Genomic DNA, 144179 nt, shown 5'->3' on the forward strand with positions numbered 1-144179 from the left:
ACAGTGCCCGCCAAATAGTACACACTTAATACTTACTGAATTAAAGCTTCTCCTATATCCTGAGAGTTCCTACCTCCTTAATATCTGATATCACCTATGACCAGATTTACTATTGCCTTTGCCAAATTTCAAAAGCAAGCTGGCTATGTAATTTGTCAATCCTAGTGAAAAATAAAATCATTCAAAAATTCTTAAGGATTTCTAGACAAAGAGGCAGAGCATTTTACGAAGTGCGGATACTTCTGAGCGTGCAGCCCTGTGTAAGCACATGGGTCTCACACCTATGAAGTCAGCCCTGTTCAAAATCCTTTATGTTTAGTCTTTAATAATATCAATAAGGGAATGAAGGTATTCTTTAACATTCCTAGATATACAATTGTTTATAGATACCCAGCTATAAAAGGAATCAAAGTTGGGATGCCTGTTTGTGTAATTAAGTATATAAACTGAATCAGCAGAAAAGGGAATATTACAGGGAAGCCAAGATAGAGTGATACTGCCAAAGCATACTTAAAAAAAATATGCACCCTCTAAGTTGACTATTAATTACGTGTTAATATTAGACCTCTGTATGATTAACATTACATCTCAAAACCACACACGTGTTGGGTGGTGACATAGACTGCTGTGATAGCTGATGGTGGTGGTTCTGTGTCAAGTGGTATTTGTTCTCAGCTTAACAGCCAGTGGATATCCAGGACTAGTTAAATTAGACACCATTCAAATTTGAGGGAACAAAGTAGAAAGTTGAAAGACTGCAAGAAAGACAATCGACATGCCAAGTAAGACTGCCTAAGCAAAAGAAGAGACAGAGTTAATCAGGACTCAAAATTAGTGTAGTCCAAGGCAAAATGAGACACAATGGATCAAATGAGCAATTTTGGTGCTAGTGTCATATATGCAATTCTGTCATATTCTGGTTATGAGCACTTTGGCATGTCATACAGAGGTGAACTTAGCAGGCTCAGAATACAAAATTTAATCATGTACTTTTCAAAGCCCAGGTTTTTCCTGGAGTTTAGAGTTTACATAATCACAATCCTATAAATACCAATCACAATAATTACATACGTATATTTAATTTATTGTAAAACTATGTTTAGCCCAATGAAAAGCCATATGTAAGCTAGTTGTATAATGTCAGACTTAGAGCAAAGATTTATTCTAATGCCCTTAAGTGCCACTCCAAAAGAAACACATTTTGTTCATGCCTTCACTCCAGGACCTTAGAATCCACTCTATGTGTAGTGTTTCTGAATATTCCCAATATCTGGAATTGGGAATCTGAATCTGAGTATCTCGCAATACCTGCATCTCATCTATTAGAATAAAAAGAATAAAATGCTACAGACATAAATTTAATATGCTTATACCAATTTAATAATTTTATGTTATACTAATGATATGTGTTGTTTCTTTTGCCTAGAAGCTTCTCTACCTTAACCTTGTAACAGTTAAATACTGCCCTCCCTGTGACATTTGGATAGTTTCTGGTGATTTACTTTACAATGATATCACAGATGAGTAACAGTTGTGAACAGCAGTTAGTAGCCAATGTTAAAAGTATTCCCAGAGGGGAAGGATTTATGTGTAAAAAAGGATAAAAGAAGTTCTCACAGCAAAATTACATTTGAAAATAGGGTATTTAGAGATGGGAAAAATGGTTTTCTCAAAGCAGTGATCCTACAAGAACAGCTGTGATGACTGGATCCCTGCCAAAACCCTTACAAAATCTCATCCCTGTTAGGATATAGCAACAAGGTGTCAAATTCAACCATTAGTTTATAGGAGACGGGTCTTAATTAAATATTGGGCCTCTGCCATCATCCTTCCGTTAGAGGCAAATAAGGCTGTATACTTACGCGAAAGTAATTGTAGGATAAGGTGAGAAATACCTCTTCGTAACAATATTCAATTCAGATGACTTAGAATTGTGCCCTTTCTGACCTATATGTAATTCTGACACATCTTGTCACTTGATTTAGAAATTGAAAATTTAATCTCTCAACTGAATAATTGAGGTTTAAAGAAAAGGTACTGAATCCTTTTAAAAGTGGCCCAGATTAGGCTGATGCTTGCATATTTTTTCCTTGAATATTTTTGTCACATGCATGGAAGCAAGAAATCAAGAAAAATGCTTTCTTAATATCATTCTTCACCTTTCTCTTTCTTCTTTTTCTCCCTGAATTAACAATAGTTTTATGGAGAAAAGTTTTTTTTTCTATCAGACAATAAAAAAGAGAGCTGCAGTCTTTTTACAATCAGCCCAAGTGTCTTGTCTCTCCTAAGCATCCTGCCCCTTCACTCAACCTGCATTATTGCTCCCTTATGTCAGGGTCAAAATGTGGGTTACTCTTAACTTTTGGAGAAACTTAAGAAGCAACCTGCAGTTGTAAAATCCATGGTGCTCTTACAAACAAGAACATTGGAAAATGTGGCAAATTATAATACCTAAAACTTTTAAATATATGTAATTTAAAACAAAAACTTCACTTTTTAATTTAATTCACTATTTTGAGTTTTGGCAATAAAAACACTCCACTAGTTATTGTGTGAGATATATACAAAACAGAGAACAGTCTTCTGTCTTCATTCATACTATAATCTTAATGAGGCGGAAAGATATAACACACAATATTGCTTAATACAAGCAAAATATCATTTGGAAACAGCTACTCAAATGACCGTCTTGTCTAGTAGAATGTAGATTCCACACAGGCAGGACTTTTGGACATTTTCATCATTCCTGAATCCCCAGATCCTAAAGCAGCAGTAAAACACACCCACACACAGTCATATCCACACACAGAGGGAATAATCTGTCACAGAGCCATAAGTTATTAGTTAAATTAGATAAATATCATCAAGAATTAGAATACTCAGGCAAACAACAAAAATTCGTGCTCATTCTAGCCCCTACACAATGAATTTTGAAATATGAGCAGCATTTGGGTAGGTAAAACCTGCGTGGGCATTTGATTAAGTACAAACTAGAAAAAAGGAGGTAGAGGAATGAAATGAACATTATGTCATTGTGGGGTAGTGACTGGTTGAGGTGGTAATCAATATCAGACTGGGGGGGGTGTTTGTAGAGACAAGGGATAGAAGAAATATGCTAAGGATAGACAGTGAGGGTTTGAAATTCAGTTTGAAAAATTAGTAAATAGAACAAATATATATTTCAGAATAATTTATTCCCAAATATTTTATTTCAGGATAATTTGATTTCCTGATTTTTTTATACTGAACTTTTATTTCAAGATAACTCAGAACTGGTAAAAGAAGACAAATAACATAGTGATGCCCTAAATCATGGGTTAGCAAATTACGACCCATGGGCCAACTTCACCAGCCACCTGTTTTTGTAAATAAAGTTTCATTAGAACACAGCCACTCCATTCATATTATATATGGCTGCTTTCACATTACAATGGCAGAGCTGAATAGTCGTGACAGAGAACATCTGGTCCATAAAACCAAAAATATTTAATATCTGGCTCTTTACAAAAAAGTTTGCAAGCCCTTGCTCTAGATAAAGAGGAAAAAACAGGGTGCTCACTGGAGGGGTTGTATTTCTACAAAAATATATGTACCATATGAAGACAGTTCACAGAGAGAAGAGCAAACAACTCCTTCTGAATCTGGAGAAACTGGGGGTGCATGGAGTGCATCTAACTCTTTGGTTAGGTCAATCTCTGTCTCTGTCTCTGTCTCGCTCTGTTTCTCCGTTATACACACACATACACAAACACACACACACAAGAAGCATTTTACTAAAATCTTCCAAAACACTGATAAATTTTCTAAATTTAGGGAAAATTTTTAGATAATCTGGAGCTCAATGACTTCAGCTCCTAATTTCTGTGTAATTTAGAAAATCTGTATTTTAATAGATGGTATTGGAATTTTCAGTTTGATTTTGAAGGCACTGGATGTTTGCATTGGCTCTTTTCCAACCTAGTAGGATTTGTTTCAGAGTAGAAGCATCAAAGAATAGATAGATAATAATAAAGTTTATGCCCTTGTCATCAACTGGTACTCAGTATACGTGTGTTGCATATTATGAGATTGGTGATAAAAAATATGACAATGTAAACACAAAATATTATACTCAATATGATGGAAAGACCACAGTTTTTAGAAGCTAAACAAATTTGGGATTAAATTTGAGTGCTTTCAGTTATTAGGCACATGATTTTTTGCAACTTGCTTAAACTTAGTGAGTCTCAGATTCCTCATCTGTAAAATGAGAATAATTCCTGCTGAGACAGTAAGAATTAAGACAAAATGACAGCAGTGTCTAACACAGTGACGACACAATAAATTAAATTGTTTTGATTGGTAGATGGTTATACCATTTGTTCAGTATAATGGTTTTGTTCTCTGAAAATGCCATTTCCTAGACCTTGTCCCTTAAAACACACAACTGCTTATCATTAGATACCTATATACAGAGGACAGTATTGACACCGACACCCCAACAGGCTGTACAGTCCAGGTAGGAGGTCTAGGGTGAGTAATCCTGTAACAGACTATGGATCGTTTTAAGGCTCAAGGTTTTATAACATATTAGGTTTAATTTAATTTCTCCAATACCATAGTTTGCATCATGCAGTCCAAGCCCTTAATCCAAATAATAGCAATAGTCTTTTAACTGGTCTCCTTGCCCCTAACTTTACTCTTCTCCAACTCCACTTCATGATATTACCAATTAGGATAAACCTGCACTACCCAAATCCTACTCAGAATAAATAGGGAGAGGGAAATGAGAGCTAGTGCTGGCTTCACATGGATTCATTCATAAGCCCAACTTCATTATTTAAAAGCCAAGTTCTTTGTATCTTTCTTTTCTGCTTCCCAAATTGTCAACTTTTTCATTAAGTAGTTTTTCTTCAAGGTTCTAGGATGGTTGAGAGTAACAACCAGGGCCTTGTTTACATTTGGCAAGACAGTACTTTCATATATTTAGGTAGAATTATATTGTATTTCATGACAGACCCAATATCTTGGGGTTGGTTTATTCTTAGACCAAAAAGTTGTAACCCTAGAGCTGAGAGTACAACCTCCCCTTAGACACTTGAATTTCAAGTTATCTATTAGGACGAGGAAGAGGGAATATGGATGCTAGGTAATATTCACAACAAACATATCATTTCCTACAATATTCCTTTCAGTACCTTCCTTAGACCTGGGAGGCCTAAGGCTCTTGCCCATCTGTTGGCCAAAGATATGGGCTACCGTTAGTTTACAGCACCTGTGGATAAAAAAACATCTTTTATCTTCTGCAGCTTCTATTGTTGGCACTCAGAGTATTCACCCTATATCTCTTGCAGATGGTTTTCAGTCCCCCAGGGGAGACTATCTGTATCTCCTTCAAGGGACTTTGAGATTATTGCTCTGCAGTACCAAACAGTCCTTCCAATTGATGTCCTTGATTGCCTCCAATCAAAGTCGTGATGTTGTGCTCTCCTGAATTAGTCTTGAGACATGCCCAAAGAGAAACTGACATTCCTTTTGCAATTTGGACTTCTCTTCAATAGAAAACGACCTTCAAAAATTATTTTTCTGAAGCCTTAGCCATCTAGTAGATTTAGTAGCAGCCCTAGTTACTCCCATGATAAAATAATACCAAAGATTGTGCATTGTCTGTAGTATACACCCAATATCTTCTAAGCTATACATTAATTCCAATTCTTCTACTACATGAACTAATTCAGAATATTATTATGTTGGTTTAAAGAGCTAGCCATTGGAAACTCTGAAAATACTTTACATCTCCCAGAGTTATTCCTAGGAAGAACCTAAAAATAAGTTTTGTTTATCCCACTAAACATTTGTAACAGTATATTCGTACATCTTTATTCCAACCCACAAACTGTAATTGATTGCATTTGCCTCTATATTCCAAATTTGATCTACAATTGATTATATTAGGTGTTTCACCAAGTTTTCTAAACAACATATTTATAAACAATCTCTTTGGAAAAGGTACCTCTGTAGATGGTTATGCCATTTGTTTCAGCCCAATTTTTTATAATAGCTTTGCTCTCTAAAAGTGTCACTTCTAGACCTTGTCCCTTAAATCACAAGACCACTTGCTGTTACCTATGTACAGAGTAAAACATTGACACTGACATCCCAGCAGGCTGTACACTCCATGTAGGAGCTCTCACACGAGTAATCCTGTAACAGATTATGGATCATTTTAAGATGTCAGCTGTGTGCTAAGGACTGACAACTAAACTGTATCTTACATGCAGCCAAATCTCTTCATAAAGGGTACAACAGTGAAAGCTGTCACTGAATTCTCATGCCTCAGAAGTAAGCTTTAAACTGATTCACTGAAAGTCAAGTCATCAAGAATTGAAAGATAACATGAAGGAAAACCAGATCAATAAAACCCCCATGTCTTTGGGAGACTCACTGCAGACTGTGGCTTCAATTCAGAATGAAGCTCGCAACCAAGAAAATGTGCTGTGAACACAGGTATATTCCACAGCTGTCCAGGAAGGAGGATAATGCTAGAGTTGGACAGACAAGGGAAATACATAATGCGGTGGGGTCTTAAGATTTTTAGGATTCTCCACATTAGGTAAATTTTCTACCTGGAGTACAGAAGAGAGCTGCATGAAATATTACCAAATATAACCAATGAAGAGCTTTCAAATCTAATATTTTGGAACCCAACCATTTAGGATGCATAGCTGAGGTTTTGTAAAATACCTGCATAAAATTAAGGTTTAGGGACTTCCCTTGTGGTGCAGTGGTTAAGAATCCGCCTGCCAATGCAGGGGACACAGATTCGATCCCTGGTCTGGGAAGATCCCACATGCTACAGAGCAACTAAGCCCATGCGCCACAACTACTGAGCCTGTGCTCTAGAGCCCGCAAGCCAGAACTACTGAGCCTGCGTGCCATAACTACTGAAGCCCACGCACCTAGAGCCTGTGCTCTGCAACAAGAGAAGCCACCGCAATGAGAAGCCCGCGCACTGCCAATGAGTAACCCTCGCTCGCCACACTAGACAAAGCTCGCGCGCAGCAACGAAGACCCACGGCAGCCATAAATAAATAAATGAATAAATATTTAAGGTTTAGATATAGGCCCTTAATTGTATTTAGCCTATCTTCTCTGCTTGTATTGAGTAATTCAACTAGAATATAATGTTTTCTTTCCAAAATTAGTAGTATATTTGAAAGACTAATCTGATGGCATTGGGAAGGGAATTTGGAGAAGTTCATGATAGACAAGTGGTTGGAATTTCAGTTGTAAAAATTTAGCCATCCTCTGATTTTATCTTCTTATCACACACAGAACAAAATGACTATTGTTTATTTTGAAATATCTTCCCTATGTATTTCTTCCTTCCCTATCTGGTAGCCACAACTATAATACAAATGCCATCATTGATGAACTATTACATATTTTATAGAAAAATACTTCTTCAAAGAAGAGATGTGATATAAAGGTAGACTATTTCATTTGTAATAAAGGCCATCACATTAACACATTCAAAGTTACCATGATAACTGAAATATGAAATATAAATCCATACATAATAAAGTACCTAGCATTTGGTTCTGTCATAAATTACCTAGCATTCGGTACTGAAAAGAAAAATATTAACAATAAATTTTTTTAGACCAATGGGGTAAAGTGATATTTTGAAAAGGAAAAATGTATTTATGACTTCATGCCTTTTTGAGGCACAAAGTTCTAACAGTCCTTTAGAGAACTATGAAATTCAAATTAGAGAGAGTTGGTTTCAGATACAAAGCAGACATTTTCATGTTTCTCTTTCAAAAACTATCTGATTAGGAATCTCAGATAGGGACTTATTCTTTTAACATCTTTACTGGAGTATAATTGCTTTACAATGGTGTGTTAGTTTCTGCTGTATAACAAAGTGAATCAGCTATACATATATCCCCATAACTCTTCCCTCTGTGTCTCCCTCCCACCTTCCCTATCACACCCCTCTAGGTGGACAAAAAGCACCGAGCTGATCTCCCTATGCTATGCAGCTGCTTCCCCCTAGCTATCTATTTTACATTTGGTCGTGTATATATGTCCATGCCACTCTCTCACTTCGTCCCAGCTTACCTTTCCCCCTCCCCGTGTCCTCAAGTCCATTCTTTATGTCTGTGTCTTTATTCCTGTCCTACTCCAAGATTACTCAGAACCTTTTTCTTTTTTTTTTGGATTCCATATATATGTGTTAACATATGGTATTTGTTTTTCTCTTTCTGACTTACTTCACTCTGTATGACAGACCCTACGTCCATCCACTGCACTACAAATAACTCAATTTCATTTCTTTTTATGGCTGAGTAATATTCCATTGCATATATGCACCACATCTTCTTTATCCATTCATCTATGGACACAGCATCTATGGACACTGGCTATTGTAAATAGAACTGCAATGAACACTGTGGTACATGACTCTTTTTGAATTACAGTTTTCTCAGGGTATATGCACAGTAGTGGCATTACTGGGTCATATGGTAATTCTATTTTTAGTTTTTTGAGGAAACTCCATATTGTTCTCCATAGTGGCTGTATCGATTTATATTCCCACCAACAGTGCAAGAGGGTTCCCTTTTCTCCACACCCTCTCCAACACTTACTCTTTGTAGATTTTTTGACGATGGCCATTCTGACCGGTGTGAGGTGATACCTCATTGCAGTTTCGATTTGCATTTATCTCATGATTAGTGATGTTCAGCATCCTTTCATGTGTTTGTTGGCAATCTGTATATCTTCTTTAGAGAAATGTCTATTTAGGTCTTCTGCCCATTTTGTGATTGGGTTATTTGTTGTTTTGATATTCAACTACATGAGCTGCTTATATATTTTGGAGATTAATCCTTTATCAGTTGCTTTGTTTGCAAATATTTTCTCCCATTCTGAGGGTTGCCTTTTTGTCTTGTTTATGGTTGCCTTGGCTGTGAAAAAGCTTATAAGTTTCATTAGGTCCCATTTGTTTATTTTTGTTTTTATTTCCATTTCTCTGGGAGGTGGGTCAAAAAGGATCTTGCTGTGATTTATGACATAGACTGTTCTGCTTATGTTTTCCTCTAAGAGTTTTAAAGTATCTGGCCTTACCTTTAGGTCTTTAATCCATTTTGAGCTTATTTTGGTGTAAGGTATTAGGGAGTGTTCTAATTTCTTTTTTTTTTGTAGCTTTTTGTCCACTTTTCCCAGCACCACTTACTGAAGAGGCTCTCTTTTCTCCATTGTATATTCTTGTCTCCTTTATCAAAGATAAGGTGACATACGTGCGTGGGTTTATCTCTCAGTTTTCTATACTGTTCCATTGATCTATATTTCTGTTTTTGTGCCAGTACCATACTGTCTTGATTACTATAGGTTTGTAGTATAGTCTGAAGTCAGGGAGCCTGAATCCTCCTGTTCCGTTTTTCATTCTGAAGATTGCTTTGGCTATTCAGGGTCTATTGTGTTTCCATACAAATTGTGAAAATTTTTTTCTGGTTCTGTGAAAAATGCCATTGGTAGTTTGATAGGGATTGCCCTGAATCTGTAGATTGCTTTGGGTAGTAGAGTCATTTTCACAATGTTGATTCTTCCAATCCAAGAACAGGGCATATCTCTCCATCTGTTCATATCATCTTTAATTTCTTTCATCAATATCTTACAGTTTTCTGGATACAGGTCTCTTGTCTCCTTAGGGAGGTTTATTCCTAGGTATTTTATCCTTTTTGTTGCAATGGTAAATGAGAGTGTTTCCTTAATTTCTCTTTCAAATTTTTCATCATTAGTATATAGGAATGCAAGAGATTTCTGGGCATTAATTTTGTATCCTGCTACTTTACCAAATTCATCCATTAGCTCTAGCAGTTTTCTGGTAGCATCTTTAGGATCCTCTATATATAGTATCATGTCATCCTCAAATAGTGACAGCTTTACTTCTTTTCTGATTTGGATTCCTTTTAGTTCTTTTTCTTCTCTGATTGCTGTGGCTAAAAATTCCAAAACGATGTTGAATAATAGTGGTGAGAGTGGGCAACCCTGTCTTGTTCCTGATCTTAGCGGAAATGGTTTCAATATTTCACCATTGAGAATGATGTTGGCTGTGGGTTTGTCATATATGGCCTTTATTATGTTGAGCTAAGTTCCCTCTATGCCTACTCTCTGAAGAGTTTTTATCATAAATGGGTGCTGAATTTTGTCAAAAGCTTTCTCTGCATCTATTGAGATGATCATACAGTTTTTCTCCTTCAGTTTGTTAATATGATTTATCACATTGATTGATTTGCGTATACTGAAGAATCCTTGCATTCCTGGGATAAACCCCACGTGATCATGGTGTATGATCCTTTTAATGTGCTGTTGGATTCGGTTTGCTAGTATTCTGTTGAGGATTTTTGCATCTATGTTCATCAGTGATATTGGCCTGTAGTTTTCTTTCTTTGTGATATCTTTTTCTGGTGGTGGTATCAGGGTGATGGTGGCCTCATAGAATGAGTTTGGGAGTGTTCCTCCCTCTGCTATATTTTGGAAGAGTTTGAGAAGGATAGGTGTTAGCTCTTCTCTAAATGTTTGATGGAATTTGCCTGTGAAGCCATCTGGTCCTGGGCTTTTATTTGTTGGAAGATTTTTAATCATAGTCTCAATTTGAGTGCTTGTGATTGATCTGTTTATATTTTCTATTTCTTCCTGGTTCAGTCTTGGAAGTTGTGCTTTTCTAAGAATTTGTCCATTTCTTCCAGGTTGTCCATTTTATTGGCATATAGTTGCTTGTAGTAACGGCTCATGATCCTTTGGATTTCTGCAGTGTCAGTTGGTACTTCTTTTTCATTACTAATTCTATTGATTTAAGTCTTCTGCCTTTGTTTGTTGATGAGTCTGGCTAATGGTTTATCAATTTTGTTTATCTTCTCAAAGAACCAGCTTTTAGTTTTATTGATCTTTGCATTGTTTCCTTCATTTCTTTTTCATTTATTTCTGATCTGACCTTTATGATTTCTTTCCTTCTGCTAATTTTGGGGTTCATTTGTTCTTCCTTCTCTAATTGCTTTAGGTGTAAGGTTAGGTTGTTATTTGAGATTTTTCTTGTTCCTTGAGGTAGGATTGTACTGCTATGAACTTCACTCTTAGAACTTCTTTTGCTGTATCCAATAGGTTTTGGGTTGTTGTGTTTTCATTCTCATTTGTTTCTAGGTATTTGTTGATTTCCTCTTTGATTTCTTCGTGGTATCTTGGTTATTTAGTAGTGTATTGTTTAGCCTCCATGTGTTTGTATTCTTTACAGATTTTTTCCTGTAATTAATATCTAGTCTCATAGTGCTGTGGTTGGAAAAGATACTTGATATGATTTCAGTTTTCTTAAATTTACCAAGGCTTGATTCGAGACCCAAGATATGATCTATCCTGGAGAATGTTCCATGAGCACTTGAGAAGAAAGTGTAACCTCTTGTTTTTAGATGGAATGTCCTATAAATATCAATTAAGTCCATCTTGTTTAATGTATCATTTAAAGCTTGTGTTTCCTTATTTATTTTCATTTTGGATGATTTGTCCATTGGTGAAACTGGGGTGTTAAAGTCCCCTCTCATGATTGTGTTACTGTCGATGTCCCTTTCTATGGCTTTTACCATTTGCCTTATGTATTGAGGTGCTCCTATGTTGGGTGCATTAATATTTACAGTTGTTATGTCTTCTCCTTGGATTGATCCCTTAATCATTATGTAGTGCCCTTCTTTGTCTCTTGTAATAGTCTTTATTTTAAAGCCTTTTTTGTCCTATATGAGAATTGCTACTCCAGCTTTCTTTTGATTTCCATTTGCATGGAATATTTTTTTCCATCCCTTCACTTTCAGTCTGTATGTGTCCATAGGTCTAAAGTGGGTCTCTTTTAGCCAGCATATACACGGGTCTTGTTTTTGTATCCATTCAGCCAATCTGTGTCTTTTGGTGGGAGCATATAATCCATTTACATTTAAGGTAGTTATCAATATGTATGTTCCTATTACCATTTTCTTAATTGTTTTGGGTTTGCTATTGTAAGTCTTTTCCTTCTCTTGTGTTTCCTGCCTAAAGAAGTTCCTTTAGCATTTGTTGAATAGCTGGCTTGGTGGTGCTGAATTCTCTTAGCTTTTGCTTGTCTGTAAAGGTTTTAATTTCTCCGTCAAATCTGAAATAGATCATTGCTGAGTAATCTTGGTTGTAGGTTCTTCCCTTTCATCACTTTAAGTATGTCCTGCCACTCCCTTCTGGCTTGCAGAGTTTCTGCTGAAAGATCAGCTGTTAACCTTACAGGGATTTCCTTGTATGTTAATTGTTGCTTTTCCCTTGCGGCTTTTAATATTTTTTCTTTTTATTTAATTTTTGATAATTTGATTAATATGTGTCTTGGCGCGTTTCTCCTTGGATTTATCCTGTATGGGACTCTCTGCCCTTCTTGGACTTGATTGACTATTTCCTTTCCCATATTAGGGAAGTTTTCAACTATAATCTCTTCAAATATTTCCTCAGTCCCTTTTATTTTTCTCTTCTTCTTCTGGGACCCCTATAATTCAAATGCTGGTGTGTTTAATGTTGTCCCAGAGGTCTCTGAGATTGTGCTTAATTCTTTTCATTCTTTTTTCTTTATTCTGCTCTGGGGTAGTTATTTCCACTGCTTTATCTTCCAGGTCACTTATCCGTTCTTCTGCCTCAGTTATTTTGCTACTGATTCCTTCTAGAGAATTTTTAATTTCACTTATTGGGTTGTTCTGTCATTGTTTGTTTACACTTTAGTTCATCTAGGGTCTTGTTAAACATTTCTTGTATTTTCTCCATTCTATTTCCAAAATTTTGGATCATCTTCACTATTCTTACTCTGAATTCAGGTAGACTGCCTCTTTCCTCTTCATTTGTTTGGTCTGGTGGGTTTTTACCTTGCTCCTTCATCTGCTGTGTGTTTCTCTGTCTTCTCATTTTGCTTAACTTACTGTGTTTGGGGTCTCCGTTTCAAAGGCTGCAGGTTCATAGTTCCCATTGTTTTTGGTGTCTGCCCCCAGTGGCTAAGGTTGGTTCAGTGTGTTGTGTAGGCTTCCTGGTAGAGGGGACTGGTGCTTGTGTTCTGGTGGATAAGGCTGGATCTTGTCTTTCTGGTGGGCAGTGGTGTGTTTGGGCATGTCTGTTACCTTATTATGATTTTAGGCAGCCTCTCTGATAACGGGTGGGGTTGTGTTCCTGTCTTGTTAGCTGTTTGGCATAGGGTGTCCAGCACTGGAGATTGCTGGTCGTCGAGTGGAGCTGGGTCTTAGCATTGAGTTGGAGACCTCTGGGACAGCTTTTGCCATTTGATATTACATGGGGCTGGGAGGGCTCTGGTGGACCAATGTCCTGAATTCAGCTCTCCCACCTCAGAGGCTCAAGCCTGACACCCGGCCAGAGGACCAGGACCCTGTCAGCCACATGGCTCAGAAGAAAAGGGAGAAAAAGAAAGAAAGAAAGAAAGAAAAAATAAATAAATAAAATAAAATATAGTTATTAAAAAATATAGTTATTAAAAAAGAAAAAAAATATTAAAAATAAAAAGTAATAAAAAGAAAGAAAGAAGAGTGCAATCAAACTTAAAAACAAATCCACTAATGATACCAAGGTCTAAAGAGTATACAAAAACAAAAAAAAAAAGGACAGTCAGAACCATAGGACAACTGACAAAAGCAAAGCTATACAGACAAAATCACAGAAAGAAGCATACACATACACATCAACAAGAAAAGGAAAAAGAAAAAAAATATATATGTATAAAAAAGGAAGAGAGCAACGAAATCAATAAACAAATCTACCAATGATAATAAGCTCTAAATACTAAACTAAGATAAACATAAAACCAGAAACAAATTAGATGCAGAAAGCAAACCCCAAGTCTATAGTTGCTCCCAAAGTCCACTGCCTCAGTTTTGGGATGATTTGTTGTCTATTCAGGTATTCCACAGACGCAGGGTACATCAAGTTGATTGCGGAGATTTAATCTGCTGCTCCTGAGGCTGCTGGGCGAAATATCCCTTTCTCTTCTTTGTTCACACAGCTCCTTGGGTTCAGCTTTGGATTGGGCCCTGCATCTGCATGTAGGTCTCCTGAGGGCATCTGTTCCCTGCCTTTTGGGAAGTCTGAGGTCTTGTACCAGTGTTCAGTAGGTGTTCTGTAGGAGTTGTTCCACATGTAGATGTAGTTTTGATGTATTTGTGGGGAGGAAGGTGATTGGCACGTCTCACTCCTCCACCATCTTTAAGGCCTCTGGGCTGAAATAGGGACTTTTAACATTTGGGAGTTAAGACTAATGAGACTATGGATAATTTTTCACAAAATTTAAGAATTAAACTTCATAGATACAGAGTTAGTGCAAGTTCATTTGCACAAATCAATTTCTCTTCACAGGGGAGTTCTGTTTTAATAGCAACTCCTAGATACTCAGAATTTTAATACTGGCCTATGAATTTAAATAAAAAAATAATAATCATTAAATTATTAAAATTTAATATAGAATTTTAATACTGACATAGTAGTATCTTCTATGTTTTAATTTCTCATTTATTTCATACATGTTTATTGCAGATGTGACATATTCAAATGCCTAAAGGATCCAGGCAGTTGACTCACAACATTGAAATTGTTGTAAGAAAAACCATGTGAAAAACTAGACAAAACGACAGAAGATCTGTTGAGGGTGAGGAAGAAGTTGGTCTTTGCAGATAGTATTTGGGAACATGGCTAGGACTAATGTCTTTCAGATTTTTTTTTCTGAGAAGCCAGATTATTGTGTAGAATTTCCCAAATATTAAATATTTATTCAAAATAAAATTTAAATACTGTGCTGACCCAACATAAAAATTCTACAGGTCAGATCTTGCCCAAGGACGAGAAGTTTGCTATTTCAGGTTGGAAAAAGTCTATTAAAGAATAAAAAAAAAAAAATGCTAGGCTTTGGGATATGAAGATAATTAGGATTTTTTTTTGTTTTGGTCTTTCAAGACATTCATAGACTTAGTAAGGGAGATTAAGCCCACCCCTAATGACTACACTTGCAGGACCAAGTCAAGAGTACAAATGTAGGCACCCAGTGTGTCCTCTTCTCTTCCCCCCAGTCCTTGCACCTTCCCTCACTAAAAGAAGGATCTTAGCTCTCACATCCAAGCTCTATCCACAACCCCTTAGGCAATTACAGAAGTCTAGGTCCACCATTAGGGCCTAGCGATGAGCACAGTAGCAGTAAATCAGCTCTGTGTAGTGTTGGGGAAAAGGACTATGGAGGAACTAGAGATAATTCCAGGGTCTAAGTTCCATGGTGAAGGAGGGGGGAAACAACAGGTTCCAGGTAAGCATGTCTCCTTGGCCCCTACAGTTTACTCACTTTGGAAAGGGTGATGGCCAGTGGAAGGTAAAATGGGGGTCTCTAAAGCATGCTATAGAGAGCAGGTTCACAATGGCTGACTGTAAGGATTGTACTTAGGGAGAACAACATGAAAACACATATTTTAGGCATTGGGTGATACGTATCCTTTGTTCTCAGCTATATGGCTAAAGAGGTTTATTCCCTGTGTAACGTACTTTGTGGCCACTTAGTCTCTTAACAAAATAGTCTGTGTGTACTTGAACTTAGGAAAGCCTGTATAATCAGCTTTTCATATCTAAGTTAAATGAGTAACCTGCTGCATTGTAAAGAAGAATTATTTATTTTGCTCATAAAATATCCTGTTAAGAAAGAAGCTCATGAATGTCTTTTACAGAGGACACAATTACAAATACTTTCTCTATTGGGTTTCTTGCCTCTCTATGTTAAAGCAGTCAACTCAATAACATGCAGCACTTCAAAGTCATAAAATACCATATTCAGAGCCATAGTTTTTAAATGTTAAATTTTTATTACCTCCTATATGTAAGTCGCAGGTATTATGTTTTTGTACTCTTTAGAAAAGAGGTTTTCAGTAAGATATTAAGGAAAGAAAGAAAGAAAGAAAGAAAGAAGAAAGAAAGAAAGAAAGAAAGAAAAGAAGAAGAGAGAGGAGGAAAGGGAGGGAGTGAAGAAGGAAAGAAAAGAGAAAGAGAGACAAAGACAGAAAGGGAGGGAGGGAGGGAAGGAGGGAGAGAGGAAGAAAGGAAGGAAGGAAGAAAGGAAGGAAGAAAAAAACAAACTAATATTCTTTAAAAACAAGAGGATGCTTTTAGGGTTGTTTGAAAACCTAGTTTGGACATAATTTCATAAGAGGACCACAGCTCTCCATTCCCAATGTTAATGGCTTGTTAGTCCACAAGAAAGACAGTACAATAGCAAAGTGAGGTGCACTGGTTAAGCATCTCCAATACATTAGTAATAAAATCTGAGCAGCTGTTCTAAAACTTGGAAATTTTCAAGCACAGTCAGAAGTACAGGTCCACAAAAGAGAACTCTAATATCACACGGAATAATTTTAATAGTTTTTTTCATGCTCAATGCACTGAGCATCCTCATTTCAGGGGTAAATAGCAGCCATAAAGGCAGCAAAGTTGTGATAAAAATGGATAATGAAGTTTATTCGCCAGTATTTTTCTGTTCATTTTAGAGTTATATTGTTCATAAACACTGAAGCATTGGTATATTTGAAAGATTATTTTGATGAGTATATGAACACACAAAAAGCCTGAACTTAAAGTTTTAATTATTAATATATGTATGTTGTCCCACATGGGTGTGCTAAGCAGAATTATGATCACAAGTACTTGTAGAAGCTGAAATACACAGATAAATTTAGTGAATATAAATGATATTTAGAAACAATTTAAAGTTCAAATGTCAATGAAACAGTTCTTAAGGAATTTATGAGCATATGTTAGATACAAGAAATATACAGAAAACTTGGTTTTCCATGCTTGAAAAATTGAACTTCTTGTTTATTTAGATTATTTCAGGAAGTCCACAGGGGAAAATCCCCCTGTAATAAAACCTTGAAATCAAAAATTAGATTATGTAGGTTAGACTATCCAGAGAGGACCAAAAATGATTTCTATCCTATAAGATATTCTATTTTCTAGTTATTCCGATTTTTTAAAAGCTGTAATATTGAGAACTCTCAACTGGAGCTATGATAATAGAGCTTTTTGACCACAGAAGTAGCTGAGACTAAACATAGGAAGATATAAGTGACAAACAGAACAGTGTTCTTAACAAATATAAAACCAATTTTAAAATGGCATAGGTAAAATTCAAGTACAACCTTGCATAATGTTTTACGTTGACTGTTAATTTTTTTCTTCTAGGCCAATAATCATTTTCATTAATTAATGAGATACCTTAAATTTCTATATCAGTTACTAATAGTATATGAATAATTATGGGATAGTCCCTCTAAAAGTATTGCTTGCTTTCATCTATGTTTCTTCATTTGTTCTGTCATTGAGAATAATTACAAACTCGTTAAATACAATTTTATAGTTTAAGGTGCCTAGCAAATTTTACTGTCAAATATTTGGAAACGAATAGCTTATTTCTTTAAGTGCTTCCAGACACTGCTATACATTTTTCCTTGCAGAGTATGTTGATGTAGCACATTGTCATTTTGTTTACAAATAAACCATAAAAATAAAACCCTGAAAATGTGGAAATTGCATGTAGAGTAGAAGCTTCCATAATCACCTTCTAATTAAGCAGTTTGCTGGATTCCAACCTATTTCCTCTTTTCTGTCTGTAATATGTTTACTAATAAGTATGCCTTTGGAACACTGATGACTACTAGGTTACTTATGAAGAGTTCCTTGGCACTTGTAGTCACTATGAGTTGAGTGCCTACCAAGAGTCCACTGAGGTTATTCTCAACTCCCTCATGCCAGATAAAACTGTGAAAGGTACTAGGTCATTTAGTTAAGCGTTACACCATTTGCTAATATCTGTGTGCCAAAGAAATTCTGTGCGCGTGTATGTGTGTGTGTGTGTGTGTGTGTGTGTGTGTGTGTATGTGTGTGTGTGTGTGTTTACATAAAAACTATGTCTAATGCTTTGGAAAAACTCAGTACAAAGAAATTAGTTTTAAAATGCTGTTAAATTAGCTTGTGGTTATTACAACTCTAAAATATTGGAGGAAATGATAAAATTTTTTAAAATCTGTATTCATATTTAATTAGGACTTGATTTAAAAAATTTTTGGTTTTGTTTTATTTCTTCTATTTAATTTCTCAACTCTCTTAATTAAAAAAAAACAAAACCTTACAAACACTGAAATCACACTGAATTACAAATATGAAGAGAACACCAATCTACAGATACATTTTCAATAAAAAACCTTGGTTCTATTTAAAAATATTTGCCAGACTGAATATTAAAATGATTTAAGCTAAATATCATTGCAAGAATATGCATGCACACTTTTTTAAAAATTCAAACTTTTTGTGACTATTTCAATTCCAGTGGCTTCAGGATAAAATGACTTATTCTCTGTGCTCTTCTTTGGGGTCATTCTAATGCAGGCATATAAAATGCACTTTTGAAAGATGAATAATAAGAATTTAATTTAATTTAATTTAATTTGCTCATAGTAACTTTCTAAAAGACAGGATAACTCCCAAATTAATGTATTAACTCACATATGCACAAGTAATCGTTCAGAAAAGCTTAACTGTGAAAAGATACCTCTACTGGGTTTAATAGAATCATGCTCTTATGTTATCTTTCTGCAAACCAATGTTCATTTTGACTATATTTGTTCATCTATCTATTCAACTACTTTATTACTGTCAAGCAGATACCTTACCTAAAACAAATTAGCTCCTCAGTTCAGAGATTTCATTCATTTGCATTTACAAGGATTTGGGCAGGGACAAGATCCACTGTCCAGTTAGACACATAGAGTGAATAAGTTGGTGGATTCAACAAGGGATCAGGGGAACTTCTGAGTAAGATAAATATATGAACAGGTTCTCTAACTTCCTTTCCAAAACCAGAATTAAATGATCAAAGAAAAGAAAAGAAAAAAAAAGAAAAACCTCTATGTCTGTATAAATGTGAAAATCAAAAAAGGCCGCCACTTCTTACACCAAGCCCCTAGGAATTTTGCCCTATTAGATCAGGTTTAAAAAGACCATAAAGAGGAACCTCAAACTTTTTTTCAAAAGAAAGCAGGAAGTATGCAGAGAAAAGCCTAGCAGAGCCTGTACAAAATGTCTTTAATTGGAGAGAATTAAAGCCTCTGGGAAAATGGGGGATACTCTAAATAATTTTCCACTGAACATGAGACAGCATCTGTGGAAGCCATGAGAATATGCCACAGAGAATATAACTGATTGATGGCCCATTTGCTGCTTTTCCAGATTCATCACCACTATCATATTATGGTCATCCTTTCCAAATACTTCTCCCCATCAATGACTGTGCAGAGAGGTGGTCCTAATGCAGTTCTGTTCCTGTGAGACATGAGACTCCTCCAACTAGAGATTTTGGCTCAAGGACTCCCCTTCATCCTGGCTGAACCTGCTTTGGAGCTCTGTTGCAGACTACCTGGCCCCCTTCCCTCTCTCTCTTCTTCACTGATGTAAAACCTACACGGTATCCGAAGGCTCTCTTTGCCTCCTTTGATTTCCTGATAGTTGTCCTTGATTGTCATTTCCAAATACACACCTGTTGCATGTGTAATCTCATCTTTGTTTCTGTTTCTCAGAAGATCCAAGATTTGTCTACAAAACAGGCAACAGGATAGGGATTTGGGACCGGCTCACTCACCACCAGGCAGGCAAGGAGATGCCATTCTGACTAGTATGTGGTCATTGAGAGTCCCTAGTAAAAAGTGATGGGCAAATTACTAGAGCTAACGTGTCCCAGGGTGACCTGAGAAAACCTGTTAATGTAGGGAAATGCTCCTTCAGGTGCAATTTTTGAAGCATTTTGAAAGATACGGGGTGCCTGTGACTACAAGGACAGTGGAATTGACTGGTTACTCTTATGCTGAATTGATGCCTGTTGAGGAACTTTCACAAAAGGTTATTAGCTAAATATGAGGCCTCTTATCTCCTGCGATGAAAGCAGACACAGCAGACAGAAAGACCTGAGGAACTGATAGAGCCATGGAGTTCCAGAGACATTTATATATGAAATTTAAATGTTCAGCCAAACAGGTATGTCATGCTAATATCAAGGCCATGGTTGGGAATTTCTGGGATCCTGAAACATGAAATGCGGAAATCAGTAGGGATGTTCTCTTCTGAATAATCCCTCTGAGCCTTCAGATCTTTTAGAAGTAAAAAAGTAAGCTCTAGTAAAAGCTAGAGCACATCCAGTGTTGGTAGCTACTGCAGAGGCATCTCCCTATTAACAGGTATTCCAAAGAAGGCTCCCCACCTCCTCTGATTGCCAAGACAATAGCTAGTGTTAAATCCCACCACAACACTGCACAGGACATGCTGGGCCTCATACTGGAGGAAAGACATTATTCACCAAAAGAGCTACAAGAATTAGCTAGCATGCTCCCATAGGAACTTGGGAAGTACCAATGGGACTGGAGTTTGAGAATGCTGTATCAAGAGGGGGCAAATGTAAGATTGCATTAAGCAAGAATTCACTGATTTGAGGTCACCTTTTTGGGGACATCTGTCAAGTACATCAGTGGATGGATAAAACTCTTTATTAGAGTGGCCCTTAGAAATCTAGAGAAAAAGATGTCCCAAGTGAGTGCAAATTGAAAGAATAAAGAGGCTGAAGGAAGTGGGAATGCTGGAGGGAAAATGCTATGTAAGTCCAGATAAACCACTAGAGAACTATGTTCCACAGGAGGCCCAAATGCAAAATTCACCAGAACCACTACGAAGTTCAGTGGTGGAATTCCTGTGAAGACCAAGATGACGGGAAGACAGGAATTCAGAGATGGAATTGTTAATATTCATAAGAATGACAAGGTCATCAAAGTAATAGAAGCCTGGGTAGTAAAAGTTTTAACACTAGAAACCAGCAGGCCACAATCATGATAAAGACAAGCAAACTTGCCCACAGGGAGTTGTGGAAATGGTTGATAGAGCACAGATGAAGTCCCTAGGAGCAACAAGCATACAGCCAACAAGAATCTACTAAGCATGTATAACCAGAAAGAGGAAAGAATGTAGGAGCAGTAGACTAAGGGAAGCCATCTCAATAAAAAGCTATGGTTCCTCATTAAGTTCTCAAATTTTAGATCCAGAAACCATGAACTAAAGAGAAGTATGTGTCTCTGGGAGGCAGTCACCCATAGTAATGTGGCAAATATAAACTCTAACGACTAGTCCTTTCCTCAAAGTAATCTATGATCTTTTACTCAGGTGACTATACTCAAGAGAAAGCATAATACTGAGACATTTCAGATTATTGTGCATAGGTTCTGAGTTGACATTGATACCTCGAGCTCCAAAACATCATACCAGGCCCACTGGTAAAGTGGGAGCTTATGGGATAAAGTAACAAATGGAATCTTTGCTCATATTGGAACCATGGGTCCATGGATCCACCCAAGAGTTATTTCTCCAGTCACTGAATATATAGTTGAAATTGATATACTTGGCAATTTGCTTAAACCTCAGATTGGTTCCCTAATGTGTGGATTAAGAGCTATCTCTCTATGGAAAACCAAATAGAAACCACTGAAACAGCCCTCCCTAGTCAAAATAATAAATCATATAAAATATGGCATGAACAAGGATAACGACAGAGATTAGTATCACCATTTGTATTATTTGCTAGGGCTGCCATAACAAAACACCACAGACTGAGTGGCTTAAACAACAGAAATTTATTGTTCCACAGTTTGGGAAGCTAAAAGTCTAAGTTCAAGATGTCAGCTGGTTTGGTTTCTTTTGAGACCTCTCTCCTTGACCTGCAGATGGCTACCTTCTCACTATATTCTCACATGGTCTTTCCTTTGTGTACTTAATCTCTGTGTCTTAATCTCCTCTTCTTATAAAGATAACAGTCATATTAGGTTAGGGCCCACCTTATAATCTAATTTTACCTTGTTATCTCTTTAAATCCATATCCAAATACAGTCACATTCTGGAGTACTGGGTGACAGGGATTCAACATATGAATTTTGGGGTGACATTTATATGGTGCGTTATCTTAAAAGACATGGATACATGGGTTAGGAAACCAGGGGGTAGAAGCAGAGGAGACCCTGCTAGCCATCATTCCCAATTACCCATTGAGGAATTTTGTGCTTCCGTGTTCCCACAACTGTGGACCTCCAAAGATTGAAGGTCTTAGCCCCCAAAAAGAACACACGCTTACAACAGAATATTGCCAAGATCTCTTTGAGCTCTTTGTGTCCAAGGACCAAAAATTAAGAGAAATCACCATCATGACTGCCTTAGCACAATGATGGCAGGAGGAAACATGCAAGGAACCCAGGTGATCCACTCTAGGACTTCTTGTACCCATTATAACCGTAAATGGACAAAGATAACAACCTTGGTTTTAAAAGGGCATCATTAACATGAGCCCAAACACATCAGAAATGAATGTTTGGGTCCCAGCACCAGGAAATCTACCAAGATCTACCAAAGTGATGAGGATGAGAATTTTGGAAAGATAGTTTAGGAGAAATAGGATAAATACCAGTCGTGACCCAGAGATCAAATGCAGTGAAAGAGGCTATAGTTTGTTCCATTAGACTCGCTCTTCTATGTTTCTTTTCAAGAAGAGAGGTCATAGAAACTAGGGAGCTACTGCATAAATCTACATAGAGAAGTAGATCTGTGCAACAAAAGGCTTGGGTTGTAGTGCCTGTGAAAAGCCCCAGCAGCCACCTTTTGGGAGTTATAATCACTTTCTCACAGAGGCCTCACTTCCCCTGGCCTCATTCCAGTGAGTGGTGACTGAGCATGGCAATGGGAACAATGCAGGCCCATTCCTGCAAGATGTGGAATTCTTCCAATAGGTGACTGTGACTTTGGCTTGAGGACTCCCTTATTTTGGCCAAAATGTTCATAAAACTATGTTACAATCTGAGCTTCTTCTTCGCCAATTTTAATTACCTCACTCTCCTTCACAAATGTCAGAACTGCATCACAGACTAAAGGCTCTCTCCAGCCTCAATTGCTTGTTCCTCTTTAATCTTTAAAAGCACTTCTCTCCAATACTTCTCTTGTAAGTCTAAACCTATGTTTGTATCTGCTTTTATCTGAGCTCACACATCTTAGAAGCTGCCATTGGAACACCGAGCATTGTAAAATCAGCTGCTTCCTACTAAAATAAAATGCTCCTATTTTTATTTGAGATCACACTAAATCTATAGATCAATTTAGGAAGAATTTTGTTTGGATATTTAAATCAACAAAACACAAAAACACTTTTTTGAAACACTCAGGTCAAAGAAGAAGAGGATTATTTTGAAAATATTAATATGAACACCATGTTTCAAAATATATGGCATATAACATACTTTGTAAGCAGAGGAATATTAACAGCAAATTTTGTATTACTATATAAAAATGAAAAAACTGAGTATTAAAATCAATAACCTAGAAAACTAATTAATGAACTTAATGATAGTGGGACAAAAGAAAGTAATAAAAAATGAGAGCAGCATTAATAAAAATTAAGATATGAACTGTAGAATTCATTTTAAAAATCAAGATCTGTTTGCTTGAAATGGTCAGTAAAATACACAGATCTCTAGGTGGCATAATAAAGAAAACAACACCTTCCTGCTTGAGGCTCCACTCAAAGCTGGCTGCCTTCCTCATCACCTTTTATAAGGGTTGGAGTAGTATTACTAGGTGTGGATGTGTTGTGCCTGCAGACACTGTGTAGAACCATATATTTAACTATAAATAAATTGTACGTGTAATTCTACAGTAACAAATGATGAAAGGAGTAGATTGTTTTATATAAAATATATATCAACAATTTATATTGTCTCAAGGAAAACTCAAAAATAACTAAAACAATAAAAATAAAATTAAAGAAAGTTTTCAGAAATATTACTATAATTAAAAGTGACGATTACAGCCAATTTTAACAGCATAATACTTTAACATCTGAAGAAACATTTGACTGCTGTTACAGAAGCACAACTTAGAAAAGATGAAAAGCTTCCCATGTTATGTTCACAATTGCTAACAAACCTGTAAAAAATAACAATATGAAATCTATAGCCTAAGCAAATTTATCAATATTGAAGCATAACTCTTTTTTTAATTACTTTTTAAATTTTTATACAATTTTTATAAGTTACTTTCTATTTACAGTTATTACAAAATATTGGCTATATTCTCCGTGTTGTACAGTACATCCTTCAGCCTCTCTTACACCCAATAGTTTGTATCTTCCACTACCCTACCCCTATGTGAGGCAGAACTCTTAATAAAATAATAAATTAAATCCCATCATGTATTTTTAAAAATGGGATTGACTTTATTACAGGAAAACATGGATGAATAACAAAAAATGACTTCACATAATTAATGGAAATACTTGTAAATAAAGAAAAATAACATTTTGTATCAAAATAAGTGGAAAATAATATAGCATATTAAAATAAATGGAAATTTAAGATTCCATACTGGATTTTAAAATATAGATAACTTTGAAAAACAAAAAAAGCTGGAAAATTTTTACATAAATTTTACTGAGCTTGATGACATCTCTTCAATGGAGATTTATACAGTAATTTAAAAATATTAATTTGATATAAAAGTCAAGTAAACATATTTATAAATAGAAATTAACAAAGCAGGCCTTTAAACTATCAGAAAAAAATAAACAGAAAAATGAACTTTCAAAAAGTATGCAGATTATTCAAATTTTGAGCTCCACCCTACATCATACACCAGGGTACATTTCAAATATATTAAAGGAGCAAAAATTTAAAATGAGGTAAGAATATACAAGGGAGAAAAGACAGCCTCTTCAATAAGTGGTGCTGGGAAAACTGGATAGCTACATGTAAAAGAATGAAATTAGAACACACCCTAACACCATACACAAAAATAAACTCAAAATGGATTAAAGACCTGAATGTAAGGCCAGAAACTATAAAACTTTTAGAGGAAAACACAGGCAGAACACTCTTTGACATAAATCACAGCAGGATCTTTTTTGACCCACCTCCGAGAGTAATAAAAATGAACAAATGGAATCTAATTCAACTTAAAAGCTTTTGCACAGCAAAGGAAACCATAAACAAGATGAAAAGACATCCCTCAGAATGGGAGAAAATATTTGCAAATGAAGCAACTGACAAAGGATTAATCTCCAAAATACACAAACAACTCACGCAGTTCAATACCAAAAAAACAAACAACCCAATCAAAAACTGGGTGGAAGACCTAAATAGATATTTCTTCAAAGAAGACATACAGATGGATAACAAACACATGAAAAGATGCTCAACATCACTAATTATTAGAGAAATGCAAATCAAAACTACAATGAGATATCACCTCACACCAGTCAGAATAGCCGTCATTAAAAAAATCTACAAACAATAAATGCTGCAGAGGGTGTGGAGAAAAGGGAACCCTCTTGCACTGTTGGTGGGAATGTAAATTGGTACAGCCACTATAGAGAACAGTATGGAGGTTCCTTAAAAAACGAAAAATAGAATTACCATATGACCCAGAAATCCCACTACTGGGCATATACCCTGAGAAAACCATAATTCAAAAAGACACATGCACCCCAGTGTTCATTGCAGCACTCTTTACAATAGCTAGAACATGGAAGCAACCTAAATGTCCATCAACAGAGGAATGGATAAAGAAGATGTGGTACATATATACAATGGAATATTGCTCAGCCATTAAAAGGAACGAAATTGGGTCAACTGTAGAGACATAGATGGACCTAGAGACTGTCATACAGAGTGAAGCAAGTCCGAAAGAGAAAAACAAATATCACATATTAATGCATATATGTGGAATCTAGAAAAATGGTATTGATGATCTTATCTGAAATACAGAAATAGAGACACAGACGTAGAGAACAAAATGTATGGATACCAAGGGGTAAAGGTGGGGGAGTGGGATGAATTGAGAGATTGGGATTGACATATATATAGTATTGATACTATGTATACAGTAGTTAACTAATGAGAACCCAGTGTATAGCTCAGGGAACTCTACTCAGTGTTCTGTGGTGACCTAAATGGGAAGGAAATCCAAAAAAGAGGGGATATATGCATACATATACTTTATCCACTTTGTTGTACAGTAGAAACTAACACAACATTGTAAAGCAACTATACGCCAATAAAAAATAATTTTTTTAAAATAAAATAAATAAATTTTAAAAATTAAAATTTTAAAAATTAAAGAAACAAATGCTAAATTAAACAACAGGAAATATAAATTATAACATGCAGGTATCTGGTCTTCAGACAGAAAGGGGCTTTCAAAACTGGATATAAATGAAAATATACCATCAAATAATAATTGATAGAAATCAACATGCGAAGCTTTCAATGTGAATTAAAAATTAACATAAGCATTAAAAAGCAAAAGGAGGGCTTTCCTGGTGGCGCAGTGGTTGAGAGTCCGCCTGCCGATGCAGGGGACATGGGTTCGTGTTCTGGTCCGGGAAGACCCTGCATACCACGGAGCGGCTGGGCCCGTGAGCCATGCCCGCTGAGCCTGTGCGTCCAGAGCCTGTGCTCCGCAACAGGAAAGGCCACAGCAGTGAGAGGCCCGCGTACCACACACACACACAAAAGAGTTAAAAGAGCTAAAAAATGGGAACCCGGCCACAGATGGGCCCACCCCCAACATCATAAAATTTACTACAAGGAACTCAACCAGGTTCTCAGAGCAAATATTTAGAGAAAAATCCCCTTGGGCTTCTGGCAGGGGCAGGGGAAAAGGAACCATTTTTAAATACTCCAGAGCACTCTGTTTTCAAGAAGGCCTGCCCTCTGGGGAAACTAGTGAACTAAACCCTAAGAAAGAGAGAAAGGAACAGAAAAAAACAATAATGACTGAGAATTTCCCCAAATTAATGTCAGACACCAAACCACAGATCCAGGAATATCAGAGAAAACCAAGCAGGATAAATGGCAAAAAAGCCCTTAAGCTAGGCATATCTTTTTCAAACTACAGAAAACTAAAGGGAAAGAAAAAAATCCTGAAAGAAGCAAGAGGGGGGTAAAAAACCCATCTTACCCACAGAGGAACAAAGATAAAAACTGCCTTCAACTTCTCCTCAGAAACCATGCAAGCAAGAAGAAAGCAGAGTGAAATATCTAAAACGTTGAGAGATTTCTACACATATCATGTAAATTCTCGGATCTTTAGTCCCACTGATGGTAGCTGGGGTAAAACTATTTCTAACCCTCTTCGTCACCTTCTGTCCTCTTCTCCCTGCCCTTTCTCTCACTTCCACCCCAGGCACCAGGGGAAGGGGTTGGCGGACTCACACATATGATGGAAGAAGGAGAGGCTGGGGAGGAGGTGCTAAGGACTAGCCACAGGGAGGGGCAAACTTCTGCTTCTGAGATACACATTCCTTTGTCATCTCAAGTCAGGGAGAAGAAGAAAAAGAGCAAGGATGGGGTGGGAAAGGCAATATTTTGAATCTCTATACAAAACTATAAAATTCATTTCTGCTTTGGAAGGGTGGAAAAGACATTTTACTTCTATCTGATAGAGAGCACGAACCTCCAAGAGGGTAAATATGGCATTGGAAATATTAAAGCGGAAGTTAATTTTGCAATTCCTCTTATTTTTGTTAACAACAGCAACAACAAAAGCTGAGCACGAGGAATTTGAAGACTTAGAGAAGATTTATACCATTGTTGTACCATTGCTTTGATTTGTACCATTGGTTTGTACCAATGATTTGTACCACTGTTTCATTTCTGCCTGACTCTTAATACTCAGTGAATTAAAAGGCCAGTTTTAAATGCAAAACAAAAACAAAAATAAAACAAACAAACAAAAAATTGTTGAGAGAAAAAAAACCCCACCAACCTAGAAGTCTGTAACCTGTGAAATTATCCTTCAAAAGTGAAGGAGAGAAAAAAAAAAAAAGTGAAGGAGAAATAGACTTTCTCAAATAAATAAAACTTGAGGGAATTTGTTGCCAGGAGACATGTCTTGCAAATGATGTTTCTAAAAGTGTTTTGGCAGAGGAGATGAGGCTCAGAGGCTGCCCCAGCCCCTGCAGGAGAGTTCTGCCTGGGCTCGGGAACACCCTAGCCAGACTCACTTGAGCACAGAGCATCCTGGAGACAGTGAAGCCGTCAGTCACCAGGGAGGCCACCATTCTGAGGTGAAGAGTAGAAAGTGCTTAAAGTTGGGGTAGGGGAGCAGAGGACTTTACTTTCTGCAGCCTGGTGCTAGCCAAGCCCCCAAGATACTTCCTCACTAATCTCACCCCACCCCCATGCTAACTTCCTGCAGGTCCCTTAACACTGCCCTTCACTTTGGCTAAAGGGGCAGAAAGAATTCTTCCATTGAAAGGAAGAAGGCCCATCAAGGAGAGGTCATGTGCCTGGTTGTCTAGTCAGTGACTGGCAGATAGCTAGGCCTCTGGAGCCTGATGGCCTGCACGATGGTTCTTTCTAGGCTGGATCCACTTCTAAGTCCCTCTGACCTCTGAAACTTAGGGCCAAGCCCCGCCCACAACGGGAGCCCAAGCATATGAGAACTAAGGTGGGACCATTTCAGGATGACTTCATCTTGACTTACACTTGAAAAAAATCTTCTAAGTTTAGCAAAATTGGCCCTCAGATTTTCTTGAGTCCTCTGAGCTGTTCCTACTAGCCACCAGCTGCCCCAGCTGCCCAGACCAAATCAAAGAAGACCTTGGCTAAACCCTATAAAAGGAAGGTGGTGGTGGTAGATAACGTTCACACTCCATTTCTGCTGCCAGGCACTTCATATAAAGACTTGATGACATGCAATTTGGCTAGAGGAGTACTTTCAGATTTGTTGCATCAGACCAGTGTCCCAAAGGAAGTTGCTGATTATATCATCTTTGGCATAGTTATACAGGAAGTGAAAACAAGCAATGTGGCTAGAGAGGCTGCCCTTGGAGATGACCTCTCTGATACATCTCCTGTATACGCTGTCACCATGGCTTGCATTTTTGCTAACCAAACCAGGACCACAGGTGTTGGCTTGATTACTTCTGGCCAGTATGATGTGGTCATGGCAGGTGGTGTAGAGTTAATGTCCTATGTCCCTATTTGTAATTTGAGGAAACACATGCTTGATCTCAATAAGTCCAAGACTCTAGGTCAGTGACTGTCTTTAATATCTAAATTCAGATTGAATTTCCTATCATCTGAGCACGACCATGTATCACTCTGAAGACTGACTTGCCTCTGCCTTGCTGTTTCTCGACTGGAACAGGGTGAGTATGCACTGCACTTGCACAGTCTGGCCAAGAAGGCACAGGATGAAGGACTCCCTTCTGATGTTGTACATCTTCAAAGTACCAGGAGAAGATACAGTTACCAAAGATAGTGGCATTTGTCCTTCTTGAAGCAGATGGCCAAAATAAAACTTGCATTCATCAAGCCCTATGGCACAGTGACAGCTGCAAATTCTTCTTTCCTGACTGATGGCGCATCTGCAGTGCTGAGGAAAAGGCTCTGGCCTTGGGTTATTACCCGAAGGCATATTTGAGGGATTTTGTGCATTTGTCTCAGGATTCGAAAGATCAACTTTTACTCGAACCAACATATGCTACTCTAAAAGTGATAGAAAAGGCAGGATTAACAATGAATGGTATTGATGCTTTGGAATTTCATGACGCTTTCTCAGGTCAGATTTTAGCTAATGGTAAAGCTATAGATTCTGATTAGTTTATACAAAACTACATGGATTAAAAAAAAGTTGGGTTGCCTCCTTTGAAGAAGTTTAACAACTGGGGTGAGTCACTGTCCTTGGGACACCTGTATGGAGCCACTGGCTGCCAAAAAATTATGGAAGGAAGCAGGCCAGTATGGCTTAGTGGCTGTCTATGCAGGTGGAGTGAAGGGCCATGCTATGATAGATAACAGACCAGGAAAAAGTGACTTGGAGTTTCTGTGCAACACTCACACTAGACAAGGCCATTTCAGTACATTACTGAATGACATATATAGTCACTACTTCTCTTAGGAAAACACAATTTGTGGCCTTCTGTTAAACCTTTGCAATTAAACCTTGCTAGTGTTCCGAGCTTTCCAAAAATCATGGTTTACTGCTATTTCAGGGACTTCTTAGTCACCATAATCTCACACAGTGATATGTTTAAGCAATTGATTTTGGTCTCTATTTTCATTAAAGATTAAACAAGGGGTTGCAATTTGAGAAAGAGATTAGCTAGGGTTTGGAATCATCTTTGTAATATTGGCAAAAAATACTCATTCATGTTTGTGACCTAAAGATAAATGTTTTCCTATAAAATACAAATCAATGTGCCTCTATCTTTATGGAAAGATAATTCAGAATTTAAACATCACTTAAAACTTACAGTAAATATTGAGATATATAAATACCATATTTGTTAACTGGAGTTAACAAACTCCAGTTCTCTTAAACTGGAGAAGTATTGGGGGAAAAAAGTTCTTTAAAGACAAGGAAAATAATAAAGATCAGAAATTCAGATCTACATAAAGAAAGGAAGAGCATAAAAGGAATAAGTGAAAATATAATAAAAACTTTTTAAAAATTCTTAGTTGACCTAAAAGATATTTGTTCAAAAAGTAATACCAACAATATATTTGATTATGTATGCTTATATATATATATATATTTCAAATATATATATGCTTATGTATGCTTATATATAAGAGAAAAGAATGACAGCAATGATACAAAGAATGAAAAGAAATAATTAGGATTATTGTGTTATTATTAGGTACTCACACTACCCATGAAGTGGTATACTGTCATTCAAAAAGGGACTTAAATTATATATGTAAATGCCTATTGCCACATTTATGGCAACCATAAAAATGATAAAAAGTAGATGTATAACTTATATGCTAAGCAAGGAGGAAAAATGGAATCATATAAAATGCTCATTTGAAACCACCAAAGGCATACAAAAAGTGAGAGGCAAAAATAGGAACAAAGAAGGAGAGCATTAAATAGAAAGCAGTAATAAAGATGGTAGATATGAGTCCCAATATATCAATGATCACTGTGAACATCAATGGTCCAAATACACCAATTAAAAGAAAAAAGATTGTCAGAGTGAACCACAAAATAAGACCCAATTATCTGATGTCTACAAGAAACTCATTTTAAATATAAAGACACATATAGATTTGAAGTAAATGGCTGGAGAAAAATATATCATAGTAATACTAATCAAAGAAAGCAGAAGTAGCTACATTAATTTCAGATGGAGTAGATTTCAAAGAAAGAAAATTATTAAGGATAAAGAAGGGCATTATGTAATGATAAAGGGGTTAATTTTCCAAGAAGCCATTACAATCCTTAACACGTATATGTCTAACAACAGAGCATCAAACTATGAGAGGCAAAAACTGATAGAACTACAAGGAGAAATAGATGAATCCACTATCATGGTTGAAGACTTCAAATCCCTCTATCAGAAATGGACAAATTGAGCAGGCAGAATAGCAGTAAGGACATAGTTGAACAAAACATCACCATCAATCAACTGAATATAATTGACATTTATAGACTAAATCTTCCAACAACAGCAGCATACACATTCTTTTTGAACTCACATGGAACATTCCCCAATATGGACCATATTCCTGGTCTAAACACACCTTAAAATTTTAAAAGAAGAGAAATCATATAATGTCTATTCTCAGATAACAATGAAATTTAACTGGAAGTCAATAATAGAAAGATAATTGGAAAATCCCAAAATATGTGGAGATTGAACAACACACTTTTTTTTTTTTTTTTTTCTGGTACATGGGCCTCTCACTGTTGTGGCCTCTCTCGTTGCAGAGCACAGGCTCCAGACGCACAGGCTCTGGACATGCAGGCTCAGCGGCCATGGCTCACGGGCCTAGCCGCTCCATGGCATGTGGGATCTTCCTGGACCGGGGCACAAACCCATGTCCCCTGCATCGGCAGGCGGACTCTCAACCACTGCGCCACCAGGGAAGCCCCCAACACATTTCTTAATAACACATGAGTCAAAGAAGAAATCTGGAGAAAAATTTTAAATCACTTTTTCCTAAATTAAAATTAAAAAACAACTTATGAAAAATTGTGGGATGCAGCAAAAGCAGTACTTAGAGGGATTTTATAGCATCAAATGCATATACTATAAAAGAAGAAAGATTTAAAATCAGTAATCTAAGTTTCCATAGGAAGAACCTAAAAAGAGAATAGAAAACAAAATCCAAAGTAAGCAGAAGAAAAGAAATAGTAAGAATTAGAGCAGAAATCAATGGAATTTAAAACAAGAACTAAATAGATTAGATCAACAAAACCAAAAGCTGTTTCTTTGAAAAGATAAGATAAATTGATAAATCTTTAGCCTAGTTGAGAAAAAAAAGACAAGTCACAAATTACTAATATCAGAAATGAAAGAAGTAGCATCACTACAGACTCTATGGACATTAAAAGGATAATGAAGGAATACTATAAACAATTCCATGCCCACAAATTTGATAACCTAGATTAAATGGGTCAGATCCTTTAAAGACATAATTTGCCAAAAATCACACAAAAGAGATATAGACAATCTAAATAGCCCTAAATTTATTAAATAAATGGAATCAACAATTAATAACCTTCCAAAACAGGAAGCACCAGGCCCAAGTGGGTTCACTGGTGAATTACACCAAATCTCTAAGGAATAAATTGTACCAGTTATTTACAAGGTTTATCAGAGGATGGAAGCAGAGGAAATGCTTCCTAACTCATCCTATGTGGCCAGCTTCACCCTAATACTAAAGCAAAACAAAGACATTACAAGAAAAGAAAACTATAGGCCAAAATCTCTCATAAGCATAGATGCAAAAATCCTCAACAAAATATTAACAAGTTGAATGCAACAATGTACAAAAAGAATTATATACTACAACCAAGTGGGATTTATTCCTGTTAGGCAAGGCAGGTTGAGCATTCAAAAATGAGTTAATGTAATCCATCAGTATAGGCTAAAAAAGCAAAATCACATGATATCAATAGATGCATAAAAAGTATTTGATAAAATCCAGCCACCACTTATGATAAAAACTCTCAGTAAACCAGGAATAGAGCCAAACATTAACTTGATAAAGAATATCTATAAAAATTCTACAGCTAACATCAAACTGAATGGTGAGAAACTTGAAGTCTTCCCATTAAGGTCAGAACAAGGCAAGGATGTCTCCTCTCATCACTCTTTTTCAGTACTGTACTAGAAGTTCTAGCTAGTGCAGTAAAACAAGAAAAGGAGGTAAAAGGTATATGGATTGGGAAGGAAGAGATATAATTATCTCTGTTTGTAGATGACATGATCATCTGTGTCAAAAATCTGAAAGAACTGACAAAACTAATAAGTGTTTATAGCAAGGTTGGAGAATACAAAATTAATATATACCAATCAATTACTTTTATACAATTATATATCAGCAATGAAGAAGTAGAATTTGAAATTAAAAACACTCTACCATTTACATTAGTACTAAAAAAGTGAAATAGGTATGAATCTAACAAAATGTGTACAAGATCTATATAAGGAAAACTATAAAACACTGATGAACAAAATGAAAGAAAAACTAAATAAATGGAGAGATAGTTCATGGTTGTGTGTAGGAAAACAAAATTGTCAACATTGTTAAGATGTCGGTTTTCCCTATCTTGGTCTACAAATTTAATGCAATCCTAGTCAAAATACTAGCAAGTTATTTTTTGGATATGGACAAACTGATTCTATGGTTTACATGGAGAGTCAAAAGAACTAAAATAGCCAAGAAAATACTGAAGAAGAACAAAGTTGGAAGACTGACACTGCCTGACTTCAAGACTTACTATACAACTACAGTAATCAAGAAAGCATGGAATCAGTGAAAGAATAGAAAATTGATCAGTGGAACAAAATAGAGAGCCTAGAAGGAGACATATAAATATAGTCAACTGATTTTTGACAAAGGAGTAAAAGCAATACTATGGAGCAAAGACAGTCTCTTCAACAAATGGTGCTGGAGCAACTGGACATCCACAAGCAAAAAAAAAAAAAAAAAAAAGTTTAGACACAGAGCTTACATCCTTCACAAAAATTAACTCAAAATGGATCAGAGATGTAGGTGTGAAACACAAAACTATAAAACTCCTAGAAGATAATATAGGAGAAAACCTAGATTACCTTGGGTATGGTAAAGACTTTTTAGATACAACACAAAAGGCATGATCCATGAAAGGAATAACTTACAAATTGGATTTAATTAAACTTACAAACTTCTGTTCTATGAAAGACAATATCAAGAAAACAAGAAGACATAGACTGGGAGAAAATATTTGCAAAAACCACATCTGATAAAGGATTATTATCCAAAATATACAAAGAACTCTTAAACCTCAGCAGCAAGAAACAAACAACCTGATTTAACAAATGGGCCAGACTTTCGCATGCCTCACCAAAAAAAGATACACAGATGGCAAATAAGCACACAAAAGATGTTCCACATCATATCATCAGGGAAATGAAAATTAAAACAAGGAGATACCCCTACAAACCTATTAGAATAATCAAAATCCAAAACACTGACAATCCCAAATGCTGGTGATGATGTGGAGCAACATGAACTCTGATCCCTGCTGATGGTTTCCTACAAAAGTAAATATACTCTTACTTTATGATTCAACAATCATGTTTCTTGGTATTTTACCCAAAAGATTTGAAAACTTATTATGTCCAAACACAAAAACCTGCACATGGATGTTTATAGTAGCTTTATTCATAATTGTCAAAAGTTTGAAGTAACGAAGATGTCCTTCATTAGGCGAGTAAGTAAGTAAACTGTGGTACATCCAGACAATGGAATACTATTCAGCGCTAAAAATAAATGCACTATCAAGCCATGAAAAGACATGGAGGAACCTTAAATGCATATTACTAAGGGAAAGAAGCCAATCTTAAAAGGCTATGGACTGTATAATTCCAACTCTATAATATTCCAGAAAAGGCAAAACAATGTAGACAGTAAAAAGATCAGGGGTTGCAGGGGTGTGTGTGGGAGGGAGGAATGAATTGATGGAGCAGAGAGAATTTCAGGACAGTGAAAACACTCTGTATCATACCATAATGATGAATGCATGTCATTATACATTTCTCCAGACCTATAGAATTTACAGCACCAAGAGTGAACCATAATATAAATTATGGACTTCGGGTGATTGTGATGTATCAATGTAGGTTCACCAATTCTAACAAATGTACCTCTCTGATGGGGGATGTTGATAACTGGGGGAGGCTGTGCATGTGTGGAGGCTGGGGGTATATGGGAAATCTCTGTACCTTCCCCTCAATTTGTGAACCTAGTACACAAATTTTATTTTATTTAAAAAATAAAGTCTTAATAAAACAACACCACCAAATTTTTAATCACATATTTAAGAGAGAAGGAAAAGTAGGTTTGTTTAAGAGGTGAAGAGGAGAAATAACCCTCAAGCTGGGCATGTAGAATCGTATAATATAAAGATGGGAAGAAAGAGATAAGCAAGAGTGAATTGCTAGAGTTAGCTTGAAAGTGAAAGAGGCAGTAACCAAAAGACTTCCCACGTTTCTAAAGATGCCATTTGATTGCCAGAGTCGCTGTTCTACCAAATTATTTGGAAGCCCTCTAGACCCCTCTGAAGTTTGTCTTCCTTTTTGTCATAAGTCCTATCAGTAGCCTCCAGAACAACATGTAGAGATTCATCAGTTTAATTCTTCAAATCTCTAATGTATCTTCTGGGAAAATGACATATCAACAGAATCCATTACTCCAATCAATATTTCAGGAAGCCCTGAGAGCATATGCTTGCCAGTGACAATCTATGTTATCACTCCAAAGGAAAGGTGAACATTCCTTCCTAGCCTTTTTTTAAATGGAGGTTAGATACTGCATGAGAAAATATCAAACCTATCCATTTCACTAATTTCACTGTTTCATTGAGGAAACTATTGGTTGTTCAATGAAAAGAGGAATGACACATTCATAGGAAAATGGTCATTTATAAATGGATATCTATCCGTCACATTACTGTAAAACAATTACTTGAGAAAAAGCATCCTCAGCAGAACAAAAGACTTGAGAAATAAGGTCTCTGTAATTGGTATCATGAACAATTATAGTCCTTACACACTCATTTTAATACTTCAACTTTTCAATGATAACAGTTCTAATGTCTAAATATGAGAAAAAACATCACCAGCACCTGGTTGTATCCTCCTATCCCTTTCACACATTTAAATACTAAATTCCTAAAACATTTTAAAAGAATATATTGTTTCACTTTCTTCTTCCACATTTATCTATTTAATCATCTGTCTGTTTACCTACCTGCCTTTCTACTGCCTACTTACCTACCTATTAATTATCTATCTTTCTATCTCAACAAGAGTTTCATATGGAATACCTTAATACAAATTATTCTTTGTTGATCATTTGTAAGATGCTGAAAACTTTGTGACCTTTTGTCAAACAGTTATTAACTCATTAGATTCCCATTGCCCAGTTATAACAACTGTATACTTTAGAAATAGATAAATAATAAGTAATTTTTATGATTTTGTATTTTTTGTTATTTAGGTACATTTAAGGGGTCACGAATATTTGGTAATATGATATTAAAACTGTTCTATACAGAAATTATCACTGCAGTATAAAACTCACATGTGTCTTCAATCTGTCTTATTGGGTAGTCTTTTTGGTTTGTGTTAATATAAATCTGGAGTCAAAAATTTATCCTTATTGAAACTCTATTTTCTTTAAGCTTATAGTCAAAATTATACTTATTTAAATGAATCTGCTATCATTTGAGCTGAATTAATTTTATTCTTAACAGGTTGAGAATATTTTTCTTTGTAAGCTAAACTCAGTTTGAGGTATTTGCACAATACCTTAACAATAAAGATGAAAAATCCTGAGGTAGACTTAGATCTGATAGCTTTATGTATTTGAGATTCTCTTTGTTATTTTTAATCCTCCTTGTATATATTCTCACAGAACGCAATTCAGTGTTTGAGACAAATTCAATTATTGAAATTTACAGTATATGAGAAACTTTAAACTATGTTTAAAGATACCATTGAGATGTGGGAAAAAATACAGACTGCTATAGGAAACCATAACTAGGAGACTAAGATGAACATTTATCTACTCAAGGGGAAAAAATGCAATTCCTCTTGAGATTTGAAGAATTATTTGATATAATCTATACTGATTTTTCATACTACAAAATAAATAATTTGGGGGAAGTTAAAAATGTTAAAAGCATAACGAAATCTAAAATGAGAGGGGATATATGTATACGTGTAGCTGATTGACTTTGCGGTACAGTAGAAACTAATGCAACATTGTAAAGCAACTATACTCCAACAAAATTAATTTAAATAAATAAATAAAAACGTTAAAAGCATAAAGAAGCTTAAAAATACCACTTTTTGCTTACAACTTATATCTGCAGTCACCATGTTTTGTAAATTGGTAATATATTTGTTTTCCACTACTCATATATTATTTCAGAAGTTTCTATTTATTTATCAGAATATTTTATAAATAAAAGGATTGTTTACTATATCTATATCTGATGTTCTACCACCAAGAAGAGGAAATATGTAAATACAATAATATTCAGTGTATATTTTAAATCCCCTACCTCCATGTTCCCAGGTGACTGAAAAGAGGAAAGCATGGCACAGGAAAGCAAGAGGGGAAAAAGGCAACTTTAAAAAAATCTAGTGTTTCTTACAGGAAGAGAGGAAAAAGAATGGAGGGAGGTGAAAGGAAAACATAGGGTCCTTTTTCAAAATGTTGCCATTGAGATAGGGAGAAGAGAAATGAGCAGATAAAGATAAATAGATAGATAATAGATAGATAGATGGATATTAGATTGATGTTATCGGCTGAATTGTGTTCCCTCAAAATTCATATATTGAAGTCCTAACCAGAACCTCAGAATGTGATTGTACTTGAAGATGGGGTCTTTAAAGAGGTAATTAAGTTAAAATGAGATCATTAGTGTGGGCCTTGATCCAGTCTCACTGGTGACCTTATAAGAAGAGGACATTTGGACACACAAAGAGACAAAGGGTGCACTTACACAGACGGACAACCATCTACAACCATCCAGAGGCAGCAAGAGAGCGACCATCTACAAGCCAAGAAGAGAGGTCTCAGGAAAAACCAAACTTGCTGACACCTGGGAGACTTTCAGCCACCATAACTGTGAGAAAGTGCATTTCTGGGGACTTTCCTGGTGGTCCAGCAGTAAAGAATCCTCTTTCCAATACAGGGGATGGGGGTTCAATCCCTGGTTGGGGAACTAAGATCCCACATGCCGTGGGGCAACAAAGCCCACACCACAACTACTGAGCTCGCACACCTCAACGAGAAAGCCCATGTGCCGCAAACTACAGAGCTCATGTGCTCTGGAGACTGCGCGCCACAACTAGAGAAGAGAAAACCTGTACGTCACAACTAGAGAGAAGGATGCACACGGCAACAAAGAGCCCGCGTGCTGCAAAGAGCACCGCAATGGAAAATCCCACATGCTGCAAGGAAGATCCCGCTGCCACAACAAAGACCTGATGCAGACAAATAAATAAATATTAAATAAAGAAAAAGAAAAGCTCTTTACGAGCCTTAAAAAGAAAAACAAAGTGTATTTCTGTTGTTTAAACCACCCAATTTGTGGCTCAAACAAAACAAAACAATAAATGTTTTCCCTATCCCTACTTGGGATTCTGTGAGGGACTGCCTTTTACAGTGTCTATATGCTAATCTGGAACAGGCCCAACAGACAAATATGCCACCAGGGATTATGCCCACAATTTCCCGAAGCTCCTACAACTTAGGTAATAGAGCATTTCCTGTGTGCTCCCTGGGGGAGACCCAGAAAGAGTCCATGGACCTGCTCTTGTGAAGGTCCTTCACTGCAGTAGGAGTGTGAGGTGACCCTAAATGGAGGCTGTGGGATGGGATGACCTGACCCATAAGCACAATAGAGGCTGTGACTTGTCACAGAAAGACTGCAGTGCTAGCAAGGGGTGGCCAGCGCAAGTTGGCAGGGAACCTAGTATTTAATATGATGTATTGCCACAGAAACTACCAAAGACCCACAGGACAGGAAGAGGACAGACCCATGGATCTAAAGACACCTTCTCTTAGCAGTGGAGGCAGGTAAGCTTTTCTCTTAACAGAGGTACCAATCTGGGAAGGAGAAATCCTAATAAAACCTATATATTTACAAAATGCCAAAGAGAGTATTTAAAATGAAAGGTCCACTGTCTGTGTAATGCCCACACTACCCTGGCCTAAGAGGACTCATGAATACTGATGGGTACCTTAATTTTTTGTTAAATCGCTTATACAGGCAAGAAACCATAATCCCCTATCCACTCCCACTATCTGTGTATAAATATAAGATTCCACAACAAGTACATATTTCTCTTTTGCTGAACTCATAAAAGGTAACTCTGGATTAGGCTATTAGAAGTATTTAAGCTATTGAAGTTGCTGCTTCCAACAATATTTGAGTTGGTATTAAAATAGCAGAACGTATTTTATTATTTCATAAGAAAAGAAATGTGACAGATGGCGAGGAAACTAGACTCTGGAAAGGTGACTAATTATTAGCCCCCATGCAATGGAGGGTCTACAGGAGCTTAAGCACAAGCAGTGTCAGTCATATCTTAGGAAATGGAGTGAATGTGTCTTTGGTAAGGAAGCATAAATAAAACTACAAAGAAATAGGAAATGAAAGAATGGAAAAGAAATATGGTGGGGGGAGAGTAAGGGGCAGAAAAATAAATAAACTCTAATGTTTAACCTCATTTAAATTGTATAATTTCATAGAGACACAGATATAGAGAACAAACACATGGATACCAAGGGGGGAAAGGGGGGATAAACTGGGAGATTGGGATTGACATAGACACACTACTATGTATAAAATAGATAACTAATGAGAACATACTGTATAGCACAGGGAACTCTACTCAATACCCTGTGGTGACCTAAATGGGAAGGAAATCCAAAAAAGAGGGGGTACATGTATATGTATAGCTGATTCACTTTGCTGTACAACAGAAATTAACACAACATTGTAAAGCAACTATACTCCAATAAAATTAATAAAAAAATAAATTTTATAATTTCAAAATGTTTTCACTAAAACATATTTCTAAACTTTTGTTCCTCAAGGGTCTATGACAGGAGCTAGCAAATTATAACATGTGAGGAAATCCAAACTTTTGCAAGGCTAACCAAGAAAAAAGAGAGAAGAGACAAATTACTAATATTAGAGACATTTGTATTAAAAATTGAGAGAGATCCTACTCTAGTCATTCAAGATATACCCCACACAAGATCTCTCTTAGACACAGATTCAAGTGGGAAAAGGAAAACTTTAACTTTATATCCTATTTTCTAGTGTACCAGTGTCAGAGCTCTTCTCAAAACAACCTCTTTGATGAAATGCGGAAAGCAGAAATGTGACTTGGATATTATTGCTTAGTGCAGAAAATACAAGATTCGTAGCAGGCATGATATGAAAATTAGAAAGTAATTCTTCAAGCAGTGAAAGGAAACAGAGTAATCAGTAAACACTAGTGGCTGTCTACTTAATAAGGAGACTAGTTTTACCAGGTCTGAGCTAATTGCCATATTCTGGGTTTAAATTAATGAAGTTGTAACAAAATCATTTTTACACTAAGCAATCTTCTATGTCTTTACTGTGGGTGGGATATGAGACATACTTAGTAAGGTATTAAAACAGATTGTTTGAAAAATAGATCGAACAGATGGAATAACGAACCCAACAACTCAGCAGAGTTTATCCATTTTGAAATTTTATACCAATGCTGATTGTTGAGGTTTTATGAACTTTTTCCTATATATATATATATATATATATATATATATATATATATTTTTTTTTTTTTTTTTTTTTTTTTTCTGTGCGCGACCCTCTCACTGCTGTGGCCTCTCCCGCCGTGGAGCACAGGCTCCGGACGCGCAGGCTCAGCGGCCATTGCTCATGGGCCCAGCTGCTCCGCAGCGTGTGGGATCCCCCCGGACCGGGGCACGAAGCCACGTCCCCTGCATCGGCAGGTGGACTCCCAACCACTGCGCCACCAGGGAAGCCCTTTCCTAGATTTTTAAACAGTATTTTAAAATACCTTTTTCAAAATAAATCATTCCTAATAAATTATAACAGAAATGATCAAGATAGGTAACTAATAAAAGCAATATTAAACTATCTTTTGAACTTGAATATAAATTGTTACATACCATAGTATTCTGTTTTATAATAACATTAAGATTACTTTTAGATAGTATACACAAATATATTGACGTGTACCAATCTATGATAAGTAATATGTCTACGATATACTTGATACAATACTATGAAAATCATTCTAAAAAAAATTACAAGGGGCTTCCCTGGTAGCGCAGTGGTTGAGAGTCCGCCTGCCGATACAGGGGACACGGGTTCGTGCCCCGGTCCGGAAGGATCCCACATGCCGCGGAGCGGCTGGGCCCGTGAGCCATGGCCGCTGAGCCTGCGCGTCCGGAGCCTGTGCTCTGCAACGGGAAAAGGCCGCAACAGTGAGAGGCCCGCGTACCGCAAATAAATAAATAAATAACAATAAAATAATTATAACTATGATCCAAGAAAAATATCTGGAATTAAAAGAAGATTCATATCTACATACTGATAAAATTGACCTGAGGGGCTTCCCTGGTGGCGCAGTGGTTGAGAGTCCGCCTGCCGATGCAGGGCATACGGGTTCGTGCCCTGGTCCGGGAAGATCCCGCATGCCGTGGAGTGGCTGGGCCCGTAAGCCATGGCCGCTGAGCCTGCGCGTCCAGAGCCTGTGCTCTGCAACGGAAGAGGCCACAACAGTGAGAGGCCCGCGTACCGCAAAAAAAAAAAAAAAAAAAAATTGACCTGAGAAAATTGACCTTCAATAATTAATTGCAAGACATACCCTAGTGATTTTTTTAGACTAAGAACAGAATTAAACTTGAAAGAAAAAAAAGAGAGAGAGAGAGAGAAAAAGTCCTTTAGACAGACCCCTAGGAAAAAGAGCAAATTTCATATGAACATGATTTCTCTTTGAGGAATCTGCTAAAGTATGAGCATCATCCAACACAGACATGACTAAGGAAATTTCAGCAAAAGAATGGATGGTGAGCATTTTATATCTATGCAAGTGTAGACTTATGACTAACATCAAAGTTGAAGGTAAAGAGGTAAGAATACAGTATACGTGTTCAGATAAAGTAGAGATAAAAGACCTAAAATACAGGAGAAAAAGAGGAGAAATAGGTGAAAACAGAGTAAGTTCATTGCTGTATAGGTAACAGGAGGGAGTCAAAAGATACCATTTAAAAAGTACAAATCAGATAGTATTAGGTTGAAAGTATGCAATTACTGATATTCAGCCATTTTGAAATAGCAATTCAACTCCTAGGCATGTAACCTACAGGAACAAATATTTATGTCCCCCAAAAGATATAGGTAGGAATGTACATAGAACTTTTATTCACAGTAGCATCAAACTGGGAATAACCTAAATGCCCATGAAGAGTATAATGGAAAAATAAATTGTGCTATATTCATATAGTGGTATAGTAGTAGGAATAAAAAACACACATTGTCTCAAGCTCTAAAATGTATGAATCCCATAGGCATTATGCTAAGCTGGAGAATACAGACACGAAAAAAGTATACACTGTACGACTCCATTTATTTGAAGTTCAAAAGCACAAAAAATGAATCCATTGTGATAAAAATTAATATAGTGGCTACCTTTGCAGATTGACTTGGAGGCTTCAGGGGCTGGTGATGTGCCATGTCTTTAAGTAAGTAGCGATGATACAGGGGAATATATTTATATAAATTCATCAAGTTGTACATTTAATTTTTGTACACTTTATATAAACTTTATGCATTTACCTAAAATTCTAAGAAAAAATTAAGCTAAGTAATTAAATACCATAAGGTAAATAGGTGACAAAAAATCATTCAGAACAATTTTTCTCCTACACTAAATGTGAAAAAGTTATGCAAAACTCATGTTTTTTAGTCATGATTTTATCTCAAAGCTGTTGTGGATTAATGAAATTGGTTCTAAAATGTCAGCATTTATTTTCAAAGATTGTTTTTGGTATGTTTTTTGTTGTTGTTGTCTATATGAGTCACCCAAAAGATATATTGATATTTTTACCTATTATACTTGCCTAAAACATATTTGAAATTGGAGGAGTTACTCCAGAGGACAGCAAAGACTATTCAAGCATGACTTTATTCTATCTTTAGTGAAAATAACATTAAAATAAAGTCAGAATTACTAGAATATATAAAATCTGCAGGTAATTGAGATTAAACCCTAATCTATTTAAGATTATATTAGTTATTAAAATATGAAAACACTATATTGGGAACCAATAAATGAAAATATTTAGAAGATTTTATAAGCCTCAATATATTTGTTTGGTTAAAAGGCTATCCTCTACTGGTAAATTTTATGGTCTCAGTAATTAGATAGGGGAAATCCAAATATAATTTTTACATTCCTTTAAGTAAGCAGGTTCTGGAGCTAAATATCTAGGTCTGCTAGAACAATTTGGTACTAAGTAGTTACTCCTTTCTCAAAAGACTGACAGTACAATTGAGAGTAAAGGTCTCTTTTTGTTTCTGTATTATATGCTGGTTTAAAACACTTAAAAACAGTTTTATTTTTATTGATAAGTTATATGGCAGTCAGGTTAGTTAAAACATAAAGGATGTGTTGTGTGTATCTAATTTTTAAAATATCTGGAAGAAAATTTAAGCACTTTATTTTGTTAACTATCTTGATAGAAAAGGTATGGAATGAAATCACAGTCTCTACTAAGAAAATTACTGTGCATGTCAAAGTTTATTTAATACAAAAGTCTATTTTGCCATTTTTCACTATTCTAGAATGTACCAGGAATGGGGGATGTCAGGATATACAATTAAATCTGTACTCAGAATACTGATCTTGAAAATAAGTGTATGTACAGTTTGAGAAATCAGTAGCTAAGTGAAAATGGAGAGGTAACTGATTACTTCAGCTCTCTGCAAGTTTTGTAAAGTAAAAAGAAAAGGTCTATGGAGAACAGTATGGAGGTTCCTTAAAAAACTGAAAATAGAGCTACCATATGATCCAGCAATCCCACTCCTGGGCATATATCCGAAGAATACCATAATTTGAAAGGATACAGGCACCCCAACGTTCCTTGAGGCTCTGTTTACAATAGCCAGGACATGGAAGTAAACTAAATGTCCATCAACATTGGAATATATAAAGAAGATGTGGTACATAGAATATTACTCAGCCATAAAAAGGAATGAAATAATGCCATTTGCAGCAACATGGATGGACATAGAGATTGTCATACTGAGTCAAGTAAGTCAGACAGAAAAAGACAAATATCATATGATATCGCTTATGCATATGTGGAATATTTAAAAAATGGTACAAATGAACCTATTTACAAAACAGAAATAGAGTCACAGATGTAGAAAAAAAACTTATGGTTACCAAGGGGGAAAGGGGGGAGGGATAAACTGGGAGATTGGGATTGACATATACACACTGCTATATATAAAATAGATAACTAATAAGAACCTGCTGTATAGCACAGGGAACTCTCTTCAGTATTCTTTAATAACCTATATGGGAATAGAATCTAAAAAAGAGTGCATGTATGTATATGTATAATTGATCCACTTTGCTGCACAGCAGAAACTAACAAAACATTGTAAATCAACTATCCTCCAATAAAAATTAATTTTAAGAAGTAAAAAAAAAAAAAAAAAAAAAAAAGCTAGTGTATGTGAAAACAACAAAAAGAAAGAAAAGGTACCTGATTTCTCTATTGGCCTGTTAGCCAAAGGCACAGTCCTTACTCTCTTATCTTACTGCCTATTCAGGAACTAGCCAAATAATAGGGTAGACAGTCTGATTTCAGTCCTTGTGCTTTCAGGAACTTTCCTTTAATTCATTCTGCTATTTGTTTCCACCGGATGGAATTTTTCTTAAAAAAGGGAAATAAAAAACCTTATTATTACTTTCTAAAATGTAGCTCTACTCCTACTGCTTGAATATCTTGCAAATAAAAGACATAAGGGTTAGACTGAGAAAATGACATTGAAAGAATTTTCACTTCTTTTGAAATATATTATCACAGTTATTTTAACTTCATTGAAATAGGAACAAAACAATATCATGAAGAGTTTTCCTACAATATTTTAATAAAAACAAATTGGATAGTAAGTCCATAGTTTTCTAACATTTTAGCTGTCTTCAACTTACAAAGGTAAAGTCTGATGAATTCTGGTATCAAGTCAAATTTATCTAGACTTTTGTGTAAACACATAAAACACTAATGTCTGAGGATATTTAAACTGTTCTACATTTCTTTAAATCCAAATATCATTTTGTATAATTAATTGGCTTCTAAAGGGCTTCATTATGAAAACTGGAAATTAGATTTTTAAAAAATTAAATTTAATGAGTGTATAAGTCTACAAAGTTCAACGGAACTGGATAAGAGAAAAATGTCTGCTTTAACAATTTTAAAGACATGGACGTTCTCATTATAGTCACAGTCGACTTCCTCAGTTGCCTCTGTGGACTCTTCTTGTTCATGCCTTCCCACATATGCTTTTCCTTTGCTTAGGACTTTTTTCTAAGCTAAAAACAAGCATAGGTATCATGTGTTTCAAAGAACTTGAGAAGAATCTTCCCAATTCTCTCCAGATACTCAGTGTGAGCTTAAATCTCAGACAATTTTAGGTATAACTTTTGGATTATCTCCGTACTAATTAACTTAGAGATCTGATTTGACCTCTTAATCTCAGTGTTCTTAACTAAAATAGAGATAAGCATACTTAAATCATACGTTGTTTTTTGGAAGGATTAAATGAGAAAAAGTATGTGAAGTGCACATCCTAATTTCTGTAATATAGGCTCAGAAATTATAAATGTTAACACCAAATCTCAGAAAATTTAAAACAACATTGAGGGCCATTAAAAGTTTAGAGGATTAGGGATGGGCAAAATGAGTGAAGACAGTCAAAAAGTACAAACTTCCAGTTATAAAATAAATAAGTCATGGGATATAATATATAGCATGGTGACTATAGTTAATAATATTGTATTGTATATTTGAAGGTTGCTAAGAGATTACATCTTAAAAGTTCTCATCACAAGAAAAAAAAATATAACAATATATGGTGATATTGTTAACTAGACTTATTGTGGTGATCATTTTGCAATGAATACAAATACCTAATCATTATGTTGTACACCTGAAGCCAATATAATATTATATGTCATATCTCAAAAAAGAAAATAAACTTCATGGAAGCAAACCTTAAACTACAGTGCTCTCTTTCAGAGATACTTATCATGGCAGATACTGGTAGTTGCCTATCCTGATCTCTGCTGCTTTTCTTTACTGTGAGAATGATGATTTAATTCTTGTTTTCAGTAAAAATACCTGAGCACCTGACTTCCTTTATAGTTAGAAGTGTCTATGTGACATAGGCCTGAACATTGACATAAATGACAGTGACAAGGGTAGGGTGGGGTGAGGTGGGAGCGGTTGCTCTTTGAAAGCCTTAAAGGGAAACTGGCTTGTGTAGGTGGGCTCTTTAGTGTATTCCCACCTGGAATGTGCTAGGTCAGGAGAAGGAGGAAATATATTGCAGACATGAGAATGAAAATCAACACAAGAATGACGAACCAGAAATACAGAATAGCCTTGAGATATTTATGACTTCACTGGGCTACTGCTTCAGCTCTGGAATGCCAGCATCCGAACTTCTTCAAGATATAAAAATAAACCCCTCTATTTTTAAGTGCTCTTATTCAGGTTTTCTTAACATGTAGTTCAAGAAAACGGATTCACCTATTCTGTCTACAATAGCATTCAAGACAGAATATAGATGCCTTCCTGTAGTTCCACAAAGTTATAATTGCCCCCAAACTCCAGTAGGGATATCTTAAAAAATTACACAAACTCATATAAACCTTGTAGTTAGCATTAGGTTGTTATTTAGATTAAGGCATAACGTGTCAGAAATTGTGTATGTTCACATGCGTTGGTGTAGGTGCGTGTTTCACTCAATTATCCCACAGATAGGTATAAAGTCATTTTACACATGTATCATTGAACCTACTTTTCAATAATGTTTGAATTTTAAGAGTGATTTTTTTTAACATCTTTATTGGGGTATAATTGCTTTACAATGGTGTGTTAGTTTCTGTTTTATAACAAAGTGAATCAGTTACACATATACCTATGTTCCCATATCTCTTCCCTCTTGCGTCTCCCACCCTCACTCCCTCCCTATCCTACCCCTCCAGGAGGTCACAAAGCACCGAGCCAATATCCCTGTGCCATGCGGCTGCTTCCCACTAGCTATCTACCTTACGTTTGTTAGTGTGTATATGTCCATGACTCTCTCTCACCCTGTCACAGCTCACCCTTCCCCCTCCCCAAATCCTCAAGTCCGTTCTCCAGTAGGTCTGCGTCTTTATTACTGTCTTACCCCTAGGTTCTTCATGACATTTTTTTTTCTTAAATTCCATATATATGTGTTAGCATACGGTATTTGTCTTTTTCTTTCTGACTTACTTCACTCTGTATGACAGACTCTAGGTCTATCCACCTCATTACAAACAGCTCAATGTCGTTTCTTTTTATGGCTGAGTAATATTCCATTGTATATATGTGCCACATCTTCTTTATCCATTCATCTGATGATGGACACAGGTTGTTTCCATCTCCGGGCTATTGTAAATAGAGCTGCAATGAACATTTTGGTACATGACTCTTTTTGAATTATGGTTTTCTCAGGGTATATACCCAGTAGTGGGATTGCTGGGTCATATGGTAGTTCTATTTGTAGTTTTTTAAGGAACTTCCACACTGTTCTCCATAGTGGCTGATCCAATTCACATTCCCACCAGCAGTGCAAGAGTGTTCCCTTTTCTCCACACCCACTCCAGCATTTATTGTTTCTAGATTTTTTGATGATGGCCATTCTGATTGGTGTGAGAAATGTTCCTTCCATTTCCAAAAATCCTTTGTCAGTTGCTTCATTTGCAAATATTTTCTCCCATTCTGAGGGTTGTCTTTTGGTCTTGTTTATGGTTTCCTTTGCTGTGCAAAAGCTTTGAAGTTTCATTAGGTCCCATTTGTTTATTTTTGTTTTTATTTTCAATTCTCTAGGAGGTGGGTCAGAAAGGATCTTGCTGTGATTTATGTCATAGAGTGTTCTGCCTATGTTTTCCTCTAAGAGTTTGATAGTTTCTGGCCTTACATTTAGGTCTTTAATCCATTTTGAGCTTATTTTTGTGTATGGTGTTAGGGAGTGATCTAATCTCATACTTTTACATGTACCTGTCCAGTTTTCCCAGCACCACTTATTGAAGAGGCTGTCCTTTCTCCACTCTACATTCCTGCCACCTTTAACAAAGATAAGGTGTCCATATGTGCGTGGGTTTATCTCTGGGCTTTCTATCCTGTTCCATTGATCTATATTTCTGTTTTTGTGCCAGTACCATACTGTCTTGATGACTGTAGCTTTGTAGTATAGTCTGAAGTCAGGGAGCCTGATTCCTCCAGCTCCTTTTTTCGTTCTCAACATTGCTTTGGCTATTCGGGGTCTTTTGTGTTTCCATACAAATTGCAAAATTTTTTGTTCTAGTTCTGTGAAAAATGCCAGTGATAGTTTGATAGGGATTGCATTGAATCTATAGATTGCTTTGGGTAGTAGAGTCATTTTCACAATGTTGATTCTTCCAATCCAAGAACATGGTATATCTCTCCATGTATTTGTATCATCTTTAATTTCTTTCAGTGTCTTATAATTTTCTGCATACAGGTCTTTTGTCTCCTTAGGTAGGTTTATTCCTAGATATTTTATTCTTTTTGTTGCAATGGTAAATGGGAGTGTTTTCTTGATTTCACTTTCAGATTTTTCATCATTAGTATATAGGAATGCCAGAGATTTCTGTGCATTAATTTTGTATCCTGCTACTTTACCAAATTCATTGATTAGCTCTAGTAGTTTTCTGGTAGCATAAGAATGAAAGATTTTTAATGTATAAGGAAATATGAGAATACTTTAGAATTACTCACAATAGAATGAAAATATGCCCCAAATCTCTGAACTCTTTTTACTCTGGAATGCTTGGAATTTTTAATTTGCTTAGTTTCTTTTAAATCTCTAGGCTGTGAAGTGTTTGTATTGTAAGAGAGCCAGTATTCTTTCTACAATATGGTTCTTACACAGGAAATTCAGCATCAAGTGTTGAGTTGTGTAAGTCACGATAGCAAAAAAAATAAGTATTTTGAATTAAATACAATATGTTCTGTTAAAGAATAAAATGACATATTTTGATCAAGCCTTGAGGAAAAAATAAGCAAATCCATTTTAATTTCAAAAAATTATCTCAATAATATTCAGTCTTCATTTTATAAATCATCCTGCAAATTTTATTAAAAACACATTTAGGACTTCCCTGGTGGTGCAGTGGTTAAGAATACGCCTGACAATGAAGGGGACATGGGTTCGATCCCTGGTCCAGGAAGATCCAACATGCCGCGGAGCAACTAAGCCCATGCACCACAACTACTGAGCCTGTGATCTAGAGCCAGCAAGCCACAACTACTGAGCCCGTGCATTCTAGGGCCGTGCTCTGCAACAAGAGAAGCCACCACAGTGAGAAGCTTGCACACCGCAACGAAGGGTAGCCCCTGCACGCCGCAACTAGAGAAAGTCTGTGCACAGCAACAAAGACCCAACACAGCCAAAAACTAACTAACTAAATAATAATAATAAATAAATTTAGAAAACACATTTAAACAGAGAAAGAAGCCATATGTGCATGTAACTTATGCTTAGTTTATTATTGATAGCATTTATCCTTTGAATATACTAATTTTTTACTGAAAATATTTAAGAGGAAAATGTAAAATATACTTTTATAAATGCAAAACACAAAATTATTTATTGGGGGGTCACAATTGTTTTTATCTATTTTGAAATAAAAGAAGAGTTTTAACATTATCCCTATATTTTTTGTTCTTTTTTTAAAATAAAATTTTATTTTAGAACAGTTTGAGATCTACAGCCAAGTTACAAAGTTAGTGCAGAGTTCCAATATTCCCCACACTCAGCTTTCCTATTTTTAACATCATACATCAGTATGGTATGTTTGTCATACTAATGAACTAATATTGACACTATTAATTAACTTTGTATTTCATACGGATTTCCTTAGCTTTTATATAATGTGTCATTAGTTCTAGGATCCTAGTCAAGATGCAACATTACATTTAGTCATCACGTCTCCATAGAGTCTTCTAGATTGTGACGTTTACTAAGACTTTTTGATAACCTTGACAGTTTTAAGAAGTACTGATAAGGTATTTTATAGGCTGTCCTTCAGTTTGGGTTTGCCTGACCGTTTTTTATCAGTGTTAGACAAGATTTATGAAGTTCGGAGGAGGAAAATAAAGTACCATCCTCAGTTCACCATATCAAAGGTACGTGCTATCAATATCACTTATCATTACGGCTATTAACCTTCCTCATCTAGATGACACAGTGCTTGTCATGTTTCTACACTGTAAAGTTACTATGTTTTCTCCATTTGCATACTGTACTTTTTGGAAGGAAGTCACTTTGTGCAGGCCACAATTAAAGAAGAGAGAGTTAGGTAGCACCTCCTTGAATAGAGAATATCTACATAAATTATTTGAAACTCTTCTGCACAGATTTGCCTGTCCTTCCCCAATTTTATTTATTCATTTAATCATTTATTTGTATCAGTATGGACTCATGGGTATTTATTTTATACTTTGGGTTATAATCCAATATTATGTTATTTTATTGCTCAAATTGTTCCAGCTTTTAGCACTGGGGGCTCTTTATCATGGCTCCTGTGTCCCTTTAAAATACTACCATCATTTAAAATACCCAAATCATTGTATACTTCCTTATTTCTTGCACTACAAGATGCTCCATGTTCATCTTTGATTTTCCATGCCCCAGCCCTAGAATCAGCTATTTTTTCATGGAAACTTAGTTCTTTTTATTGGAGAATGATATTAAAAATCAAGATATGAGCACTGTTCTATTTTTTAATTTTTATTTTCTATTGGAGTATAGTTGATTTACAATGTTATGTTACTTTCAGGTGTACAGCAAAGTGATTCAGTTACACATATACACATATCTATTCTTTTTCAGATTCTTTTCCTATATAGGCTATTACAGAGAATTGATTAGAGTTCTCTGTGCTATACAGTAGGTCCTTATTGATTATCTATTTTATATATAGTAGTGTGTATATGTTAATATCAACCTCCTAATTTATTCCTCCCCCCTACCTTTCCCCTTTGGTAATCATAAGTTTGTTTTCTAAGCCTGTGAGTCTGTTTCTGTTTTGTAAATAAGTTCATTTGTATTTTGCTATAGATACCACATATAAGTGATATCATATGATATTTGTCTTTCTGTGGCTGGCTTACTTCACTTAGTATGATTATCCATTTATCTGTCAATGAACATTTAGGTTGCTTCTACATCTTGGCTATTGTAAGCAGTGTTGCAATGAAAACTGGGGTGCGTGTATCTTTTCAAACTATAGTTTTCTCTGGATATACACCCAGGAGTGGGATTGCTGGATCATATGGTAGTTCTATTTTTAGTTTTCAAGGAACCTCCATTCTGTTCTCCATAGTGGCTGTACCAATTTACATTCCCACCAACAATGTAGGAGGGTTCTTGATAAAACAGCACATTAGGACTTCCCTGGTGGCACAGTGGTTAAGAATCTGCCGGCCAATGCAGGGGACATGGGTTCAAGCCCTTGCCCGGGAAGATCCCACATACCGTGGAGCAACTAAGCCCATGAGCCACGACTACTGAGCCCACGTGCCACAACTACTGAAGCTCACGTGCCCAGAGCCCATGTTCCACAAGAGAAGCCACCGTGATGAGAAGCCCACACACCACAACGAAGAATAACCCCTGCTCTCCGCATCTAGAGAAAAGCCTACGTGCAGCAACAAAGACCCAACGCAGCCAAAAATAAATAAATAAATTTATTTTTTAAAAACACTCAGCACATTAAATGGGTTAAAAAATCCTTATCACAAAAAATGTATTCAATGAAAAGTAAATATTCTCCCACATTCACATTCCTCTTTTAATTTTCAAATCCACTTATATTTCAGATGTACTTTGGTATTTTCTAGACAACTATATCTCTCTAATAATTTTTCTAACCATTAGTTCTAATTACAAAAACAGAAAGATAGATGGCACTGAGTCTTGCTTTAGTCACATCAATTCATATAGAAGTGGTAAATATATAGCTAGATAGGTGGAGATAGTCCATTGTTAAGATATACCTTAATTAAAAAAAAATTTAAAAAAATTTTTAATGAAATTCTACCATGGACCGTTAATTTCCATGCTATTGATACTTTACAAGCATCACTATAATAGGTATATAATTTCATAAATTAATATAATTTTTAATAAAAGGAAGCAAATATGGATGGCTTAATAAAAATCTAACTCAACAGAACATATGGCTCTTGGACAATAATGGCAACTGAGTCCTAACAAAGTCTTCTCCTTGACCAGGAAGCTCTATTTGTTACATGGTTGAATACATGTTTCCTGTCCCCCTTTCAATTCTCCTACGTAAACATGTAAATTATCACAGAGTGGAATCTCTTTCATGAAACTTTTTTCCATGATTTTCCAACTACATCCAGCCCCAACTAACCTACTGTAGGATACTTAGAGCTTGAGAATCATGTGTGCTTTGGTGTTCCACTTGTCTCTGAGTTTCTCCAATAAGCTTTAATTTACATTAATACCAAATGACAATAGTGGTTCATGTCTATGTACCCCTGTGCAGAATATTGTGAGTCTTAACGGGACCTTATACATTACCTGTATGAGGTCAGCTAAAAGCTATAAGAGTTACAATGATGGTGAAAAACAAAAGTGCAGATGAGCCAAGGGTAAGTCAGGAATGGATTTGGCTACTTCCACTAGACAGAAACACATATAAGCTGAGAAGCTAATGTGAAAATGCAGAACTTACTTTCCTTTTAAGGTCAGAGCCAAGGGACAGAGCCAAGGCTGAAACTCAATTTTCCACTGCCTTTCCAAGTGGAGGCTAAATACCTTTGTGAGCTTACTACATACTGAGCCTTACAAGGTTATAATCATGCTTATAATAATGGTTATTTTTATTGTTATCATTTGCATGGACTATGCTTGTTCTTTTTTAGAGAGCCTGTGTAATTTATACGGATATTCTGCAGATGCAGGTATGTAAATATACTGATTGAATGCATCCACTATAACCCTACTGTTAGAATGTTTACACAAATGCATGGCCAAGAACGTCTGTACTACCTACAGCTACCAAAGACATATAATGAACTAAGGTCTGCAGAAAGAAAAAAATATCTTTTTTTTTACAAGATTTATAGTAGTTTGGTGTCATGCATCATTTTCTGGAAGGCACTGTTGTTTGGCACTGCACTATAAACTACCAAAGCTTGAACAAGAACATGACCATTGCTAAACCTATAGTAACAGAATAATTTTGCTGCCTTTACTGGCATTTGAATGCAGCCTTTGACATTGCTAATACCTTCTTTTCTACACACATCCAAGACACAACAATCAATATGCTTGCTTCAAGAAAGGCATACACATTTGACATCCTTCCACAGAGGTATTTTAATTCTCTTAAAGTGTATCATCGACAGGTTGAGCAAACATTTACACATTGTGAACTGCTAGTTGGTATCCAAATATTTAATTATATTCATAACATTTTTGTATTGGTCACCTTCACCAGAAAATGTAAAAAAGGACAAAAGAAAAAGAAAAACAAAACAACTTCTTGCATTGCATTTCATGCCTTCTAAATACTGCCTATTCTAGGATGAGAACAAAACCCACGGTTGTACAACTTGGGTGTGAAATTTTAATACCTAATAAGTAAGAAACCACTGGATGTGCAGATATCAATTGTAAACAAGTTGATTTCTTTAAATGTAGCATATGGTGCAACTGATATCAAAAAATTTAACTAAATTCTTTACACCAAGTAATCAATAAGCATCTTACATTAACTGGGAGCCCTGCATAATAAAATTCCCTAGAAATTGTCCTATTACTAAAAATGACCCAGAAATTGGGTCTTCTATACCTCTGAGATCTCATGGAATTATAGGTATATATGACTAATTCTACAGTTTACAGAAGATTTGGCAACAATATGGGTTTTTTGGTTGTTGTTGTTGCTTTGTTTCCACAAACCTCTAGGGTTTTGATTCAAGGACTTTCACCTAATATGAAAAATAAAATCCCTCTTGCTAAGCTGTTCTTAGAGGCAGACCATCTCAGCAAAAGTAAAGATATGACTTCCCAACCCATCACAATCTTCTGGCAATGGGTGCCAAGAGTTCTTGAGTTGGGACCAACTCCGGACATTTCCGTTGTAGAATAAAACTTGCAGATCCAATCAGAGACAAAAGTATACCCCTAAATCTAAGCCAAGTTTGGAAATGCATAGCTTCACCCTCCAGTAGGCAGGCACAGAGATAACACTATTTACTCTTTGTGCAAAGCACTACCTCAAAGAGGACTTAACTCACAGGATTTTATACTAGCTGAGAAAACATGCTAGTAAACAACCTACTGTCTTCTTAAAACTCTCCGTTAAATCGTTAATTCAAAGTAGATATATTCTAGTCTTGAAATGATTCACCATCATAATGGCAAAATGCTGAGAGCCAGAGGTTGGATATTCTGCACAATCCATTAAATTTAAGGCAGGGCTCTCAGCCACAGGGAATACCAAGGCAGTCCACATCAGTGATTAACAGAGGCCTGAATATCCTGGGCTAATTAGGTCCAACTCTGAGGGGATATTCTAGCCACAGAACTTCTGAGGGCATTGGGCTAGGTTGTTTTTAGACTTCTTCTACAGATCTACTTCTCTCTCTGCTCAGTCCTGCTTCATTCTCTTCTTTTCAACAGGTTTGTATTTGAAGAATATTACTTAATAAACAGCTTAAACCTTAAATTCCTACTCAAGACTTTTTTTCTTGAGAACCCAATATGCGACATGTGACATTACTAGAAAAAAGAAATTGATGTGAAATTACTATTTCAATGGGTAAAGTACCCATTTCAATGGGTAAATGCTCAGGTATGACTACTATAGAAGAAGTGATGTGGGAGTCATGCAGTGATGCAGGAGAGATGTCACTGTTTGTAAAGTGTGAATGTGGCAGCTATAAATACAGAACCAATGCAAGTCTTTTGTGTTGATAACTGAGATACCTCAGATGCCTAGGGTTATTTTATGTGATGTGATTTTTTGAAATGGTAAAAAAAAAAAGGAAAAATTCTAAACAAAACAGAAATGCAACTTTCTTATATTTGCATGAGATTCACATTCCTAAAAAGTATATTTTATATTAAAACTGTCTAAAAAAACTTAGTGATTATCCAGAAAATAGAGTTGAGTTTTACGTTCAAGATTTTTTATCTTGATGAATGCCTAGCAGAAAATTCAAACATTGTGGGAAATATGAGAAAAATTATTTTGTGGGACTTTCCTGAACATTGTAGACCATGTAGCATCCCACTAAGGGCAAGGTGATCACCACAATCATTGATACCTTAAGGTACCCTCACCAATTTCTAAAACTTCTCCTAGGGGACTTCCCTGGTGGTGCAGTTGTTGGGAGTCCGCCTGCCGATGCGGGGGACGCAGGCTCATGCCCCGGTCCGGGAGGATCCCGCGTGCCGCGGAGCGGCTGGGCCCATGAGCCATGGCTGCTGGGCCTGCGCGTCCGGAGCCTGTGCTCCACAGTGGGAGAGGCCATAGCGGTGGGAGGCCTGCGTACCGCAAAAAAAAAAAAAAAAAAACAACCAAACAAACAAAAACTTCTCCTAGGGGTCAGTATATTGAGAACTAATGACGTAGGAAGTTTTAGGCCATTGAATGACTTTGAATACTTTGGTTATTGAGAAAATGAGGTTATTGAGAAAATGAGTATGTTAACTGTCTTATTTTTAGTAGGATTCTAGCTTATTATAATAAGAATTGTCTAAAAGTGGTTGGACAACAATAAGTATGCATTTATTGTTTATGTTCCACTTTTTTTTTTTTTTTTTTTTTTTTTTTTTTGCGGTACACGGGCCTCTCACTGTTGTGGCCTCTTCCGTTGCGGAGCACAGGCTCCGGACGCGCAGGCTCAGCGGCCATGGCTCACGGGCCCAGCCGCTCCGCGGCACGTGGGATCTTCCCGGACTGGGGCACGAATCCGTGTCCCCTGCATCGGCAGGCGGACTCTCAACCACTGCGCCACCAAGGAAGCCCTATGTTCCACTTTTTAAACAAACTTATTGAGGTATAGTGGTCAAACAATACATTGCTTACGCTAAAATTGTATAATCTGATAAATTTTGACATATGTATACATCTGTGAAACCATCACCACAATTGAGATATGAACATATCTATACCTCCCCAAATTTATACATACCCCTTTCTAGTTCCTCCATACCGGCCCACCCTGTGTCCTGCACCACCATTACCAGGAGACTAGTGATCTGCCTTCTGTCACTATAGATTAGTTTGCATTTTCTAGACATTTATATAAATGGAGTTACATAATATGTATACTTTTTGTCTATATGGATAGAACACATGTATATTTACACGTTGATGAACAATTAGATTGTTTTTCAATTTGGCTATTAAAAATATACTTGACATGAATATTTATGTACAAATCTCTTCATGGACACAAGCTTTCTTTTCTATTGGGTAGAAGCCCAAGAGTTGATGGGTGGATCATATGGTGGTGTATACTCAGTTTTTTGAGAAACAGCCAGTTTTTCAAGGTTCTTTTATTTGCCATTTTACACTCCTACCAGCAGTGTATAACAGTGGCAGCTATTTCACATCCTTGCCAACATTTGCTGTGTTCAATTTTAATTTTAGACATTTTAAATTTTAAATATTCTAAAAAGTGTGAGTGGTATATGATCTTTTTTTTTAAATTTGAATGACACTAATGAGTAATAATACTAAGAATCTTTTCACGGGCTTATTTGCCATTGGTATATCTTCTTTGGTAAATTGTTCACATTTTTTGCTCTTTTTTTTTTTTAAATTGGGCTGTTTGTTTTCTAATCATTGTTTCGAGAGTTTTTTACATATTCTAAGTCCTTTATATGATACACAAATATTTTCTCCCAGTCAGTGTTTTGTTTGGTTATTTTTCTCAAATGTGTTTACCAAAGAGCAGGATGTTTTAATTTTTATAAAGTCTAATTTATCAATTTTTCTCTTATAGATCATGTTTTCCTTTGGTTATTATGTGGAAGAAATCTTTGTCATACCCATGTCACAAAGATCTTCTTCTAAAACTTTTATACAAAAATAACCAAAGATGGATCAAGGACCTAAATATAAAGTATAAAAGTATAAATAGTTTAGAAGAAAAGTTTTATTCTTGCTTATGAAAACATTTATTAAAATCAACACCAAATGCATTATCTCCCAAAAAAGTGATAAATTTGATTTCATTACATTTAAATACTCTTTGATAAACACCATTAAAGTAATGAAAAGCCAAGGCACAGACTGGCAGAGGATACATAAAGAACTTTTAAGACTCAAGAATAAGAAAATAAAATCCAATTAAAATTTGGCAAAAGAATTGAATAGACACTTAACCAACAAGATTTATGGGTAGCAAAAATAACATGACAAGATGTTCAGTGTCATTCATCAGTAGGGCAGCACAAAAGAAAGCATCAATAAGATATACTACACAAACATTTGAATGAGTAAAATGCTAATAAATAAGATAAAACATAGCCCTAAATTAGAAAAGATGCATAGCAACTGGAATTCTCTTACAATATTTGGGGGAATGTAAAAGAGTACAACTACTTTGGAAAATATTTTGATGATTTCATAACGTTAAACATAAATTAGTAACCAGTCTTACTAACAAGTTTTTAGCAAACTTAAATGAACACTTTCATTCATGGAAAATCCTATGCAGTAGTGTTTACAGTGTCATTATTTGTAACTGCCCTCACATTGGAGGTAATCCAAGTTTCCTTCAACTGGTGAACAGATAACAAAATTATAGTAAGTCCACAAAATTGAGTACTACTCAGTAATGAAAAGAAATTACTCTTGATATACACAACCACCTGGATAAATCTCAAATTCATTATGCTAAATGCAAGACAACAAACTCTAAAGACTGTAAGATCTGAGCGTGTGATCAGGTTCGATTATAAGATAACATATATATGACATTCTGGACAAGGCAAAACTACGGGAACTGGAAGCAGATCAGTGGTTGAAAGGGGCTGAGAGTGTTGAAATTCTGAACATAAAGGGTTAAGGAAGAACTGGCGTGGAAGTGGGTAGGATTGATAGACTGTTTTAAATCTTGGTTATGGTGGCAGTTACGTGACTATATGCATTTAACAAAACTCAGAGAAGTATACAGTAAAAAGGGAAAAATTTTACTACATAATTATAACCTATAATATAAAAAGGTGAATAAGTAATTATGCAACGATATATTGGCTATTTGTATAAAATTGAAATTTACTTGCCTTAACCAAAATCAAATAGTCAGTCTTCTCTTTGGCTTTCCAGTATTTATGTCAGTTTTCTACCTTAAAAAAAATGACAACACAATTACCCTTAAAATTATAAATTAATCCAAATTGTTGTATTTTTTTATGGCCTCTCTCATCTTTATTATTTTATTTAAGTATTTTAATAATTTAAATTCCTTATTTGAAAATTACATTTAAAGTATTTATAAAACCTGAGTGAAAAGAACAAATGGTGAAATGGAATTCTTAAAAATAAAGAAGATATGTATGTATAATTATTAATTATTCAAATTATATTCATTACAGAGAATACTTTCACTTTCTGAAAAAAAATTATATCTCTGTACAATTTGGATATTTACGTTTCAGCCCAGATTTTTACAAACAACCTAAATAACACAGCACAATATTATTACTTTACAAAATATTGTTGGAAGGATATCAAATACCATAAGGAACATGTAATGTGTATGAGGTGAAAAGCAAGAAGATCATTGCTGGTTTAGCTTCTGCTAGTGGTATGTTTGCTCTCTCTTTATAGCTCCAGGATGTATACTTTTAAGAAGTTTTATACACTTGGTGTTTTCAGTCTCCACTTCTGTAAACTCTCTTTTTCTTAGCACAGTAGACTCATGATCTGGGGTATTATAAATATGATTGTTAAAACACTGATTTCCCAAATGGGCAAAACAAGTGGCACTACATAAATATTTGATGCTCTCTGCTGTCCTCTATCATTACCTCCTCATTGTTAGCAAACACCTAAGGGATATAATATAACTTCCCTCACCATTCTGTTTACCATGTTGGCAGAACAAATGGTATAGTACTATAGCACTGCCTAAGTTCAAGAAGACTAAAATTAAGTATATACATCTTTTCTTTCCTAGATACCATAAATCAATTATTAGCCCTGAATAAAACAGCAATCATCATAATAAAATAGAATGTTAAATAATTTGAACTCAAAAATACCTAGTTTCTAAACAATTTGAAATGAAGGGACAGAAAACTGATGTCACCTAAAAGCTGCAAATTTTGTAATGGCTTATGGGATTTAATTTAAACATGATACGTGTGAATTGAACGAGGTATGAGATATATTACAGGACAAAAATTTGACTTTCTACCATCCATCTAATTTAACAGTTCTCAAAACCTTTGCTCTCAGTACACCTTAACACTCTTAAAACTTATTGAGGACCCACAAACCTTTTGTTTATTTAGGTTTTGTCTATCGTTATCTCCCATATTAATATTAAAATATAAATCAAAAATTTTTATTTATTGAAATTATTTAAGAACAATAATAAATCTAATTACTATGAATAATTGTCATAGTATAAATAACAGAAATTTATTAAAATAATTGTATTTTCTAAAACAAAGTAGTGGAAGGGCAGCATTGTTTTATATTTTTGCAAAACTCTTTTATGCCTGTCTTAATATAAAAGTCAGGTAGATTCTCATATGTGTTTCTGCATTCAAAATATTGTTTTGGTTGAAGTATATGGAGAAAAATCTGATCAACTACTAACAGGTACTTGGAAAAGTTAAGAATGACTGGTAATTGTGGATGCTCTTCTTTGATTTTCACCAAAATTTAACAAGTTCCTTAAAGTTGTTTACAATATGGGATCTGAAACCATACCAATAAACTTTGGTACTCTTTTACATTATAATAGTCTGTCTTGCACTTTGAATTAATCATTTATCGAGGCATAGTTTTACAATATCATGCATTGTTTATTTTGAAAATATTGGTTCACTGAGTTATACAAATATTCCAAATTTTGACATGGTATAAAATATGAAATATTCACATTTACTAATATCACTACCAATTGCTTCAAAAAAGTTAAGGGTTTGAGTTGCCAAGCTCACAGTAGAAGGTACAAGATTTCCAAATTCTAATTTTCACTCAAAAGCTCAAAATTTATTATTGGTAATAAACACTGTCAATTGTTTTTCTTGAACTGTCAACCTCACTTACTCATTTTCTTAAAAATATCTTTCAATTACCAAAGTCTAAATAATCATATTTCATTTTTAAGTAAAGTTATATTCCATAAAAAAGAAAAAATGGCTAGCTCAGCTAAGCCCTCAAAATATTCTTGTTTTTTTCCTTGAGACAACCAACGTAATTTGGTACTCAGCATAAGTGCTTTATGCATGCTCCCTATTTGGTCTCATAAAATAATAAACATGCATAATTCATTGCTAGAGATCTATTTTTAATTTCATTGGAGGTATAAGGCAGTGGAAAAAGCAATAACTACACGTAGAGTTTGGTGCCCCTGCTATGACTCATGCTGAAATGATTGCGGTATTACCTATTATAGATTTTGAACCATCATTGCAAATGTTAATGCATTGAAAGTTGGAAATTTTATCTTAGTATTACTAGGAAAAGAGTTTTATCCTTATAGAACGTCTTAAATTGTCTTGTAGATCCATAATGGCCCATGGACCATTGAGAATGCCTACCCTAATCCATTACATTGATAGGATTATTAAAATAACACCTAGTAGGGAAATTTAACAACCTAATTACATCAATGGATGATCATCCAGACAGAAAATCCATAAGGAAACAGTAGTCTTAAATGACAAATTAGATCATTTGGACTTCATAGAAATCTACAGGATATTCCATCCAAAAGCAGAATATACATTCTTTACAAGTGCACATGGAATGTTATCAAGGATAGATCACATGCCACGCCACAAAACAAATCTCAACAAATTTAAAAAGATATAAATTATATCAAGCATTTTTTTCTGACCACAATGATATGAGACTACAAATCAAGCACAGGAAGAAAAATGGTAAATGCACAAACACCTGGAGACTAAACTAATGCTACTGAAAAACCAATAGGTCAACGAAAAAATAAAAAAGGAAATCAGAAAATACCTCAAGACAAATTAAAATGCAAACACAACTTTCCAAAACCAGTGGGATGCAGCAAAAACAGTTATAAGAGGGAAGTTTATATCAATACACAGCCTACGATTAGACTATTTTCTCACAACATACACAAAAATAAATTAAAAATGAACTAAAGACCTAAATGTAAGATGACCAGAAATCATAAAACTAGCAGAAAATATAGGCAGAATACACTTTGACATAAATTGTAGCAATAGTTTTTTGGATCTGTCTCCTAAGGCAAAGGAAACAGAAGCAAAAACAGACAAATAAGACTTAATTAATCTCAAAAGCTTTTGCACAGCAAAGGAAACCATCAACAACAAGAAAATACAACATACTGAATGGGAGAAAATATTTTCAAATGATATGACCAATAAGGTGTTAATATTCAAATTATATAAACAGCTCATACAACTCAAGATCAAAAAAAACCCAGTGCAATCAAAAAATGAACAGAAGACCTAAATAGATATTTTTCAAAGGAGATATACAGATGGCCAACAGGCATATGAAAAGATGTTCAACATCACTAATCATCAGAGAAACTCAAATAAAATCCACAATGAGTTATCCCCTCACACGTGTCAGAATGGCTATCAACAAAAAGTCTACAAATAAAAAATGTTGGTGAGAATATGGAGAAAAGGGAACTCTAGTATACCCTTGGTGGAAATATAAACTGGTGAAGCCACTATGGAAAATATTATGGAGGTTTCTCAAAAAAACTAAAAATAGAACTACCATACAATCCAGCAATTCCACCCCTGGGTGCATATCCAAAGAAAACAAAAACACTAATTTGAAAATAGACATGCACCCAGTGTTCATAGCAGCATCATTTACAAGAACCAAGACACAAAAGCAACCTAAATGTCCATCAACTGATAAATGGATAAAGAAGATGTGTTTTATTTCTCTCTCTCTCTCCCTACCTACCTATCTACACACACACACACACACACACACACACACACACACACACACACACACACAATGGAATATTACTCAGCCATAAAAGAGAATGAAATTTTGCCATTTTCAACAACATGGATGGATCTGGAAGGTATTATGCTTAGTGAAATAATCAGATAGAGAAAACCAAACACTGTATGTTATCACTTATATATGGAATTCAAACAAAGAAATGAATGAATATAACAAAACAGAAGTAGACTCATGATATAGAGAACAAATTAGTGGTTACCAGTGGGGAGAGGGAAGTGGGAGGGGAAAGATAGGGGTAGGGGATTAAGAGGTATAGTGTTCTATGTAAAAAATGAATAAGCTACAAGGATATATCATTCAGTACAGGGAATATAGCCAATATTTTATAATTTTAAATGCACTATAATCTATATAAATAATGAATCACTATGTTGTACACCTGACACTAAAATAATATTGAAAATCAACTATACTTCAGTTAAAAAAATCAGTATACGCATACAATGAAATAGGAATAAAAAGAACAAATTTATGATATATGCTACAACATGTATTAACCTCACAATATTATCTAGTGAAAGAAGCCACATATTGCTTAATTCTTGCATATGAAATGTACAGGAAAGACACATTTATAAAGACACAAAGCAGATAAGTGCTTTCCAAGGTCTTTGGGAGGGAGTGGAGGTTGACTGCCTCCAGGGGCAGGAAGAAAATTGTCCTAGTGAAGGAAATGTTCTAAAATTAGATCATGATAATGCTTGCATAACTCTATAAATTTAGTAAAACTATTTTAAGTGTACATTTTAAAAGGGTGAATTTTGTGTTCCTTAAGTTATCCCACAAAAATCTGTAAAGAAAACTGACTTTTCAAAGTCTGGATGATTCAGGAGTCATTTTCAAATAGGTGTTTAGAACATTTCCATACCTAAGATAATTTATCCACAATAGTTTCTTTTTTTCAATTTAATGACTTCAATTGTAATTATAAATGTAAAGCAAAATTAAATAACCAGGAGAACTTATAAATTCGAATTTTGAAAAACTTTCACATCTGTGATTTAATTTACAAACTTCCCCAAAGCTAATATGGTATCTCTCTTTTAAAATGAAAAAAGAAAAAAAAAATGTAAGAGTGAGTAGTGGTGGTTTCACCAAGGTCATAGGTAGTAAGGGTTATTCAGGACTTGAATCTAAAACCAATTTTATTTGTATATTTACTTAAAATCCTATTTATACTATAAAACTAATTTTCTCAAAAATTAAAGAAGGTAAAGAAGTAAAGAAGGTAGTATTTTAGTGAAATTCCTTTTATGCCTTTTTGATTTTCCAAAATACAATTTACTGTTTTGTTTATGTGTTTATAGTTTATGTTCTTTTTTATAGGATTTATTAATATTTTTTCTTTTAAAAATTATACAAATTGACAAATATGGGTAAAAGTAGGAAAGGAAAACAAAATAATTTGTCTAATCACAAAGCCATACTTCATGAAACTTAAGCAGCTTTAATGCTGACAGTTCTGTGATTTCACCAGAAGGTGCTAAGGAAGATTTTCACACATGTATGTCATGACTTCAACTGGCTGGCAGTGATTATAAAATCCCATTGAATGTAAAATGCATCCATGTTCTAGAGTGGTTAAAACATACATTTCATAGACTTTTTGGTAGATTTATTTCTTGGCCTCACATTTCTCTCTCTAGATACCTATAAATATGTATATACATAAATATTAAAATATAAACATATACAGTGTATATTTCATAAATATTTTCCCATTTCATTAAAGAGTTTTCTAAATCTCTGTATTATATATGTGTAATATTTCATTGTTAGGTGTATTATAATACATCTAACCTTTCTGCTATTTTAGGAAATTTGGAGATTGTCTTCTTTCATCCTTATTAAAATTACACTTAAATATGTATTTTTGAGCGAAATATTTTCATACATCTTCAATCACTGAAGAATGATTTGTTAGAATTACTGGATCAAAGGCAAAAATAGTTTATGACTTTTGATACAAATTCCTATTTTTTTATTGAAAAACTATGGATTGATTATAGATTATTATGTCTAAGCAACAGATTCCAGAAAACTTTTATCCATATATCTATTACGGATATATACAAAGTATTTAATCCTTATAAAAATACACAATATTGCATATTTAAATTGTAGAATAGTTTTTCTTTTTATCTGCATGCCTAAGGTTATTATAAATCATGTATATATAGTTTTCATTTAAAAAAAATTTCAAATTTGATCTTCAACCAGTCTGTCTCTCTCTAAATGCACATGCGCACACATACACACAGTGGTAGGACAAGAAATACAAAAGGAAACAATAAAAGTCAATGCATGTAAGAATCTTACATTTACTTTACTGTTAAATATGTATTGTACATCCATATTTATGGAAGTTTATAAACGTTACAGAAAACTCAGAAAGTCTAAAGTATGTTTAACAATCTTCCTCTGTTACTAACATGGCAATTGTATTGTGCAACTTAAATAATCATTTCAACACCTTCAGTTCTTTGGATTCTTATTACATTCCAATAATTTACACATTAGGGGTACCATGATGAATGATATAAGATTCTTCTTCTGAAGGTTTTTTTGTGAGAAGAAATTATTAAACATTTTTAAAAAGAGGTAATTCATGTAGTACTAGGTGCTATGAGAAAAAAAAGAGTGGAGGTAGATGAAGTTGGAATGGTTGACAGGCGGCAGATCTTACAGGGAACAGTTGAGTGTTATTTTTTTCTGTAACAATAAATCATTGGAAGGTTTTAGCAGGGGAGTGACTGCTTATTTATGCTAAGACAACAAGCATAAACCAGCACTGTTTCATCTAAACTTTTTACCATAAATTTCTTAAGATAGTGATGACAGTATAAATTTTAAAATATTTATTAAGTATTGCCCCTTCACAAGGTGAAATAACTAGCTGTTGACTAGTTAGAGATATAAATTCAGAACTATTCAGAAACGGATTGTGTTCTTTCCATATCAAAATGAAGTATTTGCTAAAAACCTTCTGCCCAGAGTATTTGGTAAAAGAAATATGACTAAATCTATCAGTCATTCAGTGTTTGTAATTAACACTTTCTGTATATACAAAATAAGAAAATAAATTTTACATGTATCATTATGAAAATTAGATATATATGCAGAGCTTCTCAGTTTTGATTTTAAATTTCAGACTTTTTATCATCACCTGTTATCATCAGGTAACATCTTTTTTAAAAATGTGAAACTAGAAATATATTATGAATTACTTAAAAAAAAAAAAAGAAGCCCCACTTTCTGAGCTGCTTTCCATTGGAGCCACTGTAAAGACATGAAATGATGGACGGAAATATCTAACACACTCAAAACCAGAGTCCTGACTTAAATAAATCTCATGAGAAATAATATTATTTATGCCTCATGTATGTATTAATTTATTTATACATTAAACAATGTTCCAGCAGAAGATTTAAATTTGAAAAACATAAAAATATGTGAAAATAATATATACCTAATTTGTGGCCCTGGAATAGTTTACCTTAAAATAACTTACAGAATAAATGACATAAAATTATTTTTGTAGTTGGATATTTGTATCTATTTGTTACTGCTGATGCTTTGTGTGTGTGTATGTGTGTGGTAAGTGTTTGCATGCAGGTCAGCCTGAGATTGACAATACGATATTATCCACAGTCTTGTCATATCTGACTCACATATATGTTTATCACATCAAGGGCTTAATAAACTTCTCCTTGAAGTGAAAGATCCTGGGTTATAAATAAGCTAATATGCTGAATAAATATTTGTTGTATTGAATTGAGTTGATTCCAGAAAGAAAAAAGTAAAAGCTGTATCATAATTTAGTATCATTTCGTTTCAGACAAAAATGCAGTAGGTTAACATTTTACATTGTCTTGGTATCACAAATAATTTAAAAAATACCAAGTAAGTAAGTAATTCTGATTTTGCAGATGATTATTTCTAAGTCTTAAAATAAGTAATAAACCTTTAAAATTATTTATCAGTGTTCCCAGATCCTTAAACTTTATTGAGACTCAGTAGTTGAAGATAAAATTTCTAAAGCTTTAAGTTATCTAAAATTTATAGACCATATTTACCCCTAATGAATATTACTAACATGTATATCATTCTATGATAAACTTCCTTGATTCATTTTAATCAAGAAATATATCATGAATGACAGAATCAAATATCTCCATGTATTTTATTGGACATGTCTCTTGGTATTATGCTTGCTTATATTAATATTTATTTAATAGTAATTTAAGTTGCCAGAAAAATGGCAAATGCTTAAGTTACATGAATTTAATTGTACACAAATTACTAAAAAAAAATACTAAAAGCAATTTTTTTTTTTTTTACCTTTACAAGCAGCTGCTTTTCCAAAGACTTCAAATATTATCAATGTTAAATGGTAGTTTTATGCATGCTCTGGGAGAATAGCAAAGTTGCCATGTGTAATTGATTCAAGATTCTGACTGATTATACTCTTGCTAGGTTTGATCAGATATCTGATGAGTAAAATTACTGGGAAATATTCTCTATAGAATGTGTGAAAAATTCTTCGTTCATTGCAATGAGTCTATTATTTATGTTGCATAAATTCATGGTGAGGAAAAGTAATAAACCAACACTTTCATAAAGAGTGCAGTAATATAAACATTTTACATAGCCCATCTAATTTTTATAAATTTATTCTAAAGAAATACTTTTTCTAAAATCCATAATTTGTGTGATAAACATGGTAGGCATGTTCTGTGCATGTATAAACCAGTGATGTAACTGGTTAAATTACTTAATTATTAACTAAGTTAAATTCATGTAACTTAAGCATTTGCCATTTTTCTGGCAACTTAAATTACTATTAAATAAATATTTATATAAGCAAGCATAATACCAAGAGACATGTCCAATAAAATACATGGAGATATTTGATTCTGTCATTCATGATATATTTCTTGATTAAAATGAATCAAGGAAGTTTATCATAGAATGATATACATGTTAGTAATATTCATTAGGGGTAAATATGGTCTATAAATTTTAGATAACTTAAAGCTTTAGAAATTTTATCTTCAACTACTGAGTCTCAATAAAGTTTAAGGATCTGGGAACACTGATAAATAATTTTAAAGGTTTATTACTTATTTTAAGACTTAGAAATAATCATCTGCAAAATCAGAATTACTTACTTACTTGGTATTTTTTAAATTATTTGTGATACCAAGACAATGTAAAATGTTAACCTACTGCATTTTTGTCTGAAACGAAATGATACTAAATTATGATACAGCTTTTACTTTTTTCTTTCTGGAATCAACTCAATTCAATACAACAAATATTTATTCAGCATATTAGCTTATTTATAACCCAGGATCTTTCACTTCAAGGAGAAGTTTATTAAGCCCTTGATGTGATAAACATCACTGGCTTAGTTTGCTTGGAACTTAAGACAGTGCTGAGGACGGCAGGGAGTAGTAGCCACACGGAGGGATTTCTACATCATGGGTCCCAGAACATTAACTGTGGGCAGAGGCTGCCGCGGCTGCCTCTGGTCTGTGTCAAGGAGGGATGGGAAAAATCTTTTAGACCTGCTTCTCAGAAAAGATTCCTTATCACCAGACCAAATTCCACACCTCCACACTCTTTATCCATAAGCTCTGAATTTTAAGATTTTTAAAAATATATATGCTATACATCATTTCTTTCATGTTTTAGGCTGTGTTTTTCTTTGTCAACTCAAATTGGGCTGAGTTCTACTTAAAGAAATTATGAAAACTTTCTTGTTATATAGTACTGTAAATTTTTTAGTCTCTACCTGAAATGTGTGTGTGTGTGTGTGTGTGTGTGTGTGTGTGTGTGTGTGTGTGTGTATGTGATTTGGACAGGAAGTATCTTCTTAGTCCACCATTATTATTTACTTGTTGCCACAGACATAGATATGTAGTTTAGATTCATAAATACATACATATACACATTCATATATAGATGCTGGATTATCAAATATACTGCTAGAATAATGGCTGTCAGTAACATTTATCAACTACTAGCATATCAGCGACAGAAAGAATTTCCTTAAGTGACCAATGTGTTGACTGGTGAAGCTCCAGTCACTTCTCTTGTCTTTACAGTAAATTATACTATTAGTAAAATGAATTGTTTAGAATTTTTCTTCTAACAAATACATATTAGATCTCTAAATAAGAACCTCTCAAAAACAAAAGTTAGATTTTAAGCTTTCAAGGGAATTACAGTTAAGCTTTATAAATAAAAAGTTGTCTGTAAAAAGTAAATTTGGTAAAGGTTTACAATTGAGTTTCAGATGAGGGCTACTATGGACTCCTTTGAAGGGAGTGATATTTGGTAACAACGAGAGAAAGCTTCTTAGAATGAGTAGGGCTTGAGTACTTGTGATACAAGTACAAGCAGTGAGTGCTTGAGATATTTTTTACATGACTAAAAAGCAATAAATCAGTAAACTATCTCTTTATTAGTAAAATCTAATTTTGATTATAAGACATTGTCCCCCGATCTTAAAATACACAATGGTCAGGTAAATAATTATGGTCATATGCACTTGTATATTCAAGGCAACTGATACACAAGAAGCTGTGTAATTTGCTCAGTGTGGTACAACTACCCCCAAACCACCAATCATCCAGAGAAGCAGAGCGGCATAGGAGTTGAGAGCACAGACTCTGGAGCCAGCCTCCTGAGTTAGAATTTCTGTGTCTCCCTCATAAACTGGAGGTACCTCTGCGAGTTACTTAAACTCTGTGGCTCAGTTTTCTCACAAGAGAAAGTGTATAAAAAGTGTGTAATCCCAGGGTTGTAATAAGGAATAAATACTATGAATTAATATATGTAAAATAGTGTAACATGTGTGTTTTTTATTACAATTAGCTAATGAGATCTACATCTTAGGCCCAGATGAGAGCCTACTTTGATGCTACTGCTACCCCATGAGTGCTTTGCACCATTACTCTCCTCTGAACCATCAACAGTCTATCCTTAGTTCCTCTGTCTTAGTGAAGTGCATTTCTGATAGGTCACTTCTCTGCTTAAAAGATTTTGCTCTCAATTTATCCCTTCCCCCTTTACCCCCTGGTAACCATAAGTTTGTTTTCTACATCTGTGACTCTATTTCTGTTTTGTAAATAAGTTCATTTGTACCTTTATTTGGTTTCCACATATAAGCGATATACAATATTTGTCTTTCTCTGTCTGACTTACTTCATTCACTCAGTATGACAATATCTAGGTCCATCCATATTGTTGCAAATCGACATAGACACACTACTACATATAAAACAGATAACTAATAAGGACCTACTGTATAGCACAGGGAACTCTAAATACTCTGTAATGGCCTACATGGGAACAGAATCTAAAAAAGAGTGATATGTATAACCAATTCACTTCACTGTACACCTGAAACCAACACAATATTGTAAATCAACTACACTCCAATAAAAATTTAAAAAAAAAAGATTTTGCTCTCTCTTACCTGAAGATGAGTCTACATCTCTTCCATTGCCCTAGAACACGTGTTCTTTTTTTTTTAATTTCTACTTCTACTTTATTTGTTCTTAAAAGAACACAGAAGCAAAATCTACTTTTCCTCATTAAGACATTTGAAACCAAAAACCACATTATTTTAAGTTCTATAGGTCACATTATTTTTTTTTTCAGAGTTCTTATAGCTTTTATTTAAAAACAAATTTTTGAAGTATAGTTGATTTACAATGTTATGTTAGTTTCTGGTATACAGCAAAGTGATTCACTTATACATACAGGTCACATTACATTTTTATCTGACTCCTTAGGTAAAATGAGGTCGGAATCTAGAGAGAGAGAAAATGTAATTTTTATACTACACAATTCAAATTTCTATATGGATATATATATATATATATATACTTTCTATAGATACTTTTAGTTTGCTGTAAAGCATTCTCATTGCTGACATTTTTTGTTGTTGTTGTTGCTGTTTTCAACCCTTGACTCCCCCCTCTTCTTTTCTACTGGCTCAGCAACTTCTTACTTGCTCCTAATCTGCACGTTATCTCTTCCCGCATGCCTTCCTTAATCCACCCAATCCACGTAGGTCTTCTTTGAATGGTCTCCTAGCATTCTGCACTCTCATAAGCCTCTGTGCATGTCGTACAAATTTCTAGTGTACTTGGTTTTTTCTACAATATTGTAAACTTTTTCAGGGCTGGGGCTGTTTTTATTTGAAGTGTGTGTGTGTGTGTATGTGCGTGTTTATGTGTGTGTGTGTGTGTTTTACGCCAAAGTCCTGTAAGGCCCTAGCACAAACTGGGTTTTTGTTGTAATTGTTGTATCTCTGGATTTATGTGTTTTACTTACTGAAAACATATAACCTCAAGGAGAATAAAGCAACTTGTTCTATAGAAAGCTGCCATGTAAGCACAGTGTAATCTTAGCTTGTGATGTATAGTGAAGTTAACGGTGTGTTTGGAGTCAGAAGACCCTAGCCCTACCATTTATTAAATGCATAACCTTGTAAATGTTACTTCAACTTTTTTAGCCCCAGATTCTTCCACTCTAAAATGGTAATAACTACTCTAAAGAGTTATTATATAGAGTAATATATATATATATATATATATATATATATATATATATAATAAAGCAAATAACAATGCAGAGTGTTAGGAATTTTTGAATAAAATTTAATCAGACCTGAAACTTACAATGAATAATCAACAACATAAATTATTTGCAGGGACAAAACTTAGAAGATGTCTATTTTACTAACGTTTTAGATCATACATTTAAATTCATATTATTGCTTTGTGTTTCTACCTTTATCATTAATATTTAATTAACCAACCTATTATTTAGTAATTTAGTTCACAGGGTATTAGACAACAGCTTCCAGAACTACATTTTAATGTTATTCACAAATTTCATGAGTGTAATATTGGCAAATACAAAGTGACACTTGTGGATTGTAATAATAAAATATAAAAGATATAATTCATTGCCAAAAGAAGTTCAGCACAGTTTAAGACAAAAATTCTGATGTCACTAATTTGGAAAGCAAACTTTTATTCACACAAAAAGAATCATTCATTTGTGTACAAATAATTAATGAGATATCTGATTACTAAAGCATAATCATAAAATAGCTGATAAATAACATCCCCATGTAATAATTCTAAAAGATGCATATTATATTGTAACTACGAATTTTGCAGATTCCCTAGTGGCTAACCATAGAGTGAGAGCTCATGATATATTTATGTTTCCTAGATTCATAGGCAATTTTTTTTTCTCATTATATTGTTAACTGGAAGAAAATTCAGAAATAAAATATGTCTGAGTCCACTATTTAAACGTTGCTTGATTGTAGTTCCCTACTTTCTACCACATTTGTTATAAAAAAAAAACAAGAAAAGAAAAAGAAAAAAAAAGAAATAGGCACCAATAGTATCAGGAAAAGACAAATACCCTCTCTTTTTTAGATTATTGGTTTTCCTTAGTTACCAACTGAAAAATTGTCAATTGAATTAGGTAGCCTATGTCGCCACTGTTACCCAGGAAACAACTATATCTTCCTTAGATCCCATTTTTCTTAGAACACAGGGGAAGGGTGAATTACAAATATTTTATAATTTAATGTTGATACTTTTTGAAATAACACTATGGTTTTCAACAGATGATTCAAGTAAAATTCTCTGCCCTATTCAGAATACCTGTATTATGTAAAGCACTTCTTCATTGCCAGTTATGAATGTTGGAAGCCTTATTCTTTTTTCTTGCTATGTAAGCCTATGGGTTTCATGCTTACAATTTATGTTGGTCACCATTAAACCTACGTGTCACACAAGTTTCATCCAAATTAAAAATTGAAATTCTTAGACTATAAGCTCCATCAGTGAAATAAAAGTGGGTCTATCAGACACTCTGTACACACCACATTGAGCCATTGGACACTGATGTCACTCCAGCCTCCAATGCAGCAGCCCTGTGTGGTTTGATAGGTTTCACTGATATTAGCTCACTGTTTCATGTCTGTCATCTTGACTGCTGGTTTGCATCTTGGGGCTTCCCTATTGCCTCTGATGTATTAGATGCCACAAGAACTGCCTGATGCCCAGTTATACACAACCTCGAATACTTTCTTATGCTTCCTAATCAATTGGTAGTACATAATTTTGTCTTAGGTGCTGGTTTCTGGGGAACTCAGGCTGAGACTGGTGGTGTGTATCATGCTTAACATCATGGATTTTGAAATCAAATAGACCTGGGACTATTTCGAGCTGTACATCTTTTGGGAACATTACTCAAATTCTTTCAACTTCTTTCCTTTAGATAAAATGGAAACAACAAGACTTATTTCACAGAATTGTGGCAGGAATAGAGAGGAAAGTATGGGCAAAACTTTAACAGAGTGCGTAACACATAGAAAGAGCACAATAAGTACAATCTAACTATTTAGGAACCATTGACAATTACTCTTTTGCCTGTTTTCTGAATACTACACAAAATTGTATTTGGAAAGAACACCTGTGAGCTAAGTAAAATTGAGAAATTTATTTTTGAATTTACATGTACATAATGCAATGAGTATGCTAAGGAAAATTTGAAATGGAGATGGTATTTTTAAAAAAATATTGTATACATATTTAAAGATAAGAAAGCACATAAAATTATTTAGAAAAAAAGTTTGCAGAACACCTATATATCCTCAAGCAGTGTGCTTAATAATGATCTCATCGTATTGTTGTGAGGATTTAATTAGAAAATCCATTTAAAGCACATAACATAGTTTCTGTCATATGGTAAGTACTTAATACTTATTGTTATTATCATATGTAATGGGTCAATAAAACTATGAAATTTTATTACTTTGATTTATTTAATATTTTTAGCAGCACTTTGTTGTAAAGGGGATTTGATAATGTACAAAATTATGAAAAATTAAACAAAAGACTGAGTAAATTAATGCAACATGAACCACTTAATTCAAAAAATTATTATATCACTTAAAATAATAACTTACATGCAAATGATAAAATGTATAAAGATATCCAGATACTATCTGCTGTGGTAAAATGTTTTAGTTACCATTAACTGGGCAGTTACTATGTGCAAAGTCTTTTGCTTTGCTCTTTATTTGCATTAATGATGAAAATCCTAATAAACTCTTGAGTAAGTTATCACCATCGAAGAGCATATTAGGAAACTGAGGAACAGGAAAATTCACAATTTGTTCAAGATCAAATAGTAAATATTTATACCAGAATGTAACCAAAGCTCTCTGGCTCTAGAGCATGTGTGCTTAACCACTATGCATACATAAAAAGATGTTTAAAAAAAGGAAAAGGAAGGAAAGAAGGAAGGAGACAAGTCAGAAAGGAAGGAAGGGAGGGAGGAAAGGAAGGAGAAGACAAGAGAAAACAGAGCAAATAAGTTCAGGCAGGTTAGATTCAGCTTCTGTCATATAAAATCAGTCTTTTTATCTGAAAGAGATAATTTCTAGACAAGAAGCCTATTAGCCTCTATGCAAATTTAAGTAGGTTACTATTTGACTTTAATTGACTTGGAGCTGTATTTCTATCAATTGATTTATTGCTACTAAAATTTGCCCTCTGCCTCTTGCATTCAGTTGAGACCCATTTATTGGAGCTTTACATGTCAACCTCCAAAGACTAATTTGCCTTCATTAAAAATGGCAATTGGGAGTTAATCATAGTTAAAATCTCAGAGAGATTATGGGATGTAATTGCAAATAATATTTGACATAAACTGGCACTAAAAATGAAATTTAACTTGTTTCACTAAATGATTACATGTGAATTACATACATGAGTTCTGACTTAACTCAGCCTTAGAAGTAAGGACAAATGGTACAGTACATATAATACTTGGCCATGAACTTTTTGACAGCATGTAATCCAGAAGTTACTGCTGCCAAACAGGTATTAAACAGAATTTTTGTTTTGGTGATAAAGATTACCAAATTCTATTTAAGTAGAGAGTAATTTTCTCAAATATTTTTAAAAAGATAACATTTTATATGTACCTACAATTCTTTCTGTAAAGAGAATACAGACAAAAAGAGATGCAGAATCCTCAAGTCAGATAGATAAAAACAAGAGTAAGACACAGCCACATATAGCATTGTTTCAAAAAATACTGATGAGAAAAAAAGTATTTCCATAGAAACAACTGGCAAACACTTACATTCTACACTCTGGTAAAAACATAAGAAAAGGCAGACACTTCACTGGTACTTAAAACATTGAAACAAGATGTAGGCATCATATGGTAATGTCATGGGAAAAGACATGCTTTCTTAGGTCATGATAAACAAGTGGATTACATACGTACCTTGATAGAAATATGAACCCACTGTATATCCTTTAGATTTTGTTGTATTTAAGTATATAAAGTAAATGGAATATACAGGATTTCATCAGCTCTAAGAAACACATTTTTTCCTAAAATTTTAGCATGTCTGAAATTGGAGTGACTCATAATCTAAAGTGCCCTACCATAATAACTAACAGTCGTTCTTTCTTTTCTTTTCTTTCTTTCTTTTCTTTCCTCCTTTCTTTTTCTTTCTCTCTCTCTCTTTCTTCTTTCTTTCTTTCTTCCTTCCTTCCTTCCTTTCTTTCCTTTCTTTCTTTCTTCCTTCTTTTTTTCTTTCCTTTCTTTACCTTTTTTTCTTTTTTCTTCCTTCCTTTCTTCCCCCTTCTTCCCTCCCTTCCTTCTTCTCTTTCTCTCTTCCTTCCTTTCTTTCTTCTTTAGTAACACATTATGTATGGGGCTATATTGAAGGTAGACAGTAAAGAAACAAGGGCAGAAGCACGGAGAATAGTAAAGGAGTCTGAATAATACAGGTGGAAGACTATTATAATTTGGACTGGTAATAAATGCTCACACTCTAGTTCTTTTTGGAAAGTACCATTTCAAAATACGGTATATCCTCACTATTCATAGATTTCATATTTACAAATTTGCCTGCTCACTAAAATTTGTTTGCAACATTCAAATCAATGCTGAGGATGCTTTTGCAATCATTTGTGTTTGAGGGCAGAGCTGCACAAACTCAGAGCTGCACTGTGTACAGGTTTCCAGCTGAGGTCAAACAAGGCAATGCTCTGCTTTCTCGTTTCAATTATCATACTATAAACATGTCTTGTTTTCACCATCTATTTCGTGCCACAGTTTTCACATTTTTGTGCTTCTTTTTTGTAATCTTGCTGTTAAAATGGTCCCCAAGTGTAGTGCTGAAGGCTATCTAGAGTTCCTTAGTGCAAGAAGGCTAAGATGTACTTTTTGGAGAAAATAGGAGAGTTAGATAAACGCTGCACAGGTATGAGTTTCTGTGCTGTTGGGCTGAGTTCAATGTTAATTAATCAATATATATTAAATAAGACGTCTTTAAACAGAAACACACATAAAACAAGGTAATTTATTGATCAGTGGGCAAAAATGTTGTGACCAGAGGCTTACAGGAGCTTAACTCTGTACTTCCCCTAGGAGCAATGGTTCACCATTTGATAATAAAATGTTTTTAGCAGTTTTATGGAACATATTACGGTGAATACAAGAATCAACTGTATTTAGCTCACTTCATATGTGGTGTGAAAAGAAAAACAGAATAGGGAATAACTGCAAAGTTTCTGAACTAATCAGCTGAAATTATGGAGTTGTCATTAATGGTTATAGAAAAGGATATGGATGAAGCTGGTTTCAAGATGAAAAACAAGAGTTTAGTTTTGGTCATATTGAGTTAGAGATGTCTATCACGTGACCAACAGGAGAAGATAATAAGAAAGTTACATCAACAAATAGGGACTTTAGGCTGGAGTTATAAATAGCAGATTCATCATCATACAGAATTTATTGTAACTAATGACTCTAGATAAAATAGTCAAGGAAATGAGTGCATTTTAAAAGAAAAAAGAGTCAATGATTGAGGTTTGGGGACTTATAGCATTAACTTATGATTGCAATGTTAGCCAGAGTGAAGAAAAGAAACACTCAAAAGAGATTAAGCTGAAGCAATCAGTGTGACAGAATGAAAACAAAGAAAGTTTGACATCCTGAAAGCCAAGTTAAAAAAAAAAAACAGAAACAAGAAAAATCCCAGCATATCAAGGAGGAGGAAATAAGTTACTGCTGCTCTTTAAGTCAAGAATGATGATGACATGTGAATGCTTATTAGATTTAGCAACTTTCAAGGTTATTGCTGATCTAGTCAAGAATAGTTTCAGTTGGGGCTTCCCTGGTGGCCCAGTGGTTGAGAGTCCGCCTGCCGATGCAGGGGACACGGGTTCGTGCCCCGGTCCGGGAGGATCCCACATGCCGCAGAGCGGCTGGGCCCGTGAGCCATGGCCGCTGAGCCTGCGCGTCCGGAGCCTGTGCTCCGCAACGGGAGAGGCCACAACAGTGAGACGCCCACGTACCGCAAAAAAAAAAAAAAAAAAAAAAAAAAAAAAAAAAAAGAATAGTTTCAGTTGGATAATAGAGGATAAATCTGATTGGAATGCATTAAAGATGGACTAGAAGAAGAGGAGTTAGAGACAAATTTTATATTGAAAGAGAAGAAACAAGATCACATCTAGAGAGTAAAAAGGGTCAAAGAAGTGTTTTGTGTCCATTTTTTAAGATGGGACATAAAAATAATTTCATACTGATAGGAAACATCCAAAAGAGTTATGAAAAAAATAATGATGATGGAGGAAATAAAGAGAAGTTTGCTGGAGCAATGTCTGTAAGTAAGTAAATGAGGAAGAATGAGATTTAGTATATACGTGAGGGGACTGACTTTAATCGGACCTTCCTAGTCACAAGTCATGACAGATGCAAAGACAAGATTTGTGATCCCTAATTAGGTACACAGACATACTTTTTAAATTAAACTGAAAATTTAAATTGAAAATTAAATTTGTTTCATGTATTTTTTCACCTATCTTTAATAGCACAAGTTTAGATTTGGGGTAGACAGAGTTGGATCTAATCAGAATTGTAATTTTGCAAATATAGCGTGCTGATGAAAAAAAAAAGAATTGAGGGATATGCAAAGGAGTAATTAGGATGTGACCAAGTATCATAGCCTGAGGAACCTTGAAAATAGATTCTGTAAACCTTACAATCTATTGGGAGTATGGACTCAAAGCCACAAGAGATGAGAGAGGAGGGGTAGTGAGTTAAGAAAGAAAGGAGAGAAATTTCTAGGTAGCGCACTACTGAGTTAGAGACTGCTCTGTGAGAATGCACAGCCCAGCCCGGTGAGGGATCACCACAACTAACTCAGAATAGTCTTCACAGTAAGTGAGAGGTATTTAACTTCCAGCTCCTTGCCGTCTCCTGGCTCTCAGTTGTCAATTTTGTCCCATGGAGTGGGCACTAAGTCTCTGCATTTCAGAATTGTGTTCTCCAGCCCTTCCGGTAGCCACTGGGGAAGCCTGATCCCCCAAAGCACAGAGCTTCAGCTGAGCCGTGGAGTGGAGGGAGGAATCCTCTCGTGTCCACATGGGTCTGGCTAGGTGACACAGGGCCCTGATCTGCTGGGTCTTCTATGTTTTATATAGCAGAGTCCATGCTGAGTTGGTACCTTAATAACAAAAGAACTGGAAATTGATAGGACCCATTGCAAAATCTTTAGGTTTTGTTCTATTTAAGAATATAAAATAAATAGAATATATTATATTTCATCAACATGATTGGGGACACGGAAAATATGAATATATGGCTGCAGGTGGATAACTTGAAATGGCCAAGCAAAATCACAATGTTGGGGTAGATACAAATTTTGGTAGAACACAATGTCGTATTCATTTGAGTAAAATACAGTGTTTTTAATAAGTTAGGAAATCCGTGGAGCAGAAATGAACTCAGAATTAGCCTTGGTTTAAGTATAATTCATAACTGTACAGTTGGGTACCCGGACCCTGCTTTTACCGTCTCTCATATGACTGCAGATGTTCTTGGCTATCCTGTGCATATAAAATATTAGGAAAACTACTCAAACCAGTAGTATTTACAGGAATGCAAGTTGAAACAATACCGCTTTTGTTTTGCCCAACAAATTTCCAAGCACACAAATTATATAAGTTTTATGCTATGTTAAGTAAGCTGTAAATTGACTCAAATTTCATAAAGGAAATTTTATAATATATATCAAAACTTTAGGTTGTTCACAAGGAAAAACTTAGCCATATATGCAACATTTTCTGTAGGAGATTATCTCCTTCTTTATGCATTTAACAGAATAAGACTGCTAAAAGCCTGAATGCTCAATAATACTTGGGTAGGTTGTCTAGAAATGAAAAACATTAAGAAAAAACTTAATGCACGTTTTAAATGATATTGTAAAGATAACTGAAATGTGAAGCAAGCAAGCAGTGAGCATACAACTGAAAATCAAATATCTGAGGGGAAAATATTTTAAAAATTCAGATTTTTAAGGAAAAAATACAGAGGCAAAAGTGACAAGAGGACAGATGACTAGGGACTCAAAAAATATAATTACTGGGAAATCCAGGAAAAGAAACAAAAGTAGACATAAGAAGAGAATTAGACAAACAGTAGAAATGCATGACATTTTCTATTTTTCTGTTTTGTTGGGCATGGTGACAGTGGCCCTGCAGGCAGGCATCTCTAATGGTACCATGAAATCACTGATGAGACCCGATACTAAAATATCCTTAACGTTTAAGTAAATTGCATATTTTGCTGCCAAGATGTGCTCAGGCACGACTTTCTTTTGTTCTGAATGCTTTAAGATTCAATAAATATGCTTTCTGTGGAAAGAAGAGATGACTAGTGACTTAACTATCATTGGATTCAATTTGGAATAATTGTTATTTTTCTGATTTCAAATAAACAATAATGATATTTACTTTTAATAGAGAACATTTTGAACATTAAAGCTTTTCTTCAAAGTGATAATTTCTTATAGCAAATAAATAACAAGGAAGGCTAATACGTAAAAGATTCCCTTGAGAGGAAACTAAAAAGAAAGTGCTAGATTAGATTAACAGACATTTTTTTTTTTTTAAAAAGATTTAGGGATAAATAATTCTCCTATCAATAAGTAATGTGATGATTTTAACCCTAAAATAAATGTCTATGGTATTAAGTATGCACACATTAACAACAAATATAATGGAGCAATTCCATACTAATATTAATCCCGTTTATTATAATTTGTGGTAAACCAAAGGGAGATATATTTATATAATTATCACACCCTGCATAATCTTAGGTATTCAAAACTAAATAGCAATAAAACATATTGAGTTTATATCCCAATATTAATTTGTTAAACATATTTGTGTCCTTCAGACTCACTTAATGCATATTGATACAAATTTTTAACTTATTTGGAAGAACATATGCTTATGTAATTTAGTCCAACTCTGAGATTTGCATATTATATGGAAATAAAACAAGGCTGATATTATTTCATATGTTAGGAAGTTTCCATATTAAATGAGCTATCATGGTATTATAATCATTTCTGTAGCAAAATATATTCTAAATCCTACTCAAGTTAACAAGGACAGTGCTCTCCCAATCCTTCAAGCTGTGGTGTGTGTTGGATTGTGCAAGAGTAGAACTTCTTTTTCTTGCATCATCTACTAATAGTTTAAGACACTGTCATTGATTCTAAAACCTGACTGTTAGAGGCCTTTCCAATTTTATGGGTTCTCTTGGATTTTGTATGACTTTCAGAAAGGAGAGAAGGGGTTAACACCCTTAATGTTATAGAGATTCCAATACCTTGGGGAAAAGGAGCTTTGGAGTTGTATTGAATTGACTTTTAAGAGAGTGAGAAAACTGATAATTTTTCTAAATTTGAGTTTTGGGGCTGTGATACCTGCCTGTTACTTATTTTTTTATATTAAATTACCTTATACACATTTTGGCAAATGACATATTTCCACTTCATCATCTACATTCCCAAGTCACTAAATTATTTTGTTTTCGAACCCTAGGATCATGGGTAAAGGAAAACTTTAATTATTCAACCTCATATCACAATCTCCACCCCATTCCATCCCCACCTTGCAACAAAATGATAGTTTCAGATATTAGGGAATTTACTTTGGTTTCCAAGATACGTAATGTGGCAGGTTTGCAGAAATTATATTAGAATCTCAAACAACAGTTGGACAGTACTAAAACATAAACATCTTTCACTGCCTAACATAGGTAGAGATGTACGATTTATAAATGAGAGAATTTCCATACGTATATTGAACTCATTTCACACTTTTGATTTTCCTCTTCTTTCTCTTGGGGTATTGCCTCATCCATTTTAACCATATATTAGTAATAGGATCTAACACATTGACATGGGAGAGTTGTATAGATCTGACAACTCAGCTTTTCAACTATCTCCAAAATGTTTATATTTGCTGTTGAAAAGATGGAATATTAAAAGAACAAAGTATTAAAAATTCAGTGATGACATTTCAGCTGCTTCATCAACACTAGAAAGGGAACTGTTTGGTGTATACACACTGACAATGACCAAGTAAACATATACATACAATTAAAGTGACAAAAAGCATAAAGTCAGTGGTCTCAGAAGTCTTTGTTATACTTAATTAGATTTTGTTAACTTGTAAAATGAGAGTAAAAATAGGAAAAGAATGTGCATTTAGGAGAAAGTTTCATAAAAAGTTAGTTTCTAAAGATAGTAAAGCAAGGAGAGATTGAAATCTAGGGTCACAGTTTTCCATTAAACAACCTATTTCAATCCTCAGCGAGTCTTTTTGACTATACATTATATTGCATTTTATTGTGTTGGACTTGAGCTTGAAAATAGCCTATCATTTTTAGGGGTGAATTGCTGAAGAACATCCTGAATGATTCCCTGAGGGAGCAATTATAATTTTTTAAGGAGGATAAGTAAGAATAGAAAAAATATCCATGTCACAGGTCACATTAAATTCAGCATTGCCCATGTGGGTGTTGGAAGATAACTGTGGGGAAATTGCAGGTACAGATTGGCAGAGTTATTGATTTAAGACACTGGTTTCTGAACAGAAATGTTGAATTTGGGTTGAGATGCCCAACGGCCAGCCCATTTTCTTGGCAAACCCTTCACTCTTCCTGCAGTTCGAGCACAGCACGTCATAATCCAAATGCTCTTTCAGCTAGCACTGAGTGGCAGCTCTCCCTTTTTAACCTCTCTAAGCAAGAAAACTGCAGTCGTCTCTAAAACATCAATATAAAGTTCCTCTTAATTCTTAAGACATTTGTCTCCCCATCGGGCGAGCAAGGCTTCTCTGAATTCCTGTTAGCAAACACAGAAGTAGAGTAGCTCCAAGAACTGCTCCTGTTATAACTGCCTCCCAGAGTAGTCAGTACAGCAGTGCTAAGTGGCGTGCCATCTGAAATACGCCGCTGTGAGGGTTGCTTCACGCAGGAAGCTGTGCTGCCAATGGGAAATGGGAAAGGAAAACAATTCTCCCAAATCATCCTGCTATGTTTTTCATATACGTAGTTACAGTGTATGGTTATTATTTGTGCCTCCTTTCTCTTCCTTTGGGACTTCCAAATTTCCTTTAGGAAACAAACAAACAAACAGAAAACCTTTCATCACTCTCATCTCATGTGACTCAGATAATACTGAGTGTAGTAGGGGAAATGGAACCCAGACAAAGCCAAACAATATAATTCCTGGCCACACCCACTGGTTCTGGGATAAGCTTATGACCTAAACTGGTTTAATTAATATTAATAATTAGACATATGGGGGAACTGACTAAAAATACATACTCTTGTTTTTGTTGTCCCCGATCTGAGGCCTGGATGATATAGGCACATCATCACTGGCAACTATTATGTTGAGCTACAAATAAAACCATCTTAGAGTAGATAAGTAAAGAGAAATAATGGAAAAAGACAAAGATCTGGTGATATTAAGATTTCACATTCAAATTCCACCTGAAGCTAGTTCTATTTCTATGTTCTTACTAATGTGAACAAGTAAGTTCCCTTTTTAAGCCAGTTTTAGTTTTCTTAACCCTTTCTACAGAAACCACCTAAAAGATACAGTAACTTATCCTATATTAGGCATAAAATAGAAAATAAAAATATGAGCCTCAAGTCAGGGAATGTTTAGCTAGTATTATAAAGTTCATGAAGATATAAACAGAAAGATTCTTTCTGAGGCTAGACTCAGTCATGAATCTGTCCTTTCCACTAAAAACCATTATGGCTTTTAACACCCGCCACCCAAATTTTATCACAGCATATATCAGACAGCACTCTTAAGAGAGTCTCTCACTGGCATAAAATGCAGTTGTAATCATCATTTTGTACAGTAAAGTGCAACTTAGCAAAACACAAATTCTAGCATCTTGTGAAGCTAGGCTGCAGTTATAGATATAAACAAACAATTAATGATGACTAAGTACATAAAGTTTGAACTTTGAGAAATTGCAGAGACATTGAGAGCTCTCTATCTTTGTGATTAAGGATCTGAAACTGCAAGCTCTTCTAACTGTGCATGAAAGAAGTTTAAGCAAAATTAGAAGGATCGAATGTTTTCCATTCCCTCACAAATGAAAGAAAAACATTTAATACTCAGAGTTATAGAAAAATAAAGTGTCCTTACATGTAATTTTCTATTAAGTAAGTCTTGTATGACACCAAAGGTTTGGAGAATGTTATTCAGTCCTGTGTAACTAAACTCTGAACCACGGACTGATTAATTAATAACAACGGGCTGTCGTAATTAATAACATTTTATCATACCAATAACATTTAAATTGGCACCTTTGATTTCTCAAAGGCATATATCTTTGCCATGCTTCTTTGGTCAGATGGGATTGGAATATCTACCTGTTCTATACATGGAGGAAACAAATAAAAACACAGTCAGATTTCTTATTTAAATGAAGAATCTTAGAGTCTTGTTTTATTTAAATGAACCAAGACAAATTATGTGACCTCTCAAAGTAGTGGCGAGGAGATTGTAGATTAAGAAAGATCTAGATTTGGACTCTCTCTCTGCTTCTATATGGCTTTCGGTAAATGAATTAATCTCTCCAAATCTTAATTTTCTCATCCATAAAATTCATTTGGTTTTATGACTCATTTCAAAGAAGCAGCTTTTTGTTACATTGAGTTTGTCTATTTTCTGTTTTCTTTGGTTTCTTTTTTTTTTTTTTTTAACATCCTTATTGGAGTGTAATTGCTTCTTTGGTTTCTATATCATTGATTTTTCCTTAATTCTTTATGGTTTCTTCTGCTTGCTTTGAATTTCATTTGCTTATTTATGTATTTACTGGTAAAATTTTAAATTACTGTTTTATACTTTTATTTAAAATAAAAGTTTAATGATATACATTCCACTCTAAGCATTAAGTTGGATTACACAAATATTCGATATGTTCTATTTTCATTTTCAATTAGCTCAAATTTTGCTTCTTTAAAACCCCTTCAAACTTGCTGTTTGGGCTTCCCTGGTGGCGCAGTGGTTGGGAGTCCGCCTGCCGATGCAGGGGCGGCGGGTTCGTGCCCTGGTCCTGGAGGATCCCACATGCCGTGGAGCGGCTGGTCCCGTGAGCCATGGCCGCTGGGCCTGCGCGTCCGGAGCCTGTGCTCCGCAACAGCAGAGGCCACAGCGGTGAGAGGCCCACGTACCGCAAAAAAAGAAAAGAAAAAAAAAAAAAAACTTGCTCTTTGATGCATAAGGTATTTAGAAGTTTACTGGTTAATTTCCAAATATCTGAGAATTTCCAAATAACCCTGTTATTAATTATAAGATTAATTCTATGGTCATAAAATTACCTTTTATTGCCTCTATTCTTTTTGTTTGTATGGCTTGTCATATAGCCAACAATATGCTCTGCCTTGGTCCAGTTCCAGAGGTACTTGAAAATAATGTACATTCTGCTGATATTAGGCAAGTGGTCCATAAATGTCAATTGTCTCATTCAGTGATGTTACTCAATTCTTTTAAATCCTTACTGATTTTCTGGCAGCTGGTTCTATCAGTTACAGATAGAGAAGCATTGTAATCTCCAGCCATCACTGTGGATTTTTCTATTTCTATTTCAGTTCTATCAGTTTTTGCTTTATATTATTTATAGCTCTGTTATTAGATACACGCACATATAAAACTGTCATGTCCTCTTGGAGAATTGATAGTTTTATCATTCTGTAATGTCCCTCTTTATTCCTGGTAACATTTCTTCTGAATCTAGTCTACAAGATATTAGTATACCTTTCTTTTCCTTTTAACATCCCTATGCCCAGATATTTAACGTGGGTTTCTTGTAGATAGCTTAAAATTGGTTCTTTGTTTGCTTATTCAATCTATCAATATTTGTTATTTAATGTCTTGTAACTACCTATATTTAATGTGATTATTACTTTAATTAGATTAAAATCTATTAGATTCCCAGCTGTTTTCTATTTTTCCAATGGTATCCAGGTATTTCCCCCCTCTATTTATGCCTTCTCTAGATTAATTGAACATTTTACATAATTACATTTTATCTACACTATTGACCTACTATTATGCCTGTTTTAATGTTTTAGTGGTTGCCCCAGGCTTAAAATTTATTTTCTTATTTAATCAGTCTGCCTTCAAACAATATCATACCACTTCATGTGTAGTTTAAGCACTTTATAAGCACATATTCTCAATTATTTCTACCCTATCCTCTGTACTATTACTGTCATACATTTTATTCTTACATATTCTGTATATATACATTACTATTATTTTTTCTTCAGTTATTGCTTTGCTTTGATTTTGTTTACAATTTTCACTATCCATTTTATTCCATAGATGCAAATGGTAATGAATTCTTTGCACTATCAGAATTTTTTTAAAAAGTATCACTCTGAAAATAATATACATTTTAAATGTCAAGGAACCTGAATTTCCACTGCAAATGAGGACTAGTAAGCCATGGATATAACTGAGCCAACAACCTGTTTTAGTCTTCAGTTATTGCTATTCTCTTGTCAGTTTTTCTAAACCAATAATTTTTGATCAGGTTACCTGGGAAACAGTCAATGAAATGAAAATGTATTGGGGAGTATTTTCAGGAATAATATCTGTAGAAATTAAAAGAAAAATGGAACTAGGCAGAAAAAGAAATTAAACTATGATACAGCTGCAACAGAGGCCTGAGCTGATATCAAGAAGAGCTCTCAAGCTGCTGAGGCCCTTCAGAAATGCCCCAAATTGAGGAAAGGTACTGGGGCTTTGTAGTCCTGTTTTAACTGCATTGGATATAAGTTTCTTCCCACTGAGGCAACGTAAGGGTGTATGAGGCAGCTTCCTTAGACTGAGGGCAATTCCTGGTGAGGGAAGTTTCCATGAGACATCAGCAGCTATCAGCCCCAGCATCTGGAGTAACAGGTGTCCCCATCCTGAATGGGGATTTCAGTAGTACTATACCATAACCTCCACTATAGTCCACCCCCTGCACCACTTAGATCCACTTGTTTCCTGTGATAAGTTTACTCCATCTGGAAACAGATCCTCCAGGTCTCTTTTCCTGGAGTAAAAAATATGCTATTAAGACTAACACAAGCCTTTCTCCTCTGACTTCAGCTGGTCTTAGGGCCATAAACAATATTCGTAGTGTTCCCCCTCTATCACTCTTTCTAGAGGCCCTTTACCTTCAACTACCATTTCCACTGGTTAAGAGATATTACCTGGTGGGGAAATAACCTCAACAAGCTAAACACAGAATTTCCATATAACGCACTCTTTTTGTAGATATTGAAAAAAAAAAGAAAGCAGGGACTCAAATGGATATTTCAATGTCAGTGTTCACTGCAGCATTATTCACAATAGCCAGAAGGTGAAAATAACCCAAGTATCCTGATTAATGAATATAAAAAATGTATATACCACATTTTGTTGAATATTACTAAGCCATCAAAAGGGATGCTACAACATGGATGAAACTTGAAAACATGACGCTAACTGAAATAAACCAGAGAAAAAAGGACAAACATTGCGTGATTCCAATTATATGAAACATTCAGGCAAATTCATAGAGATAGGAAGTAGATTAGATGGGGAGAGTGGGTATGAGGGGAGGCAGGAGTGGAAATTACTGCATAACAGCTTAACAGAATTGGTGGGAGGGTAACACAGAAGCTTCTGGAACAGAGTGGTGGGGGTTGCACAACACTGTGAGTGACACTGAATTTGATCTAAAACGGCTGGATGACCAAATGTATACACATATAAAATTACAATCAAAAATAATAATGTACTCTACACCGAAACCACTGAATCACACAGCTTGAATAGGTGAATTCTATGGTTATTATATCCCAATTATATCTCACTAAAGCTATTTTTAAAAAATTGTGTAAAGTTCCAACATATGACCCAACGGATCACTTGGGCATCAAATAATTTTTCTTCAAACCATCGTTTAACAGCAACTTCCCTTGCCTCCTTCCAATGATCAAATCAATTACCTTTGCCAGGATAGTGACTCCTTTCTTCCCGGCTGGTCTTTAGCGTTAGGATACTGATGTGACGTGGCAGCCATAGCTTAAAGTTTAATAGGACTCTGACTGTGGACCCTGGTTGAAGCGTAGCCTCACGGGGAACCTAAACTTCCAGATCTGAAGGGACTAGAGCTGTGGGGATGGGAAGCACACATTCCTAAAGTCAGTCACTGGGAGCGATGGTAAACAGAGCCACTACTACTTTTATCTCTTGTTTCTAAAGATTATTTGCTCTATTTAATGAGCGTAGACACCAAATAATGACATTGATTTAATGTGTATACTGTTCCTAATAGTATTTCATCTAAACAGGGTGTCACCTCCAGCCTAGCTCTTCACCCGTGCCTCCATTTTTCGATTGCCGCATACCCTACACTCTTTGAGTCCCTTGTTATAATGTAATGTAATGCAGAATACCTTTTTGGTAGCTCCAACACTTCGAAAGCCCTTGAATACTAGTCAGAGGGCTGAGCTAAGTTCAGGAGCTAGTGCAACAGTGGTGGAGAAACTGGAAGTCTGAGCCATTTAATGCAAATTACTTATACTCCTAATCTGATCCTGCCCAAGTCCAAATGTACTCCTTCCGTTTTGGAATAGACAGCTGTTGGATCTAGGAACCATGTGATTTGTTGTTGGGTTTCACAGGACCCAGCTCAGGAAGGCTGCATGGTCACCTGTGTCCCATGGTATTTTTCTCATGGCTGAGCATGTACGAGCACCATCTGTGAATGGTGTATAAATCCCTGTTGTATAAAAATGTTTTTCTACCACAAACATCTCTAATTCCTTAGTATCTACTTGTTTGGATGACCCAGCAACAGGACCACTTGCACTGCAGCTTGAATCTGCTGTACAGCCATTCCATATCTGGGCCCCACTGAAAGATGGCCTTTTTCCATTGTAATCAGTAAATGGGTAGGAGTAGTATTCCCAAGTGTAGAATATGTTAATAATATGTTAATATTAATTAACATAATATTATCAACATTCTTTATCAATCTTACAAGAGAATTAGCGGGAGGGCAGGGGTTGAACTGAGATATGGTTGCAACAAGGGCCTCAGTTTATCTCTTAGGAAAATCTAAAACTGAGATAATTCTTCAAACGTATCATGACTTGAGACAAGGGGGCTGGGGCTTTGTACAAATTGATCAGTTATTAGAAGTAGGCTGTTCCCAGGACAGGGGTATAATATTGGGGAAAGGCTATTTCTGGAGATGGCCTCAGTTTTGAACCTTCAGCAATCAAAACTCCTGGAAGCTGGAGGAATCTGAGAGGCATATCCAGCATCTATTTCAACAATATGCATTAACCTAGTAACTATATTGTTCCTGACAGCAAGCATATACCAATTTTTTTTTTTTGAAATTTCAGGGGTGCATTTGTGTAGTAGAAAGATTATATGTTGCTCTAAATTGATACTTTTGAAGGCTGGAAATGTTTTACATATTCCATTTTGATTGCAGACATTCTAATAATAATACGTAACAAGTGACTATTAGCAAGCAGTAATTGCTCATTATTTTATATAAGGAGTCATCTGGCTCCTAGAAGAAATTATATTATTATAATCACATGTATAGATTTCACTGACTCACAATACTCCTAGCACTTCTAACTTGCAACACAATTAAAATCCTCTTGAGTAGAAACAAGGCTTGTAACCCAATGCACTGTAAAAGCAATTTATTACTTAATTTATGAAGGGTATTAAACTAAGAACTTAATTTGCTAAAATTAAGAAGTTCTTTTGGCCAATGAGAATATATAGTTCAAAGAGATATTTATGGAGACTGATTCCTTTCATGGCATGCTGTTTGAAATAATAATTTTTTCAGATTAATCTAATTTGAACAGTGTACTCTTAATGAAACCTATGCGATGAACAAGATGTATTGAATTTACATTTGATTAGCAATGAAGGAATCTTGCTAATAAATTAGTTAAAAAACACAGGTTCAGAGAAGAGAGTATGAGATATTATTTAGTGAACATCAACTATGTGACATATTATAACTACATAACCACAGAAAAAAACCTTAATACAATTTAAGGTGCAATTTATTTTTTCTAAATCTTAAATATTTAAAATATTAATGCATGTTTAAGCATATCCTTATTCTAAAATATAACAACTCTGAAAATATTTTCCCAGCAACCTTATATTCTCATTCTATTGAACAAGCTACAGATAGCAATCTTATAGTACCGTATGTATAGTATATAGAATCATGACATGCACTAAAGCGATAGGCTAGGTTTGACAGTAAGTTGGCTCCATAAAAGTCCACTGAGCCATTTCTAAATTTAGAAGATTAGTCTTGAGGTGGGTGGTTAATGCTCAGAACAACAAAAATGTATTTTATTTTCAATGTCTGCAAGAATGTCACGATTCTGAGTGTCAATGTTACTCTTTAAGCCAGTGGTTCCCAATATAATCTTGAAAAATCACCAGTCAATGACAAAGTTTTCATCAAGTCACAGAGAATTAAGAGGAAGATATAGAATAATTATATAATTTAAATTTATTCTTTTTAAAAAATGTGAGATTATATCCTCTTACATGTTTTGGTATTGATGTTTTATTTATAAGCAGAAGATGCTGGAGGCTAAATTAAAATAAGCAATTGTATGTCATTTCCTAAGTGTTTTTGTTGTTCTTGTTGTTGTTTATGACAACTATCTGCCTCTCCCTCCAACTGTACCAACAAGCCACATTTTGCACAGCACTTAGGGAGGATTTATGTCATAGCAGGCAGAGAATTGTTTAAAAAAATTCTGAATTAGTAAGATGAGTGGGAAAGATAAATAAAATTATATAATACTGCACAGTAAGCATAATGACAGTCTTACATCTATATTATAAGAAATCATTTATTAAAAATTTTTTACCCAAGACTGCAAGCAAAGTGACTCAAGTAAAAGTTAAAAGATATCTCTTGTACTTGCAGAATTCCAAAGAAAACCAGTATGATAAAGATACTATTATCAACCTAAAAACACAATCATGTTAGAAAGCAAAACTTTCTGGAAAAATCAATTTACAAATCTTCAATTACTAAAACCAGTAAACAGGAAAGACTAAGTTCTATCTAATCTAGGTATATGGATTCTTTATTTAAGAACAGGATGCCAACACGTTGATGGCAAGTAGCAAGGCCAGAAGCAGCAAATAAGAAATAAAGCGAACCAGAAAGTGCATGGGTGACCACTAGGGCTTGAAACATTTTGTCAGGATCATAACTATTCCCTTATATATACTTGAGAAGGGTTGACACCATCTCCTCACTTCGGAGAATCATGAAACTCAGTATTATAATCCACTGTGTATCCACCTGAGTTTCCTACATATAAATATAATGAATAAAAAATGTACAGATTTTTAAGCTTCATGACTCAAAAAAAAGGCGGAAAAATACCCTTCTTGGTATTTCCGTGTATAGAAATCTCACTGAGTCACACAAAGCCCAGGGAATAAAAAAACCAAGTTAGTACAACACCCCAAGCTAGAAAAATTGGCCAACTCCCTTGACTGCCCTCAGTTTAAGTCTGAGGAAAGATCATTTGTGCTAAGCAGGATCCCAGCTCTCACCACTTCCTTGCACCCCCTAGTTCACTCTCATTTCTTTTTCTTTTACCCCTTCAGAATATGAATAGTTACTGTTCCCTCATGTCCCTAGTGCTTCTCTTGAAGGTCACAACTCTACCTTGCTCCTTGCCCCTGCATCAGCCTTTTACAGTCCCAACAGCAAATTATTCCATACAGGGTCCTGTTGGAATCCCTTTTGGGACACATCATTCACTGCTGCCATTCTCCCTGGGCTTGGTATTATAAAATATTGTTGATGTACATTTCTAGGCATAAGCACACCAACTTTTTCCGTATGATACTGAACTATTTCAGACACATTGTAGACCTCTTCCTGCAATGGATAAAACAATTGACCCAAATTGTCTTTCTTTGTAAATCCCTTTCAATTCCTTCCAAAGTTTGGCCAAAATTGATGTTAAATAGATCCTTAGTTTTTCATATTGTGAAACCATTGATGTGAAGCTTAAGATTGGATGTTCTAGAAGTAAACTGAGCAATTAACCTTGTGAGCTTGCTTTTAGAATTGAGATGTAAACTCTTATATCAAACTTTTCAAATTCTAGCCACAGCATATGTTTTTTCTGCTCCTCCACAATAAGCCATGGCTGATACCTCAAACTTCCAGAATTCATGCAGATTACATGAAATCAAAGATCAAATAATATTTCCCTCACTTCTTTCTTGAGCCAGTCTTCCAATACCTATGACTCCCTGCATAATTCCTTATAGATCATTAAGTTACAGGCTGGTCATATTATAAAATGCAGTGTGTATTAGTCAGGGTTCTCCAGAGAAATCTATGCTTGTACATCCCTCTCTGCCCCCTATATATATATATATATATATATATAAAATAAAGAATTGGCTGACATTTTATAGAAGCTGACAAGTCCCAAGATCTGCAGGGTGAACCAGCCAACTGAGACCTAGGAGAGTCAATGGTGTAGTTCCGGTCCAAAGACTGGTAGGCTCAAGGCCCAGGAAGAGCTGATGTTTCAGTTTCAGTGGGAAGGCAGCAAAAAAGCCAATGATGTAGCTTAAAGGTAGTTGGGCAGGAAGAATTCTATTCGGATGAGCTCAGTCTTTTTGCTCTATTCTGGGCTTCAAGTGATTGGATGAGGCTCACCCACATTAGGGAGGACAATCTGCTGTACTCAATCTACCAATTTAAATGTTAACCTCAACCAAAAACATCCTCATAGAAACACCCAGAAAAGCATTTCAACAGATATCTGAGTACTCCATGGCCCAGCCAAGTTGACAAATAATATTAACCAGCAAAAAGTAATTTAGAAATGTCTGTGTATATATAAGCTATTACTACATATAATACAGTTATATATAACTAGAGGAAAAAATGTGGATAGAAAACTGAAAATAATTTTTGATTCCATTAAATAATTGGCCATACTGTCTTTTTCATTTGTAGCTGGTCCAATGTCTTCAAAATACAATGCAGATTTTAAAAACAAAATTTATACAGCAGAAATATTTCTTTTTCATAAACCAAAGAAGACCTATGTTTCAGGTTATATACAATTAATTAATAGCTGAAAATATAAAAGAAGAAAATGATATTAAAATATTTGAATTTTCTTTACTATTTTAAAAATATTATTGTTTTTGCTAAGTGAAATGTGGCACTTAAAAGTAGACAGCAAGGAAAATATTGAGTAAATTCACTTGATGCTGTTGATTCTGATTGAGAATGGTCTTTCAGGAATTCCCAAATTGTTTTCAGGAACAACAATAAGTCATCCACCCAAGATTACTGCACAGTTTTTCAAAAGACAAACCATTTCATGAAAAGTCTGCAATTATGTTCTATTAATGCAAACAGATTGCAAATGCCATGGATTTAAATGGAAATCAAAAGAAGCTATAGAGTAGAAACTAACACAACACTGTAAAGCAACTATACTCCAATAATTTTTTTTTTTTAAAAAAGAAGATATCGTGAACACATTAAGATGCAGAGAGATGGTTGTTACTTTATTTCTTAACACTTAATACAGGATTTCTTGATGTTATATAAAACATCAAGAAATGATGTTATTAGTTCATTTTAAATCCGTGTTTACAAATACTGTAGACAAAGAAAGACAGAGTGCTTTAAGATTTTTCCAGGCATGCTGAACACTCTTCTCTTGTCCCTTTCCAACCACTTTGCATCCTTCTCCACCCTGCTCTCTACCCAGGAGGCAGATATTTATCTGCCCATAAACTGTATTATCTCATCCTCTGACTTCTCATTTGGTTTGACAAATAAGATGCATTGCCAGGACACTATGGACTGAAAACTGACAGTGCATCCACCCCCTCCCCAGCTCCCACCCCACCAGGCTTTAGGTTGGTAGTATATATATGGCTACACTGAAGATCACATTTTGGAAACTGCTTTACCCAATCTTGCTCTTTCTGGCCTAGGTTGTTAAGGTCATTGGACACTATTGGTAGCTTTGCTGGGGTGATTCAACAACCCTTGTTGGTTTGTGAAAAAAACCTGTGCATACTTTTTCAATAAACTTTTCCCCAAACTCTTTCCTTTTCCTTTTCTCCTTTCTTTCCTTTCTTGCTTTCCTCCTTGTTTTTATTGAGGAATAATTTGACATATAACATTACATTAGTTTCAGGTGTACAATACAATGATTTGACATTTGTATATATTGCAAAATGGTCACCACAATAAGTCTAGTTAACATTCATCACCAAACTCTTTGCAATTACCTCCTTTTAATGCACCCAGTTTCCTGCCATTGAATGATACATAAATAATTACAGAGTTAAGTTTGTGAATATTTTAGAATTATACAGAATGTTATTGAAGATAAGGTAAATAAGGGATATATTACATATGTACATACACTATAGTTAGTTTTTACCTTTATATTTTGAAAGCTTTAGACTTACAAAAAAAGGTTGCAAATAAGTACAAAGAATTTCCATAAATATATTTATTTCCATATATATTTCCATATGTATCCTGTACAAAGATGCCACCAATATTAATATTTTTATATAATCATAAAACAATGATTAATATCAAGTCTTACTAATTCAAAAACAGTAACAATAAACACCCCAAATAGTTGTTCCTTATGGAGATGAGATATGTTACACACTATGCTATTTCCATAGGGTTTTCAAAATCCTTCTCACATATCCTACTTTATCATGAGGGTTCTCTAACCCTCTGTTTCAAAAAGAAACATGAGCATGCACACACACACACACACACACACACACACACACACACACACCCTTTAATAAAAGATACTGAGGAAGACACAAATAAATGGAAGATATTACATGCTCATGGATTGGAAGAATTATTATTGTTAAAATACCCATATTACCCAAAGCAATATACAGATTCAATGCAACCCCTATCAAAACTCCAATTTTTCACAGAAAGAAAACAAAAAATCCTAAAATTTGTATGGAAGTACTAAAGACTCCAAATAGCCCAAGCAACCTTGAGAGAGAAAAACAAAGCTGGTGGCATCACACGTCCTGATTTCAAAATATAATACAAAGTTACATAATCAAAACAGAATGGTATTGATATAAAATAGACATATAGATTAATGGAACACAATATACAGTCAGAAATAATCCCAGGCATAATCTATGGACAATTAATTTATGACAAAGGAGCCAAGAATATACAATAGGGAAAGGATAGACTCTTCCAATAAATGGTGTTGGGAAAAATTTGGCAGCCACATGAAAAAGCATAAAACCCTGTTAAGCCCTGACTTCCACCATAAGCAGAAATCAACTACAAAATATTAAAGACTTAAATTCAAAACCTGAAACCATAAAGCTCCTAGAAGAAAACATTGGTGGTAAGCTGCTTGGTATGGAATTTTTGGATCTGACTCCCAAAGCAAAGTCAACAAAAACAAAAATAAACAAGCAGGACTATGTCAAACTAAAGAGCTTCTGTACAGCAAAGGAACAAAATGAAAAGGCAACCCTGTGAACGGGAGAAAACACTTGCAAATCATATATTCAAAGGGACTAATTAAAATATATAAAAATACATTAAAAAACTTAAGCAACTCAATAGCAAAAGAACAAATAATTTGAGTAAAAAATGGGCAGAGGATCTAGATAGACATTTTTTCCAAAGAAGACAGAGATGGTCAACAGACACATGAAAAGATGTTCAACATCACTAATAACCAGGGAAATGCAAATTAAAACCACAATGAGAGGACTTCCCTGGTGGCACAGTGGTTAAGAATCCACCTGCCAATGCAGGGGACACACGTTTGAGCCCTGGTCTGGGAAGATCCCACATGCCATGGAGCAACTAAGCCCGTGTATCACAACTACTGAGCCTGCGCTCTAGAGCCTGCAAGCCACAACTACTGAGCCCATGTGCCACAACTACTGAAGCCCGCGCACCTAGAGTCCGTGCTCCGCAACAAGAGAAGCCACCGCAATGAGAAGCCCACGCACCACAACGAAGAGTAGCTCCTGCTCGCCACAACTAGAGGAAGCCTGTGTGCAGCATCAAAGACCCAATGCAGCCAAACATACATAAATAAACAAATTTATTTAAAAAAAACCCCCACACAATGAGATATCACCTCACACCTGTTAGAATATCAAGAGACAACAACTGTTGGTGAGGATATAGAGAAAAGGGAACCTCTGTGCACTATTGATGGGAATGTAAATTGGATGCAGCTTCTATAGGAAACAATATGGAGGTCCCTCAAAACATTAAAAGTAGAACTGCCATATGATCCAGCTATCTCATTTCTGGGTACATACTCAAAGGAAAAGAAAACAGGATGTTGAAGCTTTATCTGCACTCACATGTTCCATTGCAGTAGTATTCACAATACCCAAAATATGGAAACAATTTAACTGTTTGTCAGTGGATGAATAGATAAAGAAAATGTGTATATAAATACACTGAAATATTATTCAGCCATGAGAAAGAAGGAAATCCTGCCGTTTATAAGAAATTGGATGGACTTTGAGGGCATTATGCTAATAACCAGATTAACCCAGACAGAGAAAGACAAATATTGCATGATACCACTTATATCTGGAATCAATCAATCAATCGATAAAAGTCAAACTCATAGAAACAGAAAGTAGAAAAGTAGCTACCTGCCTGGGATGGGGAAATAAGGAGAGGATAATAAAGGGTACAAATTTTCAGCTGTAAGATAAAAAAGATTTGAGGATCAAATGAAAACATGGTGACTACAGTTGATAATAATGTATTGTATAACTGAAATTTACTGAGAGTAGAACTTAAATATTCTCACCCAAAAAGTCTTATGTATCTATCTATAGACAAATACGTATTTTGATGGATGTGTTAAAAAAAGAAATAGTATAGATCTATGTTTACTTATAGGAGATGTTTGCTAAAAATGTAATCTTTTATGAAAAGAAAGCAAAATGCATAATTTTCTATATAAAATGGTATGATATCATTTTGTTACATTCATGTATCCATAAAAAACATGTATTCAGTGCCCTATTTCCCACATTTTATGGTTTTCTAGAACATATAAAGTTATTCTATTTATTTTTAAAAGAAAAATCATGGTTACCAGGATTTTACTTAAAACAAAAGAGAAAGCTATAGAGACATTTCATCTAGTAACATTTTAAATAACATACTATAATCATCACCTGTTAAGTACCAATTAAGAAATACCTTTTTTCATTCTGCTGCTGCTGTTGCTGCTGTTTGGGTTACTCTGTAAAGGCTCTTGAGAGATAAATTTGTGAGTCTTTCTATAACTGAAAATTTCTTTATTTTACCCTCACAGTAGATATCATTTACCTGGAAATAAGATTCGGATTTTAAAATAATCCCCTGTCCACAAATTTTGAAAGCTTTGACAAAATGTGTCTTTTCCTTTGCTATTAATGTTAAGATATCTGGAGGATGTTCAATTTCCATTAATTTATAAATAATCTACATGTTTTTCCTCAGGAGGCAATTTTCCTTCCATTTTGGCCATTTTTTATTTTATAATACTTTTTAAGGAGAGAAATGTAGAGTATAACAATTAAATTTCATTAGGATGTGTGTAATATTTTGTCTTTTATTTTTCCATGCTATTTCACATTTAGTAGGGCTTTTCCATTTGGAAAATCCCTATTTTTATGCATTTCTGGAAATTTTTCTTCTATTATTCTATTGATATTTTTCTTGCTTCTATATTTACTCTACTCTCTTTATAGAAACTTTATTAAGATTCATTAAGTAATCAAATATGGTTTTATTTCCCCCCCAAGACAAAACATGGTGTGTCTGGAATTTTAGTAAAAGATAAAATCAGATTGATGTGCATCACTAATGAGGAGAGACTTAATATGACTTTTAAGGATTAAGGCAACTGAAAGGGTTGGAGTAAATATCTCTATTCTATTATTCAAAACAATATGGGGTCAGCATCATTTCCTTTGTCTCTCCCCTTCAATTTACAACTAGTAGGACATCCGTAAGCCAATGGTTCCTCTGCACAGCACACCATAACACTGTAGAGATACATATATCTGTATAGCTAATGGTGGGAGGATTGGACATTGTGGAGGTTGCAGAACCAGGGGAGCAGTGGTAGCAGTGCCTTCACTCAAGGTCCAGCAGTGGCAACTGCACTGGTGAGCCCAGGAGCAACAGCACTGGTGACCGCAGCACCGGCACCCCCTCTGGCAGAGGGGATCTAAGGTAAAAAGTGGCGAGTGGAAGTCTATCTGGCTCTGTGAACTACAGCTGAAGGGTCCTGTTGCAATTCAGCAGTACCCAGACCTCAGAGGAGAGGCATGTGTAACTGGGGGGAGGGAAAGGAAAGGGAAGGATCAGACAAAAAAGAACATTGTTACCTGCTATCTGCCCCAGAATTTAGCAAGAGGACCATTCAAAACCTCTAGGATTCCCTCACTTGAGGATCTCCCCTACAGGCTTGTCATACACCCAAAGCCCTAAGGTCCAAGCACATACTTCACCCCACTTTGTTCCCAGCCTTTTTTTTTTTTTTCTTTCTTTTTCTATTGAAAGCTTCCAAATACAGCCACAAGGATCTATGGGAAAAAAAAAAAAAATGTGTGCTATAGTGTCACCTGCTGGGAAACAATAGAAAGGTCTCTAATTGCCAATCTGTTGGACTGTTAGAATCAAAGTAAACAAAGCTTTACCTAAAGAAGAAAGATGTTCACTACTTCAAATGTGCCAGCATAGGCACATATCATCAAACAACATGAAAAATTGTGGTAGTACGGTATTATAAAAATAAAATGACAATTCTCCAGCAAGTAAACGCAAACTCACAGAAGAGTGTGATCTACCTGATAGAGAATTAAAAATAGCTGTTATGAATAAATTCAATGAGTTACAAGAAAATTCAGAAAGACAATTCAAGGAACTGGGGATTAAATCAATGAACAGAAGGAGTGCTCTACCAAAGAGACTGAAATTATTGAAAAGAATCAAACAGAAATTCTGGAGCTGAAAAACCCAATAAACGAAATGAAGAATGCATTAGAAAGCACTGGAAATAGAAAGATTAGCTAGAAGAGAGAATACACAATCTGAAAGATAGAAATCTAGAAATAATTCAGCTGGAAGAGGAGACAGAACTAAGATTTTTAAAAAGTCAAGAAACCGTGTGAGAGCTGTCAGGCTCCATTAGGAGACCCAGCATAATAATGGTTATGTCAGAAGGAGAAAAGAAGAAGAAGGGGAAGAGATGTTATTTAAAGAAATAATATCTGTAAACTCCCTAAACCTGGAGAAAGAACTGAACATACAAGTCCACAAAGATAAAATAATATATTGTGAATATTTATAAATGAAAGAATTTGGCTTTTCAGACTATAACAACATATGAAAGCAAGTTTGAAAATGATATTTTTGTGTTGTTAGGGTTATGTCAGGCTGTAAAGAGAAATTCCTAGCTATGGAGAAATTTAATAATTATGCTAAGTGATTTGAATGAAAATTATTATTTTAGAATAAGAATGTTAGATGTAAAAAGTGTTGGTTTAAGACTATTCTGAGGATAAGATTGTATATTCTGAACATGAGGAATATAGTGAAGTGTCTCTTTATCTATTTCGGTCCAAACACTATTAAGAAGATGAAACCAATATACAGACTCTCTCCTTCTAAAATATGTCCAAACTTAAACACACAAAATTTGGAATTCTATGCTAGTAGTGCATGCACTCCACCTTCCCAAATTATCAAAATATGTGATTACTAGAAGAAGATTGTGATAGAGGGACATATACAACAGGGATATTAAAGAAGGATCTATGATTCCTGATAAATAATCAGTTATAGGCATCAACAATAAGAGAACTCAATGAAAACACAAGATAAGAATGAGAGAATTATCTTTTCCACTGTCTACATTTTGTTCTAACAAGGACTGCTGCAAAGACCCCGCCCCCACCAAAAGAGGTAAGGGCGACACTCTCTTTATAGAAATGAGTTCTAATCCACAGCCTATATCACAGTAAACAATGAAAAGCTGAAAGCATTTCCTTTAAGATCAGAAACAATAAGGATGCCCATTCTCATCATTTTTATTTAACATAGTATTAGAAGTCCAAGCCACAGCAATCAGACAAGAGAAAGAAATAAACGGAACCTAAATTGGAAAAGAAGTAAAAACTGCCATTGTTCACAAACAACATGATATTGTACATAAAACATTCTAAGGACACTATTAAACTAATAAATGAATTCATTAAAGTTGCAGGATACAAAATTAACATACAGAATTCTGTTGCATTTCTATACACTAATTACAAACTATCAGAAAGAAAAATTAAGAAAACAATCTCACTTACACTTGTATCAAAAAGAATAAAATGCCTAGGAATAAATCTAACCAAAGACATGAAGGCTTGTACTCTGAAAACAATAAGACATGGATGAAATAAACTGAAGACACAAACAAATGGAAAAATATACCATGCTCTTAGATTGGAAGAATTGTATTGTTAAAATGTATTGTTAAAATGACCATACTATCCCAGGCAATCTACAGATTCAGTGCAATCCCTATCAAAATGCCAATGGCATTTTTCACAGAACTAAAGCAAATAATTCTAAAAATCTAAATGAAACCACAAAAGACATCAAATAGTCAAAGCAATCTTGAGAAAAAAGAACAAAGCTGGAGGTTTCACACCTATTTCAAAATATGCTACAAAGTCACAATAATCAAAACAGTATGGTACTGGCACAAAAACAGACACATAGATCAATGGAACAAAGCAGAGAGCCCAGAAATAAACCCACGCTTATATGGTCAATTAATCTATAACAAAGGAGGCAAGATTACACAATGGGGAAAAGACAGCCTCTTCAATAAATGGTGTTTGGAAAACTGGACAGCTACATGCAAAAGAATCAAACTGGACTACTTTTCCACGCTGTAAAAAAGTAAACTCATAAATGGATTAAAGACATAAATGTAAGACTTGAAACCATAAAACTCCTAGAACAAAACATAGGCAGTACCTTCTTTGACATCTGTCTTAGCAACATTTTTTTGGATCTGTCTCCTCAGGCAAGAGAAACAAAACCAAAAATAAACAAATGTGATTATGTCCAACTAAAAAGATTATTAACAATGAAGGAAACTATCAATTAAAAAAAAGGCAGCCTACTGAATGAGAGAAGATATTTACAAATAATGTGTCTGACAAGGGGTTAATATCCAAAATACACACAAAATTCATACACCTCAATATCAAAAAACAACCAAGCCGGGCTTCCCTGGTGGTGCAGTGGTTGAGAGTCTGCCTGCCAATGCAGGGGACACGGGTTCGTGCCCCAGTCCAGGAAGATCCCACATGCCGCAGAGCGGCTAGGCCAGTGAGCCATGGCTGCTGAGCCTGCGCGTCCGGAGCCTGTGCTCCGCAGCAGGAGAGGCCACAACAGTGAGAGGCCCGCGTACCGCAAACAAAAACAAAAACAACCAAGCAAATCCATTAAAAAATGGGCAGAGGAACTGAATAGACATTTTTCCAAAGAAGGCACACAGATGGCCAACAGACACATGAAAAGATGATCTACATCATTAATCATAAGGGAAATACAAATCAAAACCACAATGAGAGACGACCTCATACCTGTCAGAATGGCTATCATCAAAAAGTCAAGAACCAACTAATATTGGCAAGGATGTGGAGAAAAAGGAACCCTAGTGCACTGTTGGTGGGATTGTAAATTAATGCAACCACTATGGAAAACAATATGGAGCTTCTTCAAAAAATTAAAAATAGAACTGCTATGTGATCCAGCAATTTCACTTCTGAGTATTTACCTGAAGAAAACAAAAACACAAATTCAAAGAGATATATTCACCCCATGTTCATTGCAGCATTATTTACAATAGCCAAGATACAGAAGCAACCTATGTGTCCACTGATAGATGAATGGATAAAGAAGATGTACCATATATATATATATATATATATATATATATATCATATACATACCCACATATACATACAGTGAAATATTAGTCACAGAAAGGGAAATCTTGCTATTTGTCATAATATGCATGCATCTAGAGGATATTAAGCTAAGTGAAGTAAGTCAGAGAGAGACAAATACTGTATGATTTCATTTATATGTGGAAAATAAAAAACAGAACCAAAAGATAAAACAAAAAGAAAACAGAATCAGATACAGAGAACAAATGGGTGGTTGCCAGAGGGAAGGTATATGGGGGGAATGAAAAAGATGAAGAGGATTAAGAGGTACAAACCTTCAGTTATAACATAAGCCATGGTGAAAAAGTCTTCAGCATAGCTAATGTGGTCAATAATATTGTAATACATTTTTGTGGGGACAGATGGTTACTAGACTTATGGTGGTGATCATCTCATAATGTATGCAAATGTCAGATCACTATGCAGTGCACCTAAAACTAACATAACATTGTTCATGAGCTATATTTCAATTTAAAAAGATAGAAAGAAATGAGTCCTACTTTCTATATCCTGAAAAAATATTGTTTTCCATTATTTATGTCAAGGTGCTTTTGTCCTTGACAAAAGATAATTTACCTCATATATTTCAAAACTTGATGGTCAAAGGAAAAACTTGAAAAGTCTGACTTTCAAATATGTATATATATATATATATAATTTTCAGTTTTATATGATATAGAATATTAGAATATCCTTTTATACAGACTGACCCATCTTAGAAAAAACATCCAATTGTCCTTCATTTATTCATGTATTCATTTTTTTTTCTTTTATTTATTTAGGAAGAGCGCAAGGGCCGCGAGTGCCCGGGAACCCCCGGCCCACCCCCCGTGCCGAGGGTGGCGGAGGACGCGGACGCGGACGTGGACGCGTCTGGCGGCACGCGCGTGCCACCGGCCCCTCCGACCCCATGTATTCATTTTAAAAATAGTCAATGCCAGGACTGTGCTGAAGATACAGCAGGAATTAAGATAGACTTGATATTTCCCATTTTCAGTCCAGGAAACAAACAGAAGGAAAGACTTTTGCCAGGAACAACCCTGGCAATATAAACTATTGTATGCAGGAATTGTTCTGGGGATACAGCTGTGAGAAAGAAAGATAACAGCACTTGCTCTTAAGTTGTTCACAATCCTGTAGTGGAAAGCAAAGATTGTGTTCTTAAGTTAGGTTGCCTGAGCAACTCTGTAGCTCCAAGTTCAGAAACACTATATGTAAAGGTTTAAAATCATATATGAATAGAAGAGGGTTTTATTGAAGAAATGTGCCGTTTCAGAGGAAGGTCTTGGGTTGAGTTATTAAGAAAATCATTGCTAGTTTTGGTGAAGGGCTATGAGTAAGTGTGTAAGTGGTCACATGCAATGCTGCTATGCCCAGTTAACAATTCTCTGCAATGAGTTATGCAGGAAGGAATTCTCTCTACTTCTGCACATTATACATGACTGCACTGACACTTTGAAGGTTGGTTGTTTGGGGAATGTTAGGAGATAAAACAATTTCAATGAACCTTGCTGTTCTCTGGATGAGCACTGAAAGGAGCTTTCCTTTAAAACAGTCTCTTGAATAGAAGAAGCACAGGAAGAAAGGTTTAAGGCCATTATAGCTGAAAAACTATTTTGTAAGTACAAACAGATTTCCAATTTGATGTCTTTCAGAAATAAGAGTGAGCAATAAGCCATAGGTAGTAGAGGCGGTGCCAGTGTACCTGGGGTCATGAATAGTGTGATTTCATTTGTGTCCACAGCTGGAAGTATTTGCTATCATTTAGCTGTATGTACATACGTCAATATCTTCACTGATATAAGCTTTGTGTGTGTGTGTGTGTGTGTGTGTGTGTGTGTGTGTATCAATATCTTGATAAATATAAGCCTCATGTGTACATCGCCTAAAATACATTTCATGCCTTCCCTTTCAGACTAACATTCATTTCAAACCCACTCTATAAAAATTAATTCATTACAGAAAGCATATTAAGGAAATAATTGTTGTATAGACAGGTCAAGAGATGACATTGGTGTTGAAATAAGAGTAACTTAGAATGCAATATGGACAAAAATTGAGATTTGATTTAATAAATAAACTAGAAAATAAATCACTGAGCTTATTCAGGGATAATATTTCAATTTGCAACCTACACCAACACTGAGTTCACATGAATCCTATCATTAAAAGGTCGCTTACAGTTGACCAGAATGAATTTCAACCTCCCAAAGCTACCCATTACATAAAAGTAGTTTTATACTAAAGAGAAGAGATACTTTTATAGAGTAAAATAACCATAAAATGAATGAAGGTATTTCAAGGATATTAGATATTTGCAAAGTAGTTCTTTAAAAAAATGCTCCATTAGGAATAAAGACCAAATGTTTTCTATAGAAAATAATGATGGGATTTAATATTGGAGGTGTCAGCTATGAAGACCACATGGTTACTGTGAGAAATAACATTTAACCTTTCTCTTGTGGCTGATGGAGGCCAATGCAGTATTTTATTATCAACATTGGCAGGTGATTTATTACCACTGTTTCTACTCCAGTAAAGCCACATTAGGCTGTGCTCAATGTATCATTTGTTATCTTCAACCCCCCTGCACACTTCCTGCATGCATAATCTCTTTGTTCTAGCAAATTTTAAACACAGAAGAGTAAATATTTAAGTAATTACTCCAGATTAATCAGAAACTACGGAGGTAAAATCGACTAGCTAAATAGATTATGCCAGACAATGCCTGACGTAATCATAAAGTTCTGGCTTCAGGAAGAGTGATGGTTATACATCCGAAACATCCACTGTGCATAATGGTGCATTAATGTAGATACAGCAGTGACAGAGAATAAATCACAGGCACAGTTTTAGAAGGGAATAAAATTTTGTGGAATAAATTCAGGTCAGATAGCTTTCAACAGTTTCTGTTTTCAGAACTTACTACCTAAAAAAAAAAAAAAAAATCAGTCAAATTGTCTGAAATTGCTTGGCAGATGCACTGAGAATGGTTTCCCTATCTTTGAACTCGTCTATTTGACATTAATGTGGAAGCATATTTAGGAATATCAAATAGTTCTATCCTCTAAGATTTCACATTTTATGTATGTATCCCTGATGAGTATTACAGTCTTTGGAAATGGAAGTCTTTGCTTCAGTAAAATGTGGTTGATGATCATCACTCTTAAATACAGAATGAACTTGTTTCCATATGTTTCTTTCAGTCAATGATCATAAATATTAACAGTCAATGATCATTAATATTAAGCTTATAAAGTGTTTTAGAGAAAAGTTCTTCTCTGTGTGGTGTTTTACTCTATGAGAAGTGTTTTTAATTACCTTAATTCCTAGCTTCTTTCTACCTCTTTATTCACTCTGCCCACAGGAGGTGGAGTAATTTACATGACTGGCAAATTTGGAAATAATTAACCAGGCAAGCTTTGCTCATCTCTGCCCTTCATCTTGATAGTAAGCAAGTCTACAGAGATAATCCATTCTCTATTGCTCGTTTAGGGATAGGTCTCCTCTGTGCTACTGTGACTGGGTCACTATTAATTTTGATGTTTGATATTAAGAAGCTTATTATTGGTTTTATATATAATCTATGTCTCCCAACCTATACTTTAGAAGTTATAATGGAATATTTTTGTTTCTCATTATCACTCTTCTCAGAACTTGGACAATTGAGAGGGGGGCTATTTACTGAAAATGCTCAGTAACTCCAACATGTCCTATGGATTTAAAAAAATATAGATTCCTTCTTTTCCTCTATTTCAGGCAGTTCCTTCTGCTAGGATTCCATATGGTTGCTTATTCGTTAGCCTGGCGATCGCAAAGCTTGAATTAATTTCAGTTATTAAAAGAAAATAATAAGCATGCATTTCCTAAAATAAATGACCATAGATAAACATTTAACCCCCACCATACGTGTGCCAAACATTCTAAGTGATTTTGAGCAAAGAACTGAACAATGTGATTGGACCGGAAATGAACACAAAGATTAAAAACTGAATGAAGTGATAAGGGAGAAAACATGGAGAGAATAGATATTCAATAAAATACATGTATGGAGGTGCTGTAATAAAACCTGGCTGACATTATGAGGACCAATAGACATATATTTGATTCAGAAATAACTGGAACTAAATCCTGACAATGCTACATATTTCAACTTTGAAAACAATCTTTCTGAACCCAAGTTTTATCAATAGTAAAATTGTGCAAAAAACTTTTAAGTCATAGGGAAGTTAGCAGATTTTTCTTAATAATGTATGTAAAATACCAACACATATTAAGGAATCAATATATGTTCTCTCTAGTTCTCTCCAAAGTTTCTTAAGGTCTCTTTAAGAAAACTGACACACAAAGAGATGGGTATAGAGATATGGGTATAGAGTAGGAATTGGAGAAGAATAAAGTACTCTAAGTAATTACTGTTGAATAAAATAAGATAATAAGCGTAAAGTGGTTATATGCAGATGCCAAGAGACTGATTGTTGGGTCTGGGTGAACTAGAAAAACATACTGAATGATATAATATTTTACCTTAAATTTACATTCCCTGTGTGTGTTTGTGTATAATTGAATGTGAATATAAAAAGGAGATGTAGACTAGTAAATAGAACACACGTTCCTAAAATATGGGACTATGGAATAATGTGGGTAAAAAACTGGATATGCTAAATAAAGCTATTGCTATGGGAGTTATATAACTCTGGGAGTAACTGAAGTGATCAATGGCAGTAGACTATAAGTTGCAGTAAGGCAGGTATTTGTTATCCTTGTATGAAACAAAGTTCATCTCACACAATGCTTGGTTGATGGTTTATTGCTATTATAAATAAAACTAATGCAGTAATATTGAGCTTATAAAGAAGGTAAGTTGAGACTAGAATATAAATAATTCTAAATACTTTATTTTAAAGAGCACAGCAAATATAACCTTAAGAATGTCTGCTAAATAGTGGTAATAAATCTGAAGATATCTTCAATTTTGGCTGTGTAAATTTGCATGACAACATACAGAAACAGTAGTTGTATCTTTCAGTTTCTGTCACAATAATACACATTGGTAAGCTTATTTAAATGTCTGTAGCTTGAAACACAGACACATACACATATGCACATGCATGTATAAGTACAGCAAATTCATTGTAAAAAGCAACTGTCCTTGATATATTCAATTCAAAATTTAGTACGAAATGGAACGATTAATTGCTGGAGGTGGGACAAACTTGGATAGGCCAGTCTTGAAATGTTTTAAACCTGCTTATTTAAGTGTAGCATATACAAGAACACAGAAAAAATCATATAAAGGCATAGAGATTCCAGGACTGCAAGACAGTCTATCAACTGAGACCCCCAAATGGTAGAAACAAGCTGTATTTTCAAGGAATAACTTCACTATCCTAATATATAGATAAATTGTGGTCCCAGGAAAACACTGACATGCCAACTTTCAGGAATCCAAGGAGTCACGTCTAGATGATGAACAACAAAAATTAGGGATACAGTCACATTACTTTACTTACGTGGGAGAAATGGAAAAAGCATAAGCTTGTCTAGGTGAGGAGGTTACAAGGTAGTCAAGATGAGTACAGAAAGAAAGAACCGAACCATAGCAGTACCTCACTGCACCGTTTGTACCCCTATTTATTTTATGTCACAAGTCCTGGAACTATAAAGTATAGAGAGGGCTCTGTCTGGTCAAAGCTGCCTCAGAATAGCCTAGGCTCTGCATAATTTTTTTTGGTATTGTTCTTTCATTCTTCTACATTGTAATTTGTGCCTTATGTTACCGATCTGGATTGTTGTAAGTATACTGGGTTTACCATTTTATGTGTAAATATCTCTATATCTTTTCATGTATAAGCTTCTCAAATTCTGCTATTTTATGTACTGGTTCCTCTGAAGATTATTTCCTTCCAAGAGAATAATAGTAATAATGATGGAGCTATCTGCTTCTGACCAAGATGGATTAACAGGAGCTGGACTGACCCTCCCACCTGAAAATTACAACAACAAAAACGAACAAAATAATGAAACTATGCTTTTCAAGATCCTGGAAATCAGACAACAAAGGATAATGATCCCTGAGAAATGGGAAACAAATGAGGTGATTCCTTACAAATAGCCAAGTTTATTGCCTTGAGAGAGTTTCAAGTCTGTTGCACAGGGAAGACAAACCAAAGAAAAGTGACCAACTTCTTGAGTTGAGATGGAGCTGAGAGTTGGGAGGGAACAAGAAGACTGGAGTTTGCAGGACAAAAATGATAGAGGAGAGACTTGCACACAGAGAGGGCCACAAGGATCTGCAGCGGTTGCCCGAGAGTATTCAGCTGAACAAGGCTATTTGGAAACAAGAAAAGGAAGCCAAGGGAAGCACCACATAAAAGACTGGAGTCAACAGTACCTGGGACACATACACAACACTGGTAATAATTCTTATTCCACCAATAAAATCGGGAAACCCCGGGATTCAAGGGAAAACGTGCAGAGATTACAGACCACCTTGCCTCAACAGTGGGAAAATAGCTAATCCGAGACTGAGCACTGCTCTGGACCTGCCCACTAAATCTTAAAAGTAAGACATGAAAGGATCAAGCTTTTACCAAGTAACTTCTATATGCCCCAGAAAGAAAGCACAAGAATATTGATCCAAGTACAAAAATATCCAGCATGCAACAAGGTAAAATTCTCAGTTCCTGGCATTGAATCAAATGTTCCAAGGCTAGCCAAAAAAAGTAGGAAAACCGTCCCCCAAATAAGGACAAAATCAATCAATACATACCAAGAACAGACACATATGTAAACATTATAGAGAATATAAGTCTGGGTGTTTTTTAGCAGTGACCATTGTTCTTCTCACCCAGCTAGACCCACAACTGAGATTTATCAGAATTCTTTCTGATTTTCCCTGGGGACTCCTGATGGAGGTTCCTGGAGAAAAAGCTTGCGAGAGGATCTTAACTTCTTAGTACATTTACAATCCTTAACAGCTACACTCTCACACCAGGTCGCAGACAAATTTAATCAATTCACTAAAAATATCTGGTTTATTCTCCTTTTTTGATTTTTTTTTCCTTTTCTAGGGAGTGTTGGCTTTTTTGTTTTTTTGTTTTATTGAAGTATAGTTGATTTACAATGTTATGTTAGTTTCTGGTGTACAGCAAAATGATTCAGTTATACATATATATATTATTTTTTATATTCTTTTACATTATGGCTTATTAGAGGATACTGACTATAGTTCCCTATGATATACAGTAGGACCTTGTTGTTTATCTATTTTATATATAGTAGTTTGTTAGTCCCAAACTCCTAATTTATCTCTCCCCCACCCCTTTTCCCCTTTGGTAACCATAAGTTTGTTTTCTTTGTTGTGAGTCTGTTTCTGTTTTGTAAATAAGTTCATTTGTGTCATATTTTAGATTCCACATAAAAGTGATATCATAAGGTATTTGTCTTAGTCTGACTTACTTCACTTAGTATGATCACCTCTAGGTCCATCCGTGTTGTTGCAAATGGCATTATTTCATTCTTTTTTACAGCTGAGTAGTATTCCATTGTGCATATATACACCAGCTTCTTTACCCATTCATCTGTCCATGGACATTTAGGTTGTTTCCATGTCTTGGCTACTGTAAATAGTTCTGCTATGAACATTGGGCTGCATGTATCTTTTCGAATTAGAGTTTTCTCGAGATATATGTCTGGAAGTAGGATTGCTAGATCATATGGCAACTCCATTTTTAGTTTTTTAAAGAACTTCCATAATGTTTTCCATAGTGGCTGTACCTGTTTGCATTCCCACCAACAGTGTGGGAAGGTTCCCTTTTCTGCACTTCCTCTCTAGCATTTGTTATTCTTAAACTTTTTAATGATGGCCATTCTGACTGGTGTGTGGTGATACCCCACTGCAGTTTTTTTGTTTTTTTTTTTTTTTTGCGGTACACGGGCCTCTCACTGTTGTGGCCTCTCCCGTTGTGGAGCACAGGCTCCAGAAGCGCAGGCCCAGCGGCCGTGGCTCACGGGCCCAGCCACTCCGTGGCATGTGGGATCTTCCCGGACCAGGGCATGAACCCGTGTCCCCTGCAACGGCAGGCGGACTCTCAATCACTGCACCACCAAGGAAGCCCCTCACTGCAGTTTTGATTTCCATTTCTCTAATAACTAGCAATGTTGAGCATCTTTTTATGTGCTTATTGGCACATGTACATCTGTATGTCTTTTTTGGAGAAAGGTGTATTTAGGTCTTCTGCCCATACCTTGATTAGGTTGTTTGTATTTTTGTTATTGAGTTGTAGGAGCTGTTTGTATATTTTGGAAATTAAGCCCTTGTTGTTCATATCATTTGCAAATGTTTTCTCCCAGTCTGTAGCTTGTCTTTTCTTTTCTTTTCTTTTTTTTTTTTTATGGTTTCGTTTGCTGTGCAAAAAGCTTATAAGTTTGATTAGGTCCCATTTGTTTATTTTTGCTTTAATTTCTATTATCTTGGGAGACTGACCTAAGAAAACATTTGTACAATTAATGTCAGAGAATGTTTTGCCTCTGTTCTCTTTCAGGAGTTTTACAGTGTCGTGTCTTATGTTTAAGTCTTTAAGCTATCTTGAGTATACTTTTGTGTATGGTGTGAGGGTTCTAACTTCACTGATTTACATGCAACTGTCCAGCTTTCCCAACACTACTTGCTGAAGACACTGTGTTTTCTCCATTGTAAGACTCCACACAAAAACTACTAGAACTGGGCTTCCCTGGTGGCGCAGTGGTTGAGAATCTGCCTGCTAATGCAGGAGACACAGGTTCGAGCCCTGGTCTGGGAGGATCCCACATGCTGCAGAGCAACTAGGCCCGTGAGCCACAACTACTGAGCCTGTGCTCCGCAACAAGAGAGGCCACGATAGTGAGAGGCCCGCACACCACGATGAAGAGTGGCCCCCGCTTGCCACAACTAGAGAAAGCCCTTGCACAGAAACGAAGACCCAACACAGCAAAAATAAATTAATAAACTCCTACCCCCAACATCTTCAAAAAAAAAAAAAAAAAAACTAGAACTGATGAACAAATTCAGCAAGGTAAAAGGATACAAGATTAACATACAGAAATCAATTGCATTTTTTACACTAACAATGAAATATCATAAAGGGAAAGTAAAAAAATAAAATCCTTTTTAAAATAGCATCAAAAAATTAAAATACTTAGGAATAAATCTGACGAAGGAGGTGAAAGGCTTATATGCTGAGAACCATAAAACACTGATAAAGAAAATTGATGATGATTCAAAGAAATGGAAAGATACCCAAGATACTCTTGGATTGGAAGAATTAATATTGTTAAAATGGCCTTACTACCCAAAGCAATCTACAGATTTAATGTGATCTTTATCAAATTACCCATGACATTTTTCACAGAACTACAACAAACAATCCTAATATTTATATGGAATCACAAAAGACCCAGAATTGCCCAAGCAATCCTGAGGAAAAAGAACAAAGCAGGAGTCATAACACTCCCAGACTTCAGACAATACTTCAAAGCTACAGTAATCAAAGCAGCATGGTATTGGCACAAAGACAGACATATGGATCACTGGATCAGAATAGAGAGCCCAGAAATAAACCCACACACATTTGGTCAATTAATCTTCAACAAAGGAAGCAAGAATACACAATGGAGAAAAGACAGTCTAGTTTATTCTTTTTACTAGTTTACATTGTGGTCTGTAGCTTCTGTCCTAGGCAAACAAATGCTAGGGTCTTCTTTCTTCCTATAGGCCCCTGTCTCTTTCTAGATTTTGGATTAGTCATGGTGTTGATCAGGTGAAAAAATTTAAGTCATTCAGGAGAAACCAAGTGTATCTTTGTACTGATCAGTGAGAGTAATTTCTTCTGTGGATTTTAGTTAGAATACTGAAATTTTAAACTGATCTGTTTCCTAGGCTGTATTTTGACTCTAAGAGACAAAAGGTATAATTATTTCCATGATGCCAACTTCAAACTTTAGAAATGTTTTATTACTCATTCAAAAATCTACAAATTAAATAAGTCATTTTCGTATTTTAACCTCTCCCCCACTTCTGTTAGAACTTCCTATGACTTGTTCTGTTTCAACAGATTTTCTGTAGTTCTGATATAATATTTGTTCAATATACCTTATTTACCATATCCATCTTCAAAATGTCTATATTTTCTCTTTTTAGGTAAGTTTAAAGAGAGAGAAATAAAAGAAATATGTAAAAGTCAAATCAATTATTAATATCTCTTTAAACCCTATGAAATAAGATGCAGAATAAACATTTTTTTCAGCTCAACACTGTGAAGGTGCTTTTCACAATTTATTTTAATTATTAAAAAAACCCGCTATGAATTAGATGTTATGATCGTTTACCTTCCAAAAGAAGAGTGAGGCTAAAAGAGTTTTAAGGAGCTAGCTCCAAACTGCTACTGAGCAAGCAGCAAGGATAAAATTCAAACTTAGTTCTGATGTGGAAGTCTATTTCTTATGAAAACAAAATGAAGTTTATGGAAACTACACTCAACAGATACATAGTATTTCACTCAAACACTATTCCTAGCTACTATTCTCTAACTTAATTTTTTTAACCCATTATTAGAAAAGCTGCATCAAAGAGAAGGCCTAATGATTGCAGTTTCAAGTCTAGAAAATTCATTGTTATGGATATAAATACGTTAGGATATAGAAATGTAGTCAGGAACATTGTGGAGGCACAATGTTACCTACTGAACTGCAAAAATATGCTATTTAGTTGTGCACATGTATAAGAAAGATAATGTCATTTATTAAAAGAAAAAAACAGTTGCAAATGGCATTTTAATTTAAAATATACATATACAAAAATTCTCTTAAATGGCAAATTATTGCAAATCCACAAATTCTTAAATTATTTATACAATTTTCCTTCTGTTAATTAGAAAAGTTGAATAATGCAACATTTTCTTGTTGAATTTCAAAGCTAAAATTACGGAAGAGGTAAGTGATCTATTTTCTGAAGTTAATAGCTATCTTGTAATTAAATTAGTTTATAACTGATATAAGCATCGTTTCAAGTATGAATAAAGAGTAAATTAAATATTCTAATAGTCCCAGCTTTTAAAAAAAGGATTTTTAAAAAAATTTCATAATTGAAACAAATGGAATTCATTTGATAAAATACTGGATTAAAATGTTTAATTTTATTGTAATTTATTTTATAATTTTAATAGATAATTCATGGATATTGAAGATTATTTCAGGGACAAAATTGCTTAACAGACAGAATTATCTACAATTTCTGATGCCATATATACTGATTCTTTTCCTGCTTTAAATTTGGTACTGTACTTAGTTTATTTTAGTTATCTAATTCAGTTACCTAATTATCACTTGTGATTTCAAAAATTAAATTGCTTGTTGACGAAATATTTTTATTAATCATTTACATAAGTTGCATTGGCTTTTCAGAAAGTGATGCTAAATGTCAGCCAATATGATGAATTCAATCACAAAAAAGTTAAAAATTAATAATAGTTCATTGTATGGGTTATTAGGATAAGTGGTCAATTACTAGTAAACAGTAGAACTGCTGCATTCTACTGAGTTGAAATTTACTAATTTTTTCTTTTGTAGATATGTTTCACTCATAGCAGCTGGCATGAGATTCCCCTTTCATTCTCTTTTGGAAACTGATTATGAGAATACAAGATAATTCTTACTTTCCTGTATCTACTCCCATGTAGAGAAGTGTTTGCAATATAAATGGGAGTAGTGTTAGTGTTAATTCAATACCCCAAACAAGCTTTTTTTATTTTTCTATGCTAAGCTATTTGATCTTTTTCAAAAGACTTTCTAATAGAGGAAAAGAGTAGGTGGAGAGGTGGGAGTTCAATATGAAGGCATAAGGTCACCTCTAATTCATGCTTTATTTACACATAGTGTTGTTTTAATTATAACTTAATTAGTAGTTTTGACCTTAGAACTTAATGCATTTAATAGTGAACAATCCACTTAAACAGTTCAGAATCTGAATTCCTTATTATAAAAGATGGCCATGAAGTGTTACTGTGAGTCTCGAGATACTGAGTGGAAATACCTACTAGTATACAATGTTCTTTGTAAATATAAGACATAATTATTATTTTTCTTGACTGTTTTCCCCCTGTTGGAGTCTCTGTTCAAGATACTAATTTGAGTATTGTAATAACTTTATTCCTTCATGTACTAAGGTCCATAGAAATCTCAACCTATACCTCTGTTAAACACAGAAATGATTTCGTTCTCAAATAATACAAGTGAAATTTCTTCTCTACTCAGAACAGCTTTGGTATGATTGGAAATGTTTATGATACATATGGCACATACTATCTCTCAAGAGTTCAAAGTGAATGTTCTTGGGTGAGCACTGAGGTTTTTTATTAGCAGATGAATTGACAAAGAGGAAAATCACAACTGACAGAAACTATAGCAAGAATCAGAGAAACTTATTTCTAAATATAGCTCTTAACTTATCACACTGCATGATGTAATTAAGTTTGTAACTTAGAGTTAGTTTCTTTATCTGTCCAGTAAATATTAGGGTATCTATTTTACAGTTTTTGAAGGAATATAATATGAAATTATACACACACATCTATGTTAAAATGATGTACTAAGTAACACAGGTTTTTCCTTTGTTTTACTTTGTTCTAAACTGGAGAGTATTTTTAAGAGTAAAGTTTCTTTTTTAAACCATTTTATGATGTATGATTGACATATGATAAGCTGTGGTATTTAATGTCTACAACTGATGAGTTTGGAGATAAGTATACACCCATGAAACCATCACCACAATGTGTGCCATAAACATATCCATTACCTCCAAAAGTTTCCTCCTGCCTTGTCTATTTATTATTAGTTTTCTCATAAAAACACTTAAGATTCACCTTCCTAACAATGTTTTAAGTATACAATACCATATTGTTAACTACAGACACTATGCTGTACAGTAGATTTCTAGGACCTAGTTATCTTGGGCAATTGAAACTTTGTACCATTTTTCTAATACCTCCTTATTTCCCTCTCCCTCCAGTCCCTGGAAACCACCATTCCACATTCTGCTTCTATGAATTTGAATATTTTAGATTTCTCATACAAGTGGTATCATGCAGTATTTGCCCTTCTGTGTCTGGCTTATTATTCACATAGCATAATGTTCTCCAGACTCATCTATGTTGTTTCAAATGGCAGAATTTCCACCTTTTTTTTTAAGGTTGAATAATATTTAATTGTATATACCATAATTTTTTTACCCATTTATTGGTCAATGGAGATTTAGGTTACATCCATGTCTTTGGCTATTGTGAATAATGCTGCAATGAACATGGGAATGCAGATATCTCTTTGAGATCCTAAATTTATTTTCTTTTTATTTATACCATAAATGGAACTGCTAGATTATATGATAGTATTACTTTTAATTTTTTTGAGGAGTCACCATACTGTTTAGTTCTTGCATCAATTTACATTCCAACCAACAGTGCACAAGGATTACATTTACTCCACATCTTTGCCAACAATTTTTTTTTTTTTTTTAATAACAGCCATCCTAACAATTGTGAGGTTTTGAGTAGAAGTGGTTTTATTTGGTAGATGATCCCAGGAAACAAAATAGGGAAGCAGGAGTCAGAAAAGATGGAAGGCTGTCAGATAAAGGCATATTTTCAAGTAAGTTACTACTGTGGGAAATCTGAGTTTATTCCTACTGGGGCAGTTTGGAAGCCAGTGTAGCATACATGCCTCATTGTAATGCCACTTAGGCGAAAAGATCTGGGGTGTTTTTGTGCTGTCCATCCTTGACTGATGGCCCTTCTGGAAGGGACTTTACATTGCTGACACTTCTGTTGTGCAGTGTTCACAGGGAGAGAAGATCTGAGGGAGCAGAGAGCCTTCAGACATACAGATCCAAGTTCTGGCACTCGGAGGTCTGGGCTACATGCACAGCAATGGGAAAAGTGAGGGGATGGGACATTGGTTGTGTCTGTTGTTGACCCATTCACAGTTCAGATCTATACCACTTTAGAACCATAGAAACTGTGAATGTTTCTTGAAGGTAGTGAGCAGTCACAACAATATCTGAAGAAAAGACAAGAGAGTTGGTGTGTCAAGCTAGGTGTAGTAGTTAATGCTGAGGAAATAATTAATATTCATCACTTTTCTCCTCTGTCAAATATTTTGATGCTCTTCATTCTGGATAGGAATATTTGCTGATCTGTATTTCTTACCATGTGAAGTATCCCAAATCTATGTTCCCAAAGGGATCTGAACCTCTGACTATCATGCCATTTCTAGGCATGGTTGGTGCAATTGCCCAATCATGGTTATGATCATGGAAACAATAAATGGATTCAGAGTACATTTCAAGTCCTAGACATAGTATTTCTGTCATCTCATCCTGTAGTAAGAACTACCATCTCATGATGATCAGTATTAATGAGACTGAACATTTTAGTGGCCCCTTTCTTTGTCTACTGGTCTACTGGAATGAAGAACTCAAATGATCAAGTGGCAGCCTCAGCTTTTGTTTTAGTGGAATCTTTCTTCTGCCTATTATTAGAATTATTCCTCCACAGAAACCTGGACCTCTAGTCCAGCAGAGATTACAATTGTGAAAATAGGAAGCAGAAATTCCCCAAGTGGGTACTTCTACCACCCTCTGGTTCAGAGATACATGTATTCTATCTAAAGCAAAACAGCACCATATGATAACCATTGGCTCAAAAAGTCTTGAAATCCTTCAGGGTTTCAGGTCCAAGCTGATGCTTTAGAATGCCTTAAGTCCAATCCAATATTCTATTAGTCTGGTGACTTCTGTATGATGTGGTACATGGTAGGACAAGGGAATATCAAGGTCACATGCTCACTCATCATAATGTGGGTCTACCTTGTGCCAACAGGCTAGCCAGGGTATGTTGTTTTCATGTCAATGGGAAAGACATAAGAGAAAAAGAAGAAACACATGAGGTCTCTTTAGCCCTAGGCTTCACACCACCACAATGTCATTTCTGGCTCATGCAACTGGCTAAAGTGAAAAGTCAAAGAGTGAGGAAATAAAACAGTCCACAATTAAGGCAATGATATGTATGTGGATTCACGTAGGGGTGAACAGATTGGGGTAGTCCTTCAATTTATCACATTAACTGACTTAAAAAAAATAGTGTCATATATGTGTATATTTTTAGTTCAAAAAATTAAAGATAATGTATGAACTCCCTCATATGAATATTTTACACACCTCATCTCAATATTTTACCTGAGATACATTTTAAATAGAGCTTCTCACTCTGTCAACAATACTTTATAAATTAGTGTAGTAAATTAGTATGTTTGACCCATTTATGGTTAGTTAAAAACATGGGAAGTAAAAAGCAGAAATATGTAATTGGGTTCAAGATACACACCTCATTTATAAAAGAAATTTTTTAAACTCTTAAAAGCAATGCAAAATTACTAAAGTTGGCTTAAAAGTATCTAAATGTTGACAAAAAGTAAAATGAAAAGAAAATGAGATGCATTAACTCATTTTAACCAAACTGAGAAGTTTGGTTTAGAGAAATGCATTTTTAAAAGACAACAAGAATCGAATAAGGAAAAGAATAAAGAAAAGAAAAATCAGTCAAATTTTAGGAAGTGAGAAACAATTGATGCTCGAATAGAAACAAGCAGATTAATTCTCCTAAACTGAATGCCTATGCTCAAGCTAAAATTAAAATAAGTTTGGTTAAATATGGTTCTACCAGCTTAAGAAGAATAAAAATAGAAATACTTGGTATTTTGATATATACTCACAAAATGCTCTTTCCTTTTGTATTTTGTTGGTTATTTGAAAGTATCTTCATTTTGGAGTTCGCACATACTTTTTCTAAGTGTTTACCAGACGTAGGTGTTCCACAAGATTTAGTGAATAATCAAGGATTCATTTGAAATCAATAGCAGGTAACAGCTTCACAACCAGTAGCAAATGAACAAAGAGCGTAAATTGGACATATAGAGATGATGGTAAGGCAAATTTAGGGAATCCATAGATAAACAGAAGTAGGAATAGAGTTTTACCTAATAAAGATTCATAAAAACTCAAATGAACTGAAGAAAATTTATGGGTTAAGGTCATTATAAGAAGCGACATAAATCAAAAGAATATGAGTCATCTTAGATATTATTGTTGCTCATAGAAAAAGAACAGAATACCCTTAAATAATGACAACATATTGAAAAAGAAAATTAAGACATTAAAAAATTTCATTCAAACTCATTTATCCCATAATGTTATTATCAACATAGTATTACCTAAGTTGACAACTGATATGGAAAAGTTAGGCACAATTCCAACAATTAATTCAAGAAATATTTCCCCCTATGTTATCTGAGAAATGGTTGAAAATGCATTTGCTTGTATAGACATAGAAAAAATATGATTTTACTGACATAATACGACCTAAATATTTCTAATAATATCTGTCTTTTTCTTTCAAAAAATAATTTATGCACTCAATAAATCTACTTGACAATGTCTCAAAGTACAAGAAGTTTGTGAGACAAAAGATAATATAAAAGGAAATTATGTTCTGTTACCAAAAAAAGGAACTGATTATGTGATCCTCAAATGACTAAGACATAAGACTGTATCATAAAGATACAGAATAAAGATTCTGTCTAGAGTGACTGTAAAAAATTACAAAACACCATAGTACATGTGGTAGTTTATCTTTAATAAGAAGTCCAGAAAATAGTTAATTACCTTGTTGGGAACCCCCTTACAAGATTTACAGGAGGACAATTTTAATTATTTAGTCTCATGTTATTATGCTATTTGATGACACATCATTATCAAATAGACACTTTATTTTCAGCAGAAATCATCCATCATTGTCAAACCCAAGCTTTAATCAATACATTTATACTTTATTACTTAGATGTTAATTTACATTATTTCTCAATTTTCCCTGAGTAATCATTTAAAAGGCTGGTCAAAAACCACGAAGGATTATTTTTAAACTATTTGAACAGCAACCATAATTTAGAACAAGTGAGTTCCAGCAGCAATTCTTGCCTCTACAGACTAGGCTCCAAAATGACCCCATATGCCATCGAATGAATTGCATAAAGATATGAGCTCAAAATAAGTTGCTCTTAACCTTGAATGTGTGAACAAGTTTGCATATCCATAATTGTCAATATGGCACCCTTCAGGATACACTGGTTTCTCTGGGCACAGAGCCAATCAGTCTTATGTTCAGTTATATGTGAGCCAGCTGGGCTTCTGACAGGTGCATTGTGGTGGTGAACTGCCCTCATCTACACTCTTTAACTCTCCAGTGACTTTTTGTCCTGTGATGCTTCCTAGGGAACAGGTTGTGATAGAGATGCGTAAAGCATAACATGTGTACCTTACAGTGATGAGGGCACCAGTAATGTCCAAAGATAATATTCAAAAAAACAACATGACAATTCTGCAGGCCTCTTGTACACGCTCACTCATTGGAAAAAGCCATTTCCTGATTATCTCTTTAAACAGATGTAACTAGGTAGTTAACCTAAAATATCCAATGACCTTAGAGTATAGTAACGGATATGGACTTCATGCTAGATCAAGGCTGTCATGTAGATGCATCCATTCCTAAAAATTTCCTTTAAATTTTAAGACCTTCAGAAAAGTAATTAGATAAGCTCCTTTCAAAATTAAGTATTACTGTCAAAAGTCCTATACCTATTGAACATCTAAATTCAACAGGCTTATTTAAAGTTGTTCCAGGAAAAGTGCCCTGATATGTATTTTGTCTAATGGGAGGATTCCTTTTCAACTCTAGATATAATGAAAACGAATGTTCCCTTTAAGAAAAGTACAATAGTAAAATGTGAGTGATACATTCTCCTGATGATGTTATAGAGGAACATACACTCCTATACTGCTGGTAGAAATACACAGTTGCACAACATATATAAAAAGGAATTTGGTAATATCTAAAAATATAGTTACTGATTTGTCTCTTTATACAGAAATCCCTTCTTTAGGAATCTCTTCCAAAGATACCCTAGAAATACTAAAACGTCATATGCACAAGGTGATTTACTGTTGTCCTATTTGTCAAAACAAACAAAAAATGGAAGTAATCAAAATGTCCATTTGTAAGGGACTTGTTGAATAAACTATGATACATCCATGGAAGGGAGTACTATATATCTCTTAAAAAATGAGGAAAATCTTTATACATGATTATAGATTAATCTCTAAAAATCTTTTCATCTTTTTTGCAAAATGAAGTGATCACTATACTACCTTGTATTTATGAATGGCGTAAAAGGTATTATATAAAAGAAGTTAGATATATATGCATCTATACATATATATGTACACACAACAGATGCTTATATTTTAAAAATGTAAGTAGAAACAAAAAACTAATGAAAATTATCACATACAGAGTGGAAGAAGAGAGACATAAGGAGGAAGAAATTGAATGTATACTTCTCTGAATATATCTTGTTTTACAGATTGGAATTTAGAGCCTTCTAACTATTTTGCATACTTATAAAATAAAATATAAATTAATAAAATAACCCCTTTAAGTGGAAAGCAAAATAAAACTAAACTAAATTATATATCAATTTGATGGCTTAACCATGCAATATTTTTTTTAATGACCTTATAACACAGTAATCTTAAGGTCATCCTTACTGGGATATATCAGAATTAAAAAGAACTGAAAAGAAATCTCAAACAGTATTTAGTGACCATGTTCATAGTAAAAATATTGGCATTATTACTTTGAAGATTTGCATGTAGACAGATATGTTTGATAAACACATTGATGATAAGTAGAAAATAAGTAACTGTATTAATATCTTTGGAAAATACAATTTTGAGAACAAAGATAAAAAAATTTAAAGATAAAGAATTTTAGTAAAAACTTCGTATTTTCAAATTTTAATTGCAACCAGAATATAAACTCTTGGGGTGTTTATTTTCTCTCTTAAAATATGTATTTTCTGCCTGTTAAGCTGAAAAGGCCTAGAAGCAATGGCCAAACTGGCCAAACCAGATATAAAGAACCAAGACTGTGGTATCTAAATAGCACTACATAGTAAAGTAAGCCAAGACCTCTTGCAGAAATGGTAGATTCTGCTCTGTGATAAGAACTATACAATGTAAGCCTGGAACTATATCTCACACCAAAAAGCAGCACAAAGAAACTATTTGAGTCCTGTTGGAAGATCATGGGCGTCAAATAAAGTGTTTCTACCAGTTGAAGACAGCTTGATTTAAAAATCAAGAACTATAATGAATGCAATGAACTCTTCAAACATGTTAAAAATCCATGAGTTCATAATAATTTTAAAAATTTCATTCATCACTCCTCTCGGGGTTGCTAGGGCATTAAGTCATTGTTCTGGAAACTTATAAATACATAACAGAAAAGAATCAAGCATTTACCCTTCCTTTCGTGTACCAATGTATTTAAGGGTAATCAAATAGTTGATGAGTAAATTTTTTTATGGAAGAATCACACCTAATATATCCAGAAAAAAATGGTAACATTGAAACAACACAACTTTGCATCCCTTAATGAAGTAATGGGCTTTGCCAATGATGTTAAAAGGCTGCTAAAACATTAAATAAAAAATTGATGAAGAATTTTATAGCAGAGAGATCAAAAAATGAGAGTTGACCATATACTCTGAACCTCATAAGACATTCTTGACAAAAAAAAAAAAAACTAAAATTGAGTCTAATCAAACCCTTTGATCTAATCAATCTATGTAAAATATAGGGAATACAGAATTATGTTAAATGATACCATAGTGATACAGATAATTAAACCCAAAATGTGGAAAATTATTTAAGGCAAAAGAAATAAGAAATAAAAGGCAAGACAAAAAATGAAGAGATTTTACGGATTAAAAGAGACCAGGAGATATACAAAGTAAATAAAAGAGGAAGTTCTTTTTGATGTTGATATGAAAAAACCAATTATCAAAAAAGACATTTATGAGACAAATGGAGATATAATCATGAAGGGATATTAGATGATATTAGGAAGTATTTTCCTTTTTTAGGTATAATAATGGATTCAGGTTATGTAATTTTATCTTATGTAATTTTATGTAATTTTTTAAAAAGTATTTCTTAGGTATGCTTTTTTAAAGGTAAACTTTTATTCTGTCTGTGTATACTTTAAAACAATCTACTTTAGTGGGTGAGGGAAAGCTGGATGACATACCACACCTTCCCATTTCCACACCCACTGAATGTGGAGGAAGGGAGTCAGGAGACTCAGACACTTCATCAAACTAATGAATAAAGTGCTTAAGTTGAAAAAGCTGACATTATTTAGCATCAAAGAATGTAATCAGTTTATTTTTGATTATGTTATTTTTCTGATATTCAACTAATCTATGATCAGTGGAGAGAAGCAAAGGTTTTTCTGGAAATTCATTGACGGTGGATTGTTTATATAAAGTCTGGGATTTGACCAAGTACACAAGCCAAGATTATGAACTTTCTCAGACTTAGTAATAAGACCAAGAAGTATGAAAAATAGAACTCACACAGCACAGGATGAGGTGATATGCAAAACTCATGAAGTCAAATAAAACAAAATAAAATTGGGTCATAAGAACGTTGCCTTACAGTGGCTATAGGTCTTCCCCTGTTTTTTAATAAAGAAAACATGGGCTGTGAAATCAGTTTCCATTTCACTCTATATAGTCTTTATATTTTTATACAGTTCACATTTTATTACACATGCTATACAATGCACTTATTTATTACTTCTGTCATTGTGAACAAATTGTATTTTCTTAAAAATTTCTCAAAGAACACCAAACTAGTGCTATATAAACTGCATCTGTGCAAATGTGCTCTCCAATTTCTGGTAGGAGAGGCTGCAACATGAGGAGCTAGATGTCTTAAACATTCTTACATGAAGACAGCAGTGACACTACATTTCAGAGTACAATGCTAGCCAACAAATTTGCTCTCATTTAACCATGAAGTACTCAGATTCTTTCAAAAGTATACACTTAAACTTCAGAAAAATGTTTAATGGTTTGGATTTATTTTCTGAACAAAATCTAACACTGTTAGAGGTTAATTTTGAGCCAGGATTCATTTTTTTAAATTTAATTACCGCCAAGTATTGTCACAACATACAAATATGCTAGTGACTAAAAGATTAAACTCACGTTCTTACCTTTAACCTCTGATACTCACAAACACTAAGACTTTACAAGAGGTAATTTCAAAGTTGAAAAGACATTTCCCCATGCTAAATTAGGAATAAGCTCTGGAAAGAATTAAATTAATTCTGCAGAGAAAAGGGGAGGATTTTATTATTTGTACTAAATTTTGCCTTTAGAAAAAATAAAATAGGTAAATTAATAAATGAGCTTGTATTACTTAGCCATAAAAAAGAATGAAATAATGCCATTTGCAGCAACATGGATGCAACTAGAGATTATCATACTAAGTGAAGTAAGTCAGAAAGAAAAAGACAAATACCATATGATATCACATATATGTGGAAGCTAAAATATGACACGAATGAACCTATCTATAAAACAGAAAAAGAATCATTTACATAGAGAACAGACTGGTGGTTGCCAAGGAGGAGGGGGTTGGGGGAAGGATGGAATGGGAGGTTGGGGTTAGCAGATGTAAGCTTTTATATATAAAATGTATAAGTAAAGGTCCTACTATATGGCACAGAGAACGATGTTAAATATCCTATGATAAACCATAATGGAAAAAATATTATAAAAAGAATGTATGTATGTATAACTGAATCACTTTGCTGTACAGCAGTAATTAACACATTGTAAATCAATTATACTTCAATATAAATATATACATACATACATACATGAGTTTGGATTCAAGTTGCCTACCAACACAATACATTGTTTGGTTACAGATATTAATTTTCTTTTTGATAATTTGTGGAAACATTTAAAAAATACCAAAAAGACCATGAACCAGAAAAATAATTTAAAGAAATCAATTTAAGAATTCTTAAAAATGTATAGATACTATTATAAATAACAAATGCTTAAAATAATAATAAATTGCCAGGCAAAATTTTGTGAAAATGTTCAAAATCTGTCAAAACTCTTGAACATCAATATGTATTGTAACAAATTTTAAAAATAGTTTATAGAGATAAATTTTGGGTCAGTGTGTAAATCCAGTATATGGGGAAATGAGCCATTTAGAGAACTTATAACTTATACTGATTTTTAAAGACATTTTTTTAGAGCAGTTTTAAGTTCACAGCAAAATTGAAAGGTATGTAGAGATTTCCCATAAACCCCCTTTTCCCACACATGCACAGTTTCCTCCATTATACACATCCTCACCACAATGGTACATTTGTTAAAATTGATGAACCTACATTGACACATCACAGCCACCCAAACTCCATAGTTTACAGTGGGGTTCACTTTTGGTGTTATACATTGTATGGATTTGGACAAGTGTATAATGACAAGTACCCACCATTATACTATCACGCAGAGTAGTTTTACCACCCTAACCATTTATACTGATTTTTAATGAATTCGCTGAATTTTATTTTCATTCATATTGACCTAGCACCCTGGCACATTCTCTGACAAGAAGAAACGATTTCAACAGGGTCTCCTCTGATTTCCTCACAGTTGTTTTTAGGTTTTACACAGTATAGATGCTTAAAACATAGTTAATACCTTAATAAATAAATGAATAATATGACAAAGTAAAGTATTTAACTGACTGACATTTTATGACCAAAAGTGAATGTAATTATTACACCAAAGGAGACAAGAAAGCTTTAAATCTAGTCCCAGGTGTGAGAGGAAGAAGCAACAATAGAAGCCTAAAGAAATACTGCAGAAACATTTTCAATCTTTTTTTTATTCCAATTAGAGTTATCATTCTGGGTTGCTTAAGTATCATTTTAAGTATAAAATGACATGTTATTAATCAGACTTCTGAGAAAAATATCTTACATGTGACAGTTGCTCAACATTTGAAGATATCAATTATATCTGTCCCTCAGGCTTTCACAAGCTAAACATTCCACGTTCCCTCAGGTGTTTCATGTGTCACATTTTCACTTGACTCCATATTCTCACATTATTCTCTATCTTTCTAAAAACATGACTCTCAGAGCTGGACATATTTCAAATGAGAACTGATCAGCATGTTTGGAACATCACTTTTCTATTTAACTGTTTATTTTAATGTATCTTGTTGTTCATTTGTTTTGTGACACTCCCTCCCTAACGCCTTAATAGTCATAGTGACTTACACTGAATTTATGACAAACTGAATTCTAAAGTTTTTCACAGGAGTTGTTCTCAAAGATGTACTAATCTGTAGTTATGAAAAACATTTTAATAAAAAAATATAAATTTCATGTATTACAAAAAAAGGTATTTACTATACTAAGAATAACCCTCACACCAAAAATATTAGATTCATGCAGGCTACACAGGGATGTTCCCACATAAAAAGAGCCCTTCAAGATCACAGTAGATAACTGGTTTTCCTAAATTCAGAGTCAGAGAAATTTAAGTAAAATGAAGAAGCAGAGGAACCACCCCCAATTAAAGAACAAGAAAACTCCCCTGAAAGAGCAAACAATGAAACAGACCTCTCCTGTCTACCAGAATCCGAGATCAAAAAGGAGATAATAAAAATACTGAAGGAAGTACGAAAGGCTATCAATAGAAATGCAGATCACTGTAACAAGGAACAAGAAAATATAAAAAGGAGCCACTTAAAATTAGAAAACTAATTTGCCGAGATGAAAGTCACACTAAAAGCAATAAATAACAAGTTAAATAATGCAGAAGAAGGAATAAGTGATGTGGAAGACAGAATAAAGGAAATCACCCAATTAGAACAGCAGACAAATGAAAAGACAAATTAAAAAATGAAAGAAAGAAAGGAGTATGAGAGACCTATGGGATCATATCAATTGAGGCAACCTAAGCATAACAGAGATCCCAGAAGAAGAAGAAAGAGAAAAGAGGACTGAAAATTTATTTGAAGAAATTATGGCTGAAAACTTCCCAAACCTAAAGAAGTAAATAGATATCCAGGTACAGTTAGCATATAGGGTCCCAAACAAGAGGAACCCAAACAGACCTTCACCAAGACATATTATAATTAAAATGGTAAAAGTTAAAGGTAAAGAGAGGATTCTAAAGGCACCAAGAAAAAATCAGAGTTAGTTACAAAGGAACCCCCATAAGGTTATCAGCTGATTTCTCTACAGAAATGTTGAAGGCCAGAAGGGAGTGGCAAGATATATTCGAAGTCCTGAAAGTGAAAAATCTGAAACCTAGGATACTCTACAAAGCAATATTATCATTTAGAAAAGGAGGAGAGATAAAGAATTTCTCAGACAAGCAAAAACTAAAAGAATGGAGCAATACTAAACCAATCCTACAAGAAATATTAAAAGGTCTTCTCTAAATAGAAAAGAAGCAAGAATCTATAGGAGAGAGAAAATCACCATTGGAAAAGTGATGATAACTACAATCAACAGCAAAAGGATAAATATGTAGATATAAAAGAGGACATCAAAATCATAAAATGTGGGGTGTAAGAAAATATAGATTTTTTTTTTTAAGAATGTGTTTCAGCCTATATGACTATCAGTCTAAAACAAGTAGATAGAGCAATGATTAACATACTTAAAAAACAATATATTCCCTACAAAAGACCCAGTTTAGGCTAAAGGATCCACATAGATTGAAAATTAGGGGATGGAAAAAGATATTTCATGCAAATGGAAATGACAAGAAAGTAGGGGTAGCAAGACTCATATCAAACAAAATAGACTTTAAAACAATGGCCATGGGATTTACCTGGTTGTCCAGTGGTTAAGAATCCAACTTCCAATGCAGGGGACGCGGGTTCAATCCCTGGTCAAGAAACTAAGATCCTACATTCCGCGGGGCAATTAAACCTGTGCACCATAACTACTGAGCCCACTCACTCTATAGACCATGTGCCGCAACTAGGGAGCCCGTGAGCTACAACTACTGAGCCCATGCATTCTGGAGCCCGCATGCCACAACTACTGAGCTCGAGTGCTGTGGAGCTTGCATGCCACAACTAGAGAGAAGCCTGTGCGCTGCAACTAGAGGAGTCCGTAATCTGCAACGAAGAGCTTGTGAGCCACAATGCAAGATCCCACATGCCGCAAAGATCCCACATGCTGCAACTAAGACCTGACACAGCCAAATAAATAAATAAATGTAAAAGAAAACAAAGGCTGTAAATAAAGAAAAAGGAGACCACTATATAATAATGAAAAGATCAGTACGAGAAGAGGATATTATACTTGTTAACATATATGCACCCAAGGTAAAACAAAACAAATACTAACAGACATAGAGGGAGAAATTGATGGGCATACAATAATAGCAGGAGATTTTAACACCTCTCTGACAATAATGGACAGATATTCTAGACAGAAAATAAATACAGCAACAGAGATCTTAAATAACACAATAGAACAATTAGACTTAATTGATATTTTCAAGACATTGCATCCAAAAAAACCAGAATATACATTCTTTTCAAGTGCATATGGAATATTCTCTAGGATAGACCACATGCTAGGACACAAAACAAACCTCAAGAAATTTAAGAGAATAGAAATTATTTCAAGCATCTTTTCTGACCACAATGGCATAAAACTAGAAGTCAACCACAAAAACAGAAATGAGAAAAAAAAAAAAAAAAGACTGCACAGAGACTAAACATGCTACTAAAAAACCAATCAGTCAACAATAAAATCAAAGAGGAAATTTAAAAATACCTTGAGACAAATAACAACGAAAATACAACCATACAAAATCTATGGGATGCAACAAAAGCAGTCCTAAGAGAGAACTTCATAGCAATACAGGCCTTCCTCAAAAAAAAAAGGAAGAAAAATCACAAATAAACAACCTAACACATTACCTAAAAGAATTCGAAAAAGAGCAACAAACAAACCTGAAGTCAACAGAAGGAACGAAATAATAAAGATCAAAGGTGAAATAAATAATATAGAGATTTAGGGCTTCCCTGGTGGCGCAGTGGTTGAGAGTCCGCCTGCCGATGCAGGGGACATGGGTTTGTGCCCCGGTCCGGGAAGATCCCACATGCTGTGGAGCGGCTGGGCCCGTGAGCCATGGCTGCTGGGCCTGCGCGTCTGGAGCCTATTCTCCGCAACGGGAGAGGCCACAACAGTGAGAGGCTCGCATATCGCAACACACACACACACACACACACACACACACACACACACACAATAATATAGAGATTTAATAAATAGAAAAAAAATCAATAAAACTGAGAGCTGGTTTTTTAAAAGGGTAGGCAAAATCAATAAAACTCTGGCCAGGATCACCAAGAAGAAAAGAGTGAGGACCCAAATAAACAAAAAAAAAAGTAAATAAAAGAGGAGAAAAACAACAGATACTGCAGAAATGCAAAAACAAAACAAAACAAAACAAAAAAAACCTGTAACTATGAAAAATTAGAAGCCAACAAATTGGACATCCTAGAGGAAATGGACAAGTTTCTAGAAACATACATTCCACCAAAACTGAATCAGGAAGAAACATAATTTGAACAGACCTATCACCAGATGTCAAACAGAATGTGTAAAAAAACAAACACTACCTGCAAACAAAAGTCCAGGACTGGATGGCTTCACTGGGGAATTCTACCAAATATACAAAGAAGAATTTATACCAATCCTTCTCAAACTTTTCCAAATGATCGAACAGGTGGGAACACTCCCGAAGTCATTCAATGAAGCCACCATCACTCTGATACAGAAAAGAGATAAAGACACCACCCAAAAAGAAAATTACATGGCAATATAGATTCAAATATTCTCAACAAAATATTAGCAAACCAAATCCAACAACACATAAAAAATATCATACACCACGATCAAGCTGGATTCATCCCAGGGTCACAAGGATGGTTCAACATACACAAATCAATCAATGTGATACACCACATCAAGAAAAGAAAGGACAAAAACCACATGATAATCTAAATAGCTGCAGAAAAAGCATTAAATAAAATTCAACATCCACTCATGATTAAAAAAAAAACTCTTAGCAAAGTGGGTATAGACGGAACATATCTCAAAATAATAAAAGCTATTTATGACAAGCCCACAGGTAACATAATACTCAATGGTGAAAACCTGAAAGCCTTCCCACTAAAATCTGGAACAAGACAAGGATGCTCACTCTCACCACTTCTATTCAACATAGTATTGGAAGTCCTAGCCTCACAATCAGACAAGAAAAAGAAATAGAAGGTGTCCAAATTGGAAGGGAAGAGGTAAAATTGTCATTATATGCACACGACATGATATTATATACAGAAGACCCTAAAGATTCCACACAAATCTACTAGAACTAATAAATGAATTCAGCAAGGTAGGAGGAGATACAAGATTAACATACAGAAATCAGTTGTATTTCTTTACCCTAACAATGAAATATGAGAAAGGGAATGTAAAAAAAAAAAAAATTCTCTTTTAAAATCACATCAAAAAAATTAAAATACTTAGGAATAAACCTGACCAAGGAGGTGAAAGACTCACATGCTGACAATTATAAAACATTGATAAAGGAAACTGAAGATGATCCAAAGAAATGGAAAGATATCCCATGCTCCTGGATTGGAAGAATTTATATTGTTAAAATGGCCATACTACCCAAAGCAATCTACAGATTTTAATGCAATCCTTATCAAATAACCTATGACATTTTTCACAGAACTAGAACAAACAATCCTAAAATTTATATGGAATAACAAAAGACCCAGAATTGCCCAAGCAATCCTGAGGAAAAAGAATGAATCTAGAGGTATAACCCTCCCACACTTCAGAAAATACTACAAAGTTACAGTTATTAAAATGTGTGGTATTGGCACAAAAACAGACATATGGATCAATGGAACAGAATAAGAGCCCAGAAATAAGCCAACACACCTTTGGTCAATTTATCTTGGACAAAGGAGGCAAGAATATACAATGGAGAAAAGACAGTCGCTTCAGCAGCAGTGTTGGGAAAGCTGGACAGCTCCATGTAAATCGATGAGTTTAGAACAAATCCCCACACCATACACAAAAATAAACTTAAAATGGCTTAAAGACATAAATAAAAGACAGAACAGCATTAAGTCTCCTAGAAGAGAACATAGGCAAAATATTCCCCGACATAAATCGTACCAATGTTTTCTTAGGTCAGTCTCCCAAAGCAATAGAAATAAAAGCAAAAACAAACAAATGGGACCTAATCAAAATTATAAGCTTTTGCACAGCAAAGGAAACCATAAATAAAAAATGAAATGACAACCTATGGAATGGGAGAAAATATTTGCAAATGATGCGAATGATAAGGCCTTAATTTCCAAAATATACAAACAGCTCATATAACTCAATAACAAAAAAACACAAACAACCCAATCAAGATATTGGCAGAGGACCTAAATACATATTTCTCCAAAGAAGACATATAAATGAATATGTGCCAATAGGCACATGAAAAGATGCTCAACATCGCTAAATAACAAAGAAATGCAAATCAAAGCTACAATGAAGTGTCACCTCGCACTGGTCAGAATGGCCATCATTAAAAAGTCCACAAACAATAAATGCTGAAGAGGGTGTGGAGAAAAGGGAACTTTCCTACAATACCGGTGGGAATGTAAACTGGTGCAGCCACTACAAAAAACAATACAGATGTTCCCTAAAAAACTAAAAATTGAGTTGCCATATGATCCCACAATCCCACTCCTAGGCATATCTCTGGAGAAAACTATAATTCAAAAAGATGCATGCACCCCAATGTTCACAGCAGTACTATTTACAATAGCCAAGACATGGAAGCAACCTAAATGTCCTTAACCAGATGAATGAACAAAGGATATATGGTGTGTGTGTGTGTATATATATATATATATATATATATATATATATATATACACATACACATATATATACACATACACACATATATACATACAATGAAATACTACTCAGCCATAAAAAAGAATGAAATAATGCCATTTGCAGCAACATGGATGGACCTAGAGATTATCATACTAAGTGAAGTCAGACAGAGAAAGACAAATATCATATGATATCATGTGGAATCTAAAATAGGATACATATGGACTTATTTACAAAACAGAAATAAACTCACAGACATAGAAAAAAAAACTTATGGTTACCAAAGAAGAAAGGTGATGGGGAGGGATAAATTAGGAGTTTGGAATTAGCATATACATACTACTATGTACAAAATACATAAACAAGGTCCTTTTGTATAGCACAGGGAAATATATTCAATATCTTGTAATAACCTATAATGAAAAAGAATATGGAAAAAGAATATACATATAACCGAATCATTTTGTTGTACACCAGAAACTAACACAACATTATGAATCAACAATACTTCAATAAAATAATAAATAAATAAGCTATTTATTAAATATCTATTGAATACCTGATATATTACCAGTACTATGTTAGGCACTAGAGAGACAGGGACAAATAGATTAATACTCTGTCTTTTTATTAATTGCTTCATATTAGATGAAGCAGAGGAAAAGTAAAGAATTTTAAAGAAATACATTTCAAAAATAAATCACAAATGCTCATAAACAAGCAATATTCTGAGAGAAATATAGAAGGTAAGACACCCAATTTCAATATGATGATTAGGGAAGGCTTAGGAGGAGGTAACATTTAATTTAAAATATAAAATATGACAGTAATCTACCTGTGAGATTGTGGCAGAATAAAAATGTCCACAAATTCATTGCCACTTTTCATATCAAGAGGTGGAATTTATGTTTCCTTGTCTTAAATTTGGGGGACTCAGACTTCCTTGAAAAATAAATTATGCTGGAATTGAATCTGCCAGTTTCCACACTCTAGCTTTAAAAGATCAACTTCTCCTTCTGACCTCTTTGAACACTCTTGGAGCCCTGAGGAGCCATGGCAAAATAGCTTGCTAGTGGAGAAGTCCTGAAGTTACATGAAGAGGAAGAATGGGCCAGCTGAGGCCAGCCCTTTCCCCACTAAGGCACCAGGGTTGTGAACAAAGCCACCTTGAGGTCTGCAGACTAGATCAGCCACCAACCATATGCCATTGAGCAACCACATTCCATTCAATGTGGAGCAGAAGGATTGGCCAGCTGAGTGAGTCCTGCCTGAATTTCTGATCCACGCTATTGTGAGATTTAATAAATTATTACTGTTTTAAGCCACTAAATTTTGGGGTATGCAGTAAGAGATATATATTGAATAATACAGTATGATGATGACAACGGGAATGAAAGGGAATGTAGGTATTTGAAATATATTTTTGAGATTAATTCAATAGAACTTGAATTCACAAGTTGATTATATGTGGGGGATGGTAGGGAGGAAAGGAATCAGCGATTATACCAAATAGTGTGACGTCACTTATTAAGGGGTAAAATTAAGGGTAGAAAACACATCCCTAAAAAGTGGAGGAACTCAAGAGTTCCATTTTAGATTTTACTGTGATTAATATATTCAAGTAGTGATGTCACACAGAGAGCTAGATATTAGACAGTGGTGCTATCTAATGAATGATCTAGGCAAGGAATTTATGTTAGGAAGTAATCAGCAATTAAATGGAACATAAATTTCAATGAGTCAATGACATGTCCTAGGGAATGAGTATATGGAAAGAGGAGAAGAGGAAAAAGAAATAAGCTTTAAGGAATTCCAAAATTATGAATATAGACAGAGGAAGATGATCCAGAACAGAAAACAACATAAAGCAACCATGAAATGAGAGCAAAACTAAGAGATAACATGAAAGACTTTACTGTGTTTCAGAAGGAATGGTGAAAATAGGTGAGAGATCTGAAAAGACAGAAATATGTCTATTGAATTTATCAAGAGTAAAGACAGTAGCTTGATACCAGTAAATAAGATGCAGAGTGGGAAGTAAAAGCAACATTGGTTAGATGAAGATTAAATGGGGGTTGAGTAAAAGGAGACAAAAAAATGTAGTAACTCTTTTGTGGCTCTGAAGGAGAAAAAACAGTTGTAGTAATATCTGTATACGAGGTGGAGGACTTATTTTAGTATTTTTTAATGGGGTTGTCTAGGGCATATTGTCATGCTAACAACCATGATTATTTAACAGTAAAGATTTCCAAAGACTAAAAGCAAGAAGATCATTTGATGTGTTGAAATCCTTGAGATGGTGCAAGAGTGGATGGAATCTACAGCACACATGGAGGTATTGAATGGTGCTTGGCTTCCTCCATTGTAACAAAATAGGACAAAAGAAATAGATGGGTGCAAGCATAGTAAAATTTTATTTATTGACTGACCGATTGCAGGTAGGAGGAATATAAGTTCATTTTTGGTGTTTTATATTTTTTCAAATAAAAAAAGGGAAAATCATCTGCCAAGACCGAGGAGAGAGGGAAACTGTAGACGACGTATGGTATGAAAGGAAGGTATAATGATTATCACTGGGATTAGAATAAAAGAAACTACAGAGAAATATATTAGGATTGTAAATAGAGATACAGTGCAATGTGTTCTGTTTTCAATTTTGAAAATTTCGTATGTAAGCTATACCTCCATTTTTATATTATCTGTTTTCCTAAACAATATTGCTATGTCTTCATTAAAAATACACTGATAAATATATTAAAGAGACACAGGTCAAGGTCAGAAAGATGTGGCAATATTCCATAATTTAACAGTTTTATTGAGATATAACTGAAATACAATAAAGTGCACATATATAAAGTATATAGTTTGATAAGTTTTAACATGTGTATACACCCATGAAACCATCATCACAATCAAAACAGTAAATATACCTATCATCCCAGAAAACTTTCTTTTGCCTTTGATAGTACTTCTCCCATTCCTCATTACCCATGTAATTGGTTAATAGTTTTGGGGTTTTTTTTTGTCTTTTATGCACTTCAGCAATCACTTTCTTTTAGGTGATGTATTTAGATTATTTACATTTGATGTAATTATTTATGTGATGGCTTAAGTCTGCCATTTTCTTTTTTATTTTCTGATTTTTTTTCATTTTTGTTTCCTTTTGCCTGCCTTTCTATGGGTTACTTATTTTTAGAATCCACTTTTATTTATTCATAGTGGTTTTTAGTGTATCTCTTTCTATAGCTTTTTTAAGCACTTGCTCTAGGTTTTTATTACATGTAATAACTTATTAAAGTCTAGGATATATAACTTCAGTGGATTTGGAAGGGGGGAAGCATTGCATGCTTATAAAGGATAGCATAATGGATGTTTCAGTTATAGAACAATTCTATATCTTGATTTTGGTGATAGTTATATAAATTCATATATGAGTAGAACTATACACACACACACATAAACAAACATATGAGTGCTTGTAAAATAGATGAAATCTGTCACAGCTTACCCTTTCCCCTCCCCATATCCTCAAGTCCATTCTCTAGTAGGTCTGTGTCTTTATTTCCGTCGTACCCCTAGCTTCTTCATGACCTTTTTTTTTTTCTTAGATTCCATATATATGTGTTAGCATACAGTATTTGTTGTGACAAAGTGAGAGAGTGGCATGGACATATATACACTACCAAACATAAAATAGATAGCTAGTGGGAAGCAGCCACATAGCACAGGGAGATCAGCTCGGTGCTTTGTGACCTCCTAGAGGGGTGGGATAGGGAGGGTGGGAGGGAGGGAGACGCAAGAGGGAAGAGATATGGGAACATATGTATATGTATAACTGATTCACTTTGTTATAAAGCAGAAACTAACACACCATTGTAAAGCAATTATACTCCAATAAAGATGTTAAAAAAAAATAGATGAAATCTGAATAAGACCTGTGTACTACTGGAAATCTGCTGGATTTGATTTTGTAATTAAAGTTAAGCAAGCTATCACCATTGGGGAAACTGGTTGAGGCGTACTCAAGACTACTCTGTGCTATTCTTTTGAATCTATAACTATTTTTATATACAAAGGGGAAGAAAATAGAGGTCATATTTGATTTTATGTGAAGTCAAGAGAAAATAGAATCTTATCATGAATCTTTCAAGAACTATAAAATGTACTAATTATAATCACAAATGGCTTCAACGAAGTAGTGGTTTTAACTGGACTTGTTAGCAAAGATAATTTATTTAAGTTACATCTTAAAATTACATAAACATCCTACATATAATTAGTATTACACCCTTTCTTTTTGCTTTCTAAAGTAACAAGTTGTTTTTGTTCACAGAAATGATTAATATATTTTCCTTATTCAGCGAGACATTATCTTCGTGGATAATCAATCATGCATTCTAGCCCAATGAGCATGGGGTTTATAACAATAAGACAAACTTTTAGAAACTGATTACTTTCATTTAAATAATTAAATTTATATAGAAAGGGGGAGGAAAGAAAAACACTTTAGTGCTGAAAATAGCCATGTTATATTGCTGAAGGGTATGTTCCATATTTGATTAAAATGTTCCAGAGAAATGGTTGATGAGTATACTTAATTCATATGGTAAATGTCTTCAATAAACACATCTAAGAAAGGAGAATAAGACAATATATGAATGATATATGTCCCTATTTCATTTCTACGAGATCCATTTAGCATAATTTCATTCTTTTCTTTTAAAAATCATTATTATTTGAAATTTAACGTGGGAAAAAGATGTTTTTAAACTTAAAATGTATTATAATATTTAAGAATATCATCAGAAAATAACTAAACAGTCATGCCTTCCTTCCTTTTCCCTATCACTTTAAATACACACATAATATGCACACATAATTATACACATATATGTAAGCTTGCAAAAACGAGATTATCTCATTTCCCTCTGATATTCCAATACTATAGACATTATACCCAAAAATGTGTATAAAACAGTTCTTCATATGATAAATTTATAAATAATGATAATAATAAAGATAATAAAAGAGAAAAAGAAAACAAATGTCTTTCTCAAGCCTAAGAAAGTTGAAGGTTCTACATTTCTAAAACTTGTTAGTGAAAAAATTGCGTGAAGAAACCACTGTCCAGCAGAACTGGAACAAGAAGACTCTAACAACCAGAAAATCGGAGAAGTGGACAACCAGAAAAACAGGGCTGACTTGGAACTAAAGGGGTGGAGCAGGAAAGCACCTAATAAAGCCCAAAAAGCACCAGTGACAGAAATCAACTTTAAACATTGCAAGCCCCCAAAAGCAGAAAGCCATCAGCAGTTTACAAAAAGCCCTGTCCCTTCTCTTGCAGTTTCTCCTTTCCTACAAGCTAGCTCCAAAGTCACTGAAGCTTCAGTTAGCAACCCAAGGAGTTAAAACAGAGAAAACAAGGAAAAGCCCACAACACTCTCTCCCCAAACTTTAGCATTAGCTGCAGATGGGAGAGAAGGCCTTATCTTACAAGGTAGATCGAACTGTTGCTCCATATCTTATACTGGGTTTTTGATTGAGGCTGTGTTTTGAGATTTTTTAAATGACTTTAAAATTGTATGTGAAATAAAAGTAAGCAAAATATTACAAACCGTGGCCAGTTTTTGTTCAGGGTCAGAGAAAGATTATCACAGCTAGAATACCTATTAGAAGATAAGAATAATCACGCTTGTTCAACATACCAGTTTTATATACTTACACTCAAGCATGTATATACATTTTTACTTAAGTGTGCTTTTATTCAATGCTGTAATTACTCTTTTGCTCAATAACATTTCATAACATCATCTATTAACTACAAAAAAGTTAATAATTTTTTAATGATTTGTTAGAATTGACAATCTATTCTTGTTTGTGTGTATTTCTTTTTAAGCAGTGAATTACAGAACTACTTTTATCACCTCTGACTACATTCTAATCTGAAGATTTTGATTAATTGATCAAAATCTGAAGATTCTGATTAATTGATCAACCATACTTGAAGGGAACATCTGGCTGACTAAATTTACCAAAGCATTTACAGAATTATTGTCCAATTTAAAGCATTTTTATTATACTTTAAATAGCCACATACACTGAGCACTGTTTCTAAACCTTTGTTTCCTACTGTTAATCTCTTTTCCTGGAATCCATGCTGTGTGGAATAGGATCTATCAAGAGAAACAAATAAAAAAATGCTTTTAAGTTAGACAGTGTTGGGTCAAATCCTCCCCCTCTTCCTATGTATGTGTTCACAGGCAAGACCTTTAACTTCTTGTTACCTCAATTTCCTCATTTTTAAATTTGAAAATATAACTGAAATGTTATGAGGATAAAGTGTTTTCAGGCATTTAAAGCATATAATGTTCAAAAATATTTAATTTTATTTCTTCTATATTCTTTTCTTCACCCTTTGTTCTGCCCATTATCTTATTACACAAGAGATAAATGTGCAGTATTCTTCCATGAAAAGGCATAACCAAACATCTTTGAATTACAATCCCAAATTTCTTTATAGTTTCATTATAGGATTCTTTCCTCTTACAGAATCTCTACACTGAAGATTGGAAAATATATTAGTGCTCTACTGTTTTATGTTCCTGGATTTTAACACCTTCTTTGGTAAGCATGTGGGTTAAATCCATAAGAATTATTCCAACTCTGAAAAATATACCAGTAAAGGAAACACTAAGAGGTTGCACTGTGACTATTTCACATTAACGTATACATCACAAATGGCTACAATTTTATGTATTTATTTCTCTAATGGGGGTAGGAAAAGGACACAGGAGCCCTATGGAAAAAGAAATTCAATATCATTTCACACTCATTAACCATATAATACCAGATGTTCATTATCAATTCTATTCTGTCAAGAAATGCCAAAAAACCTGAATGAGTGGAAAAACAGTGTGTTTGATTAATGACTTTTTTAGTTGATTAAAACTGTTTTATTTCAATTCCTACTGCTAAAAATATATGAATACATTTCTCTATCTTAGCAGATATAACATAATAAATATAATTTCATTTGTTGAAATTAAATTTTTTCACATAATCATATTCTGTGAAATTCATATGGGATTATTTATCCCAATTTAATTCATATGGGATTATGTTGACTATGAAGGAAATTGGGAATGGATATAACCCTTTTTCTAGAAAACAAACCCAAAATTTTTTTCTTTAGGATAATTGTTTTATTATATTTTATTTCTTTAAAATACAATGTTTAATTTGGGTTCACATTAAATCAGTCTATTGCATTGCTTTAGCTGAAATTTCTTTAAACTGTGCTCTTCCCTTATCCTTTAAATAGCAGTATTTCTGTGCCCTGAGATATTAATATCTATTGATAAGAAAGAAACAAACAAAAAGTATGTCATTTATTGACTTTTCTTTGGAGTTATAAGTCACACATGGACATATTCCCATGAGAAAAATATAGTGCAATATATGTGACAATGAATAATAAGCATTTCCTTCAGAGATAATTCAGCATTAAGTTCAATTTCTAAAATTGCAATTTATATAACATATAGCACTATCATTTATAGTTTCACGTGTTGAGCAGCAGCACATTATCAACCTTTATGTTGTAAAGACTGAATCTGATTCTATATTTAGATTCTCAGCTGTTTGGTTTTTTCACAGATGCTTCCACTACTAAGATGAGCTTTTAAGAGCAGACGAGTGTGTCAAGATGTTTGTTTCTTATAGAGGAAATAAAAATAATTTATATTTAAAATGATTACTTGTTTTAGGCCAGCATCTACTGAGCTCTTTGCACTAGGATTGGAAAGCCGTAGGACACAAATAAAGACAATTCAAAGGAGGTCATGTCAGAAATGAGTCTCAGGTTTGCAAGTCATAATCGGTTCTCCTCTGTCTTTCTTAAAAGAACTAAATACTCAGATTACAATCACAGACAAAAGAATTACTTAATTTCCCCCAATGCTAAAGACAAAAGAATTACTTAATTTCCTCAAATACTGATTTGTCTCTAATTTATACAAAATCATATGTTCCTTCCATGTATAAGTGTAATGCAAGTAAGGTCGAATGAAAAGTAGGTCAGGAGCTTGTCACATGAACTCTATTTTTCTATATTATTTTGATTTCTAAAATTGAGTGAAGTACTGAAGAGCACAAACTTGGGAATGAGATATACCTGGACTCCTCAACCCAGCATTTCCGGCTATACAAATGGTGGTTAGTTTAACTTCTCTGCCCTTCTATTTCATCTCATCTGTACAACAAAGGTAATAATGGTACCTTCCTCAGAGTTGTTTGAGGATTAAATTACATGTGAATATAAAGTGCTAGTACAGTGTTTAGCATATAGTAACACTAAAATCACTTTTATTAAAATTATGACAATTTTCTTTATCATGAAATAACTCTTGCACATATTAAAAACTAAAATGTTAAATATATAAACATGTGACCCATCTTCGCAACCTAGACCCAAAATTCTATTCTCAAAACATAGAAACCATCAAAATGGTCATATATATTAGTACATAATATTCACCCACAATTATATGTTCATTTTTATACAGGTGGGAATGCACTATCCACATTTTCAGTTTCCTGTATTTTAATTTAAATACCTCCTACTACAATAGTATAGTCATTTAGAGTACAGATTGGCCATTAATAATTTAGTCTTCTATTAAAGGACATTCATATTATTTACATTTTGTGTGTTATTACAAATAATACTCTAAAGAATTTTAATTAATGAACATCTTTAGATGCAACTATAAACATGTGAAAATAATTCCTATCGGATAAATTGTTTCATGAAAGAATGTGTGCATGTTCAGTTTTATAAATAATCATAGGTGGCCAACATGGTAGTGCCTATTTCCCCACATTCTACTATTATCAAAATTTTAATTATGGCATATAGTTTTTTTTTACTACATAGCTCTAAAGCTTACTATAGCTTTCTCTTTTCTATGTCTTCAATGTCTTTATTTCCACTTCACGCTTTAAAAGGTGGTTTAGCTGATTAAAGCATTTAAATTTGGCAGTTTTATCCTTAGCACTTTTTTTTCTTTACAGTAGGTCCTTGTTCGTTATCTATTTTAAATGTAGAAGTGTGTACATAGCTTTAAGTGTATTTTTCTATTTAGACTTTTATATCAATATATTAATAGAACATTAGGCAAGTAATTTATTTGAGCTGTATTTCTTTTTCCCTTGGAAAAATGGAATAACAATAACAACAATAATAACAACTACAATAATATAAACTACTGTGACATTGTACTGATTAACTGTTACAATTAATGCAAAGGGTTGCATATTTTTAATGCTTATTTGAAAATAAATTGGTACTTATTTTCATTCTTGAAGGGTACCTATTAAAATCTACTTTCCTGTAGCAAAATTAAGTAGTATATTTCCTCAGAATAAAGGAGAGCAATATAATTCGTTGTGTTAATCATTGTTAGGTTCACTACCTTGACTATAAAGGCATTAAAAAACTGTTTGGCCACACTCATTATCTAGTATACCTGGGACTTATCCAATATTCAGTGATGGTAGCTGGAAAGGCTTATGCTCAATTAAAATTCTGATGGAAATTTCAACCAACCTATTTTTGTACAATAAAGAATCATGCTTTTATTCAGAGCAATAAATCCATGTTCACTTTACCCTGGAAATGTTTATTCCTGATATGTAAAATTATCACTAGTAGGCTGTGATAGGTGTGTGGTACATAGAATTACTGATCCTAACCCTTTTTTTTCTCCTGCTTAATATTCCACAGCGTTTGCCACTGGACTTTGCATTACTTTCCATTTTGTTGACCAGAGTGACCAACATACCTTTCTATCTAGAGAAAATGGTGGATTTTAAACAGATTATTGCAATGTTTTTTGATACAAATGAGACCAATGATGGAAATAAAAATAGTAGAAAAATGTTTTTAAATATCTGGAATTATTAATTCATAACAAATCACTTTTTTCAGAAGTTTCATTTTTCATAATTATATCATCAATTTCTGTTCTTCACACATGTCTGAAATATCCATGCTATAAATAAATCAAGTCTTAAATAAAGGTAGAGAAAGGCCTAATGGCCTAATTACTGCCCTAGATTTCTGACTTCACACTAGCTTGAAAATTTGGATGAAGTAACTCAGTTCAAATATATATCCCTCAATGATATTTAATATGAAATTAAGTTAAACCATTTTATCTAACTGAAAAAAAAGTTAAAATTATTTTCCTGGTTTATATGCTAATGTTTTTCTTCTTTGGCCAAAACTTCAACCACATTTATCTTGTTGTCTAAGTTCATGCTTGATATATACTGGATTATGAAATAAATTGATCGAATATGTGATAAGTATATACATAAACAAATTAATTAAAATATGCTTTTTAAATCATTAAAACATTAATAAATGAGGGACTACACAAAAATTAATATGAAAATGTCTGTAGAAGCACTCAAATATATTAAAACAACTCAATAATTGCTAAGAGCATTACAATATTTTAACCATTTCACAATTAAAATGTCTAGCCTAAAAAATTATAATATATTTTGAAGTAAAATTTATATTCTTTCTATGTGAAATATAAAGCAGAACGTGTTCATTTAGAAGAAATATTCTGTAACATTCACTGACAGAATAAATTCTATTGCTATCATTTCAAAATATAACTTCTCTAATCAGTTTACTATTTTGCTTCTGTGAAGCACTTAAATAATTGGAGATCACCTATTTCTTTCTCAGACTGGTTGTCTGCTGAGTCTGATAAAATCTGAAAATTACACACGTTTCTGGTACCTCAAAATTTATCCTTTTGAATGTTTTGGCATCTTTACTATCCTTTGGTCTATTAAAAGCTTTAAATTGAACGAATACAATTCTTTTGGTGACTAAAAGGAGTGCTTTTAATCCCAAACAGTGTATTTCAGTACTCTTATCTTCTGTAGGATACCCTGATCACAAAGACATGTAGAACTACAGCATTATGAGATCTCTACTTTCTCATCATTTTACAGACTATTAATAAACAGTGTCCATATTTTTGACTCCCTTGATTTTTGCTTAAGCAGCCTCTTGGAGGTACATGATCTTATCTCTACGGTTTCTGTCAAGCCATCGTTCTTAGAAAGACACATGTTTACTACTTAAACATAGTGATTTAAAGCACATGGATTTGGCAGCACACTGACTCTCAGAATGCTTGACTACTGTGAGCTGGGCCAACTTAAACAAGATGATTCAGTCTACACATCACCATAATATCAAGGAAGTAACACAACAGGAACAAAATAATTTTCCTCACTCTGGACTTACTTTACTATTTCTTAAGACCTATTTTGGCGATTGAACCAAATATTTAAAGATATCTTTATTTAAATTGGACATCTGAAGAAAAATACAGATTTTTAAGATAATATTTAATTTTAATACAAACAGGATTTTATTCTTTTAAGGTGAGCAAACACTAATATATATTGAAAAATGTTAACTTTAAAAAAACAAAACCTACTCCCATTTCAGCAATAGAATGTGTACAAAAAATTTAAGGCATATGTAATAAAATTAACAATCTTAGCAACCAGTCTAAAGGTTTAGACTTTCCTTTTTATCACAAACCAGATGGGTCTTTTCAGTCTATCTACAATTTATAAAATCAAGTTATATGTATTAATTATACAAATAAATAATCGAATTTATATGAAGATAACTCATACAGTCTTAGACTCAGAAGAAATCTTTGAAATTCTCTACTCTAACCATGAATTCAATAAAGTTCCCATACATCCTTGTAGAATATAGTGACAAAGAACCCAGTATCAAAGTATCCCATTTCTTTTTTATGTAGTACCATATTTTTAGAAATGTAGCATTTGTTATATAGAGCTATAAATCAGACTCCTTCTGGCTAAATGTAATTCTAATCTCTTGAAAGAGTCAGAGTAAATCTGCTTCAAGTTCAACAATACAACTCTTCACACTCATGAGGAAATATCATTTATCTAACAAATTACAGCTATTTCAAATCAAACATACCAAGTTCTTAGAATTCATAGGCAATAAACCAGAAACATGAGAATAAATAAACAGCCAATATAGGTCGTTTATTTATGACAAATCCAAGGTTTGACAGTCAACCTAACATTAAACATATAGCACTAGGAATAAAAAAAATGAAAACAAATGCCACTAGAAGACACTAAACAACATAATAGTTTAGCATAAACATGTGAAACTTCCATTTGAAACAGATTCAAGTGAAGATTCTCTTGTTAAATGAAGGGTGAAGGGCACAAGGGGACACTCACTGAGCTTCTCATTCACTTCGTTTCCTGTAACAACCAAGGTTTATCTAAGGACAGACTTTATAGTCTTTAAGAAATATAGTTTGAGGGCTTCCCTGGTGACGCAGTGGTTGAGAGTCAGCTTGCCAATGCAGGGGACACGGGTTCGTGCCCCGGTCTGGGAAGATCCCACATGCCGCGGAGCGGCTGGGCCCGTGAGCCATGGCCACTGAGCCTGCGCGTCCGGAGCCTGTGCTCCGCAACGGGAGAGGCCACAACAGTGAGAGGCCCACGTACCGCAAAAAAAAAAAAAAAAAGAAATATAGTTTGAAATAATTAAACAATATGAAGTTTGATTCAAGAACATTTTTTACATTGTCTTGATGGATGTAGTGGTCCTTTTCTTAGCAAAAGAAGAATAACTGTTTCTTCTGGGGATGAGTTTGGCTTCTCAAAGGAGAGACAAACTATTCACGTTATCTACCTAAATGCAATGTCAGATACTCACATGCTCCAATTCCATAATCATTAACAAGAGAAAACTTCACAGGTAAAAAATCACCCTAATCCTTCCAGCAAATGTGTAACCATTAAAGAGGTGAAACTGGGCAGCATTAAGAAAACATTTTTGTTTGTCTTATGAGTGGTTATCTAGTTCCAGAAAGAAAAGGTCATTTTCCATTATTAATGTGGTAGAACTGATTCAACATGTTAATAGTGTGGTGATGTTGCCCAATGATAAAGCTGAAAATTATTAGGCACTAGTATTATATAAGGTCCTGTAGTAGAGCCCTCTTAATAGACTTTATCTTGTCCATGCTTCCCTTTAATTCCATTGAAGATAAATACAATTCCATTTAAAACAGCTGTAATGCTTAAAGTTGATTTGCTTCAATTAGGTGGTTTCAATCTATGATTTTTGTAGCAGAGTTATGAAACTAAAATAAACAGACATTTTTACAATTTAAAATGGAATCAACATCACGTCCTAAAAATATTCCCTTTTTGAAAATACTGTCATCATTAGGAAGTCTGATCCAACATATTTATGGTATCACATGGAAAATACACATTCATATACAATGTTTAATTTAATTGATTCATTTGCTCAGCAAATATTCATTATGCACTTATAATATTTGGTGCCACTATTACTACAATCAATACAAATCTTTTTTTATTAAATAAAAGTATAGTGATAAAGATAGATATTGCATGCATATTTGTTAAAAAAGAAAAACAAAAACCTGACACTCCCAGATCTTAGTTTTACACGAGTCACTCTTTGTCCTGTTGCAGTAGAGATTTTAGAACTCACTGGGGATTGAAGTAACAGAATGAGAGAATGGAGCAGTCTCAAAACACAAATGTTCCCTCTCAAAAATTGTACTAAATTTTGAATCTGCATGGGAAACACAGCTAAAGTGCTTTGCTGAAAACACCAAAAAGAGCTGAAATGAATTGCCTTGGAAAGGCAAAAAAATTGCCTAGGAAAGAAAGACTTAATAAGGTTTCAACTGAAATTCACAGAGGGCCACATCCTAGTAAGAAGAATAAACCAGAGGTAGATACTATCTTACTAAATGGTAATTCAACTCAGGCCCAGCTT

The 144179-nt window shown here is 34.5% G+C and overlaps 1 pseudogene; it reads left to right on the forward strand.

Annotated features, from left to right (window-relative positions):
* The first annotated feature begins 15210 nt into the window (after positions 1-15210).
* LOC132426341 (trifunctional enzyme subunit beta, mitochondrial-like) lies at positions 15211-102352 on the forward strand (annotated as a pseudogene).
* The last annotated feature ends 41827 nt before the right edge of the window (positions 102353-144179 follow it).

Source organism: Delphinus delphis, chromosome 5, assembly GCF_949987515.2.
Source record: "Delphinus delphis chromosome 5, mDelDel1.2, whole genome shotgun sequence".
NCBI classification, from domain to species: Eukaryota; Metazoa; Chordata; class Mammalia; order Artiodactyla; family Delphinidae; genus Delphinus; species Delphinus delphis.